The sequence below is a fragment of the Balaenoptera ricei genome, chromosome 10 (assembly GCF_028023285.1).
Source record: "Balaenoptera ricei isolate mBalRic1 chromosome 10, mBalRic1.hap2, whole genome shotgun sequence".
Taxonomy (NCBI): domain Eukaryota; kingdom Metazoa; phylum Chordata; class Mammalia; order Artiodactyla; family Balaenopteridae; genus Balaenoptera; species Balaenoptera ricei.
This window is the reverse complement of record NC_082648.1, coordinates 74969850-75114028: the sequence shown is the minus strand read 5'-3', so window position 1 is coordinate 75114028 and position 144179 is coordinate 74969850. Positions and strand designations below refer to the sequence as shown.

The following is a 144179-nucleotide window of genomic DNA, read 5'->3' as shown; positions in this document are numbered from 1 at the left end:
ATAAGCAACAAGAATTTACTATATAACATAGGGAATAATATTCAATATCTAGTGGTAACCTATAATGGAAAATAATCTGAAAAAAATATATATATATATAACTGAATCACTTTGACATATACCTGAAACTAAATCAAATATACTTCAGTTAAAAAAAAAAAAAAAAGATCCTTAACTCACACACACACAAAAAGAATGGCTAAAATTGAAAAGAATGGCATTACCAAATGCTGACGAGGATGTGGAGCAACTGGGTGTACCCTCACATATTGCTGGAAGGAGTGAAAATTGAATAGCCACATTGGAAAATAGTTTGTCAGTTTCTTATGAAGTTAAACATACTCTTACCATATGGCTCAGCAATTCCACTCTTAGGTATTAAAAGAAATAAAAATATAGGCCCACACAAAGACTTGTATATAAATGGTCATAGCAGCTTTGGAAATTGAAAATAATTGAAATATTCATTAAGAGGTGAATAGATAAATTATGGCATCTACCTAAAAGAGGATATTATTCAGCAACACAAAGGAACGAATTACTGATATGTACAAATCTAAAAAATATTATGCTGAGTGAAAGAAGCCAGATAAAAAGGAATGGTATTGTAAGTTTCCACTTATATGACATTCCAAAACAGACAAAAACTTATCTCAACTAATAAAAAGTAAGTCAGTGGTTGCTTGGGGTGCTGGGATCAAGGAGGGAAGTACTGACTCCAAAGAGTTCAAGGGAACTTTCTGGCACTATGAAAATGCCCTATATCTTGATTAGACTTGTGATTATCAAAGTCATTAAACAATACCCTTAAAATGGGTGCATTTCACTGCATATAAATTATGCCCCAATAAGGTCAATTTTTTAAAATAACTTCTTAGTTATTCATAAAAAATACAGATGTCAAGTGAAAACAATTGTACAATATGAGAGTTGTGAGTTAAGTTTTATTTGGGGCAAAATGAGGACTATAGCCCGGGAGACAGCATTTCAGATAGCTCTGAGAAATTGCTCCAAAGAGGTGGGGGAAAGGTCAGGGTTTTATATGATTTTAGTGAAGGGGGTACATGCAGTCAAGCACACATTTTGGCAGAGGCTTACTGCTAGTCATGAGGAGCAGATGTCACCATTAATAATTTTAGTGCTTTTCTAGATATGAGGAGATGCAAGAATTGGGCTCATATAATCTTCTCCTGAAAATATCTAACTATCTAAAGACCTGTTCTGCCAGTTTTTCCCAGGGCACAGAGTGCCTCATTCCTGATCTCGGCCCTGAACTCCTTTCAGGGGGTGTTGAAGGTCAGCAGCTGCCGCAGCTCATGATTTAATCCTTGTAGAGGTAGATGGCAAGTGCCAATTTTTAGGTGGCACAGACTTAGAATGTTTACTTGCTGGTTGTTGGTTTGAAACCTCAGGAGCTCCTTGAGCGAAATCTGAAACTGGGCCCTGTACACGGAGGGCAAGAAGAGACTAAAGATAGAGGCAGACCACTCCAGATAGGTAGGTGGCAGGTTTAATAAGCAAAGGAACTTACATATGAGGCTTGTCTTGGGCACCACAAGATGAATAGATCTCTGCACCCACCTGCCAGAATCCTAAAAGTTTACATAGAGGTTTTAACTGGTTTCAGTCACTTATACCATCCAGATGGTTCAACAGCACATTGCTCCCTCAAAGCTGTGTCCTTAGAATCAGCTCCCACTGTGGGCAAAACATACATTCCAAGGACAGGGGAAGAGGTGGGGAGCCTCCAATTGCCTGGGACCAGCTTGTTGGTCAACTCTCAATCATGTCTTCTTGATGACCTCCTCCAACATTAGTTTTCTCATTTATTCTCTGTTTCTCTCAGTAGACTATAATTTCCACAAGGAGATGAACCATATCCCTTTTATTAACTGTGCCTCCAAGGCATATTGTACTTTGCCTGGCTCCAACAAGGCACTCAGTTAACACACCTTGAATAGATAAATGCGTGAATGAGTAAATGAGTAGTCATTTCCATTCCATTGCCTCTTGCACATCAGTTTTCTTAACTAAATCCATAATCAACAAGCCTGTTAATTTCCTTATTTTGAACTCAATCCATTATAAAATGAATAAAATTCAAATGTCTTCTGAGAATCACTGGACTCTGAGATTTAGATAGAATCTCCAGAAAACAATTCATAGGCGAAGTAATACACAGCCCAGACCCATCCTAAGGTCTGTTAAAGGTTTAGAAGCCTACCTTAATCAGTAGATAGGTATTTACTTCCACGGAGCCTGAATTCCAGCCCCAGAGTCCCAGCTGGTTGGACATTGAATATGCAGTAAGTCTAATCCACACACAACTGCCTTGTATGAGTGATATTTTTTGGTGGAAATCAAGCATAGCATGCTACGATCCATGTCAGGAATAAGAAATGGTTGCAGAATTGAAATAGCAGAACAACCCATAAATTAACTTACAGTGGAAGCATTAAACTATAGTTTAAGGAGTGAAGAGGCAGAAGTGTTTAGGATCCCATTGTGCCCCCAACATCATTGGAGAAATGGTGAGCACAGATTGGGGTTCCATTGCAAATGGTGTGTAATTGACACAATGTGATATGAATTCCAAAGGTCAGGGTTTCCTCAGCTGATCTTTGGATTATACTAAGTGCAGAAGTAGGTTATAAGGCAGGAGCCTGTTCTGTGGACAAAACCAGTGGGAGGGTAAGAAATAAGAACTGTGACGCAGAGCCATATGGATAGGTAGAAACAGGGGAGTCTAGAAATTCTGGCCTTGTTATACTTAGATTTTGGAAGGGTGACTCTTTTTTTAAAATTCTTTTTCTTTTATTAAGACTTTATTTTAAAATAAATAGGGAAGTAGACACCAAACAAGTAACTTTACAAATAATTGCTTGTTTACAAATAAATAATATGTGATTAAAAAAAACCCTTTTTTTAGAACAGTTTTAGGTCCCCACACATGCATAGCGTCTCCCATTATCAACCTCCCCCACCAGAGGGGTACATTTGTTGTATTTAATGAATCTACACTGACACATCATCATTACTCAAAGTCCATAGTTTACATTATGGTTCAGACTTGGTGTTGTACATTCTATGGGTTTGGACAACTGTATGATGACATGTATCCATCATCATGGTATCGTACAGAATATTTTCACTGCCCTAAAAATCCTCTGTGCTCTGCCTATTCATTCCTCTCCTTCTGCATCCCTCATAACCACTAATCTTTTTACTGTCTCCATAGTTTTGCCTTTTCCAAAATGTCATATAGTTGGAATCATACAGTATGGGGTCTTTTCAGATTGGCTTCTTGGTAACTTATTTTTCAAATCTCAAAGACCAGCAAGAGAAGAGTATTAAATGGTACAGGGATGTTTTCTGGTGAGCCAAAGTTGGCCCAGGAAATGGGATTAAGAAAAGAATCAATGAATTCTGTTGGGAAAAGCAGAGACCAGTTACACAGGGGCTGGGCTGATGTAGGGACACACAACAGTAATATTTACCATGCTCAGGAAAAGAGGGGCTTTGAGAGTGGGCAGTGGAACCAGCAGTGGGGAAGGGAGAGGCAAAAAAGGAGGGGAGGTTGTTAGGTAATGGTCCTCAGTGTGCTGGATACTAAATAGAACCTTAGATTTCAACACAGAGAAGCTTAATAATGATGACCTTTTTTCTCCTCTTCCAAGTTCTTTCCTGTCTCACATTTCAGTTATAACTGAAAATGGCTCTAGAATAGATAGTCTCAGGTGTGATTATCACATTTTAAGGAAGTCAGCTGTTATGGTCTTAAGGAGGGCAGCTTTCTCCCTGTTTTACTACAGTGGGTCTATTAAAGTTGATTACCTTTCAGTAATAGGAAGAGTGGCCTAAATTGCCCTAATTCAAGCTCTTATTAGATTTTGTTGCTTTCAGAGAACTGACCAACTCTGGTTGATTCCAATCTCCTACTTTAAGATGAGCTAGCCTCAATCTACTAAGCAGGTAAACTGAACTTTCTACCAAAGCACTGGGCATCTGGTTAAAGATTTTCTATTTTTAAAAGTGAAAATATCCAATAGATCTACCAATAACATGGCATGACTAGGTTAGCATGTTTAAAATATGTGACTCTAATACAGGATTTAGAAAAATGGCATTTTTGTGGGAGCCAAGGGCTCACAATGGATATTGGAAGATTGAGACAAGTCTTTTGGAGTAAAGCAGAAGCTGTGAAATAGACATAATTTGGGGAAAAGGAGATCATTCTTGACCTTAAAACTATAATAAAGACAAAATGCAAACTGCCAAATAAGATGAATATATATGGAACTTATTTACTCACAAGTACATGTATCTGATATATGATATTTTTCTTTTGCATAAATATAACTATGTAGGTAAATGTCTGGTCAGTGATTGTTTCATTACTTGACCAAAAACTCTACAGTACAATGTTGCATAACAATGTCACCAGCTGTTTGTAAGAGCTGTTTTGTTTCGGTTTGATTTATTCAGTTCAGCTTGGGTTGGTTTGGATTGAATTTAAACCGTTGCGCTCTGGAAACATGTACTTTTGTCAACATGAGTCAATCCATCTCTCACTAGATGCTAAATGTCACAAGACTGGAAGCAACATCTAAGATTCTCTCTACAAATGCCATTAGCACTATCAGTACTACCTTGAATGTAGGTCTGCTCTGGACCTGAACATATTCCAATTATCTTGAATGTAGCTGGGTGAATATGGTCTTTATATTATCACTTATAGGTAAGTGGGTTAAGATAACTCATCTGCTTTCCAGAGTAAGTGAGATATAGAATTCCATCTTATCTGCTCTATGCCTTGGGGTGGAAATGTAGTAACACTTCACTGGACTTAAGCTACTGGATCATTTCATTCTCAGACCCATTAGAAATAATAGAAAGTACCTGAGCTTTGTAGATCTGGGTTCAAATCCTAACCCCATCAATAGCTGTGTGCCCCTGGGCAAGATATGTGACTTCTCTGGGATCCAGGTTCCTCCTCTGTAAAGTAAGAATGCATCATCTACTTCATAGGGTTTTGTGTGAGTTAAATAAACTAACACAGATAAAGCACTGAACCCAGATTTTATAAAACAGTAGGTTCACAAAAAAAAAAAAAAAAAAGAAAAAAAAGCGGAATTCTCTTGCCATGTTCAAAGAGAATCCTATGTGATTTCATTCTAACTAGCTAGGGCCATCACCTAATACTTTATTTCTGTTTGTTTCCATTTCTCATCTATAAGAAGGAATAGAGACAGGTTTTAATGACTGCATTCACATTTTGCAGGGATGGAATTCTGGCATGGCCTAGCATAGATTTGGGTATGCATATACCCTCTGACACTCACTGGTTCCATGAATGCGGGATCTTTTTTGTTCCTTAGGGTCTCCTTACACATGGATTGCCTAAGCTGTGCCCCATTTTGATTTGAGGCTTTAGGCTGCTGACTTTTCTCAAATTCTTAAACCCTGTGAGCTTCCACCATCTCCCCCTCCTCATTAGCTTGCTCTTCCATTTGATTTCAGTGGTCCTCTCACTGCAGAACTTCACACCGTCTACCGCAGTCCGGCTGGGACTGGTACAGGCCATAGCACATTGGGAACACTTACCAAATGGTAATTTTCTGACAGCAATTTTACCTGTTTTTTAATATTACATCAACATATAAGAATAAGATTACTTCGATATGGAGGCTTAATTATTCCTCAAAGTAATTTATTTCGAAGTAATATAAGCCCATAATAACATTTTAGTAAACAAAAATGAACATAAAATGTATCCATAGTTCCCCTTCTATTAATACAGTGAATATGAACATTTTGGTCTATTTTACTTTATTTTTTTCTTTAAACCATGACATTTTTCTCCTTTAACACAATTATAGTCACAAGACACATGCTATTTTATATTCTGCCTTTTCACTTTATATTACATTAATTTTTGCAGTGATTAATAATCATACTTTAATATCCAAATTACTATCCTAACAAGTAGATATAATTTTATGTATCTAGTTTTTCCTTTTGGATGAAAATTTAGGTTGTTTCCAAGTTTTGATTATATAAACAATACTGTGATAGATATTTAATGCATAAGGTTTATTATTTGCATATTTATAATTTATTTTTTAGGATTCTCAGAGGTGAAATTACTGAGTCAGAGTGCGCACATTTTTAGGGCTTGCAGTGTAGTTGCCAAACTACTTTCCAAATGGATGTAAAAATTAATGCTAGGAGCTAATTCTGACTATATCTCAGCTAGAAGTAGGATCAAGCTCCACATAGAAGTTGGAATTAAAGGACTTTTAAGTGACTTTTGCTTCCTCCTATCTTTTACTTGGAAGAAAATTTGATGTATATTCTGCTCAGTTTTGTCAAGTCTGTTCTGAGTTATTGTTATAGATACATTTACTTTCAGGAATAAGATGGGGTTTAAATAAATACATGATATATTCACCAACGAAGCACAGGCAGGTGTCTGAAATGTTTTCAAGGTTTGGGGGAACACAGTCTACTAGTTCTGTGCGTTATACTCTAAATTCCAGTTGGTGCATAACCTCTGACAAGATCAAATTTTTCTATAACTCTCTCTGAGGAAATGGCTGCTTTACTGTCACATACAGCTGGTGCCCAGTTAACACAACATCAATAGATCATTTTGAAAACATACAAAAATAGATCATCAAAGGAAAAAAATACTAATATATTTGGGCCATATAATTTTGCTCTCAAAAATTAATTTTAGAGAAAAATGCTTACTGTTGGATATATATACACTACGAAATGTAAAATAGATAGCTAGTGGGAAGCAGCCACATAGCACAGGGAGATCAGCTCGGTGCTTTGTGTCCACCTAGAGGGGTGGGATAGGGAGAGTGAGAGGGAGGTGCAAGAGGGAGGAGATATGGGGATATATATGTATACATATAGCTGATTCACTTTGATATAAAACAGAAAGTAACACACCACTGTAAAGCAATTATACTCCAATAAAGATGTTAAAAAAATAAATAAAATAAAATAAAATAATCACATTAGAAATCAATCCACCTTGACAGGGGGGCATGATCATGAAATTAGTGAAATTGAAAAAAAAAAAAAGAAGCTTATTGAAGCTAAATGCTCAGAAATGACTTAAATATTCAACTGTAGAGAAATGGTTATATAATTCATAGAGCATTAGTTGAATAATAGTACAAGTGGACATTTATGATATTTTACTGCCCAACATGTACAACCTCTTTTTCTGTTAGCAATTCTCAAATTACCCTTTACCATGTCCTGAGTGTATCAATCAAGTCCTTCTAGTTGCTGTAAAGATATCCTCTGTTACATGGAGTAAAAATATTAAAATGGCTCCATTCTCAAAATAGGGGTAATTATTAACTATACAGTTAGGAAGAAAGATTTCTGACAAATGTACTTTGACAGATGGAAAAATGTAAGAATTAAACTTGTGAACAAAAGTAGCCTTTCATCCTTTTTGTGTCCTGATTCAACAGAAGTTCAGGCCAATATCAAAGAGCATTTGAGCTGAATAAAAACTGAGTAAGGACAGAAGCTTAAAAATTACTTAGGTAGAGACTAATACAGTATGCACTGTTGAAAAAAGTAGCCTTATTTTCTTTTATATTTTCTAGGTAAATTCAATATTCATTAAATATTCATAACATAATATATAACATAACATATATACATAGATAACTTAAAATAAGTTAAAATGAATATATATATTTCATTATCACAGTAGAAAAGTAAATATTAGTATGCCATGATGATGAAAATTGAAAAAATATGATATATTCTCAATAACCTACATTAACTATATTATGTTCTCAATTTTTGATATTTGGTACAACCATTTTTTATTCTGATTTTCTGAAGGTCTTCATTCAGCAACATCTCTTCATTTTCTCATTCGGCCAGCATAAATTTACCATCTACTGTGTGTATGTATTGCTCTCGGCTGCCGTATCCATGTCTATTTCCCAATATGTATTCTTCAGGAAGGAAACTGAATTTAATGTTAGCCCAATGAAAAATACAATTGGGAAGGCAAGACTATAACAAGAAAATCATATAGACCACCACAAAATCTAAAATTTAGATATTCATTTAAATCCCATATGTTAGCAGGAACATATATGGATTCCATATATTACCAATGTCTGTACCAGCTTCTGAAATTTAATTTTAATAAGCAGTGCTTGAACACAAAAGGGAAAATATAAAGAAAACTAAAAATTCAAGAAACACTAAAACCTAGAACTACATACTTTAGGAAAGGAAACTACTCCAAAGAAATAAAATACAACTATGACAGAAAATAAAAATTAGATCTTATTCGAAATCATATATGACAAGAGTAGATTATTGGCTTAAGAGTTACCCATTTGGAAAATATTTGCCAAAAAACCCAATAGTGTGACTATGCTGAATCCATCTAAGCATTCATTTCTAATAGATAAGACATTTGTGGAAATCATTGTCCTTGATTCTCTTAGGTCCTAAAATATGTTTACCCCAAAGTCAAAGCACTTTTAATGAAATATTACTCTTTTGAAAGAAAAGTTGTGTTTGGTATCCCACAGGGAACATAAACAGCTCATTAGAAAAGAGTAAAACCCTTAGACTTGTAATACAACGTTATAGGGAAGTGCAACCTCCCCCAGCCCTCCAGAAGTCTTAGCCATGCTTACTAACATAATCTCCCAGTTTATCCTTCAAAGCTGCTCTTATCTTGGCAATGTTTCTCCAAGCAGCTGTGGGCTTTGCTCTTAGTGTGTGTGGCCTCCCCCATCCCCATTACAGAAGGTGAATCTTTGACAAAGTGCCTCAAAACTTTAGCAAAATTCTCTGTATACATACTTAAGAGAAGGGGTCAACACATTTCTAGAAGCATAAAAGCTGATTACCTTTGTCTTTGAACACAGGGCAAATAATCAGTGGTAGAGATGGGCCAGACTGCACTGAAACAGACAGTAGCCTGTGGTTTAGTTCAGTTCACTCCTGTAGAAAGGAGAGGAGAGATAAGAAGCTACTTTATGAGATTAGGGGAAAGGAAAATCTATACTTTCCATATGGGAATTTCTCATGTGTTTTCTTCATGAACACAGAGAGAAGTTGAGAGACACTTTTAAGCTGTTAAAACTTTTAACATATTCTCTTTGGGGCTGGGAGAGTATGAATTTCCTAATTTCATCAGAACCATTAATGACTTCAGTTCCTTCCTTTTTCAACAAAGGAAGTGGAGGGATTTTTTTTACTGCACTATGATTTTGAAAAGCATTAGACAGCAGGAGAAATGATTTGTAATCATGTTGTGAAAGAAAAAAAAAATTTTTTTCTTCTCATTCTAGAAATGATTCTCATTGTTGAAATTCTAAAAGCTTTTTAAAGGCTAGATAATTTATTGTAATGGAACATACTTATGAGTTAGCATTTCATAATAACAGGGAAGTTATCTTTTCTCTCAGAAGGTTTATTTCTTTAAAGGCTGTCTTAGCCTCCAGGGAAGATTGCATGTTTCTATTTCAACTATAAATGCAAGACAGAACTAAGGAAATGTCAAGAGGGACACATCCCCTCTCATGCTCATCTTTTTCCATGATCTTTTAAAGGAGAGTCTTTTCCTCACCCAAATAACTGAGGTCAACAGAAGGAAGAGGTCAAATGTCAGATAAACAGACCAGAACCAGAAGATAATTCTTGAAAGTAGGAAAAGGAACATTGTCCAATGCCCAGGTAATCTGAAGTGCTGTAAAAGTGGGTAAGGTACAAGCAGGGAAGAAAGCACAAGTTCCTGAAACCAGAAAGGGCAGAGAACTACACCCTAGGACTCAAAATGTAGGCCTGCAAATACTTTGTAGAGCAGGAGGAGTGAACAGAAGGAAGCAGCAGCTACTGTGGTAGCAATATTGTGCTAGCTATTGTGCCTGGCTAGAGCCAGGCAGAGATTCATCTAAACAGCTAAATTAAGTGATATAAGTACTAGGAAAAAAATTTTTTAAGATTTAGGTATAAAGGGACTGCCCAGGTGGTGCAGTGGTTAAAAATCCACCTGCCAATGCAGGGGACATGGGTTCGATCACTGGTCTGGGAAGATCTCACATGCCACTGAGCAACTAAGCCTGTGTGTTACAACTACTGAGCCTGTGCTCTAGAGCCCATGAGCCACAACTACTGACCCCGCGTGCTGCAACTACTGAAGTCTGTGTGCCTAGAGCCCGTGCTCCCCAACAAGAGAAGCCACAGCAATAAGAAGGCTGCACACCACAGCAAAGAGTAGCCTCTGCTCACTGCAACTAGACAAAGCATGCGTGCAGCAACAAAGATCCAATGCAGCCTAAATAGATAAATAAATAAATAAAATTTTTTTAAAAATTTAGGTATAATTTATTTGATTGAATTAAGTCAAATAAGGCATTTGTTTAATTCAGGCCAGTTTTTGCAATGCATGTGTCCACACTCACAAATTCGATAACTTAGGTGAGATGCACAAGTTTATTGAAAGACACAAAAACACAACACACAAAAACAAAAACACACAAAAGGAGAAGTAAATAATACAAATAAACTACATCTATTAAAAGTATTAAATTAATAACGTTCCAAAAAAGAAAGCAAGGCACAGATGATTTTCCTGGAAAATTCTACCAGACATTTAAGGAAGAAGTTATACCAATTCTCTATAATCTCTCCCCCAAATATAAGCAGATGGAACACTTCCAAACTCATTCTATATGACCAGAATTATCCTAATACAAAAGCCAGTTACAGACACTACAATAAAAGAAAACTATAGGCCAATATCTCTCATGAACATAGATATAAAAATCCTCAACAAGATATTAGCAAATTGAAGCCAACAATGTATTAAAAGAATATCCACCATGACAAAATGGAATTTATTCTATGTATGAAAGGCCGGTTTGACAAACTTACAAAATCAATTAATATAAATTTCAAAAAAAAAAAATGTAAGTCAAACCATTATGCTGTACACAACTTATACAGTGTCCATTATATCTCAATATATATGGAAAAAGAATCAACTAACGTAATCTATCACTTCAACAAGCTAAAGAATAAAAGATAAAGGATTAAGTCAATAGATACAGAAAAAGCATTTGGCAAAATCCAACAACCATTCATGATAAAAACTAAGCAACTAGGAATAGAGGGGAATTTCCTCAACTTAATAAAGAATATCTATAAGAAACCAACAGCTAACACCATTCTCAATGGTGAGAAACTTGAAGCTTTTCCACTAATATCAAGTAGAGGCAAGAATGTCCCCTCTCACTACTCCTTTTCAACATCATACTTGAAGCCCTAACAATAAGACAAGAAATAAGACAAGAAAAGGAAAAAAAGAAAAAAAAGGAATACTGGTTGGGATGGAGGAAATAAAACTGTCTTCATTTGCAGATGACATGATTGTCTAGGTAGAAAATCCAAAAGAATCAACAAAAATCCAGAAGTTCAAATCCTGGAACTACTAAGCAATTGTAACAAGGTTGCAGGATACAAGGGTAATAGACAGAGTCAATTGCATTCCTATATATCAGCAATGAACAACTAGAATTTGAAATTAAAAACACATCACCGTTTACATTAGCACCCCCAAAATTGAATATTTAGGTATGAATCTATCAAAATACATATAAAATCTATATGAGAAAAACTACAAAACACTGATGAAAGAAATCAGAGAAGATCTAAATAAATTGAGAGACATTTCACATTCATCGATAGGAAGACTCATATTAAGATATTTTTTCTTCCCAACTTGATCTATAGATCAAGGCAATCCCAATCAAAATCTCAGCAAGTTATTTCATGTATACCAAAACCTGATATTAAAGTTTATATGGAGAGGCAAAAAACTCAAAACAGCCAACACAATATCAAAAGAAAAGAGCAAAGTCAGAAATCTGACACTCCTTGACTTCAAGATTTACAATAAAGCTACAGTAATCAAGACAATGTGATATTAACAAAAGGATAGGCAAATAGATCAATGGACCAGAATATAGTCCAAAAAGAGAGCCACATAAATATAGTCAACTGAACTTTAATAAAGGAACAAAGACAATAAAATGGAGCAAAGATAGTCTTTTCAACAAATGATGCTTGAACAACTAGATATCCAAATGCAAAAAAATGAATCTAGACACAGATTTTATACTCTTCATAAAAATTAACTCAAAATGGATCACAGGCCTAAATGTAAAATACAAAACTATAAAACTCCTAAAAGATAACATAGGAGAAAACCTAGATGAACATGGGAATTGTGATGACTTTTTAGATACAACACCAAAGGCATGATCCATGAGAGAAATATTTGATAAGCTGAACTTTATTAAAATTAAAAACTGTAACTCTGCAAAAGATGATGTCATAAGAATGAACAGACAAACCACAGACTGAGAGAAATATTTGCAAAAGACACATTTGATAAAGAACTATTATCCAAAATATACAAAGAACTCTTAAAAATCAACGATAAAGAAACAAAAAACCCAATTAAAAAATGGACCAAAGATATTTACAGACACCTCACCAAAGAAAATATACAGTGGCAAATAAGCATATGAAAAGATGCTCCACATCATATGTCATTGAGGAAATGCAAGTAAAACAATAAGATACCACTACATGCCAATTAGAATGGCCAAATTTCAGAATACTGTCAACATCAAATACTGGTGAGGATGTGGAGCAATAGGGAGCTCTCATTCATTGCTGATGGGAATGTAAAATAGTACAGCCACTTTGGAACACAGTTTGGCAGTTTCTCACAAAGCTAAACGCAGTCCTACTTTTCAAATCATAAGACATGGAGGAACCTTAAATTCATATTGCTAAGTGAAAGAAGCCAGTCTGAAAAGACTACATACTATATGGTTCCAACTAGATGACATTCTGGAAAAGGCAAAACTATAGAGACAGCTAAAGTTTCAGTGGTTGCCAAGGTTTTGGTTGGGGCAAGGATGGGGGATTAGGGGAGTAAATAGGTGAAGCACAGTGGAAATTTAGAAAAGTGAATTCTGACTAACATGATAATGCTGAATACATGATATTATGCATGTATCAAAACCCACAGAACTGTACAAAGAGTGAACCTTAATGTAAACTATAGACTTTAGTTCATAATAATACATCAACATTGGTTCATTAATTGTAATAAATGTACACAGTACTGTAAAATGTTAACGGAGAAAACTGTGTGAGTGTAGGTATATGGGGATGGTCTATGGAAACTCTCCGTACTAGCTGTTCAATGTTTTTATAAATCTAAAACTGTCTTAAAAAAGTGAAGTTTAAAAAAAAGAAAAAAAATTAGAAGTATTTACTCTGTCTTTAGACAAGCAAAGAAACAAATGCTTGCCCTGGTTTAAAAAAAAAACAAAACTCTAGTTTTATTTGCCTTTCTTTACCATTTGAAATACTGTACTGACTTCAAGATTCTCAAATTCCAAATTACCCCCAAACAGAAATCTTATTTTATTATTTTCATTTTTTTATCCTAAGTCAGGGTTAATATATTCCCTCATATGTGCTTTCTTGTGTTTTACATCACTCTCTAACTGATTTCACCATTATTTATGTACTTGCCTCTTCTCGCCTACTCGACCACAGATATTATTTATTTCCCACAGCACCCTCGGCTACGAGTTCTGAGGCAACATTAATACAGAAGTTTAGAGCTGGAAGGGGAGATGTTGATACCTGATGAACTCTCCTAGAGCATCACAGACTAGGCTGACTATCTTGAATGCTTATTTTCAGATTTCACATTTAATAATTTTCATTGTTTTCAAAAATCTGTATGGCTCTCCCCCTTCCCCTTTGGTTAAACTCCACAACCAAAGAAGCATTTACTTGATATGATGGATAAATATAATTAGTGATTTTTTTTTGTAATGAATCAACTTCTCTAAGGGAAATATACAGGGTAGCCATAAAGTCTGGCAACACAGGTAAACTGTGCACACTAAATGGTTTATTGCTATTATGTTACAATATGTGATCTGTTCAACCTTCTGTTCCTCATCACCAATGAATAGAGTACAGTAAGGGAGCATTATTTTAAATCGCTACTCATGTGTCTGTGATGTGTTGCCTCAGGTGGCTTGTATGTCAGTTTGCTAGGGCTGCTGTAAAAAAGTACCACACCTGGGTGGCTTAAACAACAGAAGTGCATTGTGACATAGTTTTGGAGGTTAGAAGTCCAAGATCAAGGTGTTGGCAGTTTTGCTTTCTTCTGAGGGTTGTGAGGAAGAATGTTTCATGCCTGTCTCCTAGCTTCCGGTGTTTTGCTGGCAATCTGGCTTTCCTTTACTTGTAGACACATCACTCGTTATCTCTGCCTTTACATTCACATGGCGTTCTCCCTATGTGTATCTGTGTCCAAATTTCCCCTTTTTATAAGGACATCAGTCATATTAGATTAGGGGCTCACCCTACTCCAGTATGACTCATCTTTACTAACTAATTATATCTGCAACAACTCTATTTCAAAATAAGGTCACATTCTGAAGTACTGGAAATTAGTACTTCAACATGTGAAATTGGGAAGGACACAATTAAATCTGTAACAGTCTGTGTCTCTAATTTTCACTGAATAAACCTGCACCTTAAGAGTATTTTAGAAGAAGTAATCAAGAAAGCCCTTCTATTTAAACAAAAAATCTATATTCCTGGTTTTATGGCCATCCTGACTAGTACAGCAGCATTGAGCACAGGTTTTGAATAACTGGATTTTAATCTCAAGCACTTACAATCATTATAGACTTTGGCGAACTACTTAAATGTTCTCCACCTCAGTTTTCTTATCTATAAAATGGGACTGGGACTTCCCCGGTGGTGCAGTGGTTAAGAATCTGCCTGCCAATGCAGGGGACTGCGGTCCGATCCCTGGTCCAAGAAGATCCCACATGCCGCGGAGCAACTAAGCCTGTGCGTCACAACTACTGAGCCTGCGTTCCACAACTACTGAAACCCACACACCTAGAGCCCATGCCCCGCAACAAAAGAAGCCACCACAATGAGAAGCCCACGCACCGCAACGAAGAGTAGCCCCCTCTCACTGCAAATAGAGAAAGCCTGCACACAGCAACAAAGACCCAACTCAGCCAAAAATTTAAAAATAAAATAAATAAATTTAAATAAATAAATAAATAAATAAATAAAATGGAACTAAGAATTACATCTGGGCTTCCCTGGTGGCGCAGTGGTCGAGAGTCTGCCTGCTAATGCAGGGGACACGGGTTCGAGCCCTGGTCTGGGAAGATCCCACATGCCGTGGAGCAACTAGGCCCGTGAGCCACAACTACTGAGCCTGCGCGTCTGGAGCCTGTGCTCCGCAACAAGAGAGGCCACGATAGTGAGAGGCCCGTGCACCGCGATGAAGAGTGGCCCCCCCACTTGCCACAACTGGAGAAAGCCCTCGCACATAAACGAAGACCCAACACAGCCAAAAATAAATAAATTAATTAATTAATTAAAAAAAAAAAAAGAATTACATCTGCACACAGGGTTATTGCAAATATTAAATAAAATAATTTACATACAGCATTTTTGGCAGTGCCTGTCGTAAATTCTAATATCAGAAAGAACATCATCTTATTGACCATCATCTTGCTCCAGAAAAATTCCTGATAGAATGTAAGATCCTATGATTTGTCTGTCTGGTTCAGAGCTGTACCTCAAATCCCAATGCCAATCATAATACCTAAAACATGATGGTGGCCCATAAAATCTTTTTGAGATGAATATCTGATATTCTACTTAATCATACCTCAAACTGAATTATTGATACTTGCACATACACACACACAAAATTTGCTCAACCTAAGATATCTTTTACACACAAAATCCCAGTTCTAGGATCTCATTTTTTTACACCAGCAATGGTGAAGCATCCTCTTAGGAGCCTTTAACACCATTAAAGTAGAAACAGTTACTTGACCAATATGACAGGTCAATCAGATGAAGAAGTAAACCATACTTACTTTTCCTGTAGGCACTTCAGGGAAATAAGAATCATTATTCCTTTCTTTCTCTAGAAGACAAGCAATATTTTTGTGTTCTAGAGACTTTTGCTCTCAAATTTAATTAAAAAGGATCAGGATTATTTTAGAAATAGACAGTCTCACAGGGATGAAAGAGGGTATCCTGACTCCGGAAGGAGGGGAGAGCTCTGGGGACTGGAAAATACTCTGGGAGGAACCAGTAACTCTAATGTAAATGGACCTGGAAAGTTTGGGGAACTGAACCCTAAAAACCAAAGCTTCAGAAGCTTCATGGAAGGTCTAAGAAGCCAGAAATCTATGCGGTCAGCTGCAGAGCTCCCAGCCTTCTGATGAGCCATGGCAGCCTAGGCAACAGGCATCTTTTGAGGTGACGTAACCCTTCTTAACTTCAAGGTAAGGAAGAATGTTTAATTTAATTTAGAAAAATTAAATTAGTTTGTTTTGGAATAAACTCACATCTGATATAACAATGTAACAAAATCCTAACCTATCCTGCTTTAGCAAACCTGTCCTTTGGAGCTAGATCTACAGGGTAACTGGGGATCTCCCAGGATTTTAGGGTGTCTCTTTTCTGGAAAAAAAGAGGAAAGAAAAATAAAGATTAGGTGGGATCATTAAATTCTAATGTCAGAAAGAACATCATCTTATTGACCAAACTGCAAAACTGTAGAAAGATGGAGCACCTTGGTGCTTAGAAAGGTGGTTGAGTACATGTTACTAAAGTATTTGATAGAATACATGGTAAAGCCATGTTCTTTGCTTGATGTAGTGAGATGATTCACATTTAAAAGACAAACTCTAGACGGTACTAGATAAATTTATGATACTAAATGGGAGCATTAGAAATAAATAGGTAGACCTTTTTTCATATCAAAGGCAATCGTAAGGTGATTAGAAACTTCTCTCTAAATCTGAGATCTCAGAACAGGTAGACAACTGAACAGACTGGAAATGGCTCACAATTCCCCATATTTTTCTATTTAATTCTTAAGAGAAGATGAAATTCATGCCCTCTTGTGGTAGGGAATAAAAGAGAAAAAAGGTAAAAGCTTTTTGGAATCTTGATCTATTCATAAGGTTGAATCTGACATTGAGATATTTGTAGAATATGCAGACAATCTGTTGGGGGGGAAAGTGTTTTTTACACTTGTAACAAAAAGAAATGCTAAATGAATGATGACTTAGAAGAACAGAGTGGTCTAAAATATACTCATTTCAAAATGCTCAATGGAACATGAATCTATTCAGCCAACAAATCATTATTGATCACCAACTGCATGCCAGTCACCATGCTATCACCTCTTCCTCCCCCCTTCCCATAGCTTACCACAATCAAAAAAATATTACATCTCATCTTGTATGTTCTCCTCTCAGAACACATTTACTTCCTAGAATCCATTTCCTACTCTGGCTAACGTTAGTGTCTCTCATGTTCGCGATACTCCTTAGCTGAATGTTGTCTTAACTGGGCAGATAAACCAATAGAAATAAGTTGTTTGTTTGTATAATGTATTTCTAAAGTAGCTATAGAGATCAGGATTAAATATATACAAATTTCCCCTGCTTTCCTAGTTTTTTAAAATCTCTGGAAACTTTCCACTGATTCCTTCCTTTGACTGGATTTTCTATTTTTTTAAACCAACTCTACTTGCCTCACTGACTAATTATCTTGGATCTTTTCTGCCCCTCAAATTCAAAATAAGGAGAAAGTGCAAGTGAAAATAATACTCCTTGAGTGTCTCCGGTATTTCAAGAAAGTGCTGGTCACTTTACATACATTTTGTCATTTATTCCTTTCAACAACTCTAGAAAGTAAGTACAATTTTCCCTACTTTAAAAAGCAGGCTTGGGGCTTCCCTGGTGGTGCAGTGGTTAAGAATCCGCCTGCCAATGCAGGGGACACAGGTTCGAGCCCTGATCCGGGAAGATCCCACATGCCACGGAGCAACTAAGCCCATTTGCCACAACTACTGAGCCTGCACTCTAGAGCCCACGAGCCACAACTACTGAGCCCACACACCTAGAGAAACCATGCTCTGCAGCAAGAGAAACCACCACAGTGAGCAGCCCGCGCACTGCAACGAAGAGTAGCCAGCGCTCCCTGCAACTAGAGAAAGCCTGCACACACAGCAACAAAGACCCAATGCAGCCAAAAGTAAAAATAAATAAAATAAAATAATTTTTTTTTAAAATAACAGGCTCTGAGAGGTTAAAGAGCTTCCCCAAGTTTCACAGAGCTAGTGAATAATAGAGCAGAGAACCAAGATTAAAATCTGGGTCCATGTTCCTTTCACTACAATGCATTTCTTTCCCAAACTAAGAACTTTTGCTTCTTTCAAAATTCTTTGTCCTATCTTTCCTAGATTATTTAATAATACCACTATTCCTTCTATTTCACAAGCTGAAAAATTAGTCATTTACCACTCTTCCTCTTCCATTGTATCTACCCCTTCTTCTCTTTCTCATTGATTGGTCACCAGTTCTTGTCAAGTCCGCCATCCCCAGTGAGTTCTCGGACCCCACTGGTCTTGTCTGTTTCCATGGTGAGCACTGCATTTGAGACTCTCACATTGCCTATTAACTACTAACTGGTATTCCTGTCATGCAGTTTTTCTGGAAGGGGTCTATTCTCCTTTCTGTTACCAAGGTGATCTCTAGTACATGATCTCCATTTCCTCTTCAGGTTAAGTGATACACCAGGTCTGTACCAAGGTGCCCCCAGCCTCATTCCCATCCTCACCTCCTGCTCCATAGGACTTCTCACCACCCTTCACACTCACGGTGCTCATGATATTGCCCTTACTAAAATACTCGTCTCCTTATTCCTCTAGAATCTTCCACAAACATCCTCTCCCATCTGTAGCCCTTCTTGGCCGGTTCACCTCTCCCTAAACAGAATACAGTGCTTCATAATGCGTGAGTCTCTGAATGTGTGGGTCTTTTTGTGTACTTCTTTCATAGCACTTAACCAATCGCCCTATAATTCTTTGTCTACAAGCTTATTTTTCCTCAAGACTATGTTATAGATACTGAGCACATTGTGGGGTGTTTTGTAGGTGCTCTTGTAGGTGCTCAAATTCATTGTAGTTTTAGAGTGAAGTTTTGGTTGCTGTTAAAACAGCAAAAACAGCAAAAACAGGGGCTTCCCTGGTGGCGCAGTGGTTGAGAATCTGCCTGCCAATGCAGGGGACACGGGTTCGAGCCCTGGTCTGGGAAGATCCCACATGCCGCGGAGCAACTAGGCCCGTGAGCCACAACTACTGAGCCTGCGCGTCTGGAACCTGTGCTCCGCAACAAGAGAGGCCGCGATAGTAAGAGGCCCGCACACCGCGATGAAGAGTGGCCCCCGCTTGCCGCAACTAGAGAAAGCCCTTGTACAGAAACGAAGACCCAACACAGCCATAAATTAATTAATTAATTAATTAATTAAATTAAAAAAAAAAAACAGCAAAAACATCTGCATAACAAATTGGCAAAGGATCTATTAAAGAGAACACTTACTACTGGAAACAACAATAATTTATGGTCATTAAAGTGTTATTTAAATAAGAGGTGATAAATGATTGTGCATAAATGCTTTCAAATATATTTCCTCAAATAACTGTCCAAGAATAACCCTAATCTATGAAGGCATAAAGAATACAGTGTTCTGATACTTTATTTGGATAGGGCACTAGGTGTTTCAGGAAGTTCTGACCAGTAATTATAACAACTAACAACTTTAAAATTTAAATCAAATTTTTCTCTAGAATTATCCCTTGTGTGGAGTGAGTTAATGAATCTAACTTATAAACTCTTGTAATAAATCAAATCGTATAGTAGCTGACAGTAGCAATTGTTTTATAGAAAGCATTAACTCCCTTCCTAAGAGAGTAAATACATATTAGATAAAGTCTATAAAACACTCCACAAATGTTAGACAAATAAGGAAATTAGAATGCCTTTGTATAAAAAGAATGGGTATAATTCAAAAGCAAAAGAAAAATTACTCCTTAAAATGTTTGTAAGTTGTTGTTTAAAATTAAAAGTAATAAGGCATGAATGCATACAGCTTTTTCTCTATTTAAAAAAAAAAAAACTGGCACAGAATTTCTTGCTCTTAAATAAGCATTTCAAAGACACTGCTTAATAGGAACACTTAAACACTCTTTTTTTTTTTTTTTTTTTTTTATTTATGGCTGTGTTGGGTCTTCGTTTCTGTGTGAGGACTTTCTCTAGTTGCGACAAGTGGGGGCCACTCTTCATCGCGGTGCGCAGGCCTCTCACTATCGTGGCCTCTCTTGTTGTGGAGCACAGGCTCCAGACGCGCAGGCTCAGTAATTGTGGCTCACGGGCCTAGTTGCTCCGCGGCATGTGGGATCTTCCCAGACCAGGGCTCGAACCCGTGTCCCCTGCATTGGCAGGCAGATTCTCAACCACTGCGCCACCAGGGAAGCCCCCACTTAAACACTCTTATTCAAACAGTAATTGTTTTCCAAACATTAGTTTAAGAAAGAATGCCTCTATAGATTTTTTTTTAAGTGTTAGTTATCAGTTCTCCTTCTTTTCCCTTCCTGCAGGTCCCCTGGCCAAATTACATCCATGACAGGGTGCAGGAGAAAATTCCTCCTAGTAGCTTCCCCTAGCCTGTCCCCACCTGCACACGTAGAAGCAGAGTTCATTGCTCCCCAGGCTGCAGTTCCATGGCATTTTATAGACACCATTATTATAGTCACTGTTGCTTTTGATTATCGCCATTTATACGTGTAACTCTTTCTCCTGCTAGACTGGCAGCTCATGCAGACAAGGACCACTCCTACCGTTAGGCAACAGAAACATAACAAAGAATAAACCTTCCAAGTTATCATGGTAAAACAGCAGCAAATTGGCAGAACACAGATGGGTTCCAATACTGTTCCTTTACTCAGGGAAACATTATGGCAGTGACTCTATCGTGTAGCTTACAACTGTAAAAATTCAGCCATTAAAAGAAGAGAGGCAATAAGTTAAGTATTTGTTGGAAATCACTGAAACCCTAATACTAAACTTTAGTGACCCCAAATATAGGCCAGAGGGGAGGGAGACATGTTAGAAGAAGTGGGAGGGCACATTTTTCAATGTGAGAATGCCTGAGAAGGTGTAGCGTGTCATTCTGAGGACGAAGTATATGTAATCTCCTCAGTTAAGGGGAGCAAGATTGGTTAAGAAAGTGCTAAGAAACTGCTGAACTGCTTTGGGCTCAACAAAGCAAACAATGCATTTGACTAAGTTGATGTCTCTTTCCAGGCAAAATGGAACCAGAATGCCTCAAAGAACCAGCAAGCTTACCAACTCCCTAGGATAATGGTCCTTTTTTGGGTACTGGGACATTTTGAAAATCTGATGGAAAAAGATATAAAACGTATATATGATCTGTTTCCCAGAAAAAGACATATATGCAATTCTTTTTTATTTCATGAGATTCCAGAAGCCCATCCATCCATGTGAGGATGAGGACCCCTGAGGAAGTCAGAAGCAGCTCCAGCAGAAGCATCCAGACTGGTGGGCTTTGGAAATAACAACAGCAAAGACGACTTTCAGAGGTTGGGTGTAATCTTCCAGAAGCCGAGGGAGTCCTCTAGCAGCAGAGCAGAGCAGTTGGGAGCTGAGCCAGTGGCTGCCAGATGCTAAAAGCATTTGGGACTCCAAGCCAGAGTTAGATAGAGCTGCATGAAATGAGCCCGAGGTAGGAGGTTCAGAACACCACTTCCCCGCTCTGATCATCTGTTTAAACAAGGTTGCCTTGGACAGTTTCTAGGCCCATGAACGGGATTGGCTCTCCCTGATTCCCCTCTTGGAGCTCTCTCTTTGAAGAGACTTTGCAGGAAGGGAGTACGGATCTTTGAAACTGGTATTTCTATAGGCCAGCATAGCTCCTGTTGATGATCTCATGAGAAAACTACATAAGTGACAGTATTAGTTAGAGTTCTTCAGAGAAAGAGAAACGATAGGATATATATATATAAAGAGATTTATTATGGAGAAATAGCTATTGTAATTATGGAGGCTGAGAAGCCTGCTGTAAACTGGAGGCTCAGGAGAGCCAGGGGGATAGTTTGGGTCTGAGTCTGAAGGCCTGTGAACCAGGACAGCTGATGGTGTAAGTTTCAGTCTGAGTTTGACTCCAAGGGCAAGAAAAGACTGATGTCCCAGCTCGAAGACAGTCGGGCAGAGAGAGAAAATTCTTCCTTACTCAGCCATTTTATTCTATTCAGGCCTTCAACGGATTTGATGAGGCCCACCCACATTGAGGAGAGCAATCTGTTTTACTCAGTCTGCCAATTTAAATGTTAATCTCATGTAGAAACACCCTCACAGACACACCTAGAATAATGTTTAACCAAATATCTGGGTACCCCATAGCCCAGTCAAGTTGACATATAAATTAACCAACACCATGACCTCTAGTGGAAGAACAACCAAGGAAACATTTAAGGGAAACCAACCATAGCCCAGAGGACATTAAAAAGACTTCAAATACTATTGCTGACTATTATAAACACAATTAACAAAAGCAGTCAAGAGGACATATTGATATTATACCATTCCTCTCTACCATAAGCAAAATAACAACCCAAAAGTATGAGCTATTTCTTAGATCCTATCCCAAAATATAAGCAAAAATATTTTCTTTTCATATTTCCTTTAAGATAACGTATGCATTGAATGTCTATCAAGAATACATTGTGATGTCTGCCTTGTCGATCATGCTTTTTACAAAGGGTTGTTTTCTTTGTATTTGTTGTAAATTTACTTCTGGGGCCATTATGATAGTTTAGAAGGTTACACAATATTTATCTTGGCAGAAGTGGTCTAACTTTTTCAAAAATGTTGTATGTAATACTCTAACCCACCACATCATAAGTACAGAAAACTAGGTTTTGAAAGAAAAAAATTTTTTAAACTATTGCTTGGACTTTAAAATGAGATCAAGGGTGATTCTAAAGAAGTATCGAATGTTTGGTCATTTAAGAATGCACCTATCAGTGACTTTATAGTATTTGATAGTCTTCTTGTTTATCTGTGAGTTCCAGGCACCAGAATTTGTTCAACTGGTAGCCATCCATGCTAGTTAAGAGGAGTAATTTTAACAACAAATAATCTCAAATCATGAACAACCTAAAGCACACTGTATTTGATTTTAGATGTTCTGTGAGATTTTGTCTTTTTCACAAAAAGATTCCCTATGTTTTGCTGACTTCACCACAGCCTTCTTCGTGTTTACGTATCAACGGCACAATGGGAGGAAATTCAGACCCTAAAACTCTACTTAATATTTTGATATTAAATTAAAAAGGAGTCTTAGATAATCCATGCAGTAAATAAATGTTGTGCAGTTGATTTAAAACTAAATATACACAGTAAATCCAGCTTAAGAAAAATGTTGACGGTGACTTTACTAAACTAAAACCCATGGGAACAGAGGGGAGCAGAAACCTTCTCATTCCCTTGACTGTAAGTTTCCTCACTAACATATCCCCACTATAACTCTAATGCACTTTGGTTCACTGCCATGCAAGGCTTTAATGGCAGAAGAGGAGAGGACAGAATTTTTTTAATATTGATTTAAGGGAAATTCTCAGAGGCCCTTCTCCATTAGGCTCTGAAGACTGGTTAAGGAAAAAAAGGAAATTGGATTTTCATATCTAATAATCACATTTATTTTTATGAACTTTCATAATATATAACTTTATAGCTATTTAATTATTTAATGGGAACACCTACTGCTTTGAAGGCTGTTAGATTACAGAAAAGTCCAGGTGTGGGGAAAGCATGAATGTACACCATCTGTTAGGGGAAACTCTGAAATGGTCTCTAGCACATGGTTCTTTCTTAAGTGTCCTCCTGCCTTCTTTCCCAACCTCTTGATTTCTCTGTTAACATTTCCTAACCAGTTCTTCCCCACATCTTTTCCTTCTCAGCCGGACTCCCTCTGATTTTTTAGCTATAATGTTTTCTTTCCCAGGTGACACCCAAGCTGTCTCTTTTTGTCAGGACATCCTGTGAGGAAATCCCTCACCTCCCAAGCTTTCTTACTCGATACCTTCCTCCTCCTAAGATTCCCTTTCTAACGTCCATATTTTTTGAGGTTGGGCTCCTTCATGATCTCAATTATAGTCTCTCAGGCCAACTCCTCAAGAGTCACTTTCCAGGTGATAGTCTCTTAACCATGGATGGGGTAAAATGAAGAAAGGGAGACTAGAAAATTAAGGGAACACAAAAGCAAAAAGACAAATTAATAGTAAGTTTATTCAATACTGGCTGAGCATCTCAGGGCAGGGGACCTGGTAATAGGTCACAACATCCAGAAATCACTTTGACAGCCCAACATCAGTCATGACTAAGAGCCAGGCCCTGTCTGTGCCTGGCGCCAGGTCTGAGGCACCAATTTATATCTCCCTTTAAGGCCCCTGACTCCTGATATAATCACTGACGTAGGGCATGCAGTGTCAACCACAATTAATACCCACGTTCACCTTCTAATCCCAGGCATTGGACTATTGACTAGCAGTAAAGATTCTTTTCCCCCAAAGATTAAAACTAACTATACTTAAGGAATACTATCTATAAAACCCTCACTGTTTGGGCTAGAATGAGCCAATATGAATTGGGTGATTTTTAACTTGATGACAACAATTTGAGACAAATTAATTTCATCGTCCCAGAAGTGTCTCTATTTATCTTTAAACTGAAAAGCTCAAGGAGGAGAAAAAAAAAAATTGAGAGCTATAGAAGGACTATGGATCATGCATTTTTTATTCGTGAATCACTGTTACTGAGTGTGGCTTTGTATTGCTTAACCTGAAGAGAATTTTGGAGAATAAAGCAGTGACTAAGAAAAAACAGCTTGCAAAGCAGGCATTGTATCAATGGAGGAATTCCAGGGTGATAGTGAAAAACAACACTGTGACTGATTACAAAGTCAGATTGTTTTTCCATCAAAATTCTCTTCTATGAGATCTGTCAATCAAGTAAACTCCATTCATCTTTTCAAAGTTAGATGACCTCTAAGAGTTCAGACTCTCCAACATTATCCATCTTTTTCATTGCAATCAAATAGTGGTCTTGTATATCTGGATAAGATTTAACCCCCATACCATCACATAGGGTTTAATAGTCTATGAAATCACTTTTAACAGGATATTGCTAAACTTAAGGACATTTAAAAAATGTTAGCCTAACAACCTCTTAGAATTGCTTACTTACTCAGTGAACACTGTCCTTTTCACTACTTAGCACAGAATTTTTTTTCCTTTGTGCGAACCTCTCTCGTCAGAGTCCATGCTCTGGACTTTGCTTTTTTATAAGCAATAGTCCTGTAAAGATGATTTTTTTCAAACAAAAGGAGAATCTCCTCTCAACATTATATCCTGCTCCCCCCACCATTATAGAATTCATAAACAGTTGCACTTTTAAAATATTGGCCCATTGCATGTATTAAATCACTGCAGTCTATGCAAAAGTGTTCTTAGGGCTCAAATGTGTTAGACATGTCACTTTTCAAAGGAAGAAGGAAGAGAGGCAGAGAAGGAAGGAGAGAGGGAGAGAGAAAGGAAGGGTGATAGTTCTAGGGCTGTAAAAGAAAAGGAAACACAGCAAAGAAGGGCCACAATTTCTTGCAAAATACAACTGGGACTTCAATATCCTACATACCATCAGGAAATTTCAGGGTACTGTTTGTATGTGTGTGCATGTGAATGTGGTTATTTTCCTTGTGGTTATGATATACCAGCCTATACCGAATTCAGTAGAGTACCACACATAACAGTGAAACCACATTTTTATGTCCTTAACAATTGTAATTTTAAACAAATGTAAGAAATTCTCACAAATTCTGTACAGTGAAATTCCAAAGAAGGAAGAAATCCTCCTTCTTCCTTTTTTCTTTTTTAGGTTAGAAGCCAAGCAAAGGTCAGCAGAAGAGATACTCTCTATCCTAATACTCTCCAACCGCTTGCTCCCACTTTCTTATATTAGGGTATAACTCCAAGGCCATTTCACCAAGTTAACCCTCTATCACTGTGTGGCCATCAAACAGGGAATCTGGTCCAAAGTGCCAGAACAGAAGCAAAGCAGCTTGCAGGAGACCTAATTATCCAGTCACTAAACATGGAAAGGAGGTGAGAGTAAAGAAAGCATCACACCCACACTAAAGGCTACTTAGCATTTCAATGACCTCCATGTTAAAGAATTAAACTTCTTTATGTTTACAACACTCTCTCTATTCCCCATGTCTCCTCCACCAACCTCATCTCCTGCCCCAGCCAGTTCCAGACACTTCACACCTAAATACTTACAAATAAGGAAGAGATAGGTGAAATTTTAACAACTGCTCTATTACCACATTGTCAAGGACATGCCCCATAACGGACACCCATGACCATTAGCAGCAGGAATTCCTGTCAGAGATAAGCACCCGAGGGCTTGATAACCTCAGGTTTCAAAAGTTTGAAACAATAAACATGATTTCATTAAAACCTGCTTCTTACTTTAGTAGGACCAGGCACAAACACAAACATGATAATGAGAAGATTTCTTTGGAGGAAAGTTTCTTCTTCACAGTGCTGTGTCATGGTTACAATCATACAAAGCATAGAATCCTGGAACTGCAAGGGGATGCTCAATGTTCAGATGAGAAAGTGAGACTCAGAGAGGGGAGCCATGTGTGCAAAGCCCACACCAATGGTAAGTGTTAGAACTAAAACTCAGGCCCTCAGATTCCCAGTTACTACTCTTTTATATGTACCAGTGACCCTCAAATGTTTGTATATACCTTGGAATCACCAGCAGTGATCTTGAAAAATGCAAGCTCCTAGGTCTCACCCTCAGAGCATCCAGGCTGGTAGATCACGTGGGACCTAGGAATCTGTATTTCTACTGAGCAGCCCTTTGTAATTCAAATGCAAGTGGACCATACTCTGGAACAGCGTACAATACCATCTGGCTGCTGAAAAGAGCACCAAAGTTTGCTTGTGATATTTATACACATTTTTCTTCTTTTCTTGGTTCGCCTCTCTCTCACATTTCTTCCTTTGCCAATGGGCTCATGACTAATTTGTCAACAAGAAGAACTCATATTAAAACCCTCAGTGCTTTAAAACTCCAAGTAGTATTTTGTGCTGGGGTAGTTGTGGAAAGGACAGTCTCCCACATAAGGAGATACTACCACTTTTTAAAAACTGCACAAGTAATTCATGTGTATATGCTCATTGAAAAATTTAAACAGTGCAGAAGACTATAAACTAAAAAGTGAGGCTCTACCTTTATCCCTCCCCTAATCTCACTCCGCTCCCCAAAGTTACTTACTGCTGCTGGGTGTGTACCCTTCAGGTTTTCCTATACATTTACATACACAGATACATAAGTATGTGTGTGATTTTTGCCCTTATTTGGAAAGTTCTGCTTAGAGAATGATCTCAGCAATTTTTTTTTTATTATGTAGGTGACAGAGGATACTGTCACCAGCACAGAACTTAAATCAAGGACATCTCAGGATATGTGACTGCTACTGGTAATTACAGCATCCGCCCTTGATCTTTCTAAAAATGAAGACTTCCTGGACCTCACTTACCTCCTCAAATACATTTTGGTCAGTAAGTAGTGTTCCTCAGTTATATAAAAAAAACATCTGTGAGGATGCTAAAGGAAGAGGAAAGGGCGGGCAGTCACATAAAAGGGTTTACAGTCACCCATGTAAATGGGTGAATACTATTATAGAGTTCTCATGGGAACGCAAGGTGCTAAATTAATTCAACTCGTTGTAAGCCCTGCATGACTGAGGATGTGTTTCTGTGAGAAGGGTTGCATGGGGTAGGGCCAAGGGCATAAAGGGGGTGCCGCCATGCATTCATACAAAATGTACAGCATTTGTCCTGCTTTCCTACCTTCTAAACCCCACAATCCAGCTGTCACCTTCAGCACCCAACTGAAATGGCTCTTGTTAAGGTCACCCAAGACCCCTAACTGCTGAACCTCATTCTTACCTTCTGCAGCATTTTTTATTTAACCATTTCTTCCTTCTGCAAAGATTCCTCCTCCCTTATATCTCCTTTGGTTCTGGTGAAACTGAGTATTCACTGTCCATCTTTACCAGTTTCTCTTAAATATTCACATACCTCAGCATCCCATCCTAGGATTGCTTTTATTCTGGCTCTGTAGCCTCTGGTCTGATGGAGCTCATAGCCTCAGCAATGATACCCAGATTGTCATCTACAGCCCCATTTTACACTGAGCTCAGGGCTCACCTTCTTAAGAGCATCTGCAACTCAAATGTGGCATGTCTAACAGCAAATTTGTGTCTCCCTCCCCATCTTTCCACCAACCTATTCCCTCTACCCCATGTATTACTCGTATAAGTTAAGGATAAAATAATATATCAATTCCCAAATCAGAAACTCCATCAACATTCCTCATTCCTCCCTTTACTTTATTCTTCTCATCAAATCCTATGGATTCCACCTCCAAAATATCTACGTCCTCTATCATCTCCAATCTGCTCCCATTGCTACTACCCTAGTCCTCATCATCTCCACTTGGACCAAAGTCATGACTCCCTAGCAGGCATTCCTATATGAAATTTCTTTCCTCCTCCAATTCCAAATATTTTGCACCAAAAAATGTTCACGTTTCTGCAACATATAACATATATGTCACTCCCCACTTAATAACCTTAAGTGGTTTCCCATAACCTACAGGATACAAACTTAAAATTCTTAACATACTTTCTAATCCTGCCCCAACCTACATTCCCAGTCTTATCCCTGGTCACAAATAACTCAGCAATTCCCCCCAAATGACAAGCTTCCTCATCTATGTTTTGGGCATTCAGTTCTCTCAACCCAGAGTGAAGTCTACCAACAACTCCTCAGTCTGTAAAATAGTGCTTTCTCCTCTGTAAATCTATACCCAGCAACACCTGTCCACAACCTCCTTCAAGGCACTCACATCTTTCTCTGCGTTCCCACTCTGCACCTACCTCTAACAGGACACTTTCTCTAGCATTCATTCACATATTCTTTCAGCCAGCATGTAAGTAAGCATTCATAACAGTGTATAGTAATATCATTTCTAAACCCTATTGACCCTAATAAACCTGCTAACCTGGAACTCTGCACCAACTTCCAACATATAGAAAAGTGCCTTATATACAAAAAGTTCTCAACAAACGTTTGTCGTTAAATGAATGGATAAATGAATGGAACATAAATAATAGCCATGCATGGAAATGACCTTCATCTTATTTCTCATGAAGCCAGCTGCTAGAAAGCCACAGATTTGAACCCTATTACCAGGTCTGAACCCTGTCCTCCAGAATTTGTTCATTCAATCTTTTATGTATTCAGGTATTCAATAACTGTTTAGTACCTATGGTGTACCATGTCTCAAGGTGTCAGGGAGACAACGATGAACGAGAGAGACAAAAGCCCTGATCTCCTGCAATTTACATTCTAGTGGAAAAAATACAAACTATAGACAAATATAGAAGTAGAATATTTTGCATTCTAGTCAGTAATGAATATTAGGGAGGAAAATAAAGCTGAAAAGGAGATAGAGTGCTGCGAGTATGATTAAAGTTTTGAGGGGGTTAATTCTAAATAGGGAGGTCAAGAAATGGCTTAGGGAAGCATGATTCTAATTTGTACTCCAGGGATGGCTTCTCACAAAAGCCAAGAAATAGGATACCAAACCTACTTTCCCAGTTCCTTCTCAGGAAAAAAAAAAAAGGGGGGGGTGGGAGGGACAAAGAGGCCCCAACACACAACCATATGATGTGGATTTATAAGGAGCAGGACAGAAATGTTATCAGCCTGGTCCTAGAGTTATAGGTTCATACTTGGGAGATCCTCTGGACTTTGTAAGAGAGAAAAAGCTTGAAGCACTAGGGCCTTGCAGGGAGCTTTGGAGAAGAGGCTCAGGTACTTTATCAGAGACAGGCTTGGACCTGAACTCTCTAGTCAGGTCGAGGCAGGCTTGGTAGCATGGAAAAGCAGAAGTAGCCCAGGGTTAAGAGTCATGGAATGAGAAATGAAATGGGCAGTAGGCTTGAGCAGGGTGCCTTTTAAATTTATGTTTATTTATCTTTTTTTCCCCTTCACAGGAGACATAGAACCCAATCACAAACTATTTCCAATTCCATGACTTCCGATGATTTTACATAATTAAATTTATAAAATAATGCTTATTTTTAAATGGTGTCAACATTTTTTATGATACAAGGCTGATGTGTACTTCAGAAAACACTATTTCCAGAATTATTTTCATAATGATATTTCGTTACAACTAACAAATATCATTTGGAAAAAAAGGGAATATTCTAATGAAGAAATACTAGCGTTTCATTCTCTAATCAAATATGGATCCTTTAAATGCCATATTTAATTGTTTTAGTGACATTTTAGAAGGCTTCTCTGGGCTTCTCTTACCTTATAACTAAATGGCAGAAATTATCAATGAGAGTACTGTGACTAAAACTGTACCCAAAAGTCAGATTCATTAAAAAAAAATTGACACATTAAGGATGGCTATTTTTAAAGGATTTAGTAAGTTATGAAAACTACTCTCATCATATTGCTTGGAATTTCTTTTACCATCATTTAGGTTGTAAATTTCTTCTGGAAATAAAAATTTTCTTCTGGAAATAAAACGATATAAATTCACAGATTTAAACACTGAAAACTCTCACCTTAGCATGTGAGCTGAAGAATATTCTTGAAATACCAAATTTGAGAATGGCATCACTTGGAAGATAGATTGCTTCAAGCAAGGCAGAACATTTATAAAGGAAAGAGAGAGAAGCTGGAAGATTTTTGTACAAATTATCCCATTTATTTCATTCCTGAAGCTGATTAGAAACAAGCAACTCACTACCAGACAGAGAAATCCTTTCCTTCAGTGACTGTCTTACCTATTTCATACCTCTCATGCTGTAGGCTTGAGAATGAAGCATCTAATCAAAAGCAGGAGCCAAGGCATTACTAAGGTAATAGGCAAGAACCTTTGTATTCTATTACAAGTTAATCACTAAGGGGATGTTGCCTATAACATAAATTATACATAAATGGTGCATCTCTGGGAAACCTGCCTCCCAGGTAATGAGCATTAAGCTAAAACACTTTTGTTTAGCTCACAGGAAACATCCTGACCAGGCCCAACTGTGAATGACTGCAGGAAGGAAGAAATTAGCACATCCCCTCTGGAGACTGACCAGAACCAGGAAATGTGTGACTTTACTCCCTCCCCTTTTAGTATAAAAGAAGCCTAAATTCTAACGCAGGCAAGATGGTTCTTTGGGACACTAGTCCACCATCTTCTCCATCTGCTGGCTTTCTGAATAAAGTTGCTATTCTTTGCCCCAACAACTTGTCTCTCGATTTACTGGCCTGTCGTGAGGCGAGCAGTACAAGCTTGGACTTTGGACTCGGTAACACTAATAACCCAGAAACCCAGCATATCTACCCGGGAGAAAGAAGGCAGGGACTGCCATATGGTGCCTCTTAGGCTTTTGCTCCCTACTCTGGCAGGTACTCCAACTTGCTTCCACCTGCCTCTAACCTACGCCCACAGAAAAATTTTAAAAAATGAATCTAAGCAGACCATGGCTCAGACGATTTTCAATGACATAGCTAGCTTTTTCTTGCTGATGATACTGGTACATATCACTCAGATGATCTGCCTGGATTCAGGCAACTTCTCACCCAATCTCTTTGCCTAGTCGCTGACCCCTGGTCCATTATACCTGCCTGAGTTATAAACCTCTGTGGCAGTACTGGTAGTGTGCTGGAGCTGGCCCAAACTATCTCATAAGAATGAATTGTTAAAATTTCAAAAATTTTTGCAAGCCCATTTATCTCACTTTGGTAGATTGAAAGTGATCATGGTAGGAGTATTCACACCAGGGAAATTGGCACAAGCTACAGAGTCTCTTCCCCTCGCCGACTCCCGCAACCCCCATGACTGCTACCAACCCACTGCCTGTTTAACTTGCAGAACTTGCATGCAGATCCCTGCTTTATCTAATTTCCACGGACGTATCATCATGCTCACCTGATCCTTTCTGTCTGTGGGTTCTTAGTCCCACCCCTTCTAACTTACCCTATCCTGCTGCTGCCCATGTCTTAGAGTGGGAATATACTCTGCCAAAAGCTACCTCAGCAGGGGAGATAGATATCCCTCTCGTCCAGAGTATGATCTGGCTTCAGAGTATAAGTTAACCTGAGTCTACAGGTGGATTGTACAGTCATTAGCTCTTCAACCACCTATCTTATATCTAATAACTAACTGCCCTCTGTGACATCCCAATGTGCACAGCCCAATTTTAGAGTGCTAAAATGTGGCCCCAAGAAAGTCTTAGAAGTGAAGACGCATACTAATTAAATATAAAATCTTCAAGTAGTATTAAAAAAAAGAAAGCATATTTTGGCAACATAGGTGACCATTTCAGAAAGGAAAAACTACTTGGAGCAGAAAACATATATATTTTTTCTCTTTCCTTCAATTTCTCCTAAATCCTGCTGCCGTATTATTTTCCTAAAATATAGATCTTATTGTGATGTCAAATTTTTTGATGGAAGTGTATATGGTTGATAAGGCTCTTGCAATTAATACTAATTTTTATATCTCAGTGAGAAAGAATAATTAGGACTATATAACAATAGACAAAATAATGCAAAACTCACTTGGAATTCAAAAGTACAAAATCTGGGGATTATACACTCCTTTGAATTATTAACATCCTGCTCCCATTATTTATGATGATTACGAATTAAACGTAATTCTACTTAGTTTATCTTCCTATATTAAAGAATTGGACAACTAGAAATTACTCCAAAACTTGCTTAACCGTAAGAGTCACGTCAGGGTCTTGTTAAGAAAAGGATACTGAGCAGACCTACTGAATCTCCACAAGGAGAGACTTGGAACATTATTATAACAAAAGCCTTAGGCAATTTCGTGGTCATACAATCTGGAAAATACTGGTGTGGTATAATCTCCTATTTTTTAATAAATGAGGTAGCTGGTCTGGAGAAGTAAAATATTGATGGTTAATAACAGCCAACCTGAGACTATTAATTAACTTTTCACTATGTCATAGTTTAAGGCAGTAGACAGAATAATTTAAGATTTATAAGACATCTCCACAATAAAAACAGAGAACTATCCTTTATGGAATGGCAAACAAATGTATTATATGACAGCATCAATATTGATTATATGAATCATTTTCAAGAAATTAAGTACTTTTTGAACTATATGAATCATTAAAAAAAACAAACATATATTTTTAAAACATGCCTAAAAATAGTTAACTGAGCTAATAAAAAAAAACTGCCATGTTACTTTTTATGACCTGTTTTCAGAAGTCCCATAGTATCTTTTCTGCTGCATTCTATTTATTGAGACAGTCATAAAGATCCACCAAGTTTTAAAGAGGAGGGTTGCAGTGGGGAGAGACATAGACTCCACCTCTGGACTGGGAAATTGCCACGGTCTATGGGACTGGAAATGTTCTTGCAGCCATTTTTGGAAAATACAATCCCCAACCATGGGGTTCTTATTGAACATACTTGGGATGATTTAACTCATAGTACAACCCCACATAATTTATTTTAGTCTATACAAACGTATCCAAAAACCAGGTTGAATGTAGCATGAAACTATAGGTTAATCTAAAAGAGAAACTTTTCAAATGCATTTTTAAACAGAATGCTTTTAGCATGGTGAAAATATATGATGGTGGTTATTCATTTGGTCATATGTAACTGGTCAATAAATAGGTATATACTTTTGGTTGTAAATGTATGCGTTAAAAGGTAGATGTAAACACAGCTGTCTCTCTATTTCTCTACTACCTAAACACATTCATATATATGTGGGGATACATCATATATATGTATGTGTATGTATATATATATAAACACACACACACATATATATAGTGTCCTACTAAAGCTAATTCAGCAATGTCATTTTTTTTTTTTTTAAGAAACTTTATTCTCCACTAATCTATTTCCATTTTCTGTTTAAAAGTCTGCGGAAGAACAAGCTGAGACCACTCAGTGGTCATTCCTACCTGTTCAGCGGCCTGAGCAGTGGAAGCTGCAGTCCAGTCCCCCGTGGTGGGCTGAGCGCTGCAGTCTTCAGTAGGGAACCGCTGGTTGGGCACAAAGGGCGCCTGCAGACCCATCTGCAACCTCAGGTCCAGTAGCAGTAAATTCGGCAGCTGGAGCAGTCCATTCACCCTGAACTTCCTCCTGGGTCACAGCCTTTCCAGCAGCGGCCTCCTCGGAATCTCTGCTGAGTAAAGATCACGCTGACCTCCCGCGGGTGCTCACGGGAGCTGGTGTCACGCATGCGCAGAACTTCCTGCGGCCCCCACCCTACCCCGCCCCGCATCCACCACCGCGGACCCACCTCGGGAGCTCCCTTGTTGTTGCTGGGGATGGCGATGTCCACACAGCGCAGAGGAGAGACTGTGACACAGTGATGGCAGGCGGGTTAACATAAAATGCCTCCGAGATCAGCCTGGATCAGTAATCACTGAAAGTCGTGGCTCTGGGAAGGCGGCCTGGATCTGGTTAGGGAAGTTTCCAGAAGAGAAGTGTCTGGCAATAGGAGTGGGTCCTGGCAGCAGCAAACTTCAGCACAGCTCGCTGGCCAATATTCCTAGAGGATATGACACTGACATCAGCCCTGTTTCCAATGGCAACAACGGCGCAAGCCGCCAGGGGAGGCTTCTCCCAGGTTCTCTTTAAGCGTATGAGGTGATGTCATCACTTTTCCTTTTGTAGATGTACTGTTCCAATTGGTAGTCAAGGTTGGTGCCACCTAAGTGGGTTCCTGATCCAAGGAACTGGAGGAAATTCTCCTCCTTCATTTGCAGGACATCAAGGGCTCCGGACTTTGTGACTGTTTCCCTTTAACCTCTGAGGGGAACCCAGAACAATGCCTTATGGACCCCTCTCTGGGTAACGCAGAAAAGCAGGAATGTCACTTTTAATAAATAAATAAATAAAAGCGTTATATTAGCAAATTAAATTGTGGTCAGTTTATATGCAGTGAAAATTTTGAAGAAAATGCATGACATTCTAGATCTGGAAGAACTCTCAGCTCTTTGCAGCTAAAGGTCACTGTTATGAGCTGAATTGTGTCCCTTCAAAATTTATATGTTGAAGCCCTAACCCCCAGTACCTAGAATGTAACTGTATTTGGAAAGAGGGCCTGTAAAGAGGTGATTAACTTAAAATGAGGCCTATAGGGTGGACCCTAATCTAATCTGACTGCTGTCCTTATAACAAAAAGAGATTTGAACACACAGAGATACCCAGGGACAAATGCACAGAGGGACAACCATGTGAGGACACAGCAAGAGGGTTACAATCTGCAAGTTAAAGAGAGGCTTCAGAAGAAACCAATGCCACTGACAGCTGTGATCGTGGACTTTTAGCCTCCAGAACTGTGACAAAATACATTTCTGTTGTGTAAGCTACCCAGTCTGTGGTAGTTCATTGTAGCAGCCTAGTAAACTAACATAGTCACTCAATCTACTATTTGAATGTATAAACAGAATTAGATATCTTTCAATATTTTTCTAAATATTCTATGAAGAATTTTCTACCCAAAAACTTTAAATAAAATTTTGGGAAGTCTATCCTTTGTAAAGCCTCATGTTTCCCTAAATTTCCCTCCTACACTTGTGCCCCTGAGCACTCACGTTTAAGGTCCTCTGGCCTTGTGTGTTTGGGATCCTTTTATAAAAGAGTTCTGAGTATATGCAAATCATGTTTTTACCACAATTCCCCAGGAAAAACACAAATATTGTTTAAGATTAGAAGTTCTATTACGAAATCAACCTATGTTTAAATAACCTTTTGGTTTTAATTGATGTTTTTTAAAAAATGAACAAAATGCAGTGTCAGGGTCAGAGCATTTGAGACTTGATAGCCAGGAGAGACTTATGCACTCCTCGGTGTGATTATAAATGCATTGCCCTTCCTACACAAGGATGACGCTATGACCGTACAATCATTATTTAAGCATAAGCTGACAGGAGAAACAACAACAACAAACACCTTTGTCTCATTTTAAAAGGGAAAAATATATTCATAGTTTTTTTAAAAAAATAGAAGTTGCAAGTACTTGTGTTTACTTATGTTTGTTGGTTTGTGTCTGTATATTTGTGTTAGCATATTAATTCAATAGATTAAACCATTTATGAACTCTGTGTCCTAGGATAAATTCCTAAATCTAAAACAAAACAAAACAAAAACAAAAAACAAAAAAACACTGTCCCCTCATCTATAAAATGGGGCAAATAAAACTCTCTAAAAGATTGAGGTGGGAGGATTAAATAAGAAAACATATGCAAAACTATTGGCAAAGTGGCTAATACGTAACAAGAGATCAATCAAAAGTTGGCAACTATAAGTTTTTATTACCATAAAGCTCAGATGCTGAATTCCTCAAAGACAGAGACCTCCGTTATCTTAGGGCCAGCATCATGCCCTAGAGAATAGGCTCCCTATGAGTATTGTAGGTTGAACTAAATTATTGTCTGTTGGGCTGAACCAAAATATATATTATATTACATGTACATGTCTTATACTTCTGTTACTTTCTAAAAGTATTTTAATATTGCAAAGAAAAAATTTTTATCAAATGTTAAAGCAGTTAACTGAGGAAAATAAACTATTTTAAGAAATCTAAGTTAGTTTGGGCTTGATTCTTATAAACCCAATGCTTTTAAACAATATGTAGTCATTAACCGTGTATGATAAGAAGACTTCTGTTTCAAAGAAAATTTAATAATTTTGTTGGTATTCCAATTTGCTTTATTGATCAAAAATGTAATTTTTCCTTTGCTATTTAGAGTTGATTAATTTGATTTCTGATCTTAAAAACTTTACTCTTTTTTTTTTCTGAAAAAAGGCAAAACATTTTGCTAATTTTCAACTTTCAAGGGTCTGAAATCTGTTCAAGGCTCAAAGCTGATAGTGGCACAAGTCCACTCAATATAGCAAAAGTGAGTTCTCTGTTCCTCTCTAAATGTTAGAGAGAATTCATTACCTTTTTTACACTTAAAAAACTGAAACAATAAGCCAAGGATATCAACACATCATGAACTCACAAGAGGAAAGCCTATCTTGATTGCTGATTTCTTGCTCTTACAATTTACTCTAGGGCTTCCCTGGTGGCGCAGTGGTTGAGAATCTGCCTGCCAGGGCAGGGGACATGGGTTCGAGCCCTGGTCTGGGAAGATCCCACATGCTGCGGAGCAACTAGGCCCGTGAGCCACAATTACTGAGCCTGCGCGTCTGGAGCCTGTGCTCCGCAACAAGAGGCCGCGATAGTGAGAGGCCCGCGCACCGCGATGAAGAGTGGCCCCTTCTCGCCGCAACTAGAGAAAGCCCTCGCACAGAAACGAAGACCCAACACAGCCATAAATAAATAAATAAATAAAATAAAAAATTAATTAATTAATTAAAAATAAATAAATTTTTAAAAGCTGGTATTACTTTATTAAAAAAAAAAAATTTACCCTAACAGAGGATTTCTGGAAAGGTATACCAGAACCATAGGACAGTGAGACCGTTGGGTGATGGAAGGATCACGGAGACAGAATTCAGGAGTCCAGATTCCAGGCCTGATCCTGATAAATCACAGCATTTCTGGTGAATATCACTAAATTTCTCTGGATCTCAGCCTTCTTTTCTGGAAAATAGGGAGTATGATGTGTGTATCCTTCTCCATGAGAATATGATTATGTTTTGAAAAATGGAGAACACGATTTAAATAAGGGAAATTTTTGTCTCATATGTTGTCTGCTATGGCATATATTTTTCTCTATGAAAATGAGTATTGAGTAAGCCAATGCCACCAATAGATCTCATGAGAATTTAACAATGTACTCTGAACATTTACTGCATGTCAATTGTGTACCACTTATTGCCTGGCTACTATGAACTAGGGACTTGAAATGTATTACTGTCTAATCTTTAGAAGGTAACTACTAGGTAGTCATTTTTATTCTGATTTGACAGAGCAAAAGCCATCAAGAGCATCAGTCCTGTATGTTTTGTCCACATGTGTGGGAAAAATGTTCTAGATTGGAGCCAGAAAGCATGACTATTCCCATTTTATAGATGGAGCTTCTGAGGCTCAGAGAGGTTGAGTTGCCCAAAGTCAAACAGAAGGTTAGTGATAGATATAGGCTCCAACACTTCTGGGAGATGGGTACTGGGAGCTCCATTTAACCTATGGGGAAACTGAGGCTCAGAGAGGTTTAAGAAGCTGCCCTAAATTTCCCAGGCGGAAAGTGCTGAAGCCAGGATTTAATCCCAGGTCTATTGACTGCAAAGCCAATGTTCTTTTCACTACCACACAGTGTAAAAGGAAGCATGTTAGATATACAAAATATACTTCCCCCTTTTATTTAATACACAGTTGTAAAATTAATCATTTTGCATTTTACAACTTCCTTGTTCACTTTTCCCTCCCTCCTTGACTACAAAACCTCTCTCTGCTCTTCTGCCTGATTTAGCTGGTCTCCAAAAGTCAAACCTGTTCTATTTTCTTTTCAGAAGGAAAGGTTTATATAGCATCATACTTTCTTTTTTTCTTGCCAGTTCTGCTTATATTGCTGAGAGTTCAAGGACTATCTTCCTTAACAATGCCAGATCTTTGATGCATTAGATTTAGGAGAACAGCTTCAGCGTAAGGATGGATTGACAAAAACTCTATATTGAAGTTCAAATAGGAAAACTTTGCACCACTGCAAATCATCAAGATTTTAGCCAACCCTCTTTGTTCACAACATCCTATGGTGTTGATATTCTTTAGTGAACCTTCTCCCTAGGAAGCCTTCCTTCTTCAAATACCTTCTTTAGGTTCGCTCTCAGTGCTTTAATACCTTTACTACTTTATTTCTGCTCAGTGCAAACTTTTTGGTTTCTCTTTTCCTAGTTAGCACCATTGGAAACCAGATGAAAGGCAGCTTCTCACTTTGCACTGATAGTTGATCAAGATAAGCCGACAAACACAAGGGTTACAGAGATGATATTGTACAAGCTATATTAAGGTCGGGTAACCAGAAACCCAATAAGGTGGATTAGGGGAAAAATCAGCACAGATAATCTTAAGCTTCCAAAGTTTGCCCTGAAAAGACTCAGTGCTAGACTATTTCATTTGCTCTACATTAAAGAACATTTCTTTGCTTTTGGAGCTGTTCATTGTCATGAAATCAGTCATTTGAATCAAAATCCTTAAGGACATTTTCCACGCTGAGAGTCCTGCTTTGAAAAGTGTCTAATTATCCTATAGTCCTGATAGCTACCCAGCATACCCTAGACTTGATAAATTATTTTCTATCATTAGACCCCATGAGAAAACTCTGCAATGTAAATACTGTACTATCAGAAATAGTTAACTCACTTCTTAACCCATAAATTCTTCTATTAATAAGAAAAAATCATTAAGGGATGCAGTAAAATATCATGGTTAGAAGGATGGGCTTTTAGAGTCATTCAGGTACAGGTTAAATCCAAGATTGGGCACTTTCCATCTGTGTGACCTTGAGTAGTCACTTAACTACCCTGTGGCTACAGTTTTCTCATCTGTAAAACAAGTAACTGTGCCCACCTCATAGGTGGATTTGATCATCTTGTTTCTCTTCCTGTAGATAATGACAATGATTAGCATCACCCTATGCATAGATGGTTTACCAAAACCAAACAAACAATGCAGTTGTGCTAGGAGTATTGTGAGGATTATTGTATAGATTACTATAAAGGTTAAATAATATTTGCAAAGTACTTATCACTTGGTAAGTGTTCCATAAACAATTATGAACAGACCTCAAGCCAATTCAATATGCAAAAGTCTTAGGTTCTTTATGGTAGATTATGTGGCCACCAGATCATTTCTGAAAGCAAATCACAGACCCAGTTCTGCAACACATATAGACCAATATATTGACAAATAGACATGAATCAGGTCACACAAAATATTCTTTATAGCTTGATAAAGTCCCAGCTCTTGATACAGTTAAGTGTTCCATTAGCATCTTACATGAAATATTTTCTCAAAACAAACACATTACTAGAAATCCTCTGACATCAATGGCTGGAACCAGTCTGTTTAGGGCTCAAGTCTTAAAAGCATTATTTCTACTGCTAAAAGCTTCAGGCCTCCTTGAATTATTATACCCTGTTCATGACTGCTTCTAGAACAATTTTAGCCAGTCCAGATATCCTGAAGAGCTTTAATTTTCGCCGATGAGATGGTCTTCTTACATTAATGATGCTGGTCAATAAGCCACCATTTTCACCTCTGAAAAATTATTTGCCATAGAGTATGCTGTTTATGAATAATATCAAACATTCTTATTTCTAACTTATCTCCAAAATCTATGCTGAAATAAGCTAGATTTTGATAGCATAGATATGAATAATAGAAGTGCTTGCATTAGTAACCTCTAGAGCATGGAACTTCTAGTTTGAAAGCTAGCTGGTTGGCCCTGGACTGAAATTCTTGAATAGAATGTTTCCAGTACCTGGGATGTACCCTCAGTCAAATAACACACACACAATACCACACTGCATATTTTAAGCAATAATCAATCCAATTTAAGCATGCGTTCTTTATAAATGAAAAATAAAACATATATTTAAAAATCAATGATTATGACAATAATCAGCTCATCTTATTTTTATCTACTGTCTCACCTTGGGTATAGTCTTCAGAATAAGAAAGCTGGTAACAGGGATTTGCCATGGGAGCCTCCATAGTATGGAATGACAGATTTGAATGGAAAAAAATTTTTTTTAAAGGAAGGTGGGTGAGGGTGGCCAGTGTGTGTGGCTAAGATGACAATGTCTTGGGCTTACTAGCCATTCTAAGCTTGGATCTCAATTCTGAAAGCCATCTCTTCCCTCAAGGCCTCTTCAGGCTAGGTTGAAAACTGGTCAAGATCCCCATAGCCTCTGAAGATGGGGTCATTGCAAATAGTTTCTAGCTGAGGGAAAACATAGACAATAAAGTACATTGTTAACAAATGTCTTTTATCCAAACTTGATAAGTGGTCTGATGACACTGGAGGGAGACATGAAAAATCTGCTACTTGTCCAAGCAATTTGAACGTCCACTAAAAAAAAAAAAAAGTATCCACAATGCTTATTTCAGACTTTGGAACCCACAATGGTAAAGTTTATCTGTTCCCTAGCTGCCTTAATGTCAAATTCTTTTCACCCACCACCTTGCAGAAGAAGAAAGAAAGAAGAAAGTTCCAAATACATGACAGCTTCTCTGTTATTGCCTGTTTATAATTTTTAAAGGAAGAGATAACTAGGGGAGTCATATTATATCATTAGAGCTTTACAAAGTACTAGTGCATTTGTCTATGTCTCTACACTCTTTATTAACTGTGCCATTCAAGAGTTGTATAGAACAAACTTGTCAATTAGGAAATAAGCCATACTCTAGAAACTTCTCATTTAAATGATTCATTAGAGGACACATTTCCAAAGTACAATGTACAAAAGAACACTGCCACAGTTGATGTCACAAATCTCTTTTAAAATCAGATAAGTGGAGAGGATAACATCACTGACAAAAACATCAACCTAAATTAATTTATCTAATACACATAAAAGTTATGAGATGTATATGAAAGTCTTAATATCCAGGAAAATTATGCAAAAACATAGAGTTTAATATATTTTTAAATGTCATGGAGAAGAGGGACCTGTAGTAAAATATATAAAAGTTGTAACAATTCATGGTATTTGATTGTCTAATATATATATATATATACTCAACATTCTCCTATATTCTGGGAATATAGACTATAGAAAAGCTTATTCCCAGAATATACATATTATTTAGAAAATCAATTCTACCTTCTTCTCTTCTCTAGAAATTCTCCTCTAAATAATCTTAAAATCACTGTCTTATTAATAAACACTCTTTACTATAAACAAGGGTAGAATATTTACTCTTTGATCTTGATTCCTTGGAAGTAGTGTTTCCGGACTAGCCAGAAAGTGTTTCATAAGTCAATTCTGGAGACAAGTGTTCTACTCCTTATTCAAATAAACCTCTCTGTAGCATCAATTCTTCATATGTAGATTAACTGTGTAAACCACATTTTATCAAAATTCTCTTCTAGTTTTAAAAGCTACGTGTTTGTGAAATAACTCAGTTTCTGAAATCTTTAAGGATTAGAAAAAGACATAAACAAAAACATTTATATAAGTTAAATGAAATAATTATAGTTATTAAAAAATAAATTTTGAGTCAAAAAATACTTGTTAAACTTTTAGTAGCAAAAAAAATAACATGAAGACATAGTTAACATTTACCAAGCCCCCATATGCATATTCTCTCCCTAGAATGTTCCCATCAAATTTCCACAGTTCATTTTATTCTTTCACTCAGCACATTTTGAGAAGTATCCTTCTCTCCTTCACTGAATGAGGGCTCATGGATTACAAAATAATTTTCCCATTAATTGTAAGCCTAATGAAGTTTGTAAAGAATGAGCAACCACTCTGCTTCAAAGAGGAAGTGTTATTTGAACCAGGATTTGAATGATGAAAAGGAGATTTCAGGCAGAAAATAGAGAACAAGCTACTACTCCGTGCTAAAAGAACAATGTGAACACAGGAACAAAGGTGTCAAAGAGAAAATGTTGAGAAGTCCAATATGGCTAGTTGGAAGCAAGTGGCTAGTACAGTTGATGAGTCTAGGGAGCTACAAATGTTGTGGCCAAATTGTGGGGAGCTTTGGATTTTATTCTCTAGGTACGGAGAATCAGAATACATTTATAGACAGTGAGGTGCTGTGCCTAGATTTTTATAGATGCTACAGTAATGTTGGCAGTGATGACAAAGTGGATGGGAAGAAGATATTTGGTGAAGTGGACGGGACAGGATGACATTTGGTGAATATACTGCAATAGTTTAAGATTCATCAGCTCTGAAGTGAGGCAGTGATAACAGAAATGAATGATACATTTTAGAGGAGATTATTGGAGGTAATTAAAAATTATTTGTTATAATTACTGGAAGTATTAAAATATTTGTCAAATGAATTAATTAATGAATAAATAATATGAGTTATTTCTGCAAAGTTGAATTAATAGTTTTAAGTGTACCAGGAAATTCTTTCTCTAAGATCCATTGGATTCCTTTTCACTCAGGTTTCTACTAGAATGTTTAAATAAGTTTATTCCTTTAGAATTTCTTGATAATCTCACTTTTTCAGTAGGTCATGATGTCTAATAACTTCTAGATTATTTGATATCCATGGAGGATAATGATCTTTGTATATTATAATTATCTTCAGGAAACACTCCTTTCTTTTTGTCAACCAAATTCCTTTTGATATGTGATCAATATTTATTAACAACACTAAATTGAACATTCTGAGTTAATATTGTAAACATCTCTAGATTTCATAAAAGAGTTAAAAAATATCTCTGATTTGATATCATACAGGCTCAACTTTTTTTCAGGAATGTAATTATTTACTTTTGTTTATAAATTGGACCTGTGATTAATTTTTAAGCACAGTGTAAAGGGAAAAGAAGGCCGACTATCAATAATTTAAGTATTTACTATCCTTGGCAATATTTTCTAATCTTTAGTCTATAATCAAGAAAAAACTAAACAAATGAGTTTGATGGTATTCCCTGAATATAAGAAATTTGGGGTTTTTCAAAGAATAGTCTGTGAACGGATATCTTTCATCATTTTTAAGGCTGGTCAAACCAGACACCAACAGGATAAAGGAAGCTTCACGTTTTTGTAGCTTGTGGCAACTCCATAGGAAGGAGGTAATCTTTCCAATTAACTTTAGCAGGAAAATACCTCAGTGGATTCTGATTAGCCCATCTCAGGTGATATACCCATACCTCACCAATCAGGGGATTGGCCAGACCTGGATCCTAAACCCACCCCTACAGTGAAGGGGGAAGGGGAGGCAAAGGCTTGTGAATGACAATCCCTCCTGAGAGACATGGGATCATCTTGCCTGATTTCTACAAAAGAAAGTGGGATGCTAGTAGCAGAGGAAGAAGAATAGGAGAGGTGCTGAGCAGATAAATATCCTAACCGTTGTCCACATGCCTTTTCCACTTACCAACCGAGGGATCTTGAATAAATTCCTTAACCTTATTGGTCCTTAGTTTCCTTATTTATCAAACAGAAAAATTATCTCCCTTACATGATTGTTGTGAGAAATTGTTGATGTCGTATAAGCTCTGGGCCTTGTCCAATTCCTGCCTCCTGCCTGGCATCAGTAAACTAATTCAAAAAATATTTAAGAGGGGTTTCCCTTGTGGTGCAGTGGTTGAGAATCTGCCTGCCAATGCAGGGGACACGGGTTCGAGCCCTGGTCTGGGAAGATCCCACATGCCGCGGAGCAACTGGGCCCGTGAGCCACAACTACTGAGCCTGCGCGTCTGGAGCCTGTGCTCTGCAACAAGAGAGGCCGCGACAGTGAGAGGCCCGCGCACCGCGATGAAGAGTGGCCCCTTCTCGCCACAACTAGAGAAAGCCCTCGCACAGAAACGAAGACCCAACACAGCCAAAAATAAAAATAAATAAATAAATAAATTAATTAATTAAAGAAAAATATTTAAGAGATTCACTGTGTTCTGCTTACTGTACTAAACACTGAAGATAAACCAATGAGTGAGGACAGTCATAGTCAGTGACTTTAATCAAATAATCACACAAACAAATGTTTCATAAATGCTACGAAAGAGGGAATTCATACTTGAGTTTATAATAAGAGGGAAGTTGATCAAGTCAGAGGTTAGGGAAAACCTGCCTGAAGAAGAGAATATAGGGAATATTGAGTTGAGATCTAAAGAATAAGAAAATATTTACTGGGTAAAGAGGAGAGTTGAGCAAAGTGGTCTCTGCAGAAGCAGAAGGAAGAGTATAACCAAAGGCTCTGAAATGAGAGGGAACTCTGAGGAACAGAAAAGGTTTCTTGCCTCTGGAGCAGGGAGCACAGCACAAATTGACTTTGGAGAGGCAGGGAGGGGCCAGACCCGGGAAGCCTTAAATTCTTTGCTTTTCTTTATTCCAAGAGCAATGGCAAGCCACCAGAGTTCTCAGCAGAGGAAGTTTTGTGATCCAAGAGTGATGTGTCTAACAGAGGGCAGCCAGAATGGGTGAACAAACAAGAGATGTTTCATACGCACAAGACAAGACTTAACTAGATTTACTTACTAAACTAAACCTATCTCTTAACATAAACAACAACAAATGTTAAAGCTCAAAACAGAAAAATCTTTCCAACAATTAGATTAATCAAAAACAGCATGGTGGACCAACTAGCATTGAAAGTATGCAAGTAAAGACTAGATAATCATGGATAGACTTTCTTCCCAATGTATCAAATGTTGAACTCCCTGCACCCTATAACAGGAGCCTACTTTTCTAAGAGAAAAAATTCCTGATGTGTCCTATCCATTTGGAGCATAGCCCTGCCTCTTTTTCACTTTTAAGTGGCTCCTGGTTTTCTTCTGCTAAGGGACTGGACGCTGGCCTTTGTCTCCTCTCAAAGGCCTACACTGAAGAAAGATCTCTGTCTTTCTGACCTCCTGATGAGCTTGCCCACAGTCTTTGATTTGCGTGCTAGCTCTTCTAACCTCTTTGGTATCTGCTTTCATATTCTCTTCATTTGAGTTCAAGTGTCATGATTATACAGCATAACTGTAGTGCATCAGTATGAAGGAAACAACAGGTACAGAGTTATGGATGAGAAAGTCAGTGATGATATTAGTGTAGCTAGAAAGCCATTGAGCTGTGGAGGTGGGAGGAGGAGAAAGAACTGAGAGGGAGAAGAAGGGAAGGAGGGAGGAAGGGAAGCGAAGAGAGTGAGTCACTCTAGGAGATTAGTATATTGAGTCCTGAGATCAATTATCCAGTTGATGATTGAAAAGAAACTGGGTTGAATTTCTGCTAGGTCTACTCCCCGGTTTCTTTAAACCTGTTCTAACCTATTAGGCTCTTCCTTCTTACTGGTTTCATAAAATTAGTACAGTTAGATTGATGTTTGCCAAGCTTCAGCAATTCTACCAATGTCATGATTTTTGTCGATATACACCTTCCTTTACTACCAGTTATATTTATTTAATGTTATACATTAAACTGCTTTTAAATTGACCCTTCAAATTTCTTTTTTCTAAGCAATAATCAACTTGGAATCATCTGTTTGATATGATATATGTGTGTTATACATGTATATATTAGTATACATTTTAAAAATACACATTTTAATTTATACTCATTTGATAAAATAAACAAAGATGTTCATCAGTGCAGCACCTACAGTCACCTGGGGAACCTTTGCAGTTATGCATGCCACACTGCTAAACCCCTGATTGGTGGCAAGGTCATAGAGCCTGCAACAGAGTCTGAAATAGAATCAACCTTTCTCAAACTCGTTTCCCTTTCCATTAGACCACAATGATACAGTTCAGGAGTGTAACTCCTTTGTGCATAATATATATGCAACTCTTTGGAAGATTCCGGCAGACCAAAATTACTCCTAAAGGCTGGCTGTGTTAAGATTGGTATTGGCAGAGAGGAGTCATTAGTTAGATGATTTTCCTATACCGTCGCATTTGCTTCTGTTTTCAGACTTCTTTCCACTTCTGCTTAAAATGGTTTGTAGCACTGTTTTGATTGAAAGTAAAAGTAATTATTTAATACTCTGAACTTCGGTTGCAGTCTTTTTTCACACATTTATTTTCGTAACCATGGAGGGGGAGGTAGTCTCCTAGTCAGAGCTCTGTAGCCACTTGGAGTGAAGTACTTGATGAAGGATGCATAGTGACATAACAAGCCCACACTTCCACTCCATGTTCTCCCTGAATTTGTTCACTATTGAGTGTGGTGGAGAGAAGAATACACCCCTGCCACGCCCAAAGATGTCAATGTCCTAATCCCCGGAACCTGTCAATAGGCTATGCTAAATAGCAGAGGGGAATTAAGATTGCAGATGGCATTAATGATGCTAATTAGCTGATTTAGGGAGTATAGCCTGGATTATCCAGGTGGGCCCAAGGTAATCACAAGGTCCTTAGAAGTGGAAGGAGGCAGAAGGGAAGGGCAGAGTGGGTGATGTGAGGACTCAACTCATCACAACTGACTTTGAAGAGGAAGGTGGCTATGAGCCAAAAAATCTGGATAGCTTCTAGAAGCCTGGAAAGGCAAGAAAAGGAACTCTCTAGAGCGTCTATAAGGAACACAGCCCTGCCAACATTTAGCCCAGGGAGATCCATTTTGGACTTCTCACCTCCAAACTGCAAGATAATAAATGTTGTTGTTTAAAGTGATTAAGTTTTGGTTATTTGTTACAGCAGTGATAGAAAATTGACACAGCGAGCTTCAAATTTTACCTAGTTTCTTGTTTCTTATGGTTATAGGTTTGGCATATTCGTTTGTAAAAGAGGCACACTGAACTAATTAAGGCAAATTTGGAATCTTACTCTCTTATTAAAATACCTAATTCCTAAATTTACACATTATTCTTATTTCATAGATTATTGATGTTAATGTCTAGTAAATATTTTCTTTAAAAAAATTAATAAAATGCTTTTTAGTGTTCTCCAGTTATAAGAACAAATATAAAAGGGTTTTGGAGCCCGCCTACGGCAATGAAGACACAGCTCAGACTTAAAAAAAAGCGGGGGGTGGGGGGGGCGGGGGGCGGGGTTTGGAGAGTTAATATTTGTTTTAAGTATTTTTTAAAAGCTCTATAGGGGACTTCCCTGGTGGCGCAGTGGCTAAGAATCTGCCTGCCAATGCAGGGGACACGGGTTTGATCTCTGGTCCGGGAAGATCTCACATGGCTCGCTGAGTCTGCGCTCTAGAGCCCCCGAGCTACAACTATTGAAGCCCCGAAGGCCTAGAGCCCGTGCTGCGCAACAAGAGAAGCCACCGCAATGTGAAGCCCGAGCACCGCAATCAAGAGTAGCCCCCCGATCGGGCAACTAGAGAAAGCCCACACGCAGCTGCGAAGACCCAACGCAGCCCAAAACAAACAAACAAAAAGCTGTATAGCCAGGGCTCTGGATTCAAATTAAGTTCTGCCATTTCCTAGCTGTGGTTTGGGAAAATTGACCTAAGACTGTTTCATCAACTATAAACTGGGAATAAAAATGACAGGACCTATACAATAGATTTATGGAAAAGATTTGACGAGATAATCTCTGTAAAGTACTTAGCACGGCGCGGCGCCTGGTATGTAATTAAGTGCATCATATAATGGTTTTATCTACTATTACTGTTGTTGCATTATCTTTCCGACTCCAAAACCTTCTCCAGCAAAAAAGTACAGTTTTCAAAACTCTGGCTGGGTTGGTGATCTCCGCGTTTAATAACCTATCGCTTCTCTTTCAATCTTAATTTCTAAAGAAACAGCAGTAAACCATTCTGGAAACAGCATCTCCCTTAGCAGTATTCAATCCTGAGTCAACAGTTATTTCAATGATTAAATATTCATTCACTAAAGTAACTGTTTAAAAAAAACAAAGGTAAGACAATGGCCTCACTATATAGATCCTAATTAAGCTTTAAAAACATTTCCATAAAGCAGGAAGGGGCGAATTGTTTGCTAGGCCCCCAGTGACCTCTCCCGCACCGTCTCTACAGAAAAGAGGGAGCTCCGGGCCCTCGCCAGCGCGCGAGGTACTCCTTCCGTCCCCCGGCGGTGCCAGGTGAGCCCCGGCGGAGCTGAGAGGCCGAGCAGGGACTCTCCACTACCCGCGTGCAGCGCGAGCGGCGGCTGCATGGTGTCCAGCTTCACCCTCGGCGCCCCCGCGCCCTGGTGGCCTCCCGGCCGTGCGCACACGGGCCCCCCGGCGAGGGGACGCGCTTGGCTTGATTTGTCCAACTCTGGTGTATTCGCGGGGCTCCGGCCGCCCTCCCGGGTCTCCCTCCCGTGCCCCAGCCCAGTCTCGCTTCCCCGGAGCTCCGGAAGGGAAGGAGGCGTGTCCGGAGTAGGCGGGAGGGAGCTGTATAAAAGTGCTGGCGGTTGCCTAGCTCGGGCTTCACTCGCCGCCTCTCGCAGGGACCGGGAACGCTGCGCGAAGCACGGGCAGTGGAGAGGGCGTTGCGCTCGGGCTACCCAATGCATGGACTATCTGCAGCCGCTGCTCATGCAATATGCTGGAGCTCCAGAACAGCTAAACGGAGTTGCCACACCGCTGCCTGGGCTGGATCACAGCGCTGCCTTTCCTTATGAAGAAGACACAAGTGAGTAGGGCGCGCCCGGGAGCTCGCCGGCTCTCCAAGAAAATCGCGCCTGGAGGCCGGCGCGTCCCGGCCCCAAGTGCCGGGGCGTTCGGGGCTGTGCCTGCCGGAAGAGCCTGGAGGGCGCTGGGGAGGCGGGCGTGGCGTGCGAGCCCCAGCCGCCCGGCCCGGGTGAGCCTGGGAGAGGAGGAGTGGGAGTGATGAGAGGGAGCCCGTGTCAAGTTTGGAGCTGCAGCCCTTAAGTTGGGAGCTGTCAGTCGGGACCCGCAATTCCTGTAAGATGGAAGGATCTGTTCTTTGGCCGGAGAGTTTAAGGGATTACTGAAAGGCATGTCTTTGCACCGGAGGCATTTTCCCGTGGATTTCGGGGACATTACACAACAGCTCCCCACGCGCCACGCTCGCTCGCGCACCCAGATTTTTGTGCAGCCCCTGGGTGGGTACCTGGCTCGTGCGGACGCGGGTGCAGCCGCTGGAACTTAGCCAACCCAGAGTTCCTTCGTGGCCGCGTTCGGCTGGGCGGAGAACCTGCCCGGCCAGCCCCGGGAAACTTGACTCCCGCGGCGTCTGCTAGGTTTGCGGCTCTAGGCAAGAGAGCTCTAGAGGGGGTAATACCTCCACATTGCACCCACTTTCTTCCATTACAGAAGAGAAAAAGTTGTGTGTGTGTGTTTTAATGGGCACCTCTGATGGTAGTTATTGAGGTAATTCCCAGTGCTGCAAAATTGTGCATTATACAGAAGCACAGTGGTACAGCACCGTCCAGGGGTACAATTAGTTTTGTTTTTGTTGTTTTTTCTTGCAGCATATATCTGGATTGTCGTTTAGAAAGGGCCGCCACTGTACTCCCATGCACAGTTCTTTTTGCCACTGCAGGTCTTACCTCTACTTACTTCTCCCCTTAGGAATTTTTCTGTTATCTGCTGCGGGTTGGGTAAGGCTGCCCTTTCACCCCCCAGAGGTGCTGTCGGAGATTGCAATTCCTGAAGTGTGTCGAAGGGGTGGAAGTGGTGGGGAAAAGGTTTGTACAGATCTTCAGTTTAGAACGTGCTGAAAATGCTTTATTTCATGACATACTTAGTGTCATATTTTAAATAGGTGTCTAGACCTGGGAAGGGTACACATTCAGAGGGGAGTAGGAAGACTCGAGCCTATTGCACCCGTGTGGAAAAGGGCAGGAGGGAGGGACATGGCCTAGCAGAAAGGTTTGTGTAGTCTAGGGCAGCTGCCCAAGACCGAGGAGAGGAGCGGAGCGCAGGTTCCTCTCCTGCAAGCAGGTTAGTTTATAGGCAAAGCACCTGGGATCACCACAGTGGGCTGCTGAAATGCAAATGTTAAAGACTGGCAACAGAAGAGAAGTTTTAATGTAATTACTTGATTCGTACATGCTTTCTGCTTTGTGGAATAATAAGCACGGGCGGACGGGGAACCAATTCTTTGTTATAGTAGCATCTGCTCACGTGAATGGTAGTGGTGAGATGTGGGTGGAGAAACCTCTACCTTCTAGTTCAGGAAAAGAGCCTAAACCTTCCTATTTAAACAAGATCACTGGAGACAGATCAGGTTAATGACCAACAATCCAAAGGGGGGCGATGTACTATCAAGTCACTTTGAGAGTCAGTAGGATTGATGATCCTTGCACCCTTGCTTTGCAAAACAAATGTGAGCTCTGTAATCTCCTTTCTCACTTTGATTAAATGGCTGTGTAAATTGGATTACATGGGATAATTCCATTGAAAACTAGAAAGAGGTCAAACTAGCCTGAAACTCCTTGGTGTTAGTGACTCAGTACTACTGACCAGAGACACTGCAGACAGCTAAGTATTTTAGAAATGTGACCTACTCAGGCCAAGTAAAAGTGCAAGCCCTTTGGGAGAACTTGCTGCTGTTAAAGGACTGAAGGCAAAGGAGGGCAGTGCCCTTGGTGAATGAAGGCATTCATTGCTTGGGATCTACTGACCTTCAAGGTTTCCTTTAAAGATACTTCTAGCAATTCCACATTCTTGCCATTGAAAAAGGGGACCCTGGAAATAGCATGAAATCAATGAAATAATCAGTGGAAATGGGGGGGGTGCTTAGATCCTCATTCATATTGTTAAATTTTCTAATCCAAAAGTTACAAAGAAATTTCCGGTGCAACTCTGTATGGATGGAGAGTAGTATAAGGAAATCTGACATTAAGATGTAAGATTGTTCTACTGAATCTAATGTTATACTTGCCAGGGAGGAATATCTATTAACATTCAGTAGTTTAAATAATCATTTATAAAGATGGCGTCAATTCCAGAGTTCTGTTATAAAACAAACAGTTGTGTACCCTTCCATTACCCAAGATATAAAATGAGAATTTAACGATAATTTTAAAAATACACTTGAATTGTGCAGCTCTCCAAGAATCACAGGGACATCAGGCATTCTGGACTCTCAGTCAAGCTAAATAAATGTGGAAATTCACCAACGACCACTTGAGGTTTGATAAATGATTCTTTAATTTATTTAGCACGTGTGATGAACTTTTAGCATATGGGAAATAATTACACGGGCAGTAGTCATGAGGAGCAATTTTAACAATAAGTTTAGTCACAAGTCTACAGAAATGAAAGCATTTTGCATTTTTCAGATTTCTGAATGTATTTTATCCATATTGTGTGGTTTTATGTTTTCTGAAGGGAATTGTGTCTCTGGCTTAGAAAGAACATCTATTTCAATGTATAATCATTTCTTTTTCAGTGTAATACTCTGATAAACTGGTATATTAAATAACAATTGAACATCTTAATTTGCAAGACCAATTAGAAAAGTGCTATCAGTTTAAAAGGGCTGGCGCCATGTTTATTGATGTTGTACTTACATTTTAGTTTTGAGATGGTCTGTGAGAGTTTTCACGACTGCTGTCAGTTTTAGAAATATGAAGATAGGAAAAATTCATCTGGCAAACGGTGTAGAAAAGGCCATTTTGGGCACACATTAGTTCTCAGAAGAAGCAAATAGAATGCTTATTAGCTTTTGTTTTTCCAGAGAAAATCTCTCTCTTTTGTCTGTATGAAGTTTGTCATCTGGGTGATGATGCAAGTTTATAGAAAACTTTAACATTTATGAAAAGAGCATTTTTTAATTTTGTCCTTAAAATCACTCCATTTGGAATGTGTGCTTTGAACAATCCTAATTTTTGTAGCTTTTAATTGATAGATTCTGCCAAGACTTTAAAACTCAAGTGCTAAGTCGATTACATGTAACATAAAACAAGGAAAATAACCATATGGAAGTCTGAAGGCCTGAGCCAAACCAATTAAAATCGCCAAATTTTATTTATATCTAACTGCTGATTTGGAGATAGCAAATTATGAATCACATTTATTCTATAATGATAGGGTTATTGAAATCTTTCCATCACCATCAATAACATTAAAAAAAAAATTCTCCCCAAATAGCTAGTCTGAAACTGGAGGTTTCTTGCATGGTCCGGCGAGCCCCACTGCATGTGCCCTTCCCCATCCATGTGTAGGGAACACCTGAGATATAGTGGAGAGATCTTAGGTTCTAGCTTTTCAAGACTTTGATTCTAATTCCTGTTTTACCACTGGGAAGACAAATGACTTTAGGCACATGGTTTAACTTCTTGGGATTTCCATTTTGCAATCTGTACAATGATTATAAAATAGTTATAAAGACCTGTAAGGATTAAATGAGATTTTATATATGTCTGTATCCCAGCACAGTGGCTCACTGTAGTTACAGCCTGAATGTATTATCCCTGAGAAGAGAATTGCCTGCCGACTAACTTAAAAGCCAGAAAAAAAAACTAGCTTTTGCAGGTAAATGATGCTTAACCATCAAAGCACAGAGACCAAATTTTCATAAATCTGGATCTCTGCATTCAGCCTTATAAACTGATACCTGTTTGTACTATCAAATCAGGAATGTGAAAAGAAAGGCTATCTGTGGCAGGAGAGATGATAAATGCTTTAAAGTTTTTCTTAAAAAGCGAAAATAAGAGAGTTAAAATTGAAAATTGGAATAGAAAATGGGAATATAATCACCATCTCCGATTCACTTCTGTATTTCCATACTCTTGCTTTCTAAGTTCCCTTTGTCTGACTCTGAGGGTTTATTTTATTTCATTTTAGACTAAAGAGACTGGGTCAGTTTCCTGTCCTTGGTGTTCTTGAACTTGCTCTTCAGAGTGAGGACAAGCGTTCATGTCTGCAGGGTGTCTTTATGGTCTTTACCAGGCAACATGTGGTGACATTTTAATTTTTTTCATTATGCAAGTTTGGGAGATTTTTTTTTTTTTTCTTTTCTCAGTTACCTTAATGTTCCCTTTCGTAAATTAGGGTAAGGCGTTTGGATATAAATCTGTCAGGAGTGATCTTTTATCTTTGTTTTCTAGTACATGAATCATAAGCAGCTGCAGGAGACTCTCTTTTTTGGTGTTAGTCACCTGTGTAGTCAGAACAATTTATAAAACAAATTGAAGGAACACCAGGATGCTTTTATAATCTGTTTTCAGGGTTATTTTGTTTAGACTTCGTCTCATAAAAACCATTGACTATAGCCTTACTGATTTATAGATGCAGTGAGGTGTTTTTGCCTTTTCGCTTAATTATGGGCATGCTAAAAATTGTTTACAGGGGCTGGGAGTTGGAGAGAATTGTCATTATCCCATCTCTACCTATTTCCTTCTGTCCAGAAAAATGGAGGTGATAGGGGGTGATTTTCTCATAATTAGGCCTCGTGGATCTTTTTCTAAAATTGCAGTGTGTGTCATCTAAAGGAAGACTGTCCGTTACGTAACTCTCTTTGTCTTTTGACTACATTTTACTGTTTTTTCTAGGCTGCCACGTTGACTTGGTTATTAGGGGATGGAGTTCATTTATTAGCGCAGGTACTATGTTGTATGACTTCGGGCAGGCATTTGAATCTCTCTTTCCTCCGCTGTAAAATGAGAGAGTAGGACTAGGTGATTTCTAAGTGCCTTCCAGTTCTAAAATTCTCTATGTCTAAGGTACTAGTAAAATAGATGTTTGAACCAGATGGCATTTTAGCTTCCTTTGGTTCTGAGATTCATGTAGTCATTGCTTTGGTGTGAATAGAAATTTTAACCATTGTTTTATGATAATAAAGCAGACAATGGGGAGAAATGAAGGAGATTTCAACTTAGACTGTTGTACTTTTAGCCTTTTCACCTGCTACTTGGTATTTCTCTATAACAAGAATGGTATTTGCACTTGCTATTTTGGCAATATCCATAGTTGAAGGGGCTCTTTACTTTCTCTCTTCCAATCTTTAAATCCTCTGAGTGAAGAAGAATCATAAGGCAAAGTCAGACAGCCAGAGGAGGTCATCTTACATAACTAATGAATGTCTGCCTCTCCATATTTGCTTATTGTTTCTACCCCTGCGGTCTCCAATAGCTGTGTGCGTGGAGTAGAAATGGAGAGAATTTGATCCTGTAGTGGAAAGAACTTTTGTGGAGGGAATCAGAGGTACGGACCCTGCACTTGGCTCTGGCTCCAGGGCCAGTCACTGGATCTTCGTAGTCTTGGGCAAGTCTTGGGCAAGTCACTGAGCCTCAGTAATATTGTGCCCTAGAGTTAACCCTGAGAAGAAGAGTGAAGGGGAGAGGTCTGCAGCTGGAGACACAGAGGCTGAAAAAGGAGGGAGCAGCCCTTCTGCCTCCGGGAAAGACGGTTTCTGTGGATGGCACGTTGCCGAGTCTCAGTCTCTCCTTGCCCTGACTTTTTGCGGGTCTGAACCCCCTCCTCCAGGCAAGAGACCACGGATTCCGCAGAAAATAGAGCTGTGACAATGATGATAATGCTCTTCTGCTCTAAGCACCAGCAAAATCTAGTGAACTTCCTGCTAAAACCATGTTCAGAATTGAGGCAATGATCCAGACACTTTAAAAAAGCAGCAGTAGCTATCTTTCATTTATCTGGATGAAGGAATTCAGCACTTGACTTTGCAGGTGTAGCTGTTGCCTTGGGGCTTGGAGTGCTGCTGATTAGAATGTAGTCTCTAAGGGGGCAGTTAGGGTGCCTTTTCTGTGTTCCTGGTGCACAGACAGCAGCTCAAAAATCTGACAGTGGCCTTGCAAAGAATGCCTTTGCTCTCTAGGGTGACCATGCAAAAGGGTGCACAAGACGAGAGAGCGAGAGCAAAGCCATCGTCAGTGCTCACTTGAAAAAGTAAGCCCCAGCCTCCTTCACCTTTGCAGAAAGGGCATCCCCACTGTATAATGTACTCTGACTGCATACTGTGCCCCCACTGGAGACCAGGGAGGACAGAGCACAGCCTGAAGGGGGCCGTTGTTTGTCTTGCATACACATACTCTGTTGCCCTTTCAGGAGCAGAAGTTCATCTTTTGTTTAAAAGCCCTGTGGGTGCTTAGCACTTTTGCCTCTTTTTCCCCTTGACTTGAAATCTCTGAAGCCAAGGACCTTTCCATTTAAGTGCCTTTACTAAAGTCCAGGGCTGAATCACATCTCGTAATTGGCCTGTTTTTCTAAATGCCAGTGTTTGAGTGGTAGTAAACCAGGTCGCCTCTAAAAATTACAGCTTAATAGTGGTTGTCTATTGTGAGGAACCCCGTTGTGCCGAGTTTTCCACTGTTTACTTGGGGTCCCTTTCGCAAAGCCTTCCTAGACAGCTGCCTTGTGAAAACACAGATTCCTTGATTTCCAAGAAGAGTGTTGCAAAGAAAGTAGGTTGTGTTTATAAAGGCCTTGCACCCTTCCTGGGATGCGTTGTCCACATGGATGGCTGTTAAAATTTACATTCACTGCAGAACTTTAGATGGGAGGAGGGAGGCAGGGTAGAGGTGCTTCATATAAAATGGTTTCTAATGTGATCTAGAAAACCCAAGGATTGCAAAACAAACCCCGGCAGTCACACATCGTTATTTCTGGTTCTGTGTTAAACCTACAGTTTGACACTTCTGAAATAGTCAACACGTTAGGGATTTCCATTTTTGATGACCGACTAAAACCTCTGTCATTACTTTAGTTTGGATCTCTGGCGATTTTAGAAAGCTGCTATCTTCAGCCGGCCCTACCCAGAGATCTCTGATGTGTTCTGTTAGGTGGAGAACTAACACAGGTCACTCTACTGTTTGTTAGAAAGATAAATTATCACAGTAAAGGAGCTGGGCTGGTGTTTTCTGCTTCCAGGTGGTGCAAAGGGGTTGCTAAAATGCAGGGATAATAAAGTAGTTAGAAAACGTTCATGAAGAATCAAAAGGAGGATATTAGTATAATGTTTTTAGTACTGGATGAAATTAATTCTATGTAGAAAAGCATCCAACGACAAAATAGGGTTTATATAATCCTTCCATTGTTACGCAACAAATTGTAACAGTTTTGTTTTTTCTAATTCTTAACCCCTGCCCAGGAAAATACTTTAAAAGTTTAGGACACGTTTGTTTATAATGTACTATGGCCATAATGGTACTCTACATCTTAACAGTACTAGAAAATAGTGGACCATAAAAAATAGTTCCCCATTTGAAATTTGGATCTTTCTTATTCTTAAACAATTCCATAGACTTTTATCGATTTGACCATTTATTGTTTGCATTTCTGTATAAATGTCACACATAAATGATTCAGCTTGAAGGAATGAAATTTACTACAGTCTGTGTCAAGCATTTGACATTTAAATGTGTATCCATTTTAAATACTTTCATGATTGTTTTGTAAAATCAAATCACCCTGATAATAAGATCGTGCCAAAATGGCACTTAATAGAAAACAGTTCCAAGATGAATTCAAAGAACTTTTCTTCTGGGAGGTAGGTACTGTTTTTTTAAACCCCAATTCACAGAAGAGGAAAAGGTCTTTAACTTGCCAACTCCAGGTGTTTTATGGTCATGATTAACACCCAAAGAGATTTAGCTGGCACTACCACAGAGTTAGTGCGGCCTATTTAGAACCTCAAAGATACATGTTCTGCTTATAGGAACATTAAATCAAAAGCAAACACAATTCAGATATTAAAAACAGTTGCCTGTAATAGTTGGCAACAAAAATTTTGTGATTCCAGTTACCTAGCAGAGTGGCTCATACTAGAGGTTCAGTGAACACAGATGGAATGTTGTTGAATAAATAAATGCCTGATTTCAGGTTGTTAAGTGCCAATAACCTTTTTTAGAAGCCTTTTTCTTTTTTTTTTTTAACAGAAGGCAAATTTTAACTACTATCCTGGCTCTGTTATACACAGATGTGTCTGGTTGATGATTAGAAAGGCTACTTTGTTCCCCATTTACAGTATTAATTTTCAGTGAATGTGCACTATTATTTACTAAGTGAAACTGGTGGGCATGTGAGAATACAGAAAACACTGGACTGAATCAAATGTAGTAGTGGTTCAGCCGCTTACTAGCAGTGTGCCTTTCAGTAAGTGTTTCTCTCTGAACTTCTCCTTCCCAATCTTTAAAATGGTAGTACTGATGTCATGATTACGTGAGATAGGCTGTGTAAGGGCACAGGGACTTGCTTTTAGTAAATAATAAGTTCCTTCTCTGCAAGAAGAGCGAATCATGGAATCTTTCAGCAAATCCACATGCTGTAAGACATAAATTCATTGTTCACAGTTCCTGCCTTTGGCTATAGGGCTTGCATGAATAAATGAATTAAAATAATAGAGCTTAATACCTTAACTGCCTTATTTATACACAATCTACCTTCTTTAACACTCTCAAGCACTCTTAGCAAACTAAACAAAATTTTCCTCCAATTTTACCCCCTTTATCATTCTCCCCTTTCTATGAAAGGCAACAGTTATACAAAATAGGCCAAAAGACAAGCTGCTTAAGAAGAGAAAGGATAGGGGACTTCCCCGGCAGTCCAGTGGCTAAGACTACGCACTTCCAATGCACAGGGCATGGGTTTGATCCCTGGTCCGGGAACTAAGATCCCACATGCCACGGGGCATGGCCAAAAAAAAAAAATAAGAGAAAGAATGAAGTAATAAGACTAGTTAATACGTTAATATCCGTTGATTACTCGCAATAGATGAGGCGCCAGGCCACAAACTGCACAGGAATATCTCATTTGATTCTAGCAAAAAAAAAAAAAAAAAAAAATGTTATGAAGCAGATATTATTATTGATATCATTTTTTTTTTAACAAATAAGGAAACTAAAGTTCAGAGAGATTAAGAACACTTGCCCAAGATTAAAAGGGAAAAAATTTGCAAGTAAGTGGAAGAGCTTGGATTTGGAGCCAAGCCTGTGTAATTCTAAAAACTAGATTCCATTGAACCACGTCAATGGAATGAACCCATATTTAAATATACATATACATACAATCTGTAAGACTCAAGCCTTTTTTTGTTTGTTTAAATTTATTTATTTATTTATTTATGGCTGCGTTGGGTCTTCGTTTCTGTGCGAGGGCTTTCTCCAGTTGCAAGCGGGGGCCACTCTTTTTTTTTTTTTTTAATTAGAGAGAAATTCAAGAATTACAACATTGAATTTTTTTTTTTTAATTTATTTTTTTAGCTGTGTTGGATCTTCGCCTCTGTGTGAGGGCCCCCTCCAGCTGCAGCGAGCGAGGGCCACTCTTCATCGCGGTGTGCGGGCCTCTCATTATCGTGGCCTCTCTTGTTGCAGAGCACAGGCTCCAGACGCGCAGGCTCAGCAGTTGTGGCTCACGGGCCCTGTTGCTCCGTGGCATGTGGGATCTTCCCAGACCAGGGCTCGAACCCGTGTCCCCTGCATTGGCAGGCAGACTCTCAACCACTGCGCCACCAGGGAAGCCCCCTCAAGCCTGTTTTTTAAAAAAATTTGCATGTGAAGATGATGGTTTTTTAATCCTATAAGGGGAAGGCTGACAGCAGGCAAAGCAGGGCTCCCGGGGAGAGTGAGGGGTTGCTTCTGATTGAGCTCCTCAGTACCAGCCAGGGGGGTAAATGGCTGTGCAGAGCAGCAGCACTCCCACAAGTCAGGGAGCCAGGGCGTGGTCCCCAGCCTCTCCCACCTCCGTCTCCTTAGCCATCGAATGCCTGCCTCAGCTGACCTGTTGTGTGGGAGGTCCTTGTAAACTGGAAAAATGCCATTTTAATTTATGGAATTAAGAATTACTGCCGAAACCTTGGTGTCTTTCAAAATAAAATGGTACTTTTCTTGGCAGAGGGGAGGTTTTTAAATATTTGAAAATTGTGTTGCAAAATAACTTCTTGGGGGAGAAAAGATGCTTTGGGGATTACTTTAATCAGTTTGCTCTATTTTCATGCTGTTTCCAAACACAATTTTATTTTATTTTATTTTTTAATTTACTTATTTATTTATTTATTTTTGGGTGTGTTGGGTCTTCGTTTCTGTGCGAGGGCTTTCTCTAGTTGTGGCAAGAGGGGGCCACTCTTCATCGCGGTGCGCGGACCTCTTGTTGCGGAGCACAGGCTCCAGACGCGCAGGCTCAGTAGTTGTGGCTCACGGGCCCATTTGCTCCGCGGCATGTGGGATCTTCCCAGACCAGGGCTCGAACCCGTGTCCCGTGCATTGGCAGGCAGATTCCCAACCACTGCGCCACCAGGGAAGCCCCAAACACAATTTTAAGTGGCGGTGATCATTTTTAGAAAACTACTTAATAATGTCTTTATGCTTATGTCTGTTTGTTAAAGCTACCAGCCATTAAAGTTGTGACCTTTGCTTTGTAATTCCTTGTCAGTCCAACTGCATGAATAGTAAAAATTCATTTTCTGCATTGATGTTACTATTTTTTGAAACAATCGACTGTTGGAGCACCCTTAGCGGCAGCATCGCTATGTAATTTATCAGTTTAGCGGAAATGAAGTTGTTCGCTAAAAGGTCCTGGAATCATTTGAACACAGGTGAAGGAAACAACAGAACAGAGATGTGATGAACCAAATAGACTGCAGTTAGATGACCCACTTTGGTTGGCTAATCCTCAGAGCCTCAGTTTCCCCATCTGCCAAAGATGGAGAGCAGGAGTACATTTCTCAAAGGTGGTTGTGAAGATTAAATGAAATAATCCACAAAAAGCCCTTAGTCCAGTGCCAGGCACCTAGGAAATCCTAATAGCATTAAACAAATGGTAAGCTTATCAACAGTGGTGACTCCTTTCTTAAGAAAGTGACTTTAATTACAAAGTCTCCATTGTCAGAATGAAAGGGAAAGTTCAAGCAATTTATCCAAATACCTCAGGCTTGGAATTCACTTTAGTCCTGAATAATTGTTTTCATTCCCTACTTTAACCAAAAACTGAAAAAGAGCTAAATGTGTATAATTATAATCGCAAGATATTTTACCTAGAGCGAAGTTACTTCTTTCTATACTGTGCCCAAGGTCACAGAGCTAATACGTGGTGGAGCTGGCTTATGAACCAGGCGGTCTGGAACTAGAGCCTACATTCCTAAACTCTGTGCTATACTTGGAATTGGGGGGACAGAACATGAGTCCTTCCCATGAATTGGTGAGTGATCTACTTTTCCCTGTCTGGGAGGAGAAGTCATTTTCTGCATCAACAGAAATATAACCACTTGTCAAGAGGGAAAGGAAAGAGCATGGCTTTTGTGTCAAAAGCACCAAGGTTTTACGTCTGGCTCTAGCTTGCCAAGGGATCTTAAGCAAATTATTTAACTTTGCTTAACCTTCTCTTAAACTGAATTTCCTCTTCTGTAAAATGGAATAATAATACTTTGTAGCTTTTTAACCTGGAAATAGGATGTTGCATACCTGCTTGGTGATTGTCACTCACAGAATTGTACTATTATAGAAAAGTACTTTTCAGACTCAACACGTTTTCCTGCTATACTATTAAGAACTAAGTTGTGTTTGTACAAATGTTTGACTCATTGGCCTCATGCAGACACTCAAAGGAGCATGGACTTTGGAGTTAGAACGAGGCTTAAGTCCTTAGCTCTGTTATTCACCAAGACCCACGTGCATGTTGTTTACTTTCTTTCTCAATGTCCTCGTATGTATAATGGGGTGGTAAGGATAATATTACATGGTTGGAAGAATACAAAGATTAAATGAGATAATATATAGAAATTGGCTGACCCAGCACTGATGTTCAATAAGTAGTATCTCTAATCTTTAGGGACTGGATTCTACCAGCTAACAGATCAGTATGGCTCAGTGTGCTCTGTCTGTTTGCTCCACTTGTGTGACGGCTATAATTTATTTAAACCTGTTGTCACTGAAAAGCAGAGAGAGGTTATGGGTGATTATGGGAAATTGGATTGTGTGACCGTGAACTGAGATTAGTAAGGGTCTGGATCTGGGTCAGCATCCCCCTTTGTGACCAAGAATGCTGATACACGTCTTGGCTACGTCCCCAGTTATTGTGTGTGTTGTTCCATTCAGAGGCCTATGGTCATACTTATTATTCTAAGCCTTGAGTAATGAAAAATTCAAACTTTCTAAACACATGAAAGCTTTGAGTTTATTAATGTCTTCCAAAATGAGCCTCACACTACTTTATATAGTATGTATTAATAGCTTTGGAGATGCATAGATCTGGAGTCGCCTCTTCAAATTGGATGACTTTGAATCATGTAATTCTTCTAACATTCTGATTTTCTCATTTCTAAAATGACATTTATAATAGTGTTTAACTTCTCACGTGGTTTTGAGGATTAAATGAGCCAGTACATGACAAGGGCTATTTCATGCCAGGTACCCAGAAAACCTAGGTAAATGCTAGCTGCTTTCAAGAAAAATTCATTTTTGCATTCAAAGTTGGTTGTGTTTTTTTTTTTTTTTTTGCTGTTGTTGTTTTTGTTTTTGTTTTTCTTTGCATGTGTTGAATTTAGTAAAGGTGTAGGATCAACAGTTTGGGAATGTTTGCATTATGAATTCAGGTTTTATTTTCTTGTGGGTGATGGTATTTAGAGTTTAAGGGCTTGATTGTCCAGGTTAATCTTCAAGTAAGTTTTGTATCCATCAAGACAGACGTTACTTTTATCAGTCCATTACTTCAGGTAAACAAGCATTCCATTCTTATACAGAACATTAAACTGTTATGTTCCTTTTGATGGACTTGTTCAAAGCGCTTGTGAAAGACAGAAAACAGCTCCTGTTTTCTGACATTGTATAATCTGAACGCTCTTTCTAGAGGTTTCTTGACTGAATCTTTGACTATCACTACCTCAAAAATTAAGTTATCAACCCAGACAAGTGTGAAGTAACTTTGGGTTCAGTTTAGAGTAGGATCTAACACAACAATTTGAGCCAAGACTCAAGTGAAACCAAAAAGCAAAACTCTCTTTTAAATGTTGAAAAAGGACAAAGTCTATTCTTTTAAGGCCCAAAGGAGAATGGGACAGAATCATTGGTTTTTATAAGTCACTTAGGAGAGCTGGATTATAAAGGGACTTAGTTTTGCATCTTTCCTTGAAAATGTGTGTCCTGGCACTTGGGCGGGGGCGGGGGGGGCAAGGCAGGAAAGTCAGAACAAGCACTTTCTGACTGTATAGGAGATCCACATCCTAAATTCAACTATGTGGTGTTGATATGGGGTTCATCCCTCCGAGGGCATCCATTTTGTTATCCAACAAAATGGAGAGTGAATTCTGTAATTTTAAAGATTCTCTCTAATGCACACAATCTAGATTATTAATGGAAGTCTGACCATGTGACTACCCTGGTTAAAATCCTCCATTGACTTTACATTGCCTGCAGGATAAAGTCCAAACCCTCAACACACTGTACAAGATTCTCTGTGATTGGCTGTTGCTTATCTCTACTGCTCCCTGAGTGGTAAATTTCATGCTGGCATCACTTTGTTAAGTACAGTGAAATAGTGACATATTGCACACTGCATTTGGTCCTGAAAGCCCTGATAGCCCCTCTTCATCGTCCAGCTGGTCTAGCTGAGATGGTTCCTCCTCTCGGAAGTCCTCCCTGAAGTCTGTTTGCCCTTCTTCCCTGCCCCCACTTTCCTTGTGTTTAGTGATCTTACCCCGTGCTTCTGTAGCATTAAAAAAAAATCATATATTGAAAACAATACAATGAAATTATCTTCTTACTTAGCTGTCTACCTGGCTAAATCGCCTCATGTTGGTATCCCCAGCTAGTGGTACAACACCAAAATCTTAGTAAAGGTTTTTGGAACCAAACTATGAGTTAATGAATCACGTCAGATGTATCTTTGACTGAATCTTTGACTGTAGCATTCTAAGCATGGATCTGAGTACTTACAGTTTTATGCCTGCTGACCTTAATTGACACACGGGTTGGCACCAAGGAGGGTGATTTGGAAGGTAGGAGGAACATTACTATCACGCATTGATGTCATACATAGGAAACGCATATAACTGTGCATGCAGTACCACCTGGCACAAACATTCGTTGTTCAAACATAATTCTGTTTGGAGAGAGAAGTGGGCCATTTGGGGTTGTAGAAGAGGGTAGAGACCATGGATTACAAAAAGAGGAAGGTGGGGCAAGTTGCTGGCCATTTTTAAGGAAATAACACAGTAGGTTGAATAGCAGGCACCAGATGGTGCTTGCTAATTCAAGATTATAGAGGGTGTAAGAGCCAGAAAGGATTTTAGTACATAATACTGCTGCTGATGATGATGAAGAAAATGATGATTCTGATGCTCATTCCATGTGCCAGGTCCTGAGCTAAGTATGTTACATACTTTTATCTCCCCTGATTCTCTCCACCTATGAGGGTGGTTATATCATCCTTCCATTTACAGAAGAGGAATGTGGGCTTAGGAAGGTTGTGCAAGTCGCTCAGCATCTTACAACTAGTTAGTCTTAAACCCAGTCTGTTTGCTTAGTATTAGTATTGCTGACATCTTCTCTTTTTGCCTAGGTAAGATGTTTTTCTTGATACATAATAATGAATAAGACTGTTATAAATAGAGTAAATGAATTCTTCTTTCCAGCTCACCCACTTTCAAGAAGCTTCCTTTCATATTTTCTTTCCACGGTTTGTGTTGGTTAATGGTTAGCCAGTGCAATAGACAAGGAAAGGATGTTGTGTAGTTTTAGATTCTGATGTGTATAATCTCTAGCAAGAAATTGATGAAAGAAATATGAGACAATAGACAATATGAGAAATTTAGATGGTTCATTTTAAATGATATTTGTGGATTTAAGACTGATGTGATTAAGGAATTTAGCAAAAGCGATGTTTCATTACTCAAGATCAAAGACGTATTTAAGTGTGGAGGAAGAAAGTTGGAGAAGGATTTAATAAGAAGTGATGTTTTCAGATTTCATCTGTGATTAGAAGTCACCATCTTAGTGACCCAAGGCAATGATACAACTGCTTTACAATTCAGTGCTCTAAAGTTAACATTTTTTAGATTTGTGTACTTTAAAACATTCACAAAACTATTGGGTTGGCCAAAAAGTTCGTTTGGGTGTTTTCATAACATCTTACAGAAAAACCCAAATGAACTTTTTGGCCAACCCAATATTTTGATGCCAAGTTTTCAAAAATTCTGAAGTTGTTAAAGTTATGCAACCTTACAGCATGGCCTATTTTACCTTTTCTTTTTTTCTGTTTTTTAAATCAGGTAAGCTGCTTGGTTTTGTGTGTAAACTGAAAGGTTATCATTTCTGAAACCCATAAAACTTTTTCAAGTTTTGGATAATAATCACATTACAAGTAGTGAAATCTACCTCCTGTCTCAATTTACAAACAAAATCTCCAAAAAGGACCATAAATGAGAAGAGGAGATGACACACAAAAATTAAACAATGAAGTGGATGTGCAAAATGGCTTGTGCAGATTTGGCACTTGAATCATATAGCAGCTGAAGCATATCTTTTAAATTTCATTTAGCTGGATACACGGCCCTGTCTTCATTTCCTGAGATTCCCATTCTCTCCTATATGGTGAGAGAATCTCTTTGCTTTCCAAGCAGTCTTCCTGTTTACATGTATTCCTCCAGCCACTTTTGATTCCACAGCAAAGCAGCTGCTTTGAAAAAAGCCCAAAGGATAATCTTGCAATGGATACTCACTCATCTTCTTCCCTGACCCAAGGAGAAAGTTCCTTTTTATTTTCCCCTAGCATTATTTAGAGTTAGGACTTGAGGGTTTAAAGTACATTTTCCATATTCTTCTTCTGTTTTATTAAACAAGGAAGCTTAATTGATAATCTTCCCAGGTCATCTTTGAGGAAGAATTTCAGAACACAAAATAGTTGACATTTACTTTGAAGATTGTTAACTCAGAACCTTTTAAAAAATAGTAATAATAAACTGTGTGATGCCACTACTCACATCCTGATACATTGTAAAAAGTCTTCTCCTTTCTTATTTCTGTCCTACATCTTCCTTTCTCTGCTGAATTTGGAGTCTCTTCCTACATGGTGATATTATGGAGAATGCTCAGCACAATTCCATGATGTCATGGTGAAAAATCGGAATAAAAGAGTTTGCCACTTAATCATGCTTATTAGCATGAAAATGCAATAATAAAGCCTATTTTGGAGGAGGGGTGGTGAGGGGGAGTGTCATTTGAGTCCACTCCTGAGTAGTCTGGCATGCAACTTTCTGCTTCTTGCAAACAACTCTTGTCAGAGGGGAACAGTGATATTATGCCTGTGTTACTCTGAAGCAAAGGTAGTTGATTTTATTCTTTAGTCAAACTAGGAATGGGTCTGGATGACGTAAAAAAAAAAATAATTTAGTTCTGTGAGTGTGAGCTTTTTTTTTTTTTCTTTTGCCTTCTCTGGTAGGGATGACAGATAAGAGTCATCCAGTGCTTTGAGAAGAGATAAGATTAGCATTTAAAAGCTTAACCTATGTCATCACTTCTGAACACCCCTGCTCCCAAATGAAATCATATTCCTTGCATGTGTTTACCAGTGCAGAATCACCATGAATAATTTTTTATGCATGGCTGCTTTAGAAATTTTGATGGATTGCAGCTCATTGGGAGAGAGGAAGAAATTTATAGATGCATCTTATACTGAATTCTAAATAAAATTGTAGACCTCTCAAAGACTTCCACTGAACTTACTGTAGGAAAGTGTCTGCATTCCAGGTCTGTGGGGTTTTTTTTTTGTTTTTCTGTTTTGTTTTGTTTTGTTTTGCCCCCGTTGAGTCAGTAAAGGAAAGTAACTACACTTGATACTCATCTAGTTCCTTTAGAAAGGGAATCTGGGGATTTTACAGGCGGGTCTGCACTTTGGGTTATTATCACATTTTGGCCACATCTGCCAGTGAAGGCATTTTCCACTGGTTGTTCATTAAAAATAGTTTATTTAGCATTTACTACAAGCAGATCACTGTGCTAGAGGCTAAAGCTACAGCAGTGAGCAAAACACATTATTCCTGCTCTTCATGGGGCTTACAGTCTATCCCTGGTTTTATATCCTAATTTTCCATTTTCATGGGGCTAGAGAAGTATTTAAAGGTGCAAAGAAAAAGTTTAAAAGTTCAAACTGAGAAGCATTTAGCTAATGTCACATTTTGGATAATTAAGAGAATGTTGCAACATTACTCACCCTTGTTATCATTACGGTTTAGCAGTTATTGGACCCAAGAATAGGAAGGAGGACAGTGGTTTATGCCCAATGGATGAGCAAAACTCTTCTGTTTATCCTTCATTCATTCATTCAACAAATATTTATGAAAGGCTTGTCTGTACTCAGCACTGCTCTACCCACTCTGGACAAAACAGTGAGGGATGGAAAGTACTTGCCTTATGGGACTCAAACTCCAGCAGGAGACAGGTAACAAGCACAGCAGGTGGGTAATGTTGCAATTCCATTGTGTGATAGGGCCACCATCTGCTAAGGAGTGAATCACACACTGTCCTGACTTCATCTGTGCCCCATTTCACATACCTGAATTTATTCTCTATTCAGACAGTTTAGAGAGTGCTACCACAATGGTCTGTACCATATGAAAGATAATTTGATGGTAGGAGTATTTGAGCAGTTCAAGGTGCTAGAGATAAGAATGATGAACAAGAATAGTATAATTCTCGTCCTCACCCCATTTGCACACTTGTCAGAAGGAACAGGTGATGAGAGTAAACGAATTGGGTTATCATCAGTTTCTTATTTCTGATGAAAAGTGCTTCGGTGGAAATAAAATTGATCTGAGAGTGCTGGAGCTGCTTAAGGCAGGTCACCTGAGAAGGTTTCTCCTAGAAGGTGATATCTGAACTGAAGCCTGAATGATCAGAACGACTTGCCTCTTTCAGAGCCCAGGAGGGAGAAAGCTTGTAATAGTAAGTGCAAAGGGCTTAAGGCAGGAATACATTCCCGGTGTTTCAGGAACAGAAAGGAGGCCAGTGTAGCTGGAGTATGGTGTGGGAAGAGGGCATGGTGAGAATGATCATGGAGGTGGGCAAGTCTGCGTTAAATAGGGCCTTGTATACCTTGAGCAGGAGTTTGTATTTTATCGTAAATGTGATGGAAAAGCATTCAGAGGCTGTAAGCAGGTGGTGATGTTTTGCATTCCCTGAAGACCACAATCTTGTGAGTAGCAAGCATGAAAGCAAAGAAGGCTATTTAGAGGGTCCTTGCAGTCTTCCAGGCAGGAGTAGGGAAGCTCGGCACAAGCTGTAGTGGTACAAGATGAGATGGAGGGAAGTGAATGTTTCAGGATGTATTTTGCTGGTAGAACTAATAGCACTTGAGAGAGTGGATATGGAGCTAGGGGAATGGGAAGGATCAAGGATGGTGCTCAGAGTTGTGGCTTGAACCACCAGGCTTCAATTTTGGAAATGACATTACTGGGGATGCTTGTTCCAGGTGTGGTTGAAAAGACAGCAGTGATACTAACCATCATGGACATTTATGAGGGTGAGCTGGCTGTCAGATACTATATACCAAGTGTGTATATACCTTTGTGCGAAGTTTGTGAAGTAAGTTCTATTATTAGGCCCATAATACAGGTGAGGAAGCTGAAGCCCAGAAAGATGAAATAACTTTCCAAAGGCCACAAGGTTAGTCAGTGGCAGAGTAGAGATTAAAGCTAGGGCAGCCTGATTCTAGAATCACCGCCTCCCAGCCCCCCACTCTATACCGTTCTCTGTGCTTGAGTAAACACACTTTGTTTTCTTAAGCCATCTTGGATTATTACTGAAGCTAAAGTTGACTTTTGAAACTCTACTATTCGGGTTAACATTCACCCATTGCCCAAACAATTCAGTCTCACTTTTGCTCCAGGTAGAGATGGGCCTGCCCGCTTTGGGAGAGCTGATCCCAAATCCAAGCCCAAGGGTCAGTTTCACAACCTCTTTTTATCACCTTGCTGTGCTGATCTTTAATCTATGGGGGAAGCAGAACATAAATGGGATTGTGACATCCACTGTTAGCATAGCTTTTAATTTAAAAGTCAACATTTAAAAAATTAGTAGTAGTGATAAAATAATAACTACAGGCCTACCTTGTTTTATTGCGCTTCACTTTATTGTGCTTCCCAGATATTACAGTTTTGTGGTTTTTTTTTTTTTTTTTTTTACAAATTGAAGGTTGGTGGCAACCCTGCCTGGACCAAGTCTATCAGCGCCACTTTTCCACCAGCATTTGCTCACTTTGTGTCTCTGTATCACAAATTTTCACAGTATTTCAAACTTTTTCATTATTATAATATGGTGATTTGTGATCAGTGATGTTTGATGTGACTACTATGACTTGCTGAAGCTCAGATGATGGTCAGCATTTTTCAACAATAAAGTATTTTCTAATTAAGATATGTACATTGTTTAAGTTGTAATGCTATTGCACACTTAATAGATGATGGCATTAGTGTAAATACAACTTCTATACGCAATGGGAAACCAAAAAATGAGTGTGACTTGCTTGCTTTATTGCAATAGTCTCTTTATTGTGGTGGTCTAGAACTGAACCCTCAGTATCTCCGAGGTATACCAGTATAGCATTAACAGTCATGTCATGGTCTACTATAACATTGTCTTATTTATTAATCTTTTCAAAACTCCAAAGAAATGTTATCACCATGAGAAAACCGAGGCTCAGAGAGGTTCCATAATTTGTTGAAGGTTGCAGCATGTAAGTGACAGAATCAGGATTTGAATCTACATCTTACTTTGCTGATGTTCTTCTTCTCTAAACATCATCTCATCTCTTTCATAAGCAATGAACCTGCAGTTGAAGTGTATTGTTATCAGAGGAACATGTCCTGAGCACATCAAAGGCAGATGCTTTGCTGGGCTTCAGGTGGTAGAATTGCATTAACATTCTCATGGATTGTCAATCAAAAACTGCCTTTTTAGGACTTCCCCAGTGGCGTAGTGGTTAAGAATCCACCTGCCAATGCAGGGGACATGGGTTTGAGCCCTGGTCCAGGGAGACCCCACAGGCCGCAGAGCAACTAAGCCCGTGCACCACAACTACTGAGCCTGCGCTCTAGAGCCCGCGAGCCACAACTACTGAAGCCCACACACCTAGAGCCCGTGCTCCGCAACAAGAGAAGCCACCGCAATGAGAAGCCCACGTACCACAGTGAAGAGTAGCCCCCGCTCGCCGCAACTAGAGAAAGCCCACGTGCAGCAACAAAGACCCAAGGCAGACATAAATAAATAAATACATTTTTTTAAAACTGCCTTTTAAAGATAAAATTTAAACGATTGTTATTTTACAATTTGAATTTTGAAATACTAATGAAAAATTCCTAAGGAAAGTTTAGACTGACCTTTATGAGAAATAAATGCTCAGTAACTTGGATTTTTCTCTCCTAGTGCTTAGGGTTTAGTTGCAGACAATTAATCTACTCTAGCTAGTTTAAACATAAAGGGATATATTGAAGTTTATTGAATGGGTTATAAAACCACCGGAAGGGCTAGAACAACAGGTTGAGATTTCAGAACACTCCCATAACCCAGAACACAGTTAAGTCCAAGGCAATCGGTAAAGCAGCTACATAACAGCAAGTGCTGTACGGCCAGGACCGCTGCTGGCGGCAGGGTCTCACTGCCTCACTACCACCCAGCAAAGTGCCTCCCCTGCATCCATCCAGCTTCTCTTCTCCAGGATTTTCTTTCCACATCGAATCTTGCAGAGTTGTGCCTGACTGCTGAAACCTAAGTCATACCTGCAACTTTAGCTAACTGCAATGGAGTCCAAGACATGGAGATTTTAATTTTGCAGCCACTACAGTATAGAAGAATATGCTCAGAGAGAGCGGGAATGGGAATTGAGTCAACTCACAGTATCCTCTACACTCATTACTTAACTTTTCTTTTTCCCAGTTTCTCTAAATCAGGAGTATCTAATATGTAGCCCTTGAACCAAATGCAACCTCATTTACCTTTTCAGACATTTTTGTCTTCTCTAATGATATAGCACCCATGAGCTAGTACAGCCTAAAATAGTATGTCTAAGACTTCAGAGAGTACCTAAGAATCTTGTTAAAAGTACACATTCCTGGGCTTCCCTGGTGGCGCAGTGGTTGAGAATCTGCCTGCTAATGCAGGGGACACGGGTTCGAGCCCTGGTCTGGGAAGATCCCACATGCCGCGGAGCAGCTAGGCCCGTGAGCCACAATTACTGAGCCTGCGCGTCTGGAGCCTGTGCTCCGCAACAAGAGAGGCCGCGATAGTGAGAGGCCCGCGCACCGCGATGAAGAGTGGCCCCCGCTTGCCGCAACTAGAGAAAGCCCCCGCACAGAAACGAAAACCCAACACAGCCATAAATAAATAAATTTAAAAAAATAAAAATTAAAAGTACACATTCCTGAGATGGACCTTCAGAATTTTGGATTCCACATGATGCCCAGGAATCTGCATTCTAAATAAATACCCCCAGATGATTACACTTTGATCTAAACATAAGACAGCAACTCCCCTTGTTTCAGTTGGGGCACCTTCCATGAAGGGGTACATTTCAACAGTTTTTTCAGTTCAACCAGAGGCACTTGGTATGTCCAGCACACATCGCATAATCAGGGAAGCTCATACAGTGACCTTTGCAAATCTGGCTTGTCATCTGATGTGATGGAGAAAATGATCAAGATTGTGAGTGTCCTTTGAGCTCAGGCCTTTGACCCCCTTGTTTTGATGCTACTTGGAACAGTTCCAGCAGAGTATGAAGGTTTAGTTTATTTGTAGTCCAAAAACCCAGGTGGGAAACAAACAAACAAAAACTTTTGTTGGAGATTTCCTGAGCTGCTTCCTCAGATTGAGTCTTCTTAAAAATTAAAAGGGCCTGTGAGACCAAACTTGTCAGACTCCCAGTAGCTGATCTGACAAAACATCTGAGCACATTTAATTACAGCCATAGGGGAAAAAAACACAAGAAGTTCTAGGAAGTTTAGGCATTCAGTCCAAATTCAGTGCATGGAGTCAGCACGTGGAGCCCACGCTCATTTTCCATCTCTCAGTTGTTTGGAGTTCAGAAGATTGTACAGATTTTGCAGAACTTTTGATTTACAGGAGATCACAATTTCAGAAGAGAGTCACACAGTTGGAAGAATACAAATCATGATTTAGGTTTTTGGAGCTGTTTTTGGAAAGCTACAACCCTCAGATTGCATGTCATCATGGTTCAATTTTAAGAGCAACTAATTGACATAATAGTGAACAATGCCATCCCCAAAGAATCAGTGCCCACGAAGTGCTGAATTTGGGTATGTGGATTTCAGAACTGTCATTTTTTTTTTTCTGGCGATATTCCTGTACTTGCCAATGTTGAGGGCCTGTCGCTCTTATTTTTTTTTTGAAAATAAACACTTATAGCAAAAAGAATTGGCAACAGATATGTAAATCTAGGTTCAATGGTGAACTCGCACCCACCAGTTTTCTAGACCAGTTCGGTTTGTTACATGTCATCTTCTCATAATATTGATTAGAATTAGTCATCAACTCTCATATCTGTAAAATACATCCTTTCCCTCTGCATTTTTTTTAACCATTTTAAAATTTATTTTAATTTATTTATTTATTTATGGCTGTGCTGGGTCTTCGTTTCTGTGCGAGGGCTTTCTCTAGTTGCGGCAAGTGGGGGCCACTCTTCATCGCGGTGCGCGGTCCTCTCATTATCGCGGCCTCTCTTGTTGCGGAGCACAGGCTCCAGACGCGCAGGCTCAGTAATTGTGGCTCACGGGCCTAGTTGCTCCGCGGCATGTGGGATCTTCCCAGACCAGGGCTCGAACCCGTGTCCCCTGCATTGGCAGGCAGATTCTCAACCACTGCGCCACCAGGGAAGCCCTCCCTCTGCATTTATAAAACTGCTGAAGACCTATATTTATGAATAGCTAATGACCTATTACCATTGTTTCTGATGAAATCTATACTGCTGGCACAAATACTTATTCTATCACGTATGCCTCTATTAAAAATAATAAAACTTGAATACCTAGACCCTACATTCTAGCCTGAGGTAGAAATCCTTTGTAGGTATTTTCACACAGGGGCAAAGTCTCTGAGCTAACCTGGTTCTCCTTAACCACAGGTGGGTTCCCCCATGCACAGGCTATTTAAGGAGGAAGAAGGCTTGGTTTATCATTTTAGCCCCCTTCTTTCAGAGATGTCTCTTCTCATCTACCAAGACTGAACTGAACTTTCTAGCCCTTCCAGACATTACCACTCTGTTGTAGTATGCCCTTGAAATTCCCTCACTCTCACTGACCCCTATGGTTCATCCTGCATGGTCTCACTCCATGGAAACTGTCCTCATCAAGGTCAGCTCCATTAGGTCCTCTTCAACAACCAACAGGTTGACATATTTTCAGTGCTTATTTTATTGATTATACTCTCCCTTTGGTACTTTTTTTTCCTATTGGCCACAGTACCCCCAAATCAACTGATTTGCCTCTCATGTATTTGGCTTCTCATTCTCTTGTCTCCTATGCAGATAATTTTTTCTTCTTATATAATGGTATTCTCCAGGGTTTTGTGTGATAACTTCCAATCCCCAGCTGCCACTTCTGCTACATATCCTGGCTCAGGGAATAGCACCACTTCTGCCTCAGTCACCCAAACTGGAGCACAGAAGTCATTTGTGACTCTCCCCCTGATACCCTACACGCTTTCTGTCAGTCACCCAAGTTCTTCCTTTTTACTTCTACATCCTCTTAAATTTGTCTCTCTCCATTCCCACTGCCATTTGCTAGTTAAGGCCCTCCTCATGTGGCCTCTGGATAACTTCATTGACCTCCTAACTGACCTCCTGCCCGCAGGCGTTTTGGCTGCCCCCCTCCACCCCACGTATCCTTCATTCTGATGACTGATAAACTTTTCAAAAATAAATCAGATCTTGATACTCCTCTGCTTAGAGTCTGCCAGGAGCTCCCCAGTGCCTTTAAGATAAAATCCAAATCAATTAGCAAAATTGGGAGGACCTCTGCATATCTTTCTAGCCTCATCTATTGTTGCTTATTCCTTGAAACTCATTTTTCACTTCCCTCACTTCTGTGGGCACCTGCTTCTTTACTTTCTCTGTCAGGGGTCTTTGCCCCAGCTCCCTTTGACCTGGCTACCTTCCACTCACCTTTGGAAAAGATGTCTCCTCCCAGAAGCTATCTCTGAGCCCCTCCCTCAGTCTCCCTCCCCGACCCCAAAGTCAGGTTTAGCTGTCCCTCTGGGCCCTTCCCTTCTTAGATACTCCACCTGCTGTGTTTGCCAAGAGCTTGAGCTTCCTGAGGCCGTGACCATATCTTCTGTATCTTTACCTTCTGTAATTATCAGGTACTCCATATGTGTCTGTTGAATGAATAAATAGCATAAATAGCTCTTCTTAGAAGTCTGAAAGCACTCAGTTTTGTTTTTATCAGAAAGAACCACTTATCACTTTTTTTGAGCTCTCCTCTCCCTCTAGCTATGCATTTTTTTTTTTAAGCTACTGCAAGTATAACCTGATTTACATGCACTACTTGTTAATCCAGCCTGGTCATAATTTGACATTGTTGTTTCAATTAGAAATTGATGCAGTTCAAGAGACCTATATGCTGTCCACAGCATAGGCATTGTACATGAAACTTAATTGTTCATTAGATATAAATGAAGTCAGTTTTATTATCTGATTGGCCCAGTGTTTTTCTTTCTAGTCTTGATTTAAACTTGGTCCAGGCATACAGATGGCCAATGGGCACATGAAAAGATGCTCCACATCGCTAGTTATTAGGGAAATGCAAATCAAAACTACAATGAGGTATCACCTCACACCAGTCAGAATGGCCATCATCAAAAAGTCAACAAATAATAAATGCTGGAGAGGATATGGAGAAAAGGGAACCCTCCTACACTCTTGGTGGGAATGTAAATTGGTACAGCCACTATGGAGAACAGTATGGAGGTTCCTTAAAAAGCCAAAGATAGAGTTGCCATGTGATCCTGCAATCCCACTCCTCGGCATATATCCAGAGAAAACTGTAATTCAAAAAGATACATGCACCCCAATGTTCATTATAGCACTATTTACAAGAGCCCAGACATGGAAACAACCTAAATGTCCATCAACAGATGAATGGATAAAGAAGATGTGATACATATACACAATGCAATGTCACCCAGCCATAAAAAAGAATGAAATAATGCCATTTGCAGCAACATGGATGGACCTAAAGATTATCATACTAAGTGAAGTAGGTCAGACAGAGAAAGACAAACATCATATGAGATCACTGATATGTGGAATCTTAAAAAAAAAAAAGAAAGAAAGAAACAAGGGAACTTATTTACAAAACAGAAATAGACTCACAGACATAGAAAACAAACTTACGGTTACCAAAGGGGAAAGGGAGGGAGGGATAAATTAGGAATTTGAGATTAACAGATGCACATTACTATATATAAAATAGATAAACTACAAGGACCTACTGTATAGCACAGGGAACTATATTCAATATCTTGTAATAACCTAAGAATGGAAAAGAATATATATATTCAACTGAATTACTTTGCTGTATACCTAAAACACTGTAAATCAACTATACTTCAATAAAATTAAATTAAAAGAATAAACTTGGTCCAGGGATTTACTAGCAGTGTAGCCATAAACAAGTTACTTAATCTCATTGAATCATGTGTTACTCACCTACAAAATGGGATAAAAATAATCTACCTGGTTGATGGGAAGATGATACGAAATAATGTCTGCAAACTGCTATGTGTGGCCCTTAGTAGGAGTCAATATATGTGAGTCATTTCCCACATATATGTGGGAAATATATTGACTCACAATATATGTGAGTCATTTCGCATGAGTCATTAAGTAGCATTTAAATATAGAATAAGGATGAACTGTCACAGGGTAATTCTCCCCGTCTCCCCATTTTTTCCTATAGATTGAATACCTTGAAATCCTTAAGTTCTCCTTTTACCTTAAAGCCGTTGTCTACCTTTTTCTATTAAGCAATTCACTTCTAGGATGTTCAGATTTTGTTATAAGAGCATACTTACCCATATTTCCAAATATTCTCCTTCTCAAAAAGATCTGCATTGAGAGAGGCAGAAGAGTGAGTAACTTTACAGGATTTTAGTGGACCAACTTGGACTTCAAGCTGGTTTGAGTTGCACTTAATTGGCCTGTTAATGTCTCCTTTCCTCATAGCACTAAAAACGACCAATCTGCGGTCTCCTTTGACCCTTCGAGATTACTGGAAAATCAGTAGAGAAGAATTTGAGTCAGTGTAAGTTGCTTAGGTATTTCCTTCATAATGTTGAATGGTAAAATCTTGTTGAGCAATAAAAAATCTTAAGGAAGAAGTCATATAGAATTAAACCGTTATTCACTGACCGACAGTCTGTTGTTGGTTTAGGTTAAGATTATTTTGGGAGGGTATGGTTCCTATGACCGCAGAAAATCTGAACTCAGGACTAATTCCTATACCTGTATCTTGGTAACTTGCTTTCCTGGCTCTGGGTAGCTGAGCCAGTTGGCTCTCTTCCAAAGCACATTTGGGCTGCAAGGGAACTGCCTGCTTGGCTAGCTGGCAGGCGAGATTAAAGAAGAGATGAATGTTGTTTCTGGCAGCAGCTGCTGTTTTGTTCAGGGCAGTCCTAGTACTATTTTGTAGTTCTCTGCATAAAGAAAACGAGCTACACAGATGCCCCACATACCTTTTCGACTTTGGGAAGTCTGTAACGTGGATCCTGTCAATGAATATTTTATAACCACTTCTCATGGTCATAGAAAAGTTTGTTTTTTTTCCCCAAGTTTAGAAGATTGGAATCTTCTGGTTTCCTGAACAGCATATGTTGCCCTGATGTTCTTGGGCTGCATGCATGTTAGTTTCTACTAAAGGAAAGGAGTCTGCAACTTGACTTCTGTGTAATAACATATGTTCAGATCAAGTAAATAGTTTGCTTTAGGGGGGCTTTGCAGTTCCTTTCTCTGGCATGTGGCTTTTTATTGTAAGGAAGGCTGTTATGCTCAGGAAGAATTGATGAATGGGTGAATATTCCACTGGGGTCTGTTGAGATTGGTTCTCAACAAAAATGAGATTTAAGGAAGACTTTTGCCTTCAGAGTCTCCAGCCTTGTCTTCCTGTAAATTTTCCCTTTTAAAGTTCCTTTTCAGTACCATCTGCCACTGTTAAAACCTGCTCCCAGAAAGAGACCTGCTATATCTGTCATTCACAATTGAGTGTGTATTTTAGTCACTATTTCTTCCCTCCGCCACGACTGTTTCTACTGCATATTTTAGTTCTAACAGTGCATAAGGATTTCTCATTAGTTTTTTCATCATGTAAATAAATTGAAGGCAACTTTTAGCAATGAAAGGGTTATTGGAATTTTGTGTGTTGTGCAGAGTACATGGGGGACACTTTTGACGCATGCCTCTAAATTTAAAAAAATCTAGAACTGCCGACAATAAGATTAGTTTAATGTGACCGTGCAGTGAGAGGTTATCGTGAAATGAGAGGTTATCACACAACAAGTGTGACCTAGAGAGAAGAGTTGTACGATGCTAAAAACAAAGTAGCCAAAGAAAAATGTCATATGCAGAAGCAGAGAGTGTTACAGAAAAAACAGCAAGAGATGATTACCCAAATGGAAACGATACATTTTAGAGCAGAAGTCACAAATGCAGGGACATTTCGCTTCAGCTTTCTATCTAATACGATGTGTGTGTGCGCACCTGCCCACATGTTCAGGCACCCGAATACCCTTGTTGGAGTCTCCAGAAGTTAGAGAAAGAGGAAGAGAGAGAAAACTCCATTGGAAGTCAATTGTCTATTAACCGAAGCTACTCTCAACACAGTTGAGAACTAAGAAATAAATTGAAAAATGCACCTGACTCCCAAATCAGCATCAACATACCCATGTACTAAAGGTCAGACTCTTTGTTCATGCAAGATTGATTCTATGAAGTCCTTTCCCGGACTCTCTTATTTGTATGGTTTTTAAGCACTTGTTTCCCTGATTTCTAGACAATCCAAAACCTATAATCCACACAGCAAATCATTGCACAACACCTGTGGTTTGAAAAGATTCTCACCACCACTCCATGAATGGGTAAGGCAAAAACGATTCTCATTTTAGAGACTGATAAACAGATACTCCGAAGGATTCACTGGCGTGTTTGAGGTCACATGGTGGGGCTCAGAGGTTTTCTGGATCCATCTTCTATACCCTGCCATCACACTACCAGTTTTCAAAAGCGTGAACTTTTTTTCTTTTTTGCCCTTGGAAACCTTTGTTCGAACAAAATTTTACCCAGAAGCATGAACAAATAGAACAGAAAAAAAACTGAGCTGCTTTGCTTAAAACAGGCGTTGGGGGCCCAGAATACTGGCGGGGCAGTATGTTTTCCTTACCAGGAACAGCTTGAACATTGCACACTGCTCCATTCATTCAGTAATTCACCCAGAAAGTAAGTTTATTGAGCTCTGATTTATTTTTCTCTTGCTGTTGGAATAAATCACCACCAATTTAGTGACCTAAAACAATACAGATTTATGATATTATGGTTTTGGAGATTCAGAAGTCCAAAATGGGGCTTATTGGGCTAAAAGCGAGCTGTCGATGACACTGTGCCTTCCTGAAGGCTCTAAGGGAGACTGTTTCCTTGCCTTATTTCAGCTTCTAGAAGCCACTTGCATTTCTTGACTCCTGGCCCCTTTCCTCCATCTCCAGTGCCAGCAATGGCAAGTCAAGTCCTTGTCGTGTCACATCTTTCTGACCCTTCTCCCATCACTGCATCTCTCTGACCAGAGCTGGAAACGTTCTCAGTTTGTAAGGACCTGTGTGATTAGATGGGACTCAGAGAATCCAGGATAATCTCTCCACATCAAGGTCCTTCACTTAATCACATCTGCAAAGTCCATTTTGCCATATAAGTCAATATAGTCACAAATTCCAAGAAAATTAAGACGTGGCCGTCTTTTTGCTATTATTCTGCCTACTATAAGCACCCCCCATGGGCCATGTGTTGTGTTTGCCTCCGGGACTACAGGAGGCTAGAGATGGGCACGTTAACAGTAAAAATATGTTGCAAATAATGACCTGACAGTATGGGAGAAATAGGTAAACTAAGAAACAAACCAACAAAAATGAAAATAAAATTGTAAAAGCAGTCGTTCAAACAAGTACAGTAAAATTTGGAGCTCCTTGGAGGTGGGCAGTCACAGCTACATAACCAAAATGCTTTTTCCCACCAGCTTTATTGAGGTGTGACTGACAAATAAAATTGTATATATTTAAGGTGCACAATGGGATGTCTTGATATATGGATACATTGTGAAATGATGACTACAGTCAAACTATCCCGTTACCCTTTTTTCTGTGTGTGGTGAAAACACTTGGGATCCACTCTCTTAGGAAATGTCAAGTAAACAATATAGTATTATTAGCTGTAGTCAAAATGCTGTACATTAGGTCTTCAGAACTTACTCATCTTATAACTGAAAATTTGTACCCTTTAATCAATATCTCCCCATTTTCCTCTACCCCCTAGCCTCTGGCACCCACCTTTCTGTTCTACTCTTTGTTACTATGAGTTCGACTTTTCTTTTTCTGGATTCCACACATAAGTGAGATCATACGATATTTGTCTTTCTGTGTCTGGCTTATTTCATTTACTCTTCCCTTTATTTGATGAAAATGAATCATCAAAGAGAAGCAAAGTTTAATATTTCTAGCCACTGTTTAGGAAATCAGGGAAATGTGTGTACTATATATTAGAAAAATTTCTGCATAGAATAATATGGAAAAAATACTTTTCCATTTAAAGAAGTAAGCTCCTCATTGCGGCCCTCTCCCAAGAATACTGATAGGGAGGTATTACTACTGCTGTGCAGAATTCTCAGTACATTTCTGCTTTGACTGCTCCCCCATCCTAATGTTTAGTTATGCCTGAGTGAATGATTGAATTTTATGAAAGGTGAATACTCATCAGTAGCAAAGTACTTGATCCTTGAACAACATGCGTTTGAAACTGCATGGGTCCACTTATATGTGGATATTTTTCAATAGTAAATACTTGCAGTACTACATGGTCCCAGGTTGGTTGAATCCCCGGATGCTGAGGAACCAGGGATAGGGAAGGCTGACTATAAATTATACACGGATGACTCCTGCATTGCTCAAGGGTTAACTGTATATACAAAATTAAATTAAAATATCAGTTTACTTAATAGCTTTAAAATAAAATGCCTCATGAAATATAAGTTTCTCAGGGATACTTGGTTTTTATTTTTAATTTATTTTTAATTTATTTTATTGAAGTATAGTTGATTTACAGTGTGTTAATTTCAGGTGTACAGCAAAGTGATTCAGTTATACATATATATATATATACACACACACACATACACATACACACACATTCTTTTTCATATTCTTTTCCATTATGGTTTATCACAGGATATTGAATATAATTCTCTGTGCTATACAGTAGGACCTTGTTGTTTAATCATTCTATATATAGCAGTTTGCATCTGCTAATCCCAAACTCCCGCTGCATCCCACCCCCACCTCCCTCCCCCTTGGCAACCACAAGTCTGTTCTCTATGTCTGTGAGTCTGTTTCTGTTTCGTAGATAAGTTCATGTGTCATATTTTAGATAACAGATATAAGTGATATCATATTGTGTTTGTCTTTCTCTGTCTGACTTACTTCACTTAGTATGGTAATCTCTACGTCTATCCATGTTGCTGCAAATGGCATTATTTCATTCTATTTTATGGCTGAGTAGTATTCCATTGTATATATGTGTCACATCTTCTTTACCCATTCATCTGTTGATGGACATTTAGGTTGTCTTCATGTCTTGGCTATTGTAAATAGTGCTGCAGTGAACATTGGGGTGCGTGTATCTTTTTGAATTACAGTTTTCTCCTGATATATGTCCAGGGGTGGGATTGCAGGATCATGTGGTAACTCGATCTTTAGTTTTTTGAGGCACCTTCATACTGTTTTCCATAGTGACTGCACCAATTTATATTCTCTCAGGGATATTTGAACGTATTAACAGATTTAAGTTTAGTCCTAACCAAATAGACTCCAATAAATTGAGCAAAATCATCCGTACAGATGTTTGTATATAACTGATCCAAAAAAAAAAATGCTGCCCTGGTGAAATTATTTTGCAATTATTATAGAAGTCTGTATTATATTTTTAAACTATCAAAGAACATATATAAAAATTATAAAATTAAAAGTTCTGAAAAATGTACAATATTCAGCTTTGGCTTGGAATAGGGAACAAACTTGTCTCCATATGCGTGATATTTGAAAAATTATTAAAGTCTTGGAGAGATGGTGTCAGAGTCCTCACCAGTGATGTAACAGCTTTCTTGAAGTGCTGTGACAGTATGAGGTGGTGAAGAGGACAGGATTTCGAATTGGACAGACCTGAGTTTTCGTCCTGATCTCACCACTTAGAAGTCACTGAATCTCTCTCTACCTCAGTTTCTTCATCTTCAGAATTAGGATAGATGAAACTTAAATTTTGTTTGTGGTAAGCTAGACAAAATGTTTGGTACATAGTAAATGTTCAGTAAGTGGAAACTGTTATTCACTGTATTGTTCAGAAAGCACAAGCATCTGCATACACATTCAGACATCCTGCCTGATGGTACTGATGAACGACAGTATGTACTCTATTTAAAGCCAGGCCCTCTGCTTGAGACAGGATCTCACCCCTTCCTGTCTTCTCAAGGACATCTGATGTCTCTCTGTTCTGACCCACAGTGCCAATTGCACCTCCTACTGGACCATCCCCATAGGCATACAGACATCCTGGTATTTTTACCATCTTATAAATAAGACTCTCCCCTCCCCCCAACCTAATTCCTCACCAACTCCCATCTCACTTTGTTTTTACTTATTTCTTTGTTCATTTATCTATTTGCTCTCCTTTGAAGGACACCGCTTAAAAGAGCTGTCTATATGCACTGGTTTTAATCACTCACCTCTCATGCTCTGTTAAATCCACTCCTGCCTGGCCTTTCCCAAACTGCTTCAATAAAAGTGCTCTTGTTAGTGTCACCAGTGACTATGCTACTAAATCCAGTGACCAGTTCTCAGTCCTCATCTTACTTGACCTATTGCAAGTATTTGACATAGTTTCATAGTTTAACCTTCTCCTTAAGGTACTTTTACTTTTTCTTTTTTTCTTTTTTTTTTTAACTTGGGTTCTTCCTCCTCCTCTGGCTCCTCTCTCAGGCTCCTTTGTGTGTTCTAAATCTTTTGCCAGACCTCTTAAGGTTAGAGCACCATAGGATCCAGTTCTTTGTTCTTTTTCCCGTTTGTACTCACTCCCTTGATGGTCTCATCCACTCTTTTGCTTAAAACTCCATTTATATATCAAAAGCTGTCATATTTATATATCCAGCCCAAACTTCCCTCCTCAATCCAGATTGAAATATCCTGACCTAGTTTCATCACTAGGATGTCTCAAAACACATCTCAAACTGAGCACACTCAAAACTTAACTCCAGATCTGCCCCCCAAATCTTCTCTACCCCTCAGCCTTCTCCATATCACTTGATGGCAACACCATCCTTCCCAGTTGCTCAGACCAGAATCCTTGGAGTTGTCTTTGACTCTCTCTCAAAGCACTCTCCAACTGTCAGGAAATCCTATCGGCTCAATCTTCAGGAGGCATCCAGAATCTAACCACCTCTGGGCAATGCACTGCTACGACCCTTTCTTGCTTGGATTATAGCAATAGCCCCAAACTGGTCACTCTGTTTCTACCTATTGTTAGCCTAAAGTCACAGCAATAAAAGTGATCTCTTTTTTTTTTGGAAATAATTTATATTTTTAGAGCAGTTCATAGCAAAATTGAGAGGAAGGTACAGAGATTTCCCCAGTGCCCCCTGCCCCCCACACATGCATGGCCCCCTCCGTTATCAACATCCCCACCAGAGTGGTGCATTTGTTGCAACTGAGGAACCTACCTTGACACATCTTAATCACCCAGAGCCCATAGTCTACACTAGGGTTTACTCTTGGTGTTGAACATTCTATGAGTTTAGACAAATGTATAATTACATGTATTCAGAATTATAGTATCATATAGAGTACTTTCACTGCCCTAAAAATCCTCTGTGCTCTATTCATCCCTTCCCCTCCAACCCCTGGCAACCACTGATCTTTTTACTGTTTCCATAGTTTTGCCTTTTCTAGAATGTCATAGTAGTTGGAATCAAAACAGTGTATAGCCTTTTCAGATTGGCTTCTTCACTTAGTAATATGCATTTTTTTCCTCTGTGTCTTTTTATGGCTTCATAGCTCATTTCTTTTTAGTGCTGAGTAAAAGTCCATTCCCCAGATATACCACAGTTTATTTAACTATTCACCTGCTGAAGGACATCCTGGTTGCTTCCAAATTTTGGCAATTTTGAATAAGCTGCTATAAAAATCAGTGTGCAGGTTTTTGTATAGACACAGATTTTCAGCTCTTTGGGATAGAACCAAGGAGCATGATTGCTGGATCATATGGTAAGAATATGTTCAGTTTTGTAAGAAACTTCCAAACAATCTCTTTAAAAAAAGTTTTAAATATGTCGTATCTCTCCTATGCTCAAAATCCTGCAATGAATCCCTTTTCGTTCACAGTAAAAGTCAAAAGTCCAGGTGGGTATACAAGACCCTACATGATCTGGCCTCTCCATTCTCTCTGACATCATCATCTTCACTGCCCCCCCTGGTTTATTCTTGCTGTTCCTTAAATAAAGCAGATTCCTTAAATCAATGAGTATGCATTTATTTTATAATAATGGGGAAAAAAGATATACTTTCTAAAAGTTGTCAGGGTAGTGACATTCCAACTAAGTTTTTTTTCTTCTCCAAATGTTTGATAATGATGATATATTACTTTTATAATAAAGTATCTTGAAAGATTCAATTGAAAACAACAACAACACGAAATAGACCTTAGGGCCTTTGCACTAGCCTCTCTGTCTATAGTACTCTCCCACAGACACCTGCTTGGATAACTCCCTTAGCTCCATCTAATCTTTGATAAAACATTGCCTTCCCAATGAGGCCCCATCAGATATCAGCTCAGTAGTACACTTGGCGCTGCATGAAGCCTCTGATGCCTCATGAGTGTGATTGTCACCTTGAACCTAAGACCATGCTGCTAGTAGAGCAGAGTAGGCATTATAATTCTAATCCCCTTTAGTGTGATCTAATTTTTCTTTTTTCACAGCACACCTTTGACCTACTATATAATCTGGTTATTTATTATGTTTATTGGTTATGGTCTGCCTTCCCTCACTAGAAGCCAAGCTTATGATGGCAGGAATTTTTGCTTTTTTTTTTTTAACTAATGTATCCCCAGCATCTAGAACAGTGCCTGGCACACAGTAGCACTAGGTGCTTAATAAATATTTGCTGAATGAATGAATGAGTGAACAAATGTTTGTGTAGTTTCTTCAGTGTCAGGCATAAGACATGGCAGCGAGAAGTCAACAGAATTTCTGCCCTTATATTTCTTTTCTTCCGTCTAGTCTTATTGAGATATAATTGACATATACGTTGTATAAGTTTAAGGTGTACAGCATAATTATTTGACTTGCATACATCATTCAGTGACTACCATATTAAGAACATCTGCCATCTCATATAGATACAAAATCTATATAAATACAAAAGAAATAGAAATGTTTTTCCTTGTGATGAGAACTCTTAGGATATACTCTCTTAACTTTCTTACGTAACATACAGCAGTGTGAATTATATTGATCATGTTGTACATTACGTCCCTAGTACTTATTTATCTTATGACTGGAAGTTTGTACCTTTTGACCACCTTCCTCCAGTTCCCCCTCCCCCACCCCATGCCTTTATATTTCTTAGAGCCTAGAATATGAATATGGTTATTAGTGAGATTGGCCATTTACAGAGGTCCTTAGGGAAGATTCCAAAATCATATCATGGAAGAGGATCTCGGAGAAATATATTTCAAGGGAGGGTTAGGTCTTAGCAATGACAGTATAAAAGAAAGCTTGAGTTTAAGCAATTATACTTACGTACATGAAGGGATATTAGAGGATATTTTATGTGTTGGGATTGTCCAAAAAGAAGAATCATCCCCCAAACAAATCATTTACACAATTCAGTCTTCATTTTGGTCCAAGGGAGATGCTGCTATGAAAAGTGGGACCCCACCGTGCTCAAAGTAGCCTTAAACAAAATTAAGCAGGATTACTGCTGAAATACGTAGATTACAGTGGTAAAACAATAAAAGGGTTTTAGTTTTGTTTCGAAGCCACTATTATCTATGTAGGTAGCATTGTAGTCTTAGAAATTTTAGTAAATGATAATTACAATTTGGTCCAGTGTAAAATCTATTTAGCTTGCAGATATTAATTGAGAATAATAATCCAGTTCCATATAATACATGGCTGGTTACATAATAAATAGGAAAGATTTCTAGCCATGTGCAGATGGGCCTTTGTGTAATTTTAAGATGCCATGGATGAATGTTAACTCTTAAAAGAACTCTCACATTTTAAAATATCTTCACATCTCCATGTTTTGCTCATGCTGTTTATTTTTCCTGGAATACTTGTCCCTTCCTTGTCAACTCTTGCAAACTCTTCTTTTGTCCCCTAAAATCCAGCCAGAGTCACATTTTCTCTCTGGCTTTTCTTGGCACTGTCTTTCTGCTACGAGTTGTCTCCCTTAAGGTCAACTGATTAATTTTTTCCTCCTCTGAGTTCCCAAAGCATTTATCACTGGGTGTGGGTGTCACCTACTTACCTGCATCTGCATTTCAAGGGTGTCTTATCACCTTTGTTTCTCTAGTGACTGGCTCAGTCCCTGTCTCATAATACAGGCTCAATAAACAGGTATCAAATTTGAAGCATTACACTCTTTTTTTTTTTTTACCTTGGTCACTGATTCATCCAGCAAATATTTATTAAGAGCTTTTTATATTCAAGGTTCTGCTATGTGTTGTAAAGATACTGAAGAAAAAAAATAGATGCCCAGATTTTTAAAAACATAAAATATAGTGTAATAAGAAAAAATAAGCCATGCACAAAGGTAACTATTTTACATATTTGAAAGAGTTATTTTCAAAGAGAGGTGTTTTGGGGGGCGTGTGAGTGTGGGTTCATGCTAGGATTCAAGAATGTCTTCCCATTGACTAAGAAAATATTTTTCCTTATTAATTGACATATTGGTTATGGTCTGCCAATAAATGGCCAAAAAGCTGTGATTCAAAACAATGATTCTTTTGATGTCTCACAAATTAGGTTAAATTCTGTCCTATATCTAAATCTCTCTCTCTCCCCCTCACTTTAACTGGGTATACTATTAGATTATCGGACTAAAGCACTGCTCAGGGTTTTGCTGCTACTTGTCAAACAGTCTACATTTAAAGTAGAGAAAGTTTCTTTTGGTGCCTTAAGGTATGAATTTTATGCATTCCCTAGTTTTTAGAAAACACCTTAAGTGATAACTCCTTCACATGTTGCTACAAGTTCATTCCTAATTGCCATTGGGGAATTGCCCGTAGAAAGCTTTTGACACAAGTTAACAATACTGTCATTGAAATGAAAAATCCAAACCATATTTTAACAGAAAATTTTTTAAAAATTTGGTCAGCATAGTTTGAAAGCTCAGCATCTAATTGCATCTAATTGTATTTAAGCCAGTAGCGTTAAAAAAAAAAAAAAAAAGGTAGATTCCCTTTTCCACATTAAGGCAGAAGATGTTAATTGTTAATAGTTTTAGTGACTATGGATTTTCACTGATGATCACCAGCATGTTTTCTGTTTTCATTTAGACTTGGATTATCACTTGCATTTATCTTCAACTGCTCCTATTTAGTCCTCTCGTCAAAACTCAAGGAATCTGCAGGAACCGTGTGACTGATGATGTGAAAGACGTTACAAAATTGGTAAGTAAGGAATGCTTTCAATTGCTGTGACTCTTTTTCTTGTACTTTTTGAAAAAGATTTCCTTTTTTCTTGCCCCAAATTAGTATTTTTCGAAGACCAGGAGAGAAGTCACTGAGTTATTCTAAAGAGTTTGTAGAGAGCAGGTAGGGAGATATTTAAGGTCATGGAGCATCTTGTTGGTAAAGTTGGCCTGTTGCACCCCACGGAAGTGGCTTTGTTTCTTTGCTGGTCTTTTCATCTCCTTCACAGGCAGTGAAGGACACTGGCGAGTTCTCTGTGCTGATGTGCCAGCACTAGCTTGTTCCCCATTATCTCTTAAAAGTGTTTTATTTCCCTTCCACATGCCTTCCTACTCTTCTCTAACGAGCCTAACAAAAGATCTGAGATGGTCTTTCTCCCCCTTTCCAACAGCTTGAAGACCCTGTCACATGCGGGTGGGTGTTTGCTCCCTCAGTAAACACAGTTGGAGTCATTTGTTGCCCAAATGTTGACCAGATTCATCTCCCACGTCCATCACATTGGAACTCTTCCCTCAGGAAAAGCCGTTTTACACTGGTGCCCCTTGGTCACTGCCGGCTTCGTGCCATGCTTCTCTTAAGATGCAAACCACAGAGAGGGAGAGCATAACACAGCATCTGAAATGCCTTCCTCCCAACTCTCACGATCTAGCGGTGATTGTACATGCTCACTTGAGCTACAGTGTGTGCTTTCAGGATGAACAAAGTTTGAGAAGCAGTTTTCTAAGTTCCTGGTTCAAAAGAGCCAAATGGCACTCAGTTATTTGAATATTGTCTAGGGAACGGACGTGATATGAGAATAGGAAAGAAATGAGGATTGTAGTATGTAGAAAGAAAGAAAAGTATATTTTTTGAGATATTTATCTTCCCTATTTTGATATGCATTTCCTGGTTTGTATGTTTTACTTTGGGTTCATAGCCAAACTTCAAAACAGAAGTTTAATGCTACGATCTGAGTGTTGCTGGCTTAGTCTCAATGCAGAATTAAGAATACACACACACACACACACACACACACACACACACCCCATGCAGATTTCTTTGGATACTTACAAAGTCCAGGTTTAAAAAAAATTCTCTGGTGCAGTGCCTGAAGATGTAGCACCATGTTTTATTTGAGGAGCTGGTGACCAAAGCAATGCAACATTTGCCTACTATATGCCCAGCTAGGTATAAGAATGGGGGTGGGGTGATGAAGTACTTTTTTCAGAACATGTATCATGATCCTTTCCCTCAAGCTGCATGTTAGTTTGTGACCCAAGAAACTATATTAAAAAGAAAATGTTTATATTCGAAATTTGGTATCAATAGAAGGCACTCATGAAATGTTTGTTCGATGAAGTAAGGATGTGTACCACTGTGCAGCATCATAATCACCTGTGGCGCTTATGAAAATCATAGGTGTCTGGGCCCCACTGATTCAGTAGGTCTGAAGGCATCTACATTTAAAGACATTCCTTAAAGGATGTTAAGAACCAGTGCTCTAGATGGTCTATTCTGTCGCAGATTAGAGACCTAAATATTGTGACCTTGATTTAATCTCATTTCTTATTATGAGTAGTTTTATCTATGTTGTATGGATTTATATAAATGTTAGATTAACACGAGTCTCCAAAATGTGCTTAAAGTAGGCCACAACTGGGAAATTACAGCTCTCATGGGGCTGCTGGTAGAACCATGGAGCTAAGATGAGCGGGGAGGTCTGAAGTGGTCCTAGGTGTCCAATTTCAAATATGTGGGCAAGGAGTCATAGATGGAAGGTGATGGTGTATCTGACCACACGCTGAGCATGTCCAAAATTAAAATGGTATTTAAGAAAAATTACTTATAGTCATTATTTTTTGCTGTTCGAGGAATACTACTTAATGAGCACCACTTCCTGTGAAATGTCAAACCGATACTTTCAAGTGGCATAAGTAGGTATTATAAGCACCTTCCAAGACTTTCCACTCTTGTCTTTGACCATCTGCTTATTTTCACTCTGTTACCTATCAGTTGGTACAGTGAAAAATGGCAGGAAGCATGGCGAAAGAAGTGCCTGGAAAGAGATACTTATTAACACTAAAATATAATTTCTTCCCCCAAGGGCAAATGTAAAAAATCATTAAACTGAAAAAAGTCTTTCTGTCACCCCTCCAGCACCTGACTCAGAGGGGAACTTTTTAATTTCAAGAGTTGATCTAAATGAAATTAGTGTGTTTACTTTGGATTATTGGGGGAAAAAATCAAGTTAGTAACAAAAAAGGACTTAGAAGATCACTTCTAACTGAATAAAGACCTACTTAATGCCCAGCCAGTATTTCATAGAGTAGGACATTGAAAGATATAAAATAATCCCTGGTCTCAGAGTGTTTATAATCTAGTTTGGGAGCTAACCCATCTCTATGAATATATGAGTGCATATCACTCAGTCCGCAATAACCACACGTAAATGGATACCATTTGAAAGATTTTCTGGTGTAGCGTGGGACCCAACCTATGCTAATTTATTGGTTAAAAGAATGGATTTTAGAATCTGGCACACCTGCTCTTTGACCTTAGATAAGTAACTACGTTTCTAAATCTCAGTTCTTACTTCCCATTTTGTAGTGTAGATTAAATAAGAGAATGTATATATAAATTTTTTTACCACAGTTATTATCACAACCTCTCTGTGCCTCAGTTTCCTCATCAGTGTAACAGATTAACAGTACAATTGACCTTTGAAGAACATGGGGGCTAGCAGTGGAACATCCTTCTCACAGCTTGTAGTTGGCCCTCTGTATACAAGCTTCCTCCCTAGCTGTGGTTCTGCATCTGCAGATTCAACCAACCATGGATTATGTAGTACTACCGTACTTAACTGTTAAAAAAAAAAAAAAAAATGAGTATGAGTAGACCCATGCAGTTCAAACCCATGCTGTTCAAGGGTCAACTGTACTTAACCTCATAGAGTAACTTTAAAGATTAAATAAGTGAATAGAACAGTGCTAGGAACATAGCAAGTGCCTGCTAAATACTGTCTGTCAGTAATGGTAGTTGGGGCATTTGTGGGGTCATAGGATACTGGAGTCGGAAGGGAATTTAGAGACAATCTAGACAAAGTACTTCAGAAATAGGAAAACTGAGACCCAATAGTGGTGAAGCCCAGCTCCTGGTTCCATTACCTGTGCTGTATCTTCTAGGACAGTGGTTTTCAAACTGGCTTCAAGAGCCCACCTAGCCTCTCTGCTTTTATTATTTATGTGTCTGGGTTTCTAAATAAGACTTGGCTTGAAAAAACAATTGAGCTTATGAAAAAATGTTTGCGAGCCACTGCTTTAAATCAGCGTTTGTGGGATATCATTTGAGAACCATCCAGTCACAATCTCTTAGGGTACGTGTTGGAAGTATAGCTATCAGGGCCCTGCCTCAGAAATACGGAATCACAGCTTGTGGAGATGAGATGTAGGAACGTTAATGTTTCTGACTAATATGCCAGGTGGTAGTTATTTGTATAGAAGTGGCAGGACCGCTTAGGCCATAATACTTAAAATATTGGGTTGTTTCCATGTCTGAAAAAAAGCTGTGCTCCCATCCTTAGCCTAAAACTCATTAATTTCACTAATTCTAGCAGCAACATGAGTTACTTTTGAGTTTTATGGATATAGATAATCACAGCCTCTCTCTAGAGAACAGTGGGGCAAAAAAGCATCTTCAAGTAGGTCAGGCTTACCGGGGTGTTTTTGAATACCATCTCTGCTATTACCCAGCTGTGTGACCTTGGACAAATAAGTCCCTGGACCTTTCTGGGATTCAACTTCTGGTTTTGAAAATGAGGAACTAGGACATGATCAATACTTAGTTCTTAATCTAGGATTCATAAACTTTGAAATTCTTTCAAAATGAGCTCTAAGTTATGCCTACGTGTGCCTTATGTGTGTTTCTAAGAAGAGCATGTATAACTTTCATCTGCTTCCCAGAGACGTCTGTGACACCCAAAAAGATATGAACTACTAAATCCGATAACTTGGGAGACCCTTTTTAGCTCTGAGATTCTTTTATTCCATGGCGATACTTTTTTAGGTTGTACCTTTTGGAAAGATTCAGTTATGCCTTGACTAAAGGAGGTTATATCGAACAAGAGGATCTGGTTTCTTTGCAGACATAACTTCGCTACATTGTATTTGAGAAAAAGAACGTGGGTTGAGAGTACCTTTTTGCCTTGTTTTTCACAGTAATTTCTTCAGCTGAAATCATTCCTTTGCCCATTCTGCCAGTTCCTCCTTTGCTTTAGGTGGCACCTTGCACTGTGCCCACAAACATTGAGTTTGTTTGCTTGGGGTGATTCTCATGTCACAGAAGCACACGATTTATGACTTTACTGTCATTTTCTTTTAAATTTCTTATTGGACACTTTGTACTGCCCCTGCAATCCCCATGGTTTTCATTTGAAATCCTTCTGGCATGTTTACTCAGCATAATAGTTCATCTATTTACAGAACATTTTGCTTTGTTTCCAAAAAATGTTGCAGGACTTGTTTTAAATGGCAGACTCAGACCTACCTAAAGAAAGGGTCGAGTATCTGGGAAGGGGATGAATGAAACTCTAAAAACTTGTATCTATGGGGTGGTTCAGCTGTAGCTTTTAATGATTGTTAAGTGTTAATATAAGGAGGAATCCAAATATTGAAATAGTTCAAATTAATTTTTCCTTTTGTACTTTCTGCTATTCCTTTCATTTGTGATATTTTTTCCTTCATTTGGGGGAATTTAATTGAGTATGACTTGGTTGCTTTTTTAAAAACCTTTTTATCTTTAACTATCTATTAAGTAATTATTTGTCTTCCTCAAAATGTTTAAGGCAGGTTGCTGTCCCAGCCCCATCTTGTAAAGGTGAAATTACTCTGTCTTTTCAAGGTCAGTCTACAAATCAGTAGAGTAGAATTAAAAGTCAAGAATTCGTGGTTTTCCAGGTCTTGAAGTAGGCACTTATTTTAAGTAGATTATATTAATACATGACTCTTAGAGTTTAAAATAATGGAAGATTATAAAAATATACTTAGATAACAAATTTCACACTTTGGACAGTTTTGAATGATGCGGAAGTTTTAGTCTTCTTCAAATACGATGTTCTTTGGATAGAATTACCACTGCCTTAAAATGGAAGATTGGAGTCTCTGAGACTTCCCATTTCTAGGTGAACTCTGAGCTTTATTAAGCATATCTTCTCTTTAAAAGCAGAGGTCTCACATAATTTTGTTTGACCCTTGAAGAACAATGGTTTGATAGCTGGAGAGTTTTTAAAGTTTATTTTGATTAGTTTGCAATATTTAGCATTTAAATTTCTGCTCCTGTGGTCAGTAGAAAATTTTTTTCTCTGTTTAAAGCTAAATTTAGGACTTATAGTATGCAAAGAAAGGACAGAAGCGTATTAGAAATAATATTCGTAAAAACTGACAAGTAGCGGGCTATGTTACCAAGCATGTCAATCTTATCATAAAGAAAAAATTGTTCTTCCTTTATAAGATAAACCACTTAGGTACAAAATCTCCTGCTCCTTGACTTTTTAAAGTAATCATTATTGTGTGAGTATCCAGGTAGTATGCAAAGCACTTTGTATGGATTCTCTCTTTTAGTCATCACAACCCTAGGAGGTAATTATTATTAATTTTTTATTTTATTTTATTTTTATTTATTTATTTATGGCTGTGTTGGATCCCCGTTTCTGTGTGAGGGCTTTCTCTAGTTGTGGCAAGCGGGGGCCACTCTTCATCGCGGTGTGCGGGCCTCTCACTATCGCGGCCTGTCTTGTTGCGGAGCACAGGCTCTAGAGGCGCAGGCTCAGTAATTGTGGCTCACGGGCCCATTTGCTCCGCGGCATGTGGAATCTTCCCGGACCAGGGCTCGAGCCCGTGTCCCCTGTATTGGCAGGCAGATTCTCAACCACTGCGCCACCAGGGAAGGCCGGAGGTAATTATTTTTACCAACAGCTTATTGATTAGGAAGCTGAGGCCTGGTGATGGTTAGTAACCTGACAATCCTCACCTGGAAATAGGGAGCTGAATAGAGGTTTGAACCCCTAACTGCCCATCTCTAGAGCATAAGAACCCAGTTCATAATTTATGATGTTTTAACTTAAGATGTCAATATCAACTGTAATTTAAGAATTAGCATTCTATCCTCTTGAATTTTATTTCCTAGGTAGTAGTCACCTTATCTTATGATTAGGAAGCAGTCATATTATAGAAGTTCAATTAGTACTACTTAATTGGAATCCACATTATAAGGTGTGTCTATGAAATAAACCAAAAATGTTTTTAATCTCTTCTATCTGAAAGGAGAATGAGGGTCATCTAACTTCATTTAGATATTCTTCACTGAGAAAATATGACCCAGAAAAGTCTTTATGAGTTGTCCTGTTAATTTTTTCTAAATCACTAATTGAGTTGTTATTAAAGGAAAAAAAAGGTAATTAACCTGGTTAGTTAGATTTTTAGTCAATATTAACAAGAGATGGCTTATAAGGAGAAATAAAAAGACAAAAAGCTGGAACTTCCCTGATGGTGCAGTGGTTAAGAACTCGCCTGCCAATGCAGGGGACACGGGTTTGAGACCTGGTCCGGGAAGATCCCACATGCTGCGGGGCAACTAAGCCCATGCACCACAACTACTGAGCCTGCACTCTAGAGCCCGTGAGCCACAACTACTGAAGCCCGCATGCCTAGAGCCCGTGCTCCGCAACAAGAGAAGCCACCACAATGAGAAGCCCGCGCACCGCAATGAAGAGTAGCCCCTGCTCGCCGCAACTAGAGAAAGCACGCGTGGAGCAATGAAGACCCAACGCAGCCAAATAAATAAATTAATTTTTTTTAAAAGCAAAAATCTTTGTCCTGTGTTATTTCTGAAGACTGAACAACCAGCATTACACTAAGCTGCTGCAGGAGTGAACTGGGATATTTAAAATATAAGCGTAGAAGGTTTTTCGCTCTACAGCAGTGATTCTTAAACTTCTCTGGGTCTCCCAACACTCTGAAAACTGGACTCACTCCTCAGAAAGGTTCACATATGTGCAACATTTTATGTAGTGTCAAGGGAATCATGAGTTATTACTACTGCATTTTGATTCTTATCTAGAACTTGGGAGAAACAACTGAGACAAGTGTGTCTCACTAAAGATGTCCAGGAAGCCACTGATTTCATGAGACTTAGAGACCTCAATGACATTTGAATCATGAAATCCAAAGATTTTAGATAAGTGATCTAGAGAGGGTGTTAAATGTTCTGACTTTGAGTTCTTTTTCTCCTGAGTCCAAATACCTGCAGGGTATGGTAGACAGCCAGTGCCTGTTTGGCTTGCAAAGACTTTTTCTTGGCTGAGTTTCCAGCATTTCTGCGTGCCATTCTCGTATGCATTTTACCTCCTCATGTCACTGAGTATGGTCAGTCCTTAAGACATCCAAAAAAAGATAACAAATGGGCCCATCTAGTAGTAGAGTGAGCCCATCACAAAGTGACTTGTTTTTGCAGTTTTATGCATTTAATGATCTGGCACAGTATTTACATCCTCACACTCCAAACCACAAAGTTCATTGGAATAATTGGACCTTTGGTAAATTTTCCACCAGTTAGGTTCTATTTTATTTTATTTTTTGCCCTGAACATATTTTACTAGAATAGATTGGTTTTTTCAAAATCTGTAGCCTTGGTTATGTATCCATTTCACCCTACCAACAGTATGCTTCCCTGGAATCTAAACCACGTCTCTGCTTTTTCAGCTTCTGGTCTCTGTATAAATATTTTATGCATGTTCAGTACTTTCCTAGTGGTGTTCTAAACTGCCCCCAGTCTCTATTCTCTTCTTGCTCCAATCCATCCCTCCAGACTAACCTTCCTAAATTGACGGTCATGTTCCCTTCCAGCTTAAACACCTGCAGTGTAGCACCACTGCTTAAGTCCATGAGAAAGGTAAATCAGACTGAATTTTTCATAGTTACCTACTTCACCCTCTTCATCTTACAGACGAGGAGTAGAGGTTCCACGGGGAAGAAGCGGTGTGCCTGAGGCAGGAGTGACTTGCTGTGGGGTTCTGGTGGTGGCACTGGTCCCGGGGAACCTCATTGCCTCCCTCTTGGCCTCCTTGGCCCGACATTCAGGTCCCTCACTAATAATGGCTTTCCCGGGGTATTTCTTTTTCTTTTTTTTTTTCTTCCCTCTCTTTGTTTGCCAAGTGCTATTTAAATTTATTTATTTATTTTTATTTATGGCTATGTCGCGTCTTCGTTTCTGTGCGAGGGCTTTCTCTAGTTGCGGCAAGCGGGGGCCACTCTTCATCGCGGTGCGCGGGCCTCTCACCATCGCGGCCTCTCTTGTTGCGGAGCACAGGCTCCAGACGCGCAGGCTCAGTAATTGTGGCTCACGGGCCCAGTTGCTCCGTGGCATGTGAGATCTTCCCAGACCAGGGCTCGAACCCGTGTCCCCTGCATTGGCAGGCAGATTCTCAACCACTGTGCCACGAGGGAAGCCCCTCCCGGGCTATTTCTTACCTCCTACCTGCTAGAGCCTGAATGATCTGTCCATGGTCTCCCATGTCCTTGTCTTTGCATATAACCCTATACCTAGAATGTCCCATTCCCTTGCAACTAATAATAAACACTCGTACTCATTCACACACCACGCTCAAGCACTAAGTATTTTAAACAAGTTATGTAATCCTTTTTTAGTCTTAATAAATCCACTAGCTCGATTCTATGATTCCCATTTTACACATGTGGAAATTGAGGCTAAAGAAGATTAAGTAGTTTGCCCAAGATCTCTGAGTTAGCACGTGGCAGGATCCACCTGGATCCAACCTGAGCAGTGTGTCCCCGGGACCTGTGCTATGAGTCCTACATCAAACTAAGTGCCTCGAAGGAACAGCTTATCTTCCTAGTTCTAGGTCAAAGACTCCCTCTACTCTTATCAGATTTCCACAGTGCTCAACATACATAAGAGAAACCGAATTTATCACAAGGTTATCTGTGCTTTCTGAGTGCTATTTAACGTACTATAAATGCTTGGAAAGTAATATAATAATTCATGAAGCAGCCATAAAAATATATAACTTGACTTCCTAATTTCTCTTCCAAATGTAATTGGAAACAAACCAATGCAAGCCAAGAAAGTAATAATGCGGAGAGTGATCTGTAGATAACTGTGCTGAGACCAGCACACAGAGCCAAGATTTATATCCTTACCTCCAATAGGTACTCCTGATGACTGTGACCTTGGGATGCCAGTTAACCTCTCTGAGCCTCTGTGTTTTCTTCTGTGAAACAGGCTTAATAACACATATCTCTGGGGTTGTGATAGAGACTGTGTATGAAAACTTGTTTAAATTGTAAAGCATTTTTCAAAAATTGTATTACTTTTCAGTTCCATCAGAAATTAAATATCAGTAAATCAGTTTAATGCAGAAATTATTATTATATACTCCCCAAGTGGGAAGGTGTGGAGATTTCAGTGTGTTGGTCAGAGAACTTCTTCTAAGGTTTCTTTGACTTCTTTCCACCAATTTTTATGTATAGATTACTAATAAAACAGAATTGGCCAGCATATCGCTTACATTTTTTCTGCCCTTTCGGTACATACTCAGATCCTAAGTTATCTGAATACCATTTCGGTCAATTCTATATTTATTTTCTGATAATGTTAATTGTGCTTAAGGACGGCTAGATTGTCAAGCAGCTTGTGTTCAGAACACCTGCCACTTCTTGCCATGTTTCTCCATCTGGAATGACTTTCATTTACATGGTTGGTTCATAACAAAACAGAATGTTGCTGCTCATTCTGATTCCAGCTTTTAGGTCAGCTGTGTCTTCCACTGGGTCTTACATAAAATAACAAGGTACTTTTGCTTTTCAAAAATGGGGATGAAGATCCACAAGACAAAAGAAATTAGGGAAGCATGGTGGGAAGTTTGACCAAGAGGAAGAAAGTTAAATGTAAAGAGTAAGAGAGTCACCCCGAAATTAAAGATAAAAAAAATGCCACCTTCTGTGGCAGCCCAGATGTGTTTTCAGTAAGCAGCAAGGACTTTACTGTTTTATTGGGGGTGGCATGAGGAGGGTTGATGGTGAGCCTCACAAGTGGAAAATACCTAGGACAAGTGTGCAGAGGGTAGATAGATGAAAATATGTAGTTGAGCTAAGAGGCAAGGGAGGGTCTGCTGTCAGAGACCTGAGTTCTAGTACAGACTTAACACGTAGTAATCGTGTGACCTTAGTCAAGTTTCTTGACCTCTTTGAGCCTTAAGTTCTTCATTCATTAAATAGAGATACTATGTGAAAGGGATTCTGAGGCTTGGATGTGATCATGCAACGTAAGCCCTTGATAAGCACAGTGCCAGCACATCATAAATGTTTGGTAAGTGTTAGGCTGGAGGCTGAGATGTGTGGGAGATGGTACCATTGGAAGTAGAATTGTAGCATGCACAGTGGGATCAGCTACTTCCTTGGCTCCCCTCTGACTGCTTATGCCTTTAACTAGATTCTTTTCTCACCAAACTGGTCTCAGATTCCAGAAGCTATTGGCAAAGCCAAGAAGAAACCATATGGATTGTGTTCTGGGAGACTTGTCAGAGATGACCTAGTCTGGCAAACATGCACAAGATCCCAGCTTACTATGGGGAATAGTAATGATTTTAGAGACAGGGTAAAGGGGAAAATGAGTCCACCAAGGCAAGATGGACCCATTGAGTATATAATAAAGCAAAACCACTTTTTTTACATTGTATATTGTTTTCAGACTCAATGGGCTAAGTCAGTTTATACATATTATAAACGGGCCATATGATACAGATGAAAATTTTATCCGTGCTGGAAGGGTGAGATGTAAGAGGTGGTACTATATGTAGAAAAGGAGACAAGTGAACCTAGAACTCTTTAAGTTACCAGGATGTGTGCCTTGGAAGTCAGTTGCCAGTATAGCTCTCAGTGAAGAATATGGATTGATTGGCATATTCACTCATCTCAGCTCATAAATTGACTCTCAGACATGGGTACTTTTATCTCCACTTTACAGATGAGAGAAACCAAAGTACAGTTTAGATTTCTTCCAAATTCCCTGATTCTAAATCAGGTGCTTGTTCCACTTATGCCACAGTGACTGGTGGAAATGGGTTAGATAGTCTTTGAAAGCCTTTAAAAGAAGCTAGGTAAACACTTGAGGCATCTCAAACGTTCAGCACCAGCTAAGTGGATTAAGTTATATCACAGAACTGAATCTTTCTAAATTAATTAAGTGATAAAGCATTTGCCACTCATAAGTATCATTGATCTTTTGAAATTTCACAGACATTTTTTTCTAGGATCAACGTAGAACAGTAGTTCTCCAACTTGAGCGTACATCAGAGTCACCTGGAGGACTTGTTACATAAGATTCAGTAGGTCTGGTGTGGCCCGCGACTGCGTTTCTACAGATTCCCTGGTGATGTTGACATATCACTTGGTAAACCACTTACAAGAAAAATATACTGTGTTACGCATCCTTTGGAGGAACAAATAGAAATATAATCCTAGAGGGAAATTCCAAGACCACAGATGGAAATTGAAATTCAAATCATGTTTCCAAAACTCAGTAGATTATACTTAGCCACCCAGAACAGAATTTGGAGTAAAAAAGATTTGTATTATCACTTTATTTCTGGAGAGTGCCTTTGATTGCAAAGGGAAATCAAGAATGAAAAATCGCTATGTATGTAAATATTGAAATTCAGTAGTAACTAAAAGTATAATAGGTTTGTAGGTGTTTTTCTCCAAACCACTAAAAACAATATGACTGATATGTATGGATTTTCTTACAGATATTTTTTCCTTTTTTTTTTTTTTTTTTTTTGGTCTCTGTAGGTGGCAAATCTTCCAAAAGACTATAAGATAACCCTCAAATATGTCCCCGGGATGGACGTTTTGGTATGTAAACTGTACATTTCTGGGTTTCATTTTGGTAGCTGACAAAAGAGATGGGATCATTCATATTGAGATAGGAAATTATCTGCCATTTAGGAGTTTGCTAATTGTCAGAATTTGAAGAAGGTATTTTTGGAATTTGACTTAACATATTTTTTTTTCCTCAGGCAACTGCTAAACTTTAGTTTTGGATGGGCATTTCAGCACATGTGTCTTACACCTGTACTCCCAAAGTAAATAAGATCACCTTCCTTAGAGCTAGCCACTGATTTCTCTTTTTCCTTCAGTCTTCCCCCAAAAAAGGCTTGAGTGTAAAATTATGTAAATTCTTTTCATACCTGAAAAGGTCCTATATAAGTCTCCTATTTAATTTGAGTTCATTTGAGAACCCAAAATGTTTTATCTCTGAATTTATTTGCAATGTGATTGATTCTTAAAACCTTACAATAAAAATATGTGGCTATGATTATAGGTACTCCTTTATTACTGTAACTAAGCAATTTTGTTTTTCTCATTACATAGTGTCAGTATTCATACATGAAGAAATATTTTGAGCATAGGGAATAATGTAATGCCTGTGTACTCATCACATAGCTTGTCAAATGGTACCATTGTACAGTATTTGCTTCAAATATATTTTTTAATAGTGAATCATGATAAATATAACTAAAGCCCCATATATGCCCCTTTCCTATACCCATTAGTGCTCACTTTGTCTCTTAGGAATAAGTATTCTGAGCTGGAATTTTTCATTCCAATGCATGTTTTCAAGGCTTGACCTGAAGATACCATCCCCTTGGAGCTGTGTTGAGTGCAACAGCCCCCAGTAGCCCTGCTCTAATACTTTGATTGCAAACTGTACATCCATTCATAAGATACCAATTTTTTTGCATATTTTATGTTAATGCCATTATACTGCATGTGTCACTTTGCAACTTGCTTATATTTTGCAACATGCCTTTGACGTATAACATGTTCCATGTTGATTCATTTTAACTACTGTATTGTTCCTTTGAGTTAATTTAAAATCATTTGGGTTACTCTCTGCTCTGCAACTTGACATCTTTCCATAACTTACCAAAAATACTTATTACACATCAACTTTGTGCAAGTTGTCTTAAACTTTGAGTCCTTTCTGTGGACGAGTCCATCAAAATTATTACCAGTTCAAGTATGTTAAGCACGTCACTCAGTGCTGTGTTTAAAACGTCTTTCAAAGACTATAAGGTTGTCATTTCAAGACCATTCTCTTGAAAGGCATATTTCTTTTCACTAGTTTATGCTAAAATATTTACTATCTACTACGTTCCTTAGAATTCCTTAGAACATGTACCTTCTTGTTGAACAAGTTATCCTCTTTGTTGACCTAGCAAGTCTAGGTCAATGTCTGTCCTATTGAATTAGGAGAGTTCTCTGGAAATAATAATGTAACATTATAGCAGCCTGAAACTTAATCATTTGCTTACTCACTCAGCCAGTGTCCGTTTAGGAAACACTATGGAGCTAGCACTTTATGAGACACTAAGAAACAAATATACATCAATTAGCCTTATGTTCAAAAACTTTAATAATAATGGGCTGGGGGAGTAGCTGGCCTTTTCATAATGCTTTTCTATTCTCAAAGTGATTTCATGTTTTTAATCTCCTTGGATGATCAGAAAAACCCTGTGAGGAAAGCAGGGATAGCTACTGTGATTCCTATTTTACAAATGACATCCTGAGCTTTACAACCCAGAAGCATTTTGCCCAAAGTTAAACAACTAGAAAGTGATAGAGCCTTAAAAAGAAACCCTAGGTCATCTGACTCTTAACCCTAAATGTGGGTATCTAAATAATTATAATAGCAAGGGAAAGTGTTCTAAGTGAGGCATCTAAGTAATAAAGATGCACCCTGCTCCTGACTATAGAAGCACTTAGGCCTGGGATTGCCAAACTCTCTCAGAGAAATCATGCAACTCTTTGATAAACAATATGTTAAACTGAAAATAGCGAAATAGATTATTTTGTGCTGGTATAAATCATAGATTGTGCTAGTATAATCATAGATTGTGCTAAATCATAGATTTCAGTATCGGCTAGTGATAACAAGAGCTAAACTTGTAAAAATAAAGCTGATTCATTCCACCTATTTTTTTTTCTTGTTTCTGTAATTGAGAAAAGTCCGCTATTATTTGGTCTTGGCACACTGTCCTGGCACAACTGGAGAAACTCTGTTCTTGGCTACCGCAGTTGGCAAGAAAAACAAGCCCGTGCATAGGCCTTTGGGTAGAAATAGGGGGTCTTATGCTTTGTTTTACCTTCCTTTTAAAATGTTAGTTTCTGCCAAGACCAGAGGAGTTTCCCAGTGGAGAGGCCCCTGATTATTTGTCAGTGGTCAGAGCCCCAGCTGCTGTATCTTTTGTCTTTAAACAACAGAGGGTAGAGTGGGAACCAGTATGGGTACCAGAAAGATTCTCTGGGGCCAAAGCAGTAAAATTCTGCCAGAGGCACTAGGCAGAAGAAAGCAATAGGATAGAATACACTTTATTTTTTGCTTTTGTTTTAAAAATAAGCTAAATACTCCTGAAAAGGGGAGGTTACTTTTCTAAGGGTCTCTTAAGAAAATTACCCAGCACATTGTCTCTCACAAATAGCAGGGTGTGATCCACTGGTTGGTATTTAAATCTAACAATAATTACCAATTTTATTTTAAACTCTTGAAACTATAATACTGTCAGACTGTTAGGATTTCCTTTAAGTTCCTAAACTAAAAAATCCTAAACGTTTCTGACCCTTTCCACTTACTAGTAATGTTGTTATAGAAAGAACAAAAACTGAGTTGCTGAATTTGGGCCACACATCTGCTGTCATTCTGACCTCTCTAAAATGATATAAACTATGAGTTGCTTGTGGTATTTGAGTAAAAAAATTCATCCATTTGTAGTTAAATTACATATTTATCAGTTTTCTTCTAACTTTTTATTTGAAAATACTTTCAAATTTCCAGAAAAGTTGTAAGAATATTTAAAGAACACCCATATACCTTTTAATACAGATTCATCTATTTTTAACATTTTGCCTCATTTGCTTTACTAAATGCTTACTTTCTGTGTTGCACATGTGTTATTTTTCTAAACCCGTTGAGTAAGTTGTATACAAAATGGCTGTTTAACCCCTAAAATACTTCAGTGTTTGTTTCCTAAGGATTTTATCTTACATAACCACAGTATGGTTGTCCGCTTCAATAAATTTAGCAGTAACTAAAATACTTCAATCTATTGGCTGTATTTCAATTTTATCAATTTTTTTTGCATTTTTTCCCTCTAGTACAAGATCTAATCTAGGATCATGATTTGCATTTTAATATCATCCATGATCGGCAGAATAATGGTCCCCCAAAGATGTCTCATGCTGTGACTATATTACCTTCCATGGCAAAAGGGTCTTTGCAGATGTAATTAAGGATTTGGGGATGGGGAGAGTATTCTGGAGTATCCAGGTGGGCCCAGTCTGATCACATGAATCCTTATGAGAGGGAGGCAGGAGTTAGGGACCAGAGAGAAGATGTTACACTACTGGCTTTGAAGATGAAGGGGCCACAAGCCAAGGAATGCAGGAGATCTCTAAAAGCTAGAAAAGGCGAGGAAAGGGATTCTTCTGTAGAGCCACTAGAAGAAACACAGCCCCTGTGATCACCTTGATTTGAGCCTAGGAAGACCTATTTTGGACTTTGACCTCAAGAACTATAAAATAATAAATTTGTGCTGTTTTAAGCCCACTAAGTTCATGGAAACTAATGCATCGTGTCTCTTTGGTCTTACTTTAAGACTACCCAGCCTTTCTTTGTCTTTATGACAATGAAATTTTTGAGTTATACAGCCCTCCCCTTTCGATAAAATATTTCTCTTTGAAACAATTGATGTTTTTTAATGATTATATTCAGAATAAGCATTCCAAGCCGTGATGCTACATTAAGTGATGACATGTCCTCAGGTTATCACATCCAAAGGCACACAGTGTCCATCTTCTCTCCATAGTGCTGCATGTTTTGATCTCCTGGTTCAGGTGTTCCACCTTTTCTGTGTATTTACTCGTTAACAACTAAGAAGCAATCTTTGGGGAGATACTTGAAGACCATGTACAGTTCTTCATCAAAATTTCTCTTGTGGATTTAGCATCTATTGATAATTTTTACCTGAACCAGTCTTTACTGTCATGTCAGTTTTTAATCATTATTCTTTTAAAGACAAGGTTAAACAAATAAGCCATTGGCCATACATAATGTTATTCTAACAATATGCCTCCCAGCCATCTTCCCTCTGTAGCACCCTTCCTCCCGTCTGCACGATTTTCACTGTCTCAACTCTCCCCACCTTCTTTTGCCTGGTCTGCTCCCTCTGGGCTCTTCTCATCTCCCTCGCCATTCCAGGATTTATTATGTGAGGTTTCAACTCTTCTTTAGAAGACAGGGTCATTCTTCTTTAAAAAAACAAAACAAAACAAATACACCTGATCATTTTACCCCTCCTCTTCATATGCTTTGAATGGTTGTTCTTAGGAAAAGGAGCTCCTTAAACAAGGCCTCCAAGGCTCTCGTGATCTGGCACCTTTCCAAATTCTTGTTCGGTCCCTCAACCTCACGTGTTCCTTGCTGCCACTGTTCCTTTCCTGCATGCCTTTCTCTGTACCTAGAGTGCTGGTCAATCCTTTTGTTTAGGTAACTCCTGAATCTTTCATTTTCTTTTTCTTTTTTCCTTCTATGGTTTTCTTTTTTTTTTTCTTTTTTAATTGAAGTATAGTTGATTTACAATGCTGTGCCAATCTCTGCTGTACAGCAAAGTGACTCAGTTATACACATATAGACATTCCTTTTTTTCATATTCTTTTCCATTATGGTTTATCCCAGGAGATTGGATATAGTTCCCTGTGCTATACAGTAGGACATTATTGTTTATCTGTTCTAAATGTAATAGTTTGCATCTTCCAACCCCAAATTCCCTCCCCCCCTCCCCCTTGGCAACCACAAGTCTGATCTCTATGTCTGTGAGTCTGATTCTGTTTTGTAGATAGGTTCATTTGTGCCATATGTTAGATTCCACATGTAAGGATATCATATGGTATTTGTCTTTCTCTTTCTGACTTACATCACTTAGTATGATAATCTCTAGCTGTATCTATGTTGCTGCAAATGGCATTATTTCATTCCTTTTTCTGGCTGAGTAATACTCCATTGTATATATGTACCACTTCTTCTTTATCCATTCATCTGTCGATGGACATTTAGGTTGTTTCCATGTCTTGGCTATTGTGAATAGTGCTGCTCTGAACATAGGGGTGCAGGTATCTTTTTTAATTGTAGTTTTGTCCAGGTATATGCCCAGGAGTGGGATTACTGGATCCTACGGTAGCTCTATTTTTAGTTTCCTGAGGAAGCTCCATGCTGTTCTCCATAGAGGCTGCACCAACTTACACTCCCACCAAGAGTGTAAGAGGGTTCCCTTTTCTCCACACCCTCTCCAGCATTTGTTATTTGTCTGACTCCTTCATTTTCAATTTCACTTCTTTAAGGAAGCCTTCCCTCTCCTTGAGGAAGCCATATCTTCCTATTAGAAACTCTTTTCATAGCACTCTTCAGAGCAATAATGCTTTCGTTTATTTGTGGAATTATTTAGTTGATAATCTTCCATTTACCTGTAAACTTCCTGAGGGCAGGAATTGTATAATTTTGCTCTTCTATCCTCAGTGTCCAACATATGATAGGCACTTAATAAATTATCTGCTGAAAGAAAATGAAGAAGGAAGGAAGGAGGAAAGTGCCCTAACATGTAATCACTTGTAATTTCCCTGAGGCACCAATTGAATAGAATCTACAAGATTTTGATGATGAGGCAAATGACTGTAACTCATCACACATTATCTGCACCTCAATGTCATACTGTTACCTTCTTTTAGATATGTGTGCATTGTGTAAAAACTCTTAGGTCTAAGAGCTGTATCATGCAATTTTGAGGAATCATGGTTTCCGTGAGCCTTCTGTTAGGCTACTTTTATTGAGTCATTTCCTTAATCAAGAACCTTCTTATTGTTCTCGGTGATTGAAGATTGTTCTCGGTGATTGAAGGCCGAAAGCCAAATTCCTGAAACTGATGTTCTTGACCTTCCCTAATCTTGCCCCACCTCAACCACCTCATCTTAATACCCATTCTTCCCCAACCCAAACTCGCCCCTCCAGCCAGATGCATCCCTGCCTCCTAGAATCACCTTGCTTAGTCTCAATTCCAAGGCTGCCTAGTACTACTTCCCTTTGCTAGGAATGTTCTTTTCTCCCATCCTCTCATCCAAATTCTAACCACAGAATTACACAATACCCTGGGGCTAAAAGCATCTTAGTGGTCATCCGCCTCCAAGGTCAACTTAAGATCCCTCTTTCTCATAAGACCATTTCCTACTGTTCCAGACCATGCTCTCTTCCCTGTATCATTTGGCCAGTAAAAATTGACATCACCCCTATTTTGTGCATCTGCTTCGTGCTTGTGGGGGACAAGTAGTCAGCAACACTGATGTGGTATCTGCTCTGTAGATCTTACCTTTTAGTTTATTATCTCTGAATTTCTATAGAATTTGTCCAGAAACTAATCATTTGGGGTACTTGATCATATATTGCTTACATTAGCTGTTTAAAATCGTATGCGTTATGGACTTGTCTCAAAGTACTGTTGTGAGAAATAATTAAGATATGAAAAACCCAAGATATAGTATACGTACAGTGATTGTCCTATGTCATCACAATTATTTTGTTGTTATATTTTCTCTTTTTGCTGTATTTTATCTAAGGATTAGGGATCCAATCTTTTACTCCTTTGTATTTCCTTACCATTTAAGAAGGTAGTAGCTACTCAAAAACTACTTACCAGTAAACATTTAACTGTTGGCAAAAAATGCGTGATTTCCAAATCTCGAGGAGCCCATCTTATTTGTTTATATTCCTTTGGTTCTCACTAACAGTAATGAACTCAAGCTTTACCAACAAAACAAAACAAAACAAAAAATCCCATTATTATAAGGAGACTGGAGAATAGCATTCCAGTCAAGGATAGGGATGCAGCCAGGCCTCATGAAGGGCCTGGAGCCAGGATTGGAAAGCTACCAGGTTTTCCTTTCCCCTTCTCTGCATCTCTGCCTCATGGAGGGTCTGGAGCCAGGACTGGAAAGCTACCAGGTTTTCCTTTCCCCATCTCTGCATCTCTGCCTCATTCTGTTTTGGCTGTGCAGAATTTTTCTCTGTTCCAGTCACCTGGGGGGCATATCACTGCCCCAGAGCTCCCACATTTACATATTAGTTTTGACACTGCTCAGAGACTCGTTCTCAGTTCCTATCATTACTACCAGTTTTGGGGAGGGACTTTCTGATTGACCCATCTGGCTCAGGAGGGCACTATTGTTCAATCAGCTGTGGCCGCAGGGCAAGTTCACTATTTGTAAGTGTGGATCCACCCCTCAGAATCCACCCCTATGATTTGATGTGCTCCCTATAGAAATAGACGTCAGTCAAGTAGACACTGTACTTAACTACTTCTATCTCTCATATAATAGAGTATTTATTTCAAAGGAGTAAGTGTAAAATGTTAGGTAAATGAATAAAATATAACATTAAATACGATTTTTAAGTGGCTCTTTTGTATTCTCAAACTACAGGGCCCATCTTAATACATAACTGATTATATTAAGATACTTTCAGAACATCTAGACCATTACTATCTGATAGAAGCCGCATATGTAATGTTAAATTGTCCGGTAGCTACATTTTAAAAAATAAAAAGGAACAGGAAAAATTAAGTATATTAAATTTTATTTAGTCCAATATATTCAAAATGTTATCATTGTACCTTACAATCAATATAAAATTATCAGTGGGATAGTTTTCATTTTTTTATATTTATTCAGAATCCACTGTGTATTTCATACCTACAGTACACTCCAGTTAGACATTAAATGTTCATCAGAAATATTTACTCATTTAGCTTTTTATAAAATTTACAGTTGACAATGTATATTCCCATACCTAAGCTTTTCCAAACATACTTAAAAGTTTTCCAGTCACCAAATCAAGTATTGATTTTTTAACTTTCAACAGATTGAATTAGTTAAGCAAAACTAATATTTTAGTTCCTCAGTCACACTGGCCACATTTTGAGTGATAAGTAGCTGGAGGTGGCTAACGGGCCCCCTGTCAGCCAGCACAGATTAGACCCCTGTATTTTATAGAGAAACTGAAGCTCTGAATAAGTGACTTGCCTAAAATCACAAAGTGTGTTAACGGAGTTGGAATTAGACACAGCCTCTAGTTCATCATTGCTGCCCTCACCTCCCCATGCTGATCTTTCCTCGTGGTGCTATTTTGCGTCTGGTTCAGAGGCCATTTATAGGCCTGCCCCGGGAAACATCACATATTTATAGTGTTTTGACTGATTACCATCTTAATCAGATTGAGGTTTCTACATCACTTTAATTCAAACAAGAAAATGCAAAGTTAGATGTCTACAGTGAACACTGAAAACCCAAATTAATTGTTTAGACAGAAGACTAAAATAAATAACGACAAAACCCAGCTCCTCTAAAAGGGAGTTAAGATTTTGGAGACTCTATAGTAGTAATGTGAGCACACAATATTTTACAAAGTGTTATTGTAGGAATGTTTTAAATCTGCCTGCCCATGGAATGTTTGAGAGTGGCAGAGAGTGTCAGCTTTCTAGCCCTAAGAGTAAAAACCAGAGAGAGTTCGCTAAAGGCGATTAGCATTTGCTCTTTGGTTGCAACGATTGCTGGGAGAAATTTGCTTTCCGTAGTATAACTCAGGATTCATTGAAATGAGACAGAGCCATTTCCAATTCTTAAGAAATCTCTTAATTGAGGTTAAGGACCAGTGTGCCTCGTCCAGATGTGAGACCACATGAGTCATGGAGAACCCAGCAGAAAATACTGCAGCTGTATGTGCTTTGACTGTATTCACTGATAAAAGAACTAGACGAGTGCTTGGGAGTCTTGGTTTCTAATATTTGTTCTAAGTTTGTTGTGTAATCTTGGCAAGCCACTTCACTGCTTTAGGCCTTGGTTTTCTCATTTATGAAATTGGTGGGACTGGACCAGATGGTCTTCAGCATTTCTTCCAGATCTAAACCGTTGTGATTCCAGTGGCATGGCTCTAGATTCTTTTGTCTGCCCAGCCAGGAGGTAAATGCTAGAAGCACAAGAGGAAAGAAAGGAATGCTTCTGTGCCCTGGGCATCCATACCTCTAATTCTGGCAAAATTGAGGGTTGACACTCATTAAAGAAAACAAAACAAAAGCAACCAAACTGGGTGGTAATGCTGGTAATTAGATTGGTTGGATTAGAAGATGGGGTGAAGACTCACTGTGAATATTCCTCAGAAGCCGCATAGTTTATGAGCCAGGCCATTCCTCCCTCGGAGTCTCTAATGGATATTTTACCCCAGCTCCTTTGTGGAGAAATCCCTCACAGTGCAGACAACTACTTGAGGCCCACTAAGGAAGCAGACACGTATCTAAGACAGTTACCAAATGGAAAAATAGTGCCAAGTGCATCCATGAAGAAATGTTAGGGTGTGTTTTGTCCACTTTCAGATTCTAATTCCAAAAGACTTATGGTGACTGCTCTTAGAGACTCTCTCTTCATCTAAGACTGATGTGGAAGAGTGTGTCAAATGTTTTCAACTATTAAACCAGAACAGTTTCTTAAATGAAGCAGGGGATGGAGAGGAGAAAGCAGGCCAGATTTAGCAAGTCCCCAGGATGTTTTTATTTCAGCCAGCGACTCAAATTTACCAGTTCTGGGTCCACAGAGGTATTATGTCATACATCTTATGAAATTCATATATCATCTATTTTAAATTTTCATTGTTGGTTTTTGGAAGCGGTCATATTCCTGGTTATGTTTAGAATGCTTTCAATTGTAGTAGTTTTTATATCTTTAATTGTTTAGTTAAATCATTAATTTGGTGCTTATTGTATTTTAAAATCCCTTAGGAAGTTCACAGTTTTTACCCAAATCTTCTGTGGTGGCATGCTAGCAGGTCAAGGACATTGAGTCAATATCATTGATTCAGTTAGCATTCTAGAATGATACATGTTATATATGTGTGTATATATATATAATTTATATATACACACACATACAAAGATGAATAGAAAGCATGTGTTGCTCCAGTAGTCCTAAATAGAGCTGCTATAATTGACCCAGAAAATGTAAGACAGAGGCTACCAAGAAAGAAGGTAAGAAATTAAGAGTATGGAGTTAAGGAGTTTGGAGTTTTTCAAAACAAAAACTATATTTCTTTTTGTATGTATATAGGTGAATAAAACATTAAATTATGTGTACTTCAGGAATTTGAAAGGTACTCCTTACATCACCTCTTTGACATCCTGTGTGACTTTATCAACTTTATTAATGCTTCACATTCTTCTAGTGAAATAAAGAACGTTATGTATATCTTACATTCTTCTGATACATGTTGTGAGTTAATATTTATATAAAACGATTTGTTTAAAATGGTCTCTGAAAGATAAAGAGCGACAATAATGCCTGTTATTAAGGTGAAGGAAAAAATTAAATTTGTGACCCTCAAACTTTTAATTATCTATTTCCTAATCATAATCTTGGAAGAGGTGAAAAACAGAGTGACTTCCTATCATCTCACAAATGAAATATTTAGTTCACTGAGTTTTGTTCTCCCTGCAAATCATTGACTATATTTAATTAAAAAGAAAATGCGAAACTGCCTGATATTCTTGTCAAAACTGGTTTCCTTTCTTGCAGGCAGACAAGTTAAAACTGGCTAATATTTAATATTGTTTACCTCAGTTTTATCTTTAATAAATCCAATAATCTTTAAAAGCTAAATTATAACTGTTTAAACAAATTTAGTGAAAAGAACGAACTTTGAATTGATTAGTCTTTTCCAAGAATGAATAATGAATGAAATACAGTTAAAGACGTTTAGGAATATATTTCTCAGCAGTGTAGTCCAGAAGTTTATGTCAAATATCAACGAATTTTTCATAACTCTAAAAGGGCAGATATTGGGCTAGGATTAGACTGTGGGATTTCCAGGATTTAACTAAGAAATTAGAGGTTTAGGGTTGAAAATGTTACTGGGAAAAGTTGATTGCTTGGACTGTTGATTAGGTATGTGAAAACAAGGGTGGGTGGCCATGGGGCAAGTAGTCACAGTTAAATAAGAACTTGAATATGGAATGTAAACATAGAGTTCATTTGAAAATAGAGACAAACAGAAGTGGCAGTAAGCACCCCAGAGTTCCCAGTTAAAAATAAGAAACATAAACAAACTCTTTTCTGCTTTAACCACAAAATAAGCAACAAAAAACAAACAAAACCAAAAAGAAACAACAACAACAACAAAAACCAACCTGTTCATTTAAGGCAAAGACCACAGAAACAAAAGGAGTACCTTAGTTCAGAACAAGGGAATTTGATTTTGGTTCCTACACGTCAGAGGATCTGAGAGAAGGACAGGCAAGCTTATTCACAAAGTGGAGCAAGGACAGAGTTTGAAAAGATTAATACATGAGATCTGCTTGCTGTGGAAAAATTTGCACAATTTCAACGGAATGAACGAATTGGTGAAGGCTGTTCTACCCAATAAGTACTATTAAGGCAGTATTTACAGAATGTGCTGTTTCCTATATCCTAGGAAATCTGTGCCTTGCTGATAGGGCTGACTATCTAAAAGGAATTATCACTGTCTAAACAGAGGGAAACTTGGAGAGCAGTCAGCCCCAAAAGAGAGACTGACAGCTTGTAAAGAGACTTGTTAAGGATGCAAATATGAACTTGCATATGCTTGAGATAAGCATTAATTTTACAAAACAAAGAGTTCATTCTCAACATGTTTTGGAAACACAGTCTTTGAGAACTTGGTTGATGAGTCAAATGAAATGGCCTAATTGAACTAATTCCCATTTAGGGGTTTGTTTATTCTACTTATCTGAAGCCAGAGCCAACACTCCCTAAAAGTTTTGAATGGCATTTAATGCTTCCAGAAATTGCAGCTTACCTATCTGTAGATAAGACAGTTTCCCTTTCAGCTGAATCATATTAATTAAAACTGTTCTGTTAAATAAATATAAAATGGCCCCCTTGTATAATTTAGAATACATAAATTACTTGACCTTCCCCCACAGAGATATTCTGCTGGTAGGTAAAGAAATAAAGTTTGGTGGTTTTATTCGTTTTACATGGCATCAGTTACTCTCTCTGATTACAACATTTTCATTACAATAGGAGTCATTTTAAATTATTTAGGATCTTAACAAGCCAAGACCATTTTATCTTTGCCAATAATTATCTTATTTTTCTCACTATAACATTTTAACAGGGTTAAAAAAATAAATCAGGACCTTTACTTAAAAGATCTTTATGAGAGAGAAGATAACGTTACAATATACCAAGTATGTGAATTTATGACCAATTATTATATTTTAAGTGATGTCACATTAATTAAAAAAAATTATAATCCATTCTAACATACTAAGAAGTTTTTCCTAATAATCTAAACTTTTACTGATCCACAGCCATTTATAGCAGGGGTTGGCAAACTATACCCTATAGGCCAGATCCAGTCTGCTGCCTGCTTTTATATGGACAGGTAGCTGAGTTTGTTTTTTACAGATAAACATTTACAGTCTATTTGATGATAGAGAAGGCTTTTAACCCCAAGCAAAATGTTGACCCAAAATAAAGCATTCCATTCTTCTTACTAGTAGACCTGTATTACAAAAGAAATTAAATTCAATTTTTTTTAAATTTATTTAATTTTTGGCTGCACTGGGTCTTTGCTGCTGCATGCAGAAAGGGTTTTCTCTAGTTGCTGAGAGCGGGGTCTACTCTTTGTTGCAGTGCGCAGGCTTCTCATTGCGGTGGCTTCTCTTGTTGCAGAGCACGGGCTCTAGGCACGCAGGCTTCAGTAGTTGTGGATCGCAGGCTCTAGAGCTCAGGCTCAGTAGTTGTGGTGCACGGGCTTAGTTGCTCCGCGGCATGTGGGATCTTCCCGGACCAGGGCTCGAACCCACGTCCCCTGCATTGGCAGGCGGATTCTTAACCACCGCGCCACCAGGGAAGCCCTAAATTCAATTATTACGCAAAAGAAATTATATTCAAGTATAATCATTACCTGTTAAACTTTGTAATAAAAAAAATTGTGGAAATTTATTTTCTCTTGTATAAATGGACCTACACAATATCCTTGATTTTTGCCTCTTGGCATAGAAAGCCTAAAATATTTACCATATAGCCCTTTCCAGAAAAACATGGACCCCTGTGATGGAGTATTTTTTCTCATTCATTTTTATTTTTTAATTTATTTTTTATTTTTGGCCGCTTTGGGTCTTCGTTGCTGTGCGCAGGCGTTCTCTAGTTGCCGTGAGTGGCGGCCACGCTTCATTGTGTGGGCTTCTCATTGCGGTGGCTTCTCTTCTTGCAGAGCACAGGCTCTAGGCACGTGGGCTTCAGTAGTTGTGGCACACAAGCTCAGTAGTTGTGGCTCACGGGCTCTAGAGCACAGGCTCAGTAGTTGTGGCTCACGGGCTTAGTTGTTCCGCGGCCGGTGGGATCTTCCCGGACCAGGGCTCAAACCCGTGTCCCCTGCATTGGCAGGCGAATTCTTAACCACTGCACCACCAGGTCCGTGTCCCCTGCATTGGCAGGCGGATTCTTAACCACTGCGCCATCAGGTAAGCCCCTCTCATTCATTTTTTAATCACACCTACATCAGTTCAGCGAGTAGTTTCTGAGCAACTCCCATATGACAGACACTGTTCTAGGCCCCAGGAGACACTGTAGAGAACAAGGTTTTATAAAAATACTGCCTTCATGAAACTTACATTCAAATTATGTACCTCATCTCCTCAAAACTACCTTGTTTCCATTATTCCCATTCTATAGAGAGGCAAAGTGAGGTTCAGAGAATTTATGTAGCTTGTCTGGAGTCTCTCAGCCAGAACTGAACCCAGTTATGCCTGACTCCAAGGCTTGAGCTTCTAACCAGTGGGCAGGGCTGGCTTCGTGGGCAGGGGGCTCCATGCTTGGTTTCATGCTCTGCTGTCGCCATCTTGAAACTCTTAATCATTTTTTTGAACATGTTTTTGAACAATACATACATTTCCATTTTGCCATTGGCCCCACAAATTATGTAGCTGGTCCTGCCACTAAGGCAAACGTGCTTCTCTCTCAGACCACATTCTGCCAGGGCTACTTTTTATTTTTTAAACACGCATGGGAATTCATCTATGAAGAAGCCTTGAAATCTATCAAGGTCTTTAGAAAAATAAGTTATTATTAATCCACTGATTCATTTTCCAATTCACCAAAAGACTGGAAGTTCCTTGAAGACTAGGACTCTCTCCCACAATAATTTTTTTGTAGTTTCCTCTGGGCCTGAAGTTCTTTTTAGAATACAGTAAGTAGGAAATAAATATCTTTCAATAGAATTAAATTCCATTAGTATCTGAACCTTGTCAAAGGCTCTGTCTTGGCTCTTCTTGTCTTAATTTTACTTCCATGGAAGAACAAAATCTTTACCATCAACAGTTTCCTCTGATCTTTATGCATTTGTAAATTTTGAAACAGATGTTAGGTATGAGTTAAATAAAACATAAGAACTAACCTGTGTTGATATAAGGAAATCCTTTGTCCAGGAGTCCATGACTGAAACATTGATGGCTTTGAAGGGTAAGCCAAGGTTACTGTACTTAAAATAGGTGCTTTATCTTCTTTTCTTTCAATTTCTTACAGCCTAGTCATTGTTGGATAAGCGAGATGGTGGAACAATTGTCAGTCAGCTTGACTGATCTTCTGGACAAGTTTTCAAATATTTCTGAAGGCTTGAGTAATTACTCTATCATAGACAAACTTGTGAAAATAGTCGATGACCTTGTGGAGTGCATGGAAGAACACTCATTTGAGGTAACTTTGTATTCATTGGGATTGCTTTTTATTACTCTTCTCTAAAACCTGTGCTGATTGGTCATGGCAGGGATGGGGGCATATTTGTGAGATTTCTAATTTATAAGTTTTTAATTAAAAATTTTTTTAAGATGAACACATCTCTTAGAGAGTTAACATCTCTTTTTATATCAATCATATCAGTACAAATAGTGTGCTAATGGCACTGATAAGAAGTAGAGGTCACAAAAAGTAGGGTATATCAGATGCGGTATCATGAAGGAAATAACATACGCACTGGGGCCTGAAAGATGAGTTAGGTGGTCAGTAAATGGCAATGTCTGGAAGAGCATTCCAAATACCAGAGAATGTCCATTTACTAATCATAGAGTAGTACATAGTAAGTGCTACATAGGTGTTAACTCATTATTACCTGCTTTTATTTATAGATAATCATGTATTTATGAATTCCTAAAATAGAGCTTTGACTTGTTTGGAGGATTTTATAGAAAATCGTACTCTTTTTATTCTTTTGAGACTTGCTTCTTTCACTCTGCGTTATTTTTATAAGATATATTCACATTGATGCATAAAACTGTAGTTAATTTTTTTTTTTTTTTTTTACTGTTTATAGAGCATTCCATTGATTCAATATACCACTGTTTATTAAACCACTCTCCTGTTTATTGGTGTAAGGGTTTATAAACACTGCTGGGAAGAACTTTCTTATATGCCTCTTGGTGCAGTTGTGCAAGAGCTTCCTCAGAGTATTTACCTAGAAGTGGAATTTCTGGGTCACAGGATGGGCACATGTCCAACTTTACTAGACAATATCAAATGTGCCAATTTATGTCATTCCAGTGATTTATAAGAGACCTCTCTGTTCCATGTCCTCGCCAGTACTTATTATCGTCAGACTTTTAAATTATTGGCTATTTGGAGCATGTATTATGGAGGGGTATTTTTTTTTAATGAGGAGTAATAATTTTAATGAGCATCTCTAAAGAACAGTGTCTGTAATTTGTTGTTAGGATTATTTCATTGTTATGATGTTGTATTCACCTTTCTCACCCTCACCACCACCCTCTTCCTTTTATCCGGAGTTGAGCCCCAGACTGAACTGGATGGGATCATTTACCCTGCAGTACCAATTTGAATTATATGTGTTAAAACAGTTGTCTAAAAGTGTCCGTTTCACTTGAATCTTTCAAGGACACATTTATAGTCTATTATTTCCTTGACATCAGTTAAATCTATAGACTATTTGAAAAATATAATCCTATTTTTTTTCTTCTTCTAGAATGTAAAAAAATCATCTAAGAGCCCAGAACCTAGGCTGTTTACTCCTGAAAAATTCTTTGGAATTTTTAATAAATCCATCGATGCCTTCAAGGACTTGAAGATGGTGGCTTCTAAAACTAGTGAATGTGTGATGTCTTCAACATCAAGTCCTGAAAAAGGTAAGACATATAAGCATTTCTAATATAAGTATAAAAAGCAAGTTTGAATCTTGTATGTATAGGTAAGAATCTACCTTTGACTCAAATATATGTGTAGCTAGGGAAAGATGTGTGTATGTCTAATATAAAAGCAAATATCAGTGGCATGAAAGAAACAAACAGTTGTAGATTTGTTGGTGTTCAAGCCAAAACAACACTTACTGTGCATGAGTAAACAATATATGAGATAGTCATATTTTTATCTGATATTTGCTAGTAATGTACAATTATATTATTCTTCACCTCCAGTCTTCTTAATGTCCGCTTCTCAAATCTGAATAATCTAGATTTGGGAAGCAGACCTGGAAAGTACTCTGATATTGCACTTCACCTTTTGAGGACTCTGTAATTTATGTAAATCACCATGCAACACTGACACATTATTGCTTTCTATTTAGATTCCAGAGTCAGTGTCACAAAACCATTTATGTTACCCCCTGTTGCAGCCAGTTCCCTTAGGAATGACAGCAGTAGCAGTAATAGTAAGTACACGTATCTGACTTAATGCATGCATGGCTCCGATTAGCATCTGTAGGAGTATTGCATGGGCTTTAAAGGAAATTTCTACAATCATTACTATTAACGCTGTTCTGTTGCTATTCTTCCTGTTATGATCTTCCTGAGAATTAAATATTAGGTTTGTACAATTGGATTTCCCTATAGCTAGAGATAATGTTTAATTGGGGTAATAAATTTTCTGCTAAGATTATTTTAAATAAGGCATGAAATTACTTTTAGATGTATGATTTATAAACTTTTTTCATTGTTGACTTAAAGTATATTTCACGTGGAATTTGCCTGACAAAAATGGAATTTTAAAATGGAAAATACAAATGCTGGTTGTATAAAATTCCAAGGATACTTTCTGTTCTGTTTTGTTGTGTGTTTAGAAATTTGATGATTTTTGTTATTTTACTATAAAATTACATGTTGGGGGAGAATATTCTTTCTCTGAAATTTCTGTCCTCAGTGGTGAAGAAGAACCCAGTTACCTGGAAGTCTAATGTCTTTTTTTCAAATGTAGGCAAAGGTCACTATAAAGGTCATTGGATTTACTAAATATCCTGATCCTCTAGCCTCATGGCAACTGTAGGAGGAAAAAATTCATCCTTTGATCTTAGCTAAGAAAGTCATCCCTTAAGACTTAGTAATGGGGCACTCTCATATGTTCAAGGACATCAAAGACCTATCTGTAAAAAGGAGTAATCAATTTAATACAAATCCACAATAGCAATGCTACAATTCAGAAATTAAAAGAAAAAGCTCTAAAATCCAATTTGTTTTGGAATTTTTGCCAACAAAACCTGACCTGAATTGTGATGAGGCTATTTATAATATTTATCTTTCTAAAAGTGAATATCTATGCATTTCACTAGGAAATATTAATGTGTTTGATTATAGGGTGCTACCCAGACCTCATTGAAGATATTATATAATATACAATATTTACAGGACCAAACCTTCTAAGATCAAAAATTCTGAATCACATAACACATTGGATCTGAAAAGTTTTGAAAAGACTCTTTGTGTGTTAAGTCAGTTAAGGTCTTTCCTACTAACTATGAATATTATTAATCTTTCCAAAGAAGAAATTTTGTCTTCTTAAATTCTGTTTGTATTTCATTGATTTCTAATCTTATCTTTATTATTTCCCTACTTCTACTTTGGGTTTAATTTGCTCAATTTGTTCTAACTTCTTAAGTTCTTTTTTTTTTTTTTTAAAGTATTTGTTTATTATTTATTTATGGCTGTGTTGGGTCTTCGTTTCTGCGCGAGGGCTTTCTCCAGTTGCGGCAAGCGGGGGCCACTCTTCATCGCGGTGCGCGGGCCTCTCACTATCGCAGCCTCTCTTGTTGCGGAGCACAGGCTCCAGATGCGCAGGCTCAGTAATTGTGGCTCATGGGCCCAGCTGCTCTGCGGCATGTGGGATCCTCCCAGACCAGGGCTCGAACCCGTGTCCCCTGCATCGGCAGGCGGACTCTCAACCACTGTGCCACCAGGGAAGCCCCCAAACTTCTTAAGTTCTTAAGGTAGAAAAAGTAGATCATTGACTCTAAACCATTCTTCTTTTCTAATATAAGCACTTAAAGGTATAAATTTCATTAAAAGCAGCTTTAGCTATATTCTACACATTCTGATATGTTGTGTGTCCATTATCATACCTTTAAAATACTTCAATTCTTGTGATTTCTTCTTTGATTCATGGGTAATATGAAAGTGGGTTGTTATCTAAAAATATGTGTTTTTTCTAGATACCTTATTATTAACTCCAACCATTGTTAACCATTGGCACTTAGATACCCATGCACAAGACTAGCTCTTATGTAGTGTACATTCTCATAGGAGAAACAGACACAAATAAAAATAGTCATAGTATTTTATAATATATATTATTTATATTATAATATAATATGTATAATAGAAGTATGTAAAAGCTTTTAGTTGTAGCATAAAGGAGGTAAGACTTTTTCGGGAGTAGGGTCATGGAAATTTGAAGAAAGCATGCTAGTTTTCAGGGATAAGACAGACCCCAAATGTGGCCATGCTGGCCAGAGGACCAGTGCATATGAAGGAGGAATCCAGAGGTGTAAGTGCCCTCTCTGTAGCTTATAAGGGAGAATCATGGGATAATGTACAAGTGTATAAGTTATCCAAAGGGAACTGTGTTTTCAAAGTTACAATAATATCCTTTGTACCAAGCTAAAAGGATGTTTTCAAAATGATTGAGATTCTTACAGATAGTATATTTAAATGATAGGGAAGAAAATCCTTACTTTGGCATTAACTTACTCATCTTCTAGACAGTCTTGAGTCAGGCTGCCTGGGTTTATATCCCAGCTCTAGACCTTGGCTAGCTATGTGACCTTGGGCAACTGTCTTAATCTCTCTGGACTCCTCAATCAAATGGAGATTGATAATCTCTCCTTCACAGGTTTTCTGTGAGTTTTAAATGAGTTAGCACATGTATACTTGGAGCCATGCTTGATGTATAGTACATGTTCATCATTAATTATTAGAACAATGAGATCTAGCACCAAGGCTGGGTGAGTGGTGAGCTTTGAAGTGCCGGCAAGCCTGTGGTGAGCTTTGAATCTGAATCAAGGGAGAATACTGAGTTGCATACTTTTTAAGGACCAAGGAGAGAGCCATGTTCATAGGCATGGTCCCCATAAGCAGACTCACTCTACAAAGGAGTTCAGCAAAATTGTAGCACAGTTTTTTTGTGTTCTGTGTTTGTACAGATGTCTGATGTTATTAGTCAAACCACACAAATCAGTTCACCCAAATTTTGAACTGTGGACAGCTTTCATAATAATGAGATACAATTAATATGAAAACAACCCAGGAATTTGGGATTACTCAAATCCTGTCCAGATGAGCTCCACCACCCCATACACTTTCTGGGGCGATCTTTTCATAAAAGAAAAGCTTTGGCCCTAATACCCTTCATATGGGCCTTGAGGCACATAATTCAGATCTCATTGATCCCTGGCCTCATTGATTCCTGGCGGATAGCAGCAGTAGTAAGTATTGGGAGTCATGCCCTGGAGGCGTAAGCAAGCCTTTTCTGATAACATCAATTTTTCTCTCCCTGGAAGAGGAATGGCAGGATCACTGAAGAGAACCCAAGGCCTGGCTGTGAAGCCATTTGCATTAACAAGAGAAATAAGGAAAGCAAGGTGACACCTCTGTGGGAGGGAAGCTCAGTTCCTGTGGGTCTGACCCCCTCCCTTCTCCCTCCCTCTCTCCTGCCGGAGGACTGCTGCTGCGTGTTAGTCAGATTCCAGAACTTTGTTCAGGGCCATAGTCCTAGGGGTGGAAGTTTAAAGTGGTTAAAAAGTCACAGTGCTCTGGTAGAGGGAGGTGAGCTTTCTTTAGCCTCTAAAGAAACACCTCCTTCAGGGGCTGTCCTCCTACCTGAGAAAGATTTTGAGTGGGGAGTCCCAGAACACCTCACTCTGTAGCAAGCTTATTGCTGGTGGGTGTGGCCTTTCTTCTGGTCTGATCGATGCAATTCAAGATTTGACTTTTGGATAGAACAAGAAGAGCAGGGTTTTAGCTGCCTTGATTCTGGGGCATCTGGCTGTCCAAACATAGGTAATGGAGTTCTCCATAGCACCATCTTAGCTCATTAGTTTTCCATTGGAGCTGGGGACAAAATATTAATAGCTTTCTTTGTTCTCTCTGTATATGTCTATGTATGTCACCTGGCCAAATCATAATCACATGCCAGCAATCCCAGTAGACAGTGTGGACCATAGTGGGCTGGCCATCAAGGAGAATTCAAACATGTCACTGGAATATAAACACAAACAGCCAAATTATTTACAGATAATGATATAAACATTTCTAAAATGGTCGGAATTGCGTGTTAACTCCAAATCCATTTCCTCATAGAAAACACCTTTATAAATGGTAGTAAAATCCCCGACAAGTACACATAATCTTATATAACCCTTAAAATAGCTATATTATTGGAATAACAGTATTACTTCAGTTATACCAAATCCCATTTTATAACTAAGGCTTAATTTGGTGATAGAATTCATGTTGAGCTTTAATTTAAGATGCCTAAAACATATTTCCATGGGGCTGTAGGATGTGAGGTGGGCCAAAAGAGCTGTCAGTCTAGTCTTAAGGAAGTGATTCATGGTTACGTGAATGGAAGATTCCACTTTACCCAATGTCCCTTAGTATAAGGGACACCCATGACTCACTACATCCCCCTCCATTCCCCACCCCAGCACAAACTTACTGTTTTGAGAGCCTGTTTGGAAACATAAGAATCATAGAATTAATGAATTTCCTGTACCAAGTTTAGCAATGGTAGGGAAATGGGCAATTCCTGTTCTCACTATAATAGATAACATTTGTTTCTTGCCTCTTCGGTTAAATCTATGAGTTTATTTTTCCATCTTAAATGCTGATACACATACAGTGGTTTGGTTCTTTTATATTATGTACTTTAGGTACTTTATCTGTTAAATAGGTGACTATAGGCTGACACAGTACCCAAGTATCATTGCAAAATATCATAGCCCAAAACAGTCACTTTCCCTTGGATTGGTTTACATTTTGATCATACAATTGTTGAAAGTGTACAATTTCTAAATGTATTACATCTTCAAAAGAAAACTGAAAGTTTAACTCTTACAAGTTGACACATATGTGTCAATGTTTTCAAACAACTAAGCTGTTCCTTGTAAGGAGATGATAGACAGAAAAATCTGTCAACATGTTAAGTTTTGTGTTGGGAGCAAGAGACGCTTGGGGGAGATGTGTTGTTTAATTCCTGAATCATTCTGCTTCTCATGGAAGAGCAAAGCAGGGTGAAGGGAGGTGTCCCAAGTTAAACTCATGTGTGTGTCTTCTCTCTCACTAAATTACATATTTAGAGTCAGCTTAAGGAGACACTGGTACTTCCAGCCATTCTTTCATGTTCAGTAGTCTCAGACTTCCAAACACAGAAATTCTGAAAATTCAAACCTTTACTCCATAGTACAGTTCTGGGCCCTACCTGGCATCCAATAAATGTCAGCTGAAGATGTGATGAGGAGACACCATAATTCTAAACTTGAGGTCCCTAAAAGTACTCTAACCACAAGGTACAGGTATTAACTTAATATTTGAGGCAGGCCAAACATAGCTTGATGCATGCATCCAGACCTTGATCCGGGTTGCAAAATGTCTTCTTTAAACTTTCTTGGCAAGATGTGAAGTGTGAGAAAGTGAGAAGATATTAGAAGATAAAGGCATGGAAGATGGATTTGCTTGATGATATAAATCATTTGCAGGTATATGTCATCTGTGTTCCATATGGGTCCGCATTAACCAAGTCAAATAGCCTTCTGTCTGTGGGGTTTCTTTCTTTTTTCAACTTGTATCTTTTGGAGACTACATCGACTTGTAGTGCAAGCAGGAAAATCAGTGTTTTAAATATTTTAAACAGGTCAAGAGTACATTTCGGAAACAGTTGGGAACAACCACAGGATGAGAGCAAAACCTCTGGCATGGATAAACTGTGTTCACCACTGTACTGTTTAAATTACAGGGAAGGCCTCAAATCCCATTGAAGACTCCAGCCTACAATGGGCAGCCGTAGCATTGCCAGCATTCTTTTCTCTTGTAATTGGGTTTGCTTTTGGAGCCTTATACTGGAAGGTAAGTGTTGCTATTTGTTTTTTTTTTTCCCCTTGATCACAAAATTTCTGAACTTTATATATTTATTTGTTCATACTCTATTACATCAATGATTAGCTAACAAACTGACCTTTTCTAAGAAAGGATCCTACCAAGAAAACAATAAGATGGGATATATTTTAATTCATAACCTCCACAGATCGTGCATCTTAGAAAGGTTCCCCCATTCCTCATTATCCTTTGAAGACCACCCCTCTAGCTGAGCATGCATACATAAGAAAATGCAAACTGGTTTTATTAGCCTGAACTAAATATAAAAAGGAAGAAATAGGCTGAAAAATCATATGATGATTTGATTAAAACCAGCTAGAAATGCCATTTGTATGATCTGCTATTTTGTATTTCTACTCTTTTCTTCTCTTTGTCTTGAAGCCTGTCTAAAATTTTTAAATGTGCTAAATGATTGCAACTCAGCTTTTTGAAATGTCTTTTTATTTGATTACTATTTAAATCTTTCAGTTTCTTTATTATTCTTTCATCTCCAACATCCTAAAAATGCTGAGTTGATAAAACCGTGCATTTTTCATAATTTCTTATTGCAAAAGTATTTTTATATGCTGCAGGCTGATGAAAACATAGAAGTGGAGACTGTTTACCTCTTAAATAGCACATGATATATTGATATTTTTACAATATATGTATATATCACTGTTCTTTTCCCAGAAGAAACAACCAACTCTTACAAGGGCAGTTGAAAATATACAGATTAATGAAGAGGATAATGAGATAAGGTATTTTGTTTTACTAAATGTGTGCATAAGTAAGCTTGACCTCGCCACTTCACATCCCGTGCATGTGCTCATAACACCTTTAAGAAGTGTTTCACTCTCATGATGGCAGCTCCCAACTGATGTCTTCCAAGTTTTATCCACATTTCTGATCTCTCATTGCCTCTTCAATCCTACATCTCCATTTACTTGGGAAACACCTTCACATAATCATCTTCATGACCCTTCTGACGGTATCATCTCTGCTCTCTTTATTTCTATAAACAGCAGAATCTTGCTCACGTTCCTGGTCATGGAGCTCAGGAGGCACGTTTGCTTATTCTCCTCTTTTCCACACTATAGCCAAGACATGCTTAGCTCTTTCTTGGCAATAGTCATTATCTTCATGCATATCTTTATTATGTCTTGACTGAGTTGCTGCCACAGAACCTTTCTTTTCCTCGGTCTTTCTAAACTCCACCTTTGTCTTTCTTCTGTAAACCCCATTCTTTTTTTTTTTTTTTAAGATGTTAGCTAGGAGTTTTTCTTTTCTTTTTTTTTTTTTAAATTAATTAATTAATTAATTTATTTTTGGCTGTGTTGGGTCTGCGTTTCTGTGCGAGGGCTTTCTCTAGTTGCGGCAAGCAGGGGCCACTCTTCATCGCGGTGCGCGGGTCTCTTACTGTCGCGGCCTCTCCCGTTGCGGAGCACAGGCTCCAGACGCACAGCCTCAGTAGTTATGGCTCACGGGCCTAGTTGCTCCGCGGCATGTGGGATCTTCCCAGACCAGGGCTCGAACCCGTGTCCCCTGCATTAGCAGGCAGATTCTCAACCACTGCGCCACCAGGGAAGCCCTAAACCCCATTCTTAATATCACTTCCTAGTCAAGATACTTTCAGTGATTTTTCTCTTGCATACTTCATATATTTGACCTCACTCTGGCTTTCAGAGCCCTTAATTTTTCTCAACCTACTCAGTATTTTCTTCAAAGCCAAATACAAAAATTGTTTTGTGAGACCTTGCCACTTGTGGTAGCTGACGCTGATCACTTTTTTACCCTATCCCATACTGCTCCAGGACCAATGCTTTGATTTTACATTCAGTTATAGTTTTCATATGGCATGTTATTTTCTCTTATATCATGCTGCATGTGTACATATTCACATATTAAGTGCATATAAGCATTTTCTGTATGTGTACCTGCATATGCGTAGAGAATTTTTTAACTACTTGGGGAGACTATGTGGAAGCAGATGAAGTCTTCCCTCTTCCCTATACTAATATTATGAAGGTAAGCTTCCCACTCAATTTTGCAATCTTTTGCTACTGTATTTACAGAAAAATGAAAACTGCCCTTTACAATGCCCAGATCATGGTTACTTCAGAATCTCTGTCTAAATGCAAATAAACATGTTTCTTATTCTTTTTCAGTATGTTGCAAGAAAAAGAGAGAGAGTTTCAAGAAGTGTAATTGTGGCTTGTATCAACACTGTTACTTTCGTACATTGGTAAGTTTTAAGAATTCAAGTTGAAAGATATAACAAGAACTATACAGCATCCTAGACACCAAAATTTATTAAGTCTTCTATCAAGCTGGGGTCAGTGTGTTAGCTGAAACTGTTACGTAATTGAATTGTGCATTCTCAAGTTTTGAAAGGCAAGCAGTATTATTCCAGTTTAGTGGATTCATCTTGTATGGGAGATATACAAAGCATTAACAGTTGAGTGTTTCCCAATTTTTTTTTTTTTTTTGGCTGCGCCACTGGGACTTGGGGGATCTTAGTTCCCCAACCAGGGGTTGAACCCGTGCCTTCAGTGAAAGCATGGAGTCCTAACCACTGGGCCACCAGGGAATTTCTGAGTGTTTCCTATTCTTGAGGCCAGAAAATAAATTAGACAAGGGGCAAAGTAGGACTAAAATAAAATATTATTAATAGAGGAAGAATAAATAAAATCAATTTCAATTAGGTGTGATTACTATAACATGATAGGAAAAGTATCTCATGTGTTAAATGCTGAAACAAGCAAAAATCAAAAACATTGCCCTGCTATTTTAAGGAAAAGGAGAAAAGGTCAAAATCCCATACAGTAGGAGAGGGAAATTGTCAAGGTAAAGTGCCACTTGCCACATGACTGGTAATACTTGTGCCTCATCACAGGCCAGAGCCCAGGACACACTGAATATAAACCGGGGAGAGATAACCTGTTGGGATTGTGTGGGTCTGTGAAGGGCCTGGGGAGAAGGGAGACTAGGAAAACATGACCAGAGGGCGCTGCTGTTTATACCTCCTCTCCCCTCTCCTGTCTACTTTCTCAACTCCCAAGCTGCAGACGCGGTGCAGGGAGCACCCTGAATGGCACTAACCTGATCCAACGTCATGCATGCTCTTCCCATTTGTACTTCTGCCAACTCACTGTTAATTCTGTTCTGCTCCTGAACCCCCATTTATTACAGTGGTGTATGAGTGTTCTTTCATCTTCCTAAATCTTCAGTTCTTCCCCTGCACTCCCTCGCGGTTAGAGGATCATTTACTCGCCCGATTATTATAGACATGGTCTCTGGTGCGCGTCACCTTTTCCTTACAGGTCACTGTCCTTCCAGCTTTCCCTTCTGTCCCAGATTCAGAGATTTCTCTCTAGATTGAACCTTCCCCAGGGAAACTGGGTCACAGAGCCTCTTGTCTCCTCCAGGAACTCACTTTTATCAAACATCCTTTTTCAACAACCCAAAATAACATCGTATAATAATAGTAATTATGTCACATATGCCTCTAACACTTTAACCCTGCTATTACACAGACTTCATTTTTGCCTTGAATCATGCCCTTGATCACCACCTCTGGAGCATGAATAGCACCCTTTCTTTCTTCTGCTCCCATCCTAGCTCTCTCTAGGCTCATGTTTCCTGTCAAACACTGTAAAGGAATAAACCCTTCCCTTGACCCTTTTTATTTTCAGGTGCCGTATTCCCCAAGCTGAAATCATTGTTATTCCAAGAAACATATTTCTTTGACCTCCAATCCCAGTACAAACCTACTGTTTTTTCCCCGTCTGCTGTTTCAGTTCCCTTAAGCCAGACATCCACCAACTACACATTAAATGGTTCATTGAACCTTAAAGGCTCAAGTAATGTTCTCTGTGGTTTGCTTTTGGATGGCATCACTGGCATCCTGTTTTGGCACATAGGTGATGTGGTGTTTAATTGTGGCATTTGTCCTGTGACATTTGGGAAATGGATTATGATGAAAAAGCCCAGGGCACTTGTCTAGGAGAAAGAAAGATGGCATTTTAAAGCAGCTGTAGTCAAGCAACTTACACATACTAGTCAGGGGACATACAAGGACAGGAACTGAGGCTGTCTGGTTCTTGCTGTATCTCCTCACAAGTACCTCACTTGTTGCCTAAGCATTGTAGGCGCTCAATAAATGTCTGTTGAAGAAGTGACTGAGTGAATAAATAAACCCTAAATGAAAATCTCACCAAGTAGTAAGGAAGATAGTTCTGCTGAAGTGGCCTTTTTTTTTAAGGTTGTTTTTGTTTTGCAAGACAAATACGGTGTAGAGACCTGCTCTACAACATAATGCTTAGAGCTAAAAAAAGCTACATTGTGTATTTAAAACTGTGTTCAGAGGGTAGATCTTGTGTTAAGTGTTCTTACTGCAATAAAATGTTTTAAAACAATCTTTTAAAAAGTGCAGTAAGGTTTATTTTTATCTTGTATGTGTATGTGTGTGTTTAATTTGCTGATTTTGGTCAGTAGGACAGCAAAGTATGTACAGCAAGGGGGAATACAGTCATATGGGAAATGGCTAAATTATTTTTCTTAAAATCTGAAATATTACTCATATAATTAAACGAATGAAATCAGACAGGTTAAAGAAGCCCCAAATTGTTTAGAAATAAACTCATCACATATCATTGAGGAGTTGGTGTAAAATAGATGATGACCTTATTCCTCACCATCTCTGCAAAGCTCTCTCAAGGCTCAGTTCAGAACCACCACCTCCAAAAAGCTGCCTTCCCAAATGAAATTCATCTCTCTTTTATGGCCCTCTAATTATATTTTGTATTACATTTCATACAATATTAATATGGTATTAGTTACCGTTACTTACATAGACATTACTTACTCACAGCCACTTACGTAGACGTTTTGTGTCCTCTTCTAAACCATAAGCTCTTAGAGGACAGGATTGGTTTCTGAATTTCATTTTGGAATCCCATTAAACTATATAGTTTACACTTTGCACATGCAAGTGATGAATGTATCTGTTGAATAAATGAATGGAGAGATGGATGAATACCTCAGAGAATTGCAGTAATGTGAGAATAAAATTTATGGAGTAAAAACAAAAATAGACGTGTGTAGGTAGAAGTAAATAAGAATTCAAATACTGAGGGCAAGATAGATAGATAAAAGGAAGAAAAAAGAAGCAGCTCATTATCATGAATCTGCAACCCCCGAAGTCAAAATATATATGTATCATTTGTAACCATTTATTGAGTACGCATTGTATAGAGAAAGCCTGTTCCTTGTACCAACAGAGGTTTGGTAAAACCTGCCAAGGAAATTTGAGTATAATTTGGGGAAAGGGATGTGGTGGAGGGAAAGGCTTGGGAGAACAGACTATGACATGGTAGGAGAGGAAATATGCCAAGAAATAAGAAGAACAGTAGTAAAAAGTACCAAGATAGAAATGAAATGTGGAGTTGTAATTATATATTTTAAAAATTGGATATAATTTGGATTATAGTCATTTTCTTGCTTAAGAAAAAAAGGGGAAAATAATATAAGGAATGACTCAGGTTTGTGGCAAGGATTTCTCCCTGAAATAGAAGTTTCACGAACTAAAACAAATTAAACCAGGACAAATATTGGAACACTAGAATAGAAAACATATGGAATAGTTCTCCAACCTATAATTGGAAAATGAAGAGGAGGATTTGATATTTTAAATACAAGGAAGGAATGTAGATAATGAACCAGAAACAAAAGAAGTTGCCTCTAAGAGAAAATATACGAGAGCTGTGTTTATTTGACATCAAACATGAAATTATCTCTGCGAAAAGTTAAAAATGTACTTAGTCAACTAGCTGATGACAAGTATACGTATGTGGCATCCCAGAAGGATTTTTCATTTATTGGGTTGCGTGTAGCACAGTTTAAGAGAAAGAAATAGAGTAGATCATAGCACAATTTTACTCTTCATTCTAACCACAAATGTGACACCAACAAGCTCTAGTGGGTGCATTGTTGGATGCAAAGCTTAATATAACCTAGTTCTGTCCTCAAATTGCTTATGGCCTACAAAAGGAGATAAGACATATGCATAATAACCTATTTTAAAACAGACTAAAGGAGCTTTTGGTTAAAAAACAACAAAAGGAGCTGACAAAGAAATGCAATAAGGAATCAAAGGCAAAGCCACTGCATATGGTTGTACAGAATGTGCCCTGAACATAGCTCTAGATAACGAATGGTACAGATGGCATCCCATAGAATTGTACCACCCATACACAATTGTCTTATTTAACAGGGGAGAGAAATCACTCGGAGAAAGGCTTTATTGTATGGGTGATGGAGGTGGCATTTGTATGGAACTGGATCTTGGATGATTGCTAAAATTTTACTGGCAATAGGGAAGGGGTAAATCCAGATACTGCAAATGGCATAAGTTAAATCAGGGAGCCAAAAGTACAGACTGTGTTCAAGAGTTTGTACAGCTGGACTCCAGTAGAAGTACACAGAAAGGGTTGAAATGCTGAGAAAGGATGGGCATCAGTTTGAAACAGGATCTGAATTCCAAGTACAGGGCTTACACTCTATTGAGTAATATAAGGAGTTGTTGGAGGGTTTAGAAAAGACGTGAGTAATACAATCAAAGCAGAGGTTTAGGAAAGTAATCAGACGTTGGCGTGGCCAGATGGATGGGCGTGGTGACCTGGAGTCAAGGAGTCCACTTAGGAGGCCAATCTTCAAAACAGATGTGAGAGAATGACAACCTGAACTAGGGTCACAGCCATGGAAATAGGAAAGCATAGGCCATTTTGGAGTCACTGCAGTGAAAGAATCAATAAGTCCTAGTTCCTGATGGGATGTGAGGCTTGACATCACAGGCAGTAATCAGGGATGATTTGGAGCCTATGGGACTAACCAGATGGCAGTGCCATTAGAAAAAAATGGGAGAAGGAGCCGTTAGTAGTTATTAACCAGTGGCCAAATATGCTTCACTGGAAATTCAGAGTACAGTAAGGGCTGGAAATAATAGATTTAGGATTGGGAAGTCATCCACAAAGAATTTTAATTGAGACCTTGGGAGAAGGACCGTGTAATCACGGAGAAGGCCCAGTTTGGTTGACGGTAAATAGCATGAGTTTGTAGATACTGAGATGGCGATGTTTAGGGACTTATCCCAGCATGGTAAGTGTAGAAAGTAATTCTTTTTTTTTTTTTTTTTTAATTTATTTTATTTATTTATTTTTGGCTGTGTTGGGTCTTCGTTGTGGTGCACGGGCTTCTCATTGCAGTGGCTTCTCTTGTTGCAGAGCACGGGCTCTAGGCGTGCGGGCTTCAGTAGTTGTGGCATGCAGGCTCAGTAGTTGTGGCTCGTGGGCTCTAGAGCACAGGCTCAGTAGTTGTGGCACACGGGCTTAGTTGCTCCGTGGCATGTGGGGTCTTCCCGGACTAGGGCTCGAACCCGTGTCCCCTGCATTGGCAGGAGGATTCTTAACCCCTGGGCCACCAGGGAAGTCCCTAGAAAGTAATTCTTATTATAATTAGGCTGGTGGAGAGATTCATTAAAGAAACACAACCTGCAAGTTTCCAGTAGATCTAAGACAGAAGAAAGTCGATCCTAGAACTGGAATAGGGATGAGGGCAAGTTATGCTGGGACATTTATTGCACAGGACTCAATAATGGTTGGTTACCAATGGCCAGATCTTTGACTCTTTACCACATATTTCCTAAGAATTTCTAGAGCTTTGAAGGCTTTGGTTTGGAGCTTGCTCTCTGTAGATACATTGTGATGCAGAGGATTAGAAGGGATTAGACTTGGGTCTAATCTGCACCTTAACTAGCTGTAGGTTCCTGGATGAGTCAGTTGTCTTTTAACCCCTGATTCTTTAAACGTATTGAGGGGATAATAACACTCACCCTATTTATTTCATGAGGTTGTTGCCAGAATCCACGGTATTATAAAAATGGTAGTTTCGTTCTATGGGAAACCAGTTGTTGGCTTTTAAGTTTGTTTTCTTTGCTAAATGATCCAAAGACATAATCAGAATAGATTTCCAATCTTGCTTCTCTACGCTTAAGTTTAGAGTTTCAAGGTATTTGTAGCTTTTTAAAAATATATATATATATTTTGCTTTTTTGTGATTTCCTTCTGCTTTTCTAACCAAGTTTTATTTTTAAAATATCTGCTAGGTAATTTGCATTTCTGAAATTTGCTCTTAATGCCTGTTCATTTTTCCTTCAGTATTTAATTCTGCTTTCCTAAATACAGGTTTTCTATTTTGTAGAGTTCTCTGTTTGGTAAATTGTCATGTAATATGCTTTTTAGTATATTATTACATTTTATATATTTACATTTTCAATATACTACATTTAATGATTGCATACGTTTTATATATTACATTAGAGTAATATACATTTAGCATATTACTGGAAAAAAACACTGTACTTCTTATCACTCATACTATAAAGTTTTATATATAGTCTATGTAATGATATCAAACATTTTAAAACCAGTGATCTCTGGTTCTGGGATTGATAAATAAGGACAAAATAGGAAAAGAGTAGGGAAGAAACTAAATGCAAAATACATATTTATTTAGGGGTTGTGATTAAAGATAGCATGCAAATGCTGCCTATAATTTAAAAAAAAAAAAAAAGGTAAGGAAGTACAAATACTTGACTTGAAAGTTGAAAAATCTGAAAGCTGAGTCCATAGCTCAGTGGTTTAACACAAGCACTGAAAAACTAAAACAGAGTCTGGCTTTCATGCTTCACCAAGTACAGTAAGCTGTGCTGCAGCCAAATGAACTTCCCATAGGCTTTGTCAGGATGTGGTGCCAGGATTTCTATCTTTCTTTTTTTGGCTGACAGTACTAAAGGAGATCTTACTGCTGCTATTTCCTCAGTTGGGAGAAGTGATTGCTAGAACCTGGCTAGGCAGTCAGGATACTGGCACTGATCTGTGGCTAGGAGGCTGTCATTTGTGGGTGGCCTCTGATCAGCCTCTCCACCTGTCCCAGATATCTCTTTCATGCCACTCCATCAATCTCCACTTCTCCACTCTGAACACCGCCATTGTTCTTCAGACCCTCTCCCCTCACCACCTGTTTACAACCTCTTCGTAGCCTTGTTAGAGAAATTCAAGGCTACATAGATTGATAACCCTCTTATCAGAAATGGAGATAATTTGTGGTGTGCCTGGGGGTATGAAAGCCACAGAGTATTCATTCATCCACTCTATGTTCAAGAAATATTTGTTGAGTACAAGTGGCCCCCTCCAGCGCTATGCAAAAGTAGAGCATTCCAATGAAACCTGTCTTCAACCAAAATGGCTTAAAGCAAAGAAGCAATCACCTTAGGATACATCTTGCTAATGGGATGCATAAAATAAATCTCGATGTAAAGCACAGATGCTCATAGACACAATTCAAAGCTATGGTGGCTTTATGCTGAGATGCTAAGTGTAGTTCCGGGGAAGGAACTTGGCGGTGCCACTCTCACTGCTGGCGGTGCACGCTGCCTCTGTAGGCTCACTGCAGAACAAACCCTGAATGCGACGGTCTCTTTTTGCCTTTTTTCATAAAAGCAAAAATCCTCTTTGGATTTCTTTCGTTTGTCGAAAACAGGTACTAGTTATAAAGCAGAAACTAACACACCATTGTAAAGCAATTATACTCCAATAAAGATGTTAAAAAAAAAAAAAAAGGTACTAAAGTAGGTCTTTTGTAAAAGCAAAGTGGTATAAAGGAAACTTTGAAAAAGCAGGGACACCCATATCTATTTTGTACCAGGCACTGTTCTAGGTGTTGGAGTACAGCAGTGAAAAAGATAAACAAAAGCTCTATGTCCTCATGGGGCTTACATTCTAATGGGAAGAGACACTCAGTAAACAGTTAGGTCATTTCAGATTATGTGAAATGTTACTAGGGAGATCAGCGAGTGACTGATCACTGCATCTAGGAAACATTTGTCAAGTTATTTTAGGCTGTGTAAGCGAAGCATACATTGTAAATCTATTACTCATTCTGTAGTCATATGAATTCAGCTACTGAGAATGAAAAGAAGGCAGAAAGCAGATATGCTATAATCTCTCTTTTTTCTTCTCTAGGCGGGTAACAGTTCACGTTTGCTTCATAAATGAAGCAGCTTTAAACAAATTCCTATTCTGTCTGGAGTGACAGACCGCATCTTTATCTGTTCTTGCTACCCATGACTATGTGGATGATTCAGAAATTGGAACAAAGTGTTTCACTGTGAAACTGGCACTGAATTAATCATCTGTAAAGAAGAACTTGCACGGAGCAGGACTCTATTTTAAGGACCTGGGGGATTTGTGGTCTCAATTAGAACTTGCAGCTGATGTTGGGAGAGAAAGCACGTGTCCCAGACTGCACATACCGTTTTGCATGCCTCCAGAAACGTCTAATTGTTGAAAAACCACATAGCTTTATTTTACAGTTACAACCTGCAGTTCATAGTTATCTTGGTCTCTGCAAGTAGATTTCAGCCTGGATAGTGGGGGGGGTCATCATTTTTACCAAAGGGATCTAGAAAAAATTCAAAAAACAAAAACTCAATAGCATCAGCCACTGTTCATTTAGAAAGCAGTGGGAAAAGAGGGTGGGAGTAGGCGCAGGTCAGTCTTACAGCTGCTGATCAATGAATGATATGGGTCTGAGCTTGGTCTCTTTCTGACACAGAGTGTGCTCAACCGCGTCCCACTAGACAAATGGACATGGTTGTCTGACTTTAGTCATGCAGGGCAGCCGGTACTGAATTACACCAGTGATGCCTTCGCAGAGGAGAGACTCCGAAAGAGTCATCACACGAAGAAGCTGTGGACACTCCAGCAGAACAGTCTGCCGAGGAGGGCATCTGGCACCCCTGGTGAAGTCAGCCTTTGCCCTTGACCACGATGGCGTGTACAAATTGTGCTTGCAAATTATATTACGAAATGTTTCTATTCTAAAACTATTACAGAGTTACGTAAAGGGACTTAGGAGAAATCACTGAATGTATGGAGGCCGCATTTTCAATTTCTGCTGTGGGAGAGAGTAAATATAAATTATGATATTTAGTATCTATGGTTAGATAACCACACTCACATGCTAATATGGGTGTTGAAAACTAGGTGACTTGGCTTTTTCAAGAATGCAGGGAATCAGGAAACTTTAGTTATTTATAGTATAATCACCATTATCTGTTTAAAGGATCCATTATTTAAAATCAGGCACTCTGTATTCATTAAGGTTTATGAATTAAAAATAAAAAGAAAGCTTTATGTAGTTACGCATGTCAGTTTGCTATTAAAATATGCGACAGCGTTTTTGTCATATTGAGTGAACTTGACAGGAATTCCCAAGATGGACATTGCATTTTTAAACCAGAACTTGTAAGACATTAAGTGAATTTCCCTTGCCATTTTTTTTTTATTTCAAAGGAACATCTGACTAAGGTCAAAGAATGATTTCTTTTGGCTTATTTTGATCAAGATTCTTTTAATATATCACAAATGTACACATAAAGGAATCCAAAGCTTTCCATTCTAACTTGATCCTTGTGATAGCATCATTGCCATGTCTATCACCGTCACATGACTATTTTCAATGCAGTGATAGAGAAGGGCATGAAAAACTGCTATCTTTCCTTTGTTTTCAAAAGTCCAAGAATTTCTAGTAGAGTTGGATTTTAGCTTATGTTCAAAGCTAATTCAAATACAACTCTAGTAAGTGGCCTTTGCTCTTTTTTATACCAAAGAGCTCAGATGATTTCTACGATCCCTTCTCTAAAGTGCTGTGGTTCCTCAAACACTAGTCATGTCTCTAAGATACAACCCAGATGCTTTGGGAAGCTGCATTAATTTATTCAGTCCCTCAAATATCCCATGGTACAACTGATTATATATAATAAAACCAGAGATCAATTTAATGGCTGAAAGGACCTGTCTCAGTGTGTGATATTGATTGTTTTGAAGAAAATAGACATAGATTAACATGAGTATGTGTGTAGGTCATGTGTCGATTGAGAAGATTGATACTTCTCAATCTAATAGTTTGTTTCAGCAATGGGTTCAGTTTTTGTAAGTATGTAAAAATGCTGCTTAATGAGCTTTAGAGTATAATAGATGTACTTTTGTTCTCAAAGCTGGTAGCTGGGTTTTAACACACAAGGACATGGTCCTAATCGATAGAGTTAAATAAACAAATTCAGCAAGTTATGAAATCTGGCATGGTAGGCAAAGGGAGATGTATTCTGCCTAATTAAATGTATTGGTTCATTGAGAGTTGTGTGGATTACCAATTTTTAAAACACTAAAATTCAGTAAAATACACGAACAATAGAAAAATGCTGAACATTACTTTGGTTGGTAGTTGCTTGGGAATGAACTGTCATATCTACTTGGAGATTAAAATATATATATATACATATATGTCTTTGCTTTATTTTATCCAATATGTGTTCTGAACATCCTTTATAAATCATGGAAAACTCACAACTGACATCTTAAACTGTAAAATCACCTTTTAAATTGGTGCCATGTATCTGATAGTTCTCTTTTGTAATGTTTCAAAATTGTCTTTTAAACTGGTTTCAGAAGTCTGCAGATTCTAAATTATACTTTAGTATAAAGTATAATTAAGCTTTGTACCTCTGTGGTAGAACCCAAATCTATAGAGAAACTGGCACTGATAAACGGTGCCTGCCCTGTGATATCAAAGCGTTGCTGGATTTTGTATTATAATCTGATGTGCTTACCACACAGCCGGTTTCTAATGAGTCAGAAACAAGTTATTTTTTTCAATACTTTAATAGAACAAGTACCCTATTCTCTTTGAAAAGGATTAACTATGTGAAAAATGACAATGTATGATAAAGTATGTTCACAATGAAATATCTGCTTTTAGTAAGAATTAAAGTACTTTGGAGAAACTTTGTGGCATATTTTGGTATTCTAATACAAATGAAGTTTTAAATTAATAGAAAAATCCATTCAGAATTCATGGATATTTCTTAATGTTTTTCTGAAGCTAGGTTCTGGTTTCAAAATGTAATTCCAGTATGGGGCTTTTAGCCATTCCCTACCTATTCTAATTTAACTAAGAAATATATTTTTCAAGAAGGCAGTTTGACATAGTGGGATGGATGTTAGGAAAAATTGTCAGGAGCTTCCACTCTGCCATTAACAGGTATTGGTAAATCACTGCCCTTCTTTGGCTCTCAATTTTTATTTATCTATATGGTGAAGTCAGGTCATACCATAGGTATGAGAGAAACCTATTGATATGTGACTGACAAAGATGATAAAATAGAGCTGAAACTATCACATATAAAATATCCAACTCTGATCTCTGTGAATAAGCAATTTGAACATAAAAAGCTATGGCTGTTCTTGTTTGTAATGTAAATAGGGTCCATTCGTAAAAGTGAAAATCAGTCTCCTGTAGGGTGAGTCGGATAACCATTTACACAAGAGATGGCTTTTTCCTTTGCTTAAATAAACATTTTTGGATCACCTCTGAAGAATGAAAACCAAGAGTACATTTTACCCAGGAAAAGATAAGATGTGTGTAACATTTGGAAGTATACCAAATTAAGCATTTAAATGCTCTCATTTTCTTAAAAGCTAAGAGCAGAAAATGTAAGATGCTTATAAAGTTGTTAAGTGCAAAAAGATACTTTAGAATCCATTTGGAGATGGGTAAACCATAAATTATATTTCAGTTGGAATATATTTCAGTTGAATTGGAAAGTGGGATAAGAATTTTAAAGAAAGCCAGCTTGTTTTGAAACAGTATTATTCTGAAATTGGCATTAAAATATAAACATTCAGATTGAAATTCCAACCACTTTATTTGTGGTGTTTGATCACACAGTTTATGGCGTTGCTGGAAATGCCTTTGTCTGTAAAGATAAAATAATGGTTCTTTCATTTCCTAACAAGATACTGTTTTGAAATAATCCATATTAAAATGGATATTCTTGATCCTAAAATGTTTCCTAAGCATTGTATATGTATTTATGACCGCCGTCTCCAATTACATCTTAATTATGTTGTTTTTTAAAATAAAATTGTTTAAACTAAAAACCATAGTATTTTCAGTTACTTGATTTCTGAGCTATGACTCACTAAATAAAAATTTCCAATCAAAATACCCTATTCTCCTATATTCTAAGGATTAATGTGTGATTATAGTGTCCACTTGCCACTAATTTTTAAATCAATGGACTTAAAGTATTCAGACATTTAGATGGATGCAGATATATTGCTAGTTCAGTCATAGATTGGAGTTTGCATATTGTAATGTAAATGTATGTCAACATTATTCTATAGTTTTATTATGACTGAAGTTTAATTAAATAAAAAAGGTTGTAAAATGTGATGTGTATGTGTATGTACTGTATGTGTACTTTTTAAAATAGGTTTATGTCCTGACCCTTTTTTATACAGGTTTGAATTTGAAATTACATTATATATACACATACTTTATTGTTCTAAATAAAGAATTTTATGCACTCAAATTTGCCCTGTCATTATCTTAAAGTTATCACACATGTTCATAACATGGTTGAGCATTTAAGCTAAACTCAAATTTTTCTGTGGAAACATTATCATTACTCTAGATTTTGTTGTAATATGCACAAAAGGAGATAAATCATTTTATTCCAATAAATATGTATTGGTTAAGTATTCAAGGAAGATAGGTAAGGTAATCAAAGAAGGTAAAGTTGAATTAATACATTATTGGATCTCAAGAGGTTTCTAACTTAGTTGGGGAGAAGATAGGAAAACCACTGTCAACTGCATAAAGCCACAGTGAAGTAATTACCTAAGCGCAAAACTGCGGTCTAGTTAATGTACTTGGGGCACACAGGAAGAAGAAATGGATAGACTAGGGATGATAATGGGGGAGTTGGTGTTTGGGCTAAGATTTACAAGGATGAGAAATTTTGATAAAGAAGGATAATTATGCCCAGCCTGGGCAGTGTTTTCCAAAGCAAGAAGTTTTAAAATTTCTCAACTTATCCCATCAAATCCAACCCGTGTGTCCTGAGCATACAGTGCATAAAGAGATACACAGTGAGATGAGACCAGAGCCTTGAATGCCACAAGGAGGGCAGATTGTTCTTAGGCGCCATGGGAAGCCATTGCGTGTTTCTGAGAAGAGGGATGGAATGGCAAGATCATACACCATTATGGCTTACGTGGTTTAGGCAATAAATAATCATCCTACCTAACCCCTGGTTGGTATTGGACTCCTGAGACCACATCCTCTAGCTTTATGACATCACACTTATTCACCCACCATTTCTTTTCAGTTTCTTTGCTGACTTTTCCTCCTCTGCTCATGCTTTATATTACAAACTTCCATCAATATAAGCCTAGACGATAATAGCCTTGTAACTGATCGCACTCCTCAACTATTTAGCCCTTTTTCAATCAGTTCCTCATGTTAGAGTGAATAATATGGAGACAACTGATAATACTTTTCTCTGATTAAAACACTGAAATGGCTTCTCATTATTTTTCAGGACCAAACCCAAACTCAACATGGTTTATAAGGCCCTCCTCAACACATCTCATAATTTTTTTGGGGGGGCAGGGGGTTGCTAATTGTTTGTTTTCCCCTTTAAGTTATAAACAACATGAGGACTAGGACCATGAAGACTTATATCATTGCATTCCCCAAATTTAATGCAATAATAAAGCATGGAATTGAAACAAAATTTGATCTGAATAGAAATTACGTATTGCAATGTTCAATAAGTTAAAAGTTATTTCCTAAAACTTTTTATCATGGACAGTTTGAAATATATGCAAAAGTAGAGTAGTGTAATGAACTTCCATGTAACCATAACCTAGCTTCAATCTTACTTAACTGCTGAATGATCTTATTTTATCTAAGTCACCTATTATACCCCTTACCCACCACCCCTTTCATATTATTTTTAGGCTAATACCTACAAATATTTGATCTGTAAATATTTATATGTGTATCTCTAAATTACAAATTTTAAAACATAATCAATACCTTTGTCACACCTAAGAAAAATTAAAAATAATTCCTTAATATCAAAGACCCAATAAGTATTCATATTTTGTCTCACATCATCATGCATTGCAATTTTGTACTACAGCAGAGTATAAAATAAAGGTAAAATTCTCCCTCCAACATTAAAGTTCGTTCCTCCAGAGGAAAACAGGTACTTCTTGTTAACCCTCAGAAAAACTATGTGTACATACATATTTATGTAATACTATTCTCTAACCTTACTTTTCCCATTTATTAGAAGAATGTGTAACACTCTGCATCAGCCCAGATAAACCTTTATCCACTACCATAGCCAGGAAATTATAGATGGACATTGAAATTGTACTATAATGTGTGCCTTTTGGAATTCCAGTCCATACTTAGCAAAATCCAATGTACTTTCAGAACTTTTCCTTCAAAATGAAAATGAGGCTCTCTTTTGAGTATATATCTGCCTCTTCAGCCCTCTCAGTTGGTGGCTGTGTTTCCTCCATAACTGTCACTGTGTCTGGCAGTGAGTTCTCTGGTTCTCATTGCTGCTTCTGGGTCATCACTCCCTAATCCCTCCCAGATTTGAATCTCATGTTATCATATTACATACCCACTGCTGTTCACTGTTGCTTTCATGTACTAACTCTCAGGTTCTTCTCCTTCATTTCTTGATGGTATGAGCACCTAGTTCACTGTCACTCAACTCATCTGTACTCCTGTCTTATTTCTTGGGATTTTGATACACATATAAATGATCCTTTCAACACCCTGTCCTTTCTGGTCCTTGAAATGTCTCTCTTAGTGAGCCAGTCCTCAACACCACCCTAGCCACTTAGTCTGATGGTCACCCTGTAGGCTTTGTCGCTTCCAATAACAGCAACTCATCCATATCTCAATACCATGCATCCCATTTCTTGCCACCACTTTGTATCTTTCCAGTTTATCCCCTCATGGATTCAATTCCAACGATCCTTTGATCCACAAGGCCTGTCAATCTATTGATTCTACCATTATCCACTAACTGTCAACCTCTGATATCCCCTCCCCTCTCCTTATGCAGGTTAAAATTCATATCCAGCATTAGAATCATTCTATTGCCTACAGCTTCCTCTCTCTTGATCCCCCTCACTTCCTAATATTTGCTTGGTAAATGACGCCCCTGCTCAAATCCAGTTCTCCACCCACTCTTTGTCTATACTTGTGTGGCTAAACATGGCTGCAGTACAGTATACCATCCTGCCTACTGGTTTCTCTATAAATTCCTTCCCATGAACTTCAGGTGGGTCCTAATGCTGCTCAATAATTATATTTCCCTAGTCTATTTCCATTCTCATAGCTATTGCATATATTATTTTCTCTCCCAAACCACCCACCTCATTCCCCATTCTCACTGTTAGCAATCCCGATTGCTATTTTACCTTGAAAAGTGAAAAAAATTAAAGAGAACTTCCAAAGACTCCTAGCACCCGGAAGCTGATTTTCTGTGAAGCTGGAGAAGCTTAAATGCTTGGTCCTCACTTACATAGGTCTTTTATAAGTCATAGCAGGGGGCCTAGCAATATATTCACATAGAAATATATCCATTTATCTTTATTCCATTTATCTTTTAGATATTAGTAGATGTTCTGTGTGGCAATGGCTTCCAGCAACTCTCCCACTGACCACTGTGCCAATTCACTAGGGCATCATGACCCAAAGGTGTGTGGTCAGAGGCTGTGTCATGATGCCCTGGCGAATGTGTCCTATGGACCTGGCCCCAGAAGTATGTGGGTGAAGGAGGAGAAACAAGGTTTAAAATGAATGGAACCAGAAGCCAGTTTTTGGAAAATTCTCACAATCATCACAGTCACCTGTAAATTGTAAATGGAAGAATCAGGATTTATTAATGCCTCACCAAAACAGTAGCTTTCCTTACCAGAAAATACTCAGTAAGGCAGAGTATACATTTATAAACAAACCATACTTTCTTTTTCTCTTAATGGTGAGGAAACACAATAGAATTTAACAAAATTGCCATGTTTATACAACCAGAAAATCTGTATGTGAGGACACTGACAAATGCATAGCATTGTATATCCAACATTATATTATTATACAGAATTGTTTCATTGCCCTAAAAAATCCCTTGTGCTTTACATAGTTAGTCTTCCTTCCCCTCCCCCTGTACCTCTGGAAACCACTGATTTTTAATTGTCTTTATAGTTTTTACTTTTTCCAGAATGTCATATAATTGAAATCCTACAATATGTAGCCTTTTCAGGCTGGCTTCTTTTAATTAGCAATATGCATTGAAGATTCATCTATGTCTTTCATGGCTTGACAGCTCATTTCTTTTTGTCACTGAATAATATTCCATTGTATGAATGTATTATAGTTTGTTTATCCATTCACCTATTAAGGACATCTCAGTTGTTTCCAGTTTTTGGTGATTATGAATAAAGCAGCTATAAACATTCAATTTTTTGTGGACATCACTTTTCAAATCAGTTGGGTAAATATTAAGGAGTACAATTGCTGGACTGTATGGTAAGACTGTTGAGGTTTGTGAGAAAATGCAAACTGTCTTCTAAAGTGGCTGCACCATTCAGCATTCCCAGCAGCTGTGAGTGAGAGGTCCTGATGCTCCACAGCCTTGCCAGCCATTGTTACTGTCAGTTTTTGTTGTTTTTTTTTTAGCTATCCTAATCGGTAGGTAATTGCATATTATTGTTGTTTTAATTTGCGGTTCCCTGATGACAAATGAGCATCTTTTCATATGCTTATTTGCCATCTGTATATCTTCTTTGGTGAGATGTCTGTTCAAATCTTTTGTCCATTTTAAAATTGGGTTATTTTCTTATTGTTGAATTTTAAGACTTCTTTGCATATTTTAGATGCAAGACCTCTGTCAAATATGTGTTGCTGCGCATATTTTCTACCCGTCTGTGGCTTGTCTTATCATTCACTTAACAGTGTCTTTTACAGAGCAGCTGCAAGGATTTTTTAAAAAGCACATGTAAGAACATAGAGTATGTATCCTGTTCAATTCATTCCCTTAATCTCATCAGAGTAAAAGCAGTTTACACAGTACCTAAAATTGCTGATTACTTTGGTATTTTGCAACTATTAATATTTTTTCTTTTCAGGGTCCTCTTGTTTAGATAGAGTATTTTAAACACATGAAAACTTGGACCTTCTAATGTGTTTTTGTGTAACAAGATGTCCTCCCCAGTGTAAGGCTGTTGGGACATAATGACATTTTAAAGACTTCTAACATATATTTTTTAAAGATTCAAAACAAAAAGTCAAAACACATGAGAAGAAAGAAATTGATAAAATTCAGACACATCATTTAACTCCAACTTGGAAAGATATTTTGGAATGGTTCATAAAAACAATTGAGAAATTATAAACTCCTGATTCAAACATGTAAAATAGATACAAAGGATCCCTTTCTGTCATTTTTGTATTTATTTATTAAACAATTGAAAAACTACTTAAATAGATGTGAAACGAAGTCCATAAAGATGATTGAAGAAATAAATTTAAATTACTATGAAGTTAAGAAGCAAACTGTAACAAAAAAATGTATCACATCAAAAGCAGTTAAAGAAAATATAAATATACTATTATTTATCTTAGAAATGGGAAGGTATTATGAATATAATTGTATCTTTGCTTATATTTAAAATATAGACTGTTAAATCATAAAACAAATTAAATAATTACCTGTGGGAGAAGGAGATAACTGCCTCCTCTGGAAGGAAAAAGCAAGAAGCTAAACTTCTCTGAATGTTTGTTTTGTAGATTTGTCTTGAGAACAACGTTTGGATCCTAATTCTCACAATCCAACTAGAAACAGTTTATGAAGCAATTCAGGAAATTAAAACTCTTGCTGGATAATGAGTTATATTAAAAGGTTTTTTTTTTTTTTTTCTTAAGGAGTGTTAATGGTACTATTGTTACATATTGGATTCTTCAGCTTCGGTTGCCATAACAAAATTCCATAGACTGTGTGGCTTAAGTGACAGAAGTTTATTTTCTCACATTTCTGGAGGCTGGAAGTCTGAGATCAGGGTGCCAGCATGGTTGGATTCTGGAGAAGGCTCTTTTTCTGGCTTGAAGACAGCTGCCATCTTGCTGTATGTTCACATAACCCCTTTGTGTGTGTGTGTGTGTGTGCGCGTGCAAGCGCATGGGGGGAAAGATAGAGTGGGAACAAGCTCTCTGATGTCTCTTCTCAGGGCAATAATCCCATCATGAATCCCCGCTCTCGTGGCCTCATCCAACCCTAAACACCTCCCAAAGGCCAGATCTTCAAATACCATCACGTTGAAGGTTGGTGCTTCAACACATGAATTTGGGCAGGGACACAAACATTTAGTCCATAACATATATTTAAAAAAATACTCTTTATCTTTGAGAGATATATGCTGGAATACATAAAATTGAAATGTTATGAAAATTTCTTAGAATAATTCAGTGTTGCTGGAGATGGATGAGACAAGAGTGTTTATGAATTAATGTTTATTGTTATTCCTGGATGATAAATACATGTGTTCATTTTTCTTTCATGTCTACTTTTTCTATTTTTGTGTATGTTTGAAATGTTCCATAATGAAAAAGTTAAAAATAAAAAATTCATGAGGTAATTTCATTTTGTGTCTGCATACATGTTCCTTTTAATTATGATCTCATTGTCTTACCTCCTCATGTACCTGATTATTTCTGACTTCTCACTAGACACTGTATACAACCAATTGTACATATAGCCTGAGTCCCAGAATAGCATTATTTTCATCCCAAGAACATTTTATTAGTGTCCAGAGGCAGCTAGGGGCACTAGCAACTCCAGATCACCTTAATCCAGAGTTTCTCGACTCAGCACTGTTGCCATTAACTGTATACTTTTGTGTTGTATTTTAGGATGTTTAGCAGCATCTGTGATCTCTACTCACTAGATGTCTCAGATATGGCCAAATACCCGCTGAGGGGCAAAGTCAGCCCCCTCCCCACTGATGGCCTTAATTTAATGAGAAACTGAGATCTTCTGAAACTAAATTTGGATCCCTGGGTGGGTCCATCTATTCCTATTCACTCCATCATCTTCAGGATCCCAACTCAATGTCTGGGATTTTTTTTTTTAAAACCAGGGCTCATACTCCCTGGCAAACCCTGAGTCCAATGTTTGTCCACCAACCCTGAGAATTTGTTGTGAGTTCTACTTTGCTTCTTAATCTTTTAGCTGGCAGTTCCATTATCAGTAGATAGCTCTGAGAAAAAGGCACTCCTGAATGCATATCTCTCTGAGTTTTCTTTTTTAGTTCACCAGTCCCCTGGAAAAGTTTTTTGGTTTTTTTTGTTTGTTTGGTTGGTTGGTTGTTTTTTTACTATTTTGTCTAGTTTGTTTGCCTTATCTGGAGGGTTGATCCAATTTACCTATAGGATTACTAGAGTAGAAATCCTCCATTCTTTGTTAAACCCAGATTTTCATTTCCATTGCTCCAGTGAAACTGTTCTTACCAAGATTTCTATTCAATGAATTCCATTGGTCAGTTCAGAATCCTCATTTGCTGTAGATTCCCTGGTACGTATTTTCAGTCTTATTTTGTCTTCTTTCCTATTCACTCCTTCTCCTTCTCTTCCTTCGTCATCTTCTTCCGGTCCTGTCAGTGCTGGAGTGCTCCATGGCTCAGTCCTTGGCCCTCTTCGGTCAGAATACACGCATTTCTTGATGATCTTATTCAATCTACTTTCTTTAAGTAACACAGATATAGCAAATACACCCAATTAATGTATCCAGCCCAGATCCATCTCTTGGATATCTGAGTGTAATCTCAAAGTTAAGGTCCAAAACTGAACTTCTGATCTTACCACAGAAACAAAAACTAAAGAAAAAATACAAAAACCCCCGCTTAACTTGATGTTTTTAAAAGGAGTTCTTTGTTTCTATTATCCAAATAAAGTCTTGGAAATATTAAAATTATACCCTAGGTTTATACTTCTACTAATTGAAAATTATTCTATGACTAGTATTTTTGCTACAGTTAAAAATTATTTATCCAACAGGATAAATTTTATACTAATAACAATTTGGCTGTGATTTAAGTACATCTAAAGGTATATTGCTCTTTTTTATATATGAACAGTGATTTTAGTACCTATTTGTCTGTAAGTAACCCTAATAATTCTCATTCTGAGATGAACTCACTCAAGTGTGGTACTTATATTGGGTCATAAAGACTCTCTAGGATTTTAATCTCAGGAAAAAGGAAATCATGTGTATAATTAAATATAATCATGTAATATTCATATAATGTAAAATATTTGTCATCTAAAATATTTTCAAGTGTGTCAGCATAACACTCCCTCTAAAAGCTTTCAGAACATAATGTAACCTGAAAGACTGCTGTCTAAAAATAACTCACTCTCTTTAGATATTTGATGGTGAAAACTACTGTAAAATAAATTATCGTCTACTCTTTATGCACAATTGTTTTTAAATAGAAAATTGGGCACTGCTGTGCTTAACTACTTACTGGAAGGATTTCTTTTGTAGGAGAAAATGGGGTGGGGAAAGAAGGATTTGTAGCCTGTAATACTCTCAAGGACAGCTTTACATTTTAAAGAATGATGTCATTAAATGATTCCCTTCTAAGGTACAAAGCTAAGTAGATACATTTATTAACTTAAAAAAATGAATATTGAAATATATACAATAGTGGTTCAAACTTTCTATATCTCAACTTTAACAGCTGTAGAGCTTATTAAAATATCAAAAGAGTCAAATGTGTTTTTTCACTAAACTATTCATTCCTTTTGGAATATAAGTACATTTAAAACTTATTTTAAAATGCAATGATTCTGTATTTCTCTCAGAGCAAAGTTCTTTAACGGCCCCTGTAACTTTCCTCCTTGACCTTTACTTGACCTTACCTCCTACCACTTTGCATCTGGCCCACTCTGCTCTAGCTATATTGAACTCCTCCGACGTTTCTAGCACATTCCCATCTTGGGGCTTTTGCACTGGCTGTGCCCTCGGCTTGGAACAGTCTCCCTTCAGGTACCCATCCCAGTGGCTCACTCCTTCACCTCTTCTAGGCTTTGCCCAAATGTCTCAGCGAAGGCC

The 144179-nt window shown here is 38.3% G+C and overlaps 1 protein-coding gene across 2 annotated transcripts; it reads left to right on the top strand.

Annotated features, from left to right (window-relative positions):
* The first annotated feature begins 49101 nt into the window (after positions 1-49101).
* KITLG (KIT ligand) lies at positions 49102-135569 on the top strand. 2 transcript variants are annotated; one of them, XM_059936643.1, is made up of 10 exons: positions 49103-49324; positions 86416-86529; positions 98391-98453; positions 113256-113426; positions 114706-114865; positions 115303-115386; positions 120957-121066; positions 121769-121836; positions 123244-123320; positions 131158-135569. In XM_059936643.1, the coding sequence occupies exons 1-9, from the start codon at positions 49310-49312 to the stop codon at positions 123281-123283; spliced, it is 825 nt and encodes a 274-aa protein (XP_059792626.1). In that variant the 5' UTR covers positions 49103-49309; the 3' UTR covers positions 123284-123320; positions 131158-135569. The 2 variants fall into 2 exon arrangements, with proteins under 2 accessions (XP_059792627.1, XP_059792626.1); XM_059936644.1 differs by lacking the exon at positions 115303-115386 and having other exon boundaries at positions 49102-49324.
* Positions 135570-144179: the final 8610 nt, after the last annotated feature.

Bases quoted from the DNA above. Each gene is read 5' to 3' on its own strand.
- KITLG (XM_059936643.1), top strand. The intron at 86,530-98,390 runs GTAAGTAAGGAA...TGGTCTCTGTAG, and splicing joins TGAAAGACGTTACAAAATTG to GTGGCAAATCTTCCAAAAGA. The intron at 115,387-120,956 runs GTAAGTACACGT...TTTAAATTACAG, and splicing joins TGACAGCAGTAGCAGTAATA to GGAAGGCCTCAAATCCCATT.